General features: G+C 34.9%; 1 protein-coding gene across 1 annotated transcript; it reads left to right on the top strand.

Moving 5' to 3' along the window:
* Positions 1-27,847: 27,847 nt before the first annotated feature.
* HDX (highly divergent homeobox) lies at positions 27,848-98,942 on the top strand. The gene is made up of 9 exons (XM_090264715.1): positions 27,848-27,994; positions 33,586-34,695; positions 49,249-49,302; positions 70,130-70,276; positions 77,912-78,119; positions 83,917-83,996; positions 87,451-87,534; positions 94,527-94,649; positions 98,640-98,942. The coding sequence occupies exons 1-9, from the start codon at positions 27,848-27,850 to the stop codon at positions 98,763-98,765; spliced, it is 2,079 nt and encodes a 692-aa protein (XP_090120841.1). The 3' UTR covers positions 98,766-98,942.
* Positions 98,943-144,179: the final 45,237 nt, after the last annotated feature.

Here is a 144,179-nt window from a genome sequence, read left to right on the forward strand (position 1 = left end):
TTTACTTATTTAAGAATAGTTAGTATACAATATTATATTACTTTTAGGTGTAAAATATAGTGACTCAACATTTACATACCTAACAATATGATTGCCACACCAAATTTAGTAATCATGTGTCACCATGAAAAGATAACACGATATTATTGATTATATTCCCCTTCACTTTTTTCAATGATCTTCCCAGCTCCCTTCCCTTTGGCAATCGTCAGTTTGATCTTTTTTTCTATAATTCTGTTTTGCTTTGTTTGTTTCTTTTGTTTTAAATTCCACATGTAATTGAAACCATGTGGAACTTGTCTTTCTCTGTCTGACTTATTTTGCTTAGTTTAATACCCTCTAGGTCCATTCATGTAGTTGCAAATGGAAATGGAAAAAATCATTCTTTGTTATTGAGTAATGGTCTATTTTATATATATATATATATAATAAACTTCTAGGTGCTTATCTTGGCTATTGTAAATAATGTTGCTATGAACAAAGGGGTGCACTTATCTTTTCAAATTAGTGTTTTAATTTTCCTTGGATAAATACCCAGAAGTGGAATTGCTGGGTTGTATGGTAGAGTTATTCTTAGTTTTTTGAGGAATACCCACACTGTTTTCCAAAGTGATTACACCAATTTGCAATCCTACCAGCAGTGCTCAAGGGTTTCCTTTTATCCCCATCCTCATCAACACAAGCTTTTTGTTGATTAGGTCTTCTGACTGCTGTGATGTGGTATCTCATTCTGGTTTGGATTTATACTTCCCTGTGATGAGTAATGTTGAGCATCTCTTTATGTGTTTATTCTCTCTGGAGAAATGTTTCTTCATGTCCTCTATCTATTTTTTGATCAGTTTCTTTATTTTTATTATTTTTGTTAATGAGTTCCATTTTTAAATGTATTATTTAATGTCATACAACAGTTGTGAGTAACTCTATTATGTCAGATTTAAATATAATTCTCTTGTAATATATATTTAGAGCAGCCTTCTAAATTTCTGGAAAAGCTACCAATTATCCCATCTTTCCTCCATTTTCCTATTCAGAACAAGGTAAAACATTAAATATAATTGTACCTTCTATCATATGGAGTAACTTTCTTTTTAAAAAAAAATGTATTTTATTGATTATGTTGTTACAGTAGTTCCAATTTTCTCCCCTTTACTCCCCTCCGCCCAGCATCTCCCTCCCCCAGCAATGCCCCCCAAGTCCATACCCATGGTTCGTAAAAAATAACTATCCTTCCCTCTCAGATATTAAGACCCTTTGTAATCTTGTAGAGGACAATGGGCGAAGGTCTCAAGCTCCTCTAGCTGCTTCAAGCTGGACATGGTCATCGTCCTACCTACCCTTGGGTCCAGAAATCCCTAATAATAGTGGGGGTGTGGAGGGGAGGGTGGCCTTCCCACATGGGGAAGGATCGTGCAGACTCCAGGTCAGTTGGCTGTCTCTGGTCAATGGCATGCTTGGTTTAACAGGCTGGCATCCTTGTTGTATTCTGGGGGCAACAGATTTGGCAATAGGGTTAAAAGACATCATTCAATCCATAACCACTATATGACAAAAGGCAGGGATTAATTTTTCAATGTTCCACATTAGGGGGAAAAAAAAGAAAAAAAAGGGCTTCTTTGGAGGAAGGTGTGCTAGGCTAACTTTCTTAAGACTGAGAATAATCTTTAGTTGCTTGGGATACAGATTTAGAAAAGTTTTAAAAAATTGCTTACACTCCTTCAATCCGTCAAGAACTTTATTGTCTCAGTTTTTGTCTTTCTTGTACTCTTCCACTTACCATTCAGGGCTGAACTCAATTCTAATAACGTTCATTCATCCAGTCATTTAATAAATATTTCTTATATTTCTGCTATGTCCTTGGTACTCATGTCATGGTGAGGAAAATTAGAAATAGTCTCTGAAGTTGTGGGGTTTAAAATTTTTCAGAGGAAGCAATCAAATTACTACCCGTAAAATATAAAATAACTATGATTAATGATATTTAAGAAAGGAACGTGCTACTCTGAGAACATAGGAATGAGTTGTTTGACTCGAGAATTTTGTCTTATTTCTTCACAGTACCTTCTCTATGCTCCACTCATGTTCTTGTTTTACCGCAGTATTTTTATCTTTCTATTATAACAGTCATAACATTACATTATAGCATTTTTCATGTGATTATATCTCTTGTAAACCTGTCAGCTCAGGTTTAGAAGATAGACAGACATGGGTTCAAATTCTGATTACACCGTTTGGAAGCTGTGACCTTGGGAAAATTACTTGACTTTTCTAAATTTCAGTTCATTTACCTGTAAAATGGGGATGATGATACTTTCCTTGGAGAGTAAAATTGAGTCATGTTATATGAAGTAGCTAGCAGAGAGCTGGGAATAAATTATTCTTCTTAAAGTTCAGGGATTTTTGTTGCACCCATGTTTTCCCTTAACAGTGCCTAATCCATCATAGCTGTCCAATACATGTTGCTGAATGAGTTTTTAGTACAGAACAGAAAATCCTCACTTTAAGATAAATAATTTCTAGAGACCATATACTAAAGCATACTGTAAAATTCAGACTGCATATCAAATATATCTTGATGTTCTAGAGCATCTAACTAACTCTGTTTTAACACTAGAATATATGATTGAATGCATAGTAGATTTGTTATGAGGCTGATCTTTCTTCAGCAGCCCCAAATAAAAGGAGTGAAATCATTGAAAAGGAAGAAAATTGTTGGCTACAGATATTAATCAACAATTATCCAATTTTGTGCGTGAAAAGAGAAATGTAAGACATCATTTCTGCAGTTTAAAGAGCTTACAATCTAGTTGAGAAGACTGACTCATAAAACTATTATAACAATTAAGCGCAAAATTGTGGTGCTGGTTCTTAATGCTGTAGGAGTCCAGGAAAGAGAGAAATCAGCGAGAGCTGTAGAATGTCAGGAAAGGCTATTATTAAGGCTTCAAATGAAAAGGCGATTTTTTCAGTCCTGGGAGTACAAATGCAGAGAAGGAGACATTATTTTTAAGATCTCAATTGTACCACTGTATTTTGCTTTACAACCCCATACTTCAAAAAAGAATTTGACTAGTACTTCACACATTTTAACCAAACTGTCCTTTCATAGTTAACACAAAATACTTCTTCACATGAGGTCTGCTATAAAGCATTTCTAATTCATAATGTGAAGAAAAAATAGTATTATGTGTAATATAATAATAAAAATATTCCCTATATGTGTTTCACTATTGCATTGTAGTATGAAATTTGATGTTGGTTATACATTTTAAAACCTACTTTCAACTATGTAACTATTATTATGAGATAAATTCTGATCATAACTATTTATGTTAAAAAAGATGCACATTAAAAATATGAAATTGTACTACCAATTTGGGTTTTATTTTAAAGAGAAAAGTTGAATTTTACTGTGATTTAAACTTACTTATTTTTAATTTCTATCATCTTGTTACTTTTTTTCTTATAAATTTTCTAATTTAACTTTTCATCAGTATATTTTAATGGAAACAGTAAGCATAAGGTGGCCTAAGAATAAATAATTTTTAGAATGTGGGTGCTTTTGTTGTATGACTGTACATATTCATGTGGAGAAGACTGAAATAAGCTTACAGTATGGATGTTTGAATATTTGAAAGAAACTAGTATAATATTACCAATAATTCTATCATGAGAGGCTATGAACATATATCATTGTTCTCCTATTATATTCCAATAGTCTTTATTATGAGGTTCTCTGTAATATAAGAAGAAAAAACAACATACCCAACATGCATTATTCTAGAACAGATAATAAAAACGTTAACACGTTTTAGAAAACAGTCATGGAATAAAGAAAAAAATGATTCAATTTAAGAAATGCTTATTAATTATTTTTGTGTAATGAATATAAATTTCTCCTAAAACTTTTAAATTAATAAAACTTTAAATTGTTGGTAAATAAAGCTGGTTTATAGGGTGATAAGTTGTAGCTATAGATAAGGACTCCAAATCCTTCATTTTATATTAACTTGGTTAATGGGAAGGAATGCATGAATGGGCAATACAAAGCACCACGTGATCTAACCATCTTTCTAATTTGGATTAACACTGTATTTCCTGTGTTCACTTCTTTATTGAGTATATGGGTTCCTCAAACATTGGATATGAATATATGCATATCTGTGAAATAATCTGATGTGACTTAAGGTTAATCGTTATTAACTGAATTACTTTCAAAAAATTATCTCTCATAATTCAAGGGAACACTGTTATATATAAAACACTTTTTATATTTTATTTTTATTGTGTACACTATTAACTTTGTTCTTATTTCACCCACCTTTTCTCATCCCCTCTCACCGCCCCTTCCCTTTGGCCATAACCACACCATTGTCTGTTTTTATGGATAATATCGTTCTATATGAAGAGTAATATAGTATATGGTAACATGAAAATATAGTCCCTTCCTACCAGTTTGCAAGCTAGTGAAAAACCTGCATTTATAGAAACTATCATACTATCAAGCAGATATTGATAAGTGGCATATTTAAGACTGAAAAAACATTTCATATTTATTACTTTCTTACATAAGACCTACAATAAAATATTCAAAGGCAGTTTTGTAAAGATGTTTTTAAAGACTTTCACTACTTTGGTCTGGATAATTAGCTATTGGGAGCTCTAACTTTGCATAAGAATACAGTTTATAAATCCTAAGAGACTGCATCTTTAGTGTATCCCTTAGACTATGACAGATATCAAAAGTGTCAAGCAGGACTTAACAGAAACTAGACTGTGATTGAGGTCATTGTGTTGTTGGTCAAAAAGAACTTCTTAAACTATCAAGTACATTATCAGAAGTATTGTATGAAGTGCTATGAAAGCACAAATAGGAAAGAAACAAAAAGTAAGGCAGAGTTTCCATGATGAAGAAGAGGTTGGGTAAGGCTTCACAAAAGATATGCTGTTTGGTTTGGTGCAGTGTGTGAAATAGGTTGATTGTAAGATATGTGGCAGTTTAGAGAAGAGAACATAGGGGAAACTAGAAGGTAGGTTAGGAACCAATTATGGACTTCCGGTACCGTTGTAAGGAATTTGGGCTTTATCTTCTAGGTAATAAGGAACCTGAAATATCAGTGTAATAAAAACAGAGCTACATTTTTAGACAGTTTTTTTAATGCAGGAAATGTGAACATTGTATTAAAGTGGAAAGAAGTTAATGGCATGAAAAACAGTTGTGACCATTGAAATAGTCCAGGTGAGAAATTGTCAGGGTCTAGACTATGATAATGTTAACACACATTTAAGGAAAGGGACAGATATAAAGGGAAATTTTCAAGGCAAAATCAAGTTCACTTGGCAACTATTTAAATGTGAGGAAGTGAGTAAAGGGTATATGGTGACTAGAATTTTATGAAGATGGCATTGCCCTTAATAGAGTTTGAGTGAAAGAAAAAAAACCACTTATGATTAATTATTACCAACAATAATGGTAGTTAGAGATTTTTATTTAAAAAAACATGATACTTACCTCAGTGAACATTTACTTTAGAATAATTTTAGGAGACTGGAGGAGGTTAAGGGTAATTTTATTTAGTAACATTATTGCCTCTATACTGCTTAAGTAAAGTACACTGTTTCTAAGATATCTTCAGGTTTTTATACTTTTCATCAAATGTCAGTCATGTATGAAGAAAAAAATATTTGTAATGCCACAGACAGTGATCCAATTCTACCTTTAAGCCACGGTGTTCATCTAGGCTGAAATTGCAAAAAGGTCCAGTGCTAAAATGTAACCCTTGGAGAGAGCTTAAGTTTAAATTGCTGGCAGAATTATGCTGGTGGTTGTGGGTGTAATGAAACACTTCTTTGGCTTTTGAGGGAGTAGGAGGAGGAATAGTAAAGAAAGGTGTCTGTAACTGAGAAAAACTTCAGTGTCTTTTATATAGGATATTATGTCTGGATCTGTTGCCTTCATGTACAAGTGAGAACATAAGAAAAAGTGTCATGTTGCTATGAGGATAGGAAGAAATTGCAAATTGAATTTTCTTTTTCAGACCTTTGCTCTGCAATAAGTACTGCAATAAGTTCTCTGATGATAGCAATCTTATTGTGAGCCAGCCCAGAAAAAGCATTACTGCAAAGTTGGGCTACATGATTCTCAGACCCCTTCTCTAGGCATCTTTAAAAAAAAAATGTTATTCCACAGAATGGAAAATATTTTGTTTGAAGACCCAGTTTTTATGAACTGTACATTGTATATAAAATATAAAACTACAAAATGACTAACAGTAATTTCAGATGACATTGGGCTACATAGCATATAATCAAATGATACCTTTTTCTAGCATAATCTCAAAAACAGAGGCTATTTAAATGTGTACATATGAGATATTGGAAAGCTTGCCATAGACGGCATATCACATCATTACACATATGGTAAAAGTACTTATCACTTTTCTAAAAAATAAAATTAGGGGAAAAGTTCTGAAGTTAAAAACACACTTTTCAAATTGAGAACTCTATATTAAGATTGATCGTGTGATATTTTGTTAGTATTTACTGAGTCAACTAAAAGTCAAAAATGAAGATGTAATTTTTAGAAGTTAGATTTGATATGAATTAAATATGTTGAGGTGATATTGGTTAATAAGAATATATAGATTTTAAGTGTGCAATTTTATGATACATGATCTGCGTATTAAGAATTATGAACTAAGATCATAAATAAGCATTTCACAAAAGAATAATTTTAAAAGTACAGAAATCTAAGATACACAAGATAAAATGAAGTGTCATTTTTTTTCTCTTTTAAGCTTGGCAATTTGTATTAATATTTAAATAGAACAAAGAGCAGCATAGCAGTCAACAGGGGGGAGGGGAGGGAGAGAAGGGGGATAAGTAAGGGAAGGGTCTAGTCAAGGAACGTGTATGTATGAATGACTCATGGACATGGACAACGGGGAGGGATATGATTGTGGGAGAAGGGGTGGGCTGGGTGGGGGGGAGCAATGGGGGAAAAATGGGACAACTGTAATTGAAAAACCATAAATAAATAAATAAATAAATAAATAAATAAATAAATAAATAAAGTCAGAAGGCCTACTGCTGGTGACATCATAATTTGGTAAAAATCTTTCTGAAGAAATATTTGGCAATATTTACTCAAAGTCTAAAAATCTGCATAAAATTTGACCCAGCAGTTCAAAGAATTTATGCATAAAGGTATACATTGCAGAATTGCCATATCACAAAACTGAAAATAACCAACAACATGTCTACCAATGAGGTTTGATTAAACCATTGTTGGCTGTACAATTTAATAAAGTCATAGAGCAGGAAAAAGTTTATGTTGAGTGAAAAACTGTAAAATAGAATTTCAATATAACTTAAATTTAGTTATATGCAAGTAAGCAAAGACTCTAACCAGCAATTTGGGAGACAAGGTAGAAAAAAACTGAAGCACAGCAGCAAAAAGAAAAAAAGAATTAAAAAGAATGAGAAGAGCTTAAGAAACCTTTGGGACAACATGAAGTGTAACAATGTCTGCATCATGGGGATATCAGAAACAAAAGTGTGAACAAGGGATGGAAAATGCATTTGAAGAAATAATGACCAAAAATATCCCTAGTATGGTAAAAGAAAAGGACACACAAGTCCAAGAAGAACAGAGAGTCCTAAACAAGATGGAAGGAAAGAGGCCCACACCAAGACACATCATAATTAAAATGGCAATGCTTAAAAACAAGGAGAGAATTCTAAAGCCACAAGAGAAAAGCAGGTAGTTACCTACAAGGGAGCTCCAATTAGACTGTCATCTGATTTCTTAACAGAAACATTTCCAGCCAGAACAGATTGGCATGAAATAAGGTGATGAAAAGCAAGGCTACTTTACCCATCAAAGCTATCTTTTAAAATTGAAGGACAAATAAAGAGCTTCCCAAATAAGAATAAGCTAAAGAAGTTTGTTGTCACTAAACCACTACTGCAACAAATATTGAAGGGCTTGCTTTAAGAAGGAAAAGAAAAAGAAAAACAGAGAAAAATATTTTAAAAATAAAATGGCAATAAATATATATCCATAAATAATCACCTTAAATGTAGATGGCTTAAGTGCTACAATCAAAAGAATACAGTAGCTGAATGGATCAGAAAACAAGACCCATATATATGAGGTCTGTCCGGAAAAAAATCCAGCCATTGTTAATACAACGAGAATGGTTTGCAAGACATTGATGTAACCTGGCAGTCAAGGAGAGTGGACTGGAATGTGCATGCATGAACAATGAAATCTTCACTGTACTAGCTAGTGGGGCAGTAGATGCTATTGAGTGAGCATGTGTACTGTGTGGCCATCACATTCAAAATGACTGAATGAGTAGAGCAATGAATCTGCATCCAATTTTGTGTTAAGCTTGAGTATTCCTCTGTGGAAACTGTTTGGATGATTCAGAAGTCTGCAGCTATGGGCAACTAGTGACTGGCAGCTTCATCATGACAATGTGCCCATTCATGCATCACATCTTGTGCACAGTTTTTTTTGTGAAACATCAAATGAACCAGGTGACTCAGTCCCACTACAGCTCAGATTTGGCACCCTTGACTTCTGGCTTTTCCCCAAACTAAAATCACCTTTGAAAGGGAAGAGATTTCAGACCATCAATGAGATTTAGGAAAATATGATGGAGCAGCTGATGGCAATTGGGAGAACTGCATGAGTTCCCAAGATGCCTACTTTGAAGGGGACTGAAGCATCATTGTCTTATGTACAATGTTTCTTGTATCTTCTTCAGTAAATGTCTCTATTTTTCATATCACACAGCTGGATACTTTCTGAAGAGACCTCATAGGCTCTCTCCAAGAGACCCACCTCAGATCAAAAGATACACACAGACTAAAAGTGAAGGGATAGAAATAGATATGTCATGCAAATAGAAAAGAAACAAAGGTAGGGTAACAATACTCGTATCTGACAAAATATACTTTAAAAATAAGACTATAGCAAGAAACACAGAAAGACACTACAGAATGATAAAGGGAACAACCCAACAAGAGGATATAACCCTAGTAAATATCTATGCACCCAAAATAGGAGCACATCTATATGTAAAGTAAATTTTGATGGACATAAAGGGGGAGATTGACAGAAACAGTCATAGTTGGGGATTTTAATACCCTATTGACTTCAATGGATATATCTTCCAGACAGAAAATCAACGAAGAGACAGATGCCTTAAACAACACACTAGATCAAATGGGTTAAAGTCATATCTTCAGAGCATTTCATCCCAAACAGTAGAATACACATGCTTTTCAAGTGCACATGGAATGTTTTTTAAGATAGACCCCCTCTTAGGACACAAAATAAGTCTCAATAAATTTTAAAAGATTGAAATCATATCAAGCATTTTTTCTGACCACAATGTTATGAAACTAGAAATCAATCACAAGAAGAACACTGAAAAACACACAAAGACATGGAAGCCAAATAACATGTTATTACACAATGAATGGGTCAATAATGAGATCAAGGAAGAAATCAAAAGATACCTTGAAACAAATGAAAATGAGAACACAACTACACAAAATATGTGGGACACAAGGAAAGCAATCCTAAGAGGGAAATTCATAGCATTACAGGTCTCTCTCTCTCTTTCAAAAAAGAAAAAGTTCAAACAAACAATCTAACTTTACACTTAAAAGAACTGGAAAAAGAGCAACAAACAAAGCACAAAGTGAGTAAACAGAAGGAAATAATAAAGATCAGAGAAGAAATAAATTAAATATAGTTTTAAAAAATGATACAAAAGATCAATGAATCCAAGAGCTTTTTCTCTGAAAAGGTAAACAAGATTGACAAGCCTTCAACCAGACTCATCAAAAAAAAAAAAAAAAAAAAAAAAAAAAAAAAAAAAGAGAGAGAGAGAGAGAGAGAGAGAGAACCTAAATAAATAAAATCAGAAATAACAACTAACACCAAAGAAATACAAAAAATTGTGAGAAAATATTATGAACAACTATATGCCAACAAACTGGACAACCTGGATAACCTAGAAACATACAATCTTCCAAAACTATATCAGGAAGAGTCAGAGAATCTGAATAGACAGACTACACCGAGTGAAACTGAAGCAGTAATTAAAAAAATTCCCAACACACAAAAGCCCTGGACCAGATGACTTCACAAGTGAACTTCACCAAACGTTCCAGAAAGAACTAACATCTCACCTTCTCAAACCATTTCAAAAATTTCAAGAGGAGAAAAACGTCCCAAGCTCATTTTATGACACCAGCATTATCCTAATTCCAAAACCATATAGAGACACTACAAAAAAGAAAGAAAGAAAGAAAGAAAGAAAGAAAGAAAGGAAGGAAGGAAGGAAGGAAGGAAGGAAGGACGGAAGGAAGAAAGGAAGGAAGGAAGGAAGGAAGGAAGGAAGGAAGAAAGAAAGAAAGAAAGAAAGAAAACTTACAGGCCAATATCCCTGATGAACATAAGTGTTAAAGTCCTCAACAAAATATTAGTCAAGGAACATGTATAAATGACTCATGGACATGGACAACAGGGAGGGATATGATTGTGGGAGAAGGAGTGGGTTGGGTGGGGGGGGCAATGGGGGAAAAATGGGACAACTGTAATTGGAAAACCAAAAAATAAAAGGAAAAATAAATAAATAAAAAATAAATAAATAAAATTAGAGAAACTAAAAAAAAAAAAAATTAGCAAACTGAATACAGCAATGCATCAAAAAGACCATACACCATGATCAAGTGGGATTTATTCTGGGAATGCAAAGTTGGTACAACATTCAAAAATCAATAAATGTGATATGCCACATAAAAAAAATAAAGGATAAAAACCACATGATCATATCAATAGATGCAGAAAAAGCATTTGAAAAAATCCAGCACCCATTGATGATAAAACCTCTAAGCAAATTTGGAATAGAAGGAACATACCTAAAAGTAATAAAGGCCATATATGACAAACCCACTGCCAGTATGATACTCAACAAACAAAAACTATAAGCATTCCCCTTAAGATTGGGAACAAGACATGGATGTTTGTTTTCACCTCTCTTATTCAACATAGTAATAGAAGTCCTAGCCATAACAATCAGACTAGAATAAGAAATAAAATGCATACAAATTGGCAAGGAAGAAATAAAACTGTCTTTATTTGTAGATGACATCATACTGTACACAGAGAACCCCAAAGTTTCCATCAAAAAACTACTAAAACTGATAAATAAATTCAGCAAAGTAGTGGGATACAAAATTAATATTCAGAAATCAGTTGCACTTTTATATGCCAATAATGAACTAACAGAAAGGGAAATTAAGAAAACAATATTATTCAAAATTGTTTCAAAAATAATAAAATACCTAGGAATAAATCTAAACATGTAAAAGACCTGTGCTCAGAAAGTTATAAGACACTGAAGAATGGAAGTGGAGAAGATACAAATAAGTGGAAACACATACCATGTTCATGGATAGGAAGAATTAACATCATTAAAATGTCCATGCTACCCAAAACAATCTATAAGATTCAATGCTGTTTCTATCAATATTCCAATGTCATATTTCTCAGAACTAGAACAAATATTTCCAAAATGTATATGGAACCACAAAAAGGCCCCACATAGCAACAGCAATCCTGAGAAAGAAGAATGAAGTTGAATAAATCACATTATTTAATACCAAACTATACTATAAGGCCCTTGTAATAAAAACAGCATGGTACTAGCATAAAAACATTCAAAAAAAATCAGTGGAACAGAATAGAGAGCCCAGAAATAAACCCACACCTTTATAGTCGAGTAATATTCAAAAGAGGAAGCCAGCACATACATTGGGCTGCAGAGATAATTTATTCAATAAATGGTATTGGGGAATCGGACAGATATATGCAGAAAAATGAAACCAGACCACCTCCTTACAACACACTCAAGAATAAATTTAAAATAGATTAAAAACTTAAAAATTAGACCCTAAATTATAAAAATCCTAAAAGAAAATATAAGCAGTAAAATCTGGGACATTGCTTGTATATCTGATATATCTCCTAAAGCAAGGGAAAGAAACAAACAAAAAATGCAACTACATCAAACTAAAAAGTTTACCCAGAAAAGAAGACAATCAACAAAACAGAAAGACAACCCACAGAATAGAAGAATACCTGACCAAAATACTAAGAAAAAGACAGTCATGAATAATTTAGATCTACGAAGAACCTGTTAATTTAACATTTATTCATTTAAAAAATTTTGCCTTTATGCTTTGAATCAAGGGCTTTTAAAAGGAAAACATTTACTGGCAAAAATATTGCTACGTGGGATATTTGAAATTTTCCTGCCTATGATTTCCTCTGGGACTTTTATGCTGTCACAGCTTATATGTAAGTCTTTTGTCCATTTTGAGTTTATTCTGGTGTACGGTGTAAGTTGGTGGTCCAGTTTCATTTTTTTGCACGTATCTGTCCAGTTCTCCAAACACCATTTATTGAAGAGGCTATTTTTACTCCCCTGTATGCTCATGTCTCCTTTGTCAAATGGTAATTGACCATAGAGACTTGGGTATATTTTCTAGGTTCTCTATTTTGTACCATTGATATGTGTGTCTGTTTTTATTCCAGTATCAGACTGTTTGCCAATGTGTCTCCTAGAGCAAGGGAAATAAAGGGAAAAAAATAAACAAATGGAACTACATCAAATTAAAAAACTTCTGCATGGCTAAAGAAACCATCATCGAAATGAAAAAAGAACTGACTGTATGGGAGAACATATTTGTCAATGATACATCAGACAAAGGTTTAATCTCAAAAATATATAAAGAACTCACACGATTCAACACCAGAAAGACAAACAATCCAATTAAAAAATGGGCAAAGGACCTAAATAGACACTCCTCCAAGGAGGACAGTCAAAGGGCCCATAGTCATATAAAAGGATCCTCAACATCACTAGCCGTCAGAGAGATGCAAATTAAAGCCACAATGAGATATCACCTCACACTGGTCACAATGGCCATCATTAATAAATCAACAAACAAGTGCTGGTGAGGTTGTGAAGGAAAGGGAACCTTAGGGCACTGTTGGTGGGAATGCAGACTGGGGCAGTCACTGTGGAAAATAGTATGGAATTTCCTCAAAACACTAAAAATCGAACTGCCTTTTGACCCAGTGATTCCACTGCTGGAATTATGCCCTAAGAATCCTGAAACAGCAATTCAAAAGAACCTACACACCCCTATGTTCATAGCAGCGCTGTTTACAATAGCCAAGTGCTGAAAATAGCCTAAGTGGCCATCACTGGATGAGTGGATCAAAAACTGTGGTGCATTTACACAATGGAATACTACACAGAAGAGAAAAAGGAGGAACTCCTACTTTTTGTGACAGTATGGATAGAATTGGAGAGTTTTATGCTTAGTGATATAAGCCAGGTGGTGAAAGAAAAGTACCACATGATCTCACCTAATACAGGAATCTAATGAGCAAAACAGACAAATAAGCAAATAGAACCAGAGGCATGGAAACAAGGAACAGACTGATGACCAGAGGGGAGGGGGAGGGGAAGGAGGGGGGAAGGAAGGGGAAGGGTTTAGTCAAAGAACTAGTATAAATGACCCATGAACATGGACAACAGGGTGGGGATTGATTGGGGGGGGCGGGAGAGAGCAATGGGGAAAATGGGGTCAACTGTAATAGAACAACTATAAAAAATTAAAATAAGTTAAATAAAAAATTCCACCTTTAAAAACAATTATGCAAACTGCTGTGATAATCTGACAGTAGAGGGTTGAGGAACTCTGCTTTTAGGACTTTTAGTGATTTTTACTAAAATCAAAGTTATTTGCATACTTTAAAGGCTTTTATTATCACCCTGTCCTGTTCCCCAGTAGTCCTGAACATATATCCTCTGTTTGTCAGGCTGATTTCATCATGGAACTCCTCACATCATACATATCTGTACTTGTTTTATTCTTGTCTATTCCTTCCACTTTATGACAGTGCTTTTCATCCTCTCTTATCTAGTATTTGACACCATTTCAAGTTTCAACTACAGCATAGAATGCCTCTCCAAGTATCATCACCTCACTAATGCCTCCAGTTAATAAATGACGTAGCTCTTGTCTATAGTTCATGACTGAGCACATTATCATGTACTTTATTGTTGTGAATGCTAAAGTGTGTTTATCTTTATCTTCTGAATGACGTAAGTTCTATAATAGCAGAGGACTAATACATTCTACATTTCTCATGGCATCCAACAAATTTTGGGAGTATATCCAGTGAGTGTTAAATAGTGTCATAGATGGCTTGAGGATTTTTCTGTAATGGTGTAGTGGTGATCACTCAAGTAACTTCTGGGGCAACATAGACTGAAGCTAGGTGACCAGAGCCCATCATTTTAATTTCTTGCATCAGTAGTCAGAGTCAACAGGTCACATAAAACAGTTCCTGTCTCTTATTGAAAAATTCCAAGGCTCGCAATGAACACCTTGTTGACTTTAGTAGCACTGTCAATTGAACGCTCACTATATTTCTGTATGTGATCATTTGATTTTAGCAGCTTTGAACAGTTCTGCTGAAAGTGAATCTCAAGTTAAAAGATAAGGCAGCACCTGCTCAAATGGCTGGCATATAACTACTACAGGGATGCTGGGCATTTATAGCTATTTGGGAAGAAAGATATACAGAGAGGACTCGCTTTGGACGCAGTTCAGATGTGTGGGGAAGAGGCAGCCCCAATTGCAGGCAGCTAACTCCCCTCCCCCTCCCTACTCTTGTGTTCTGGGCTGAGGCCAGGGACTGTCCAGAGCTGATCTCGGGCTCCCATTGGCCGCTGTCTTACGTGACGTCACGATCATGATGAGAATTGATGATCGGACACGCTGATTTCATTGTCTGAGGAGGCAGTGGAGACCTAGGAAAAATCTCGCTGAATCCGCCGGTCCCAACAGTGGCCTAATCTGGGATCCTCTGATCCTTCCTGTGACCGCACCATACCCGAGGTAAGCACCCAGACAGGGTGGGTGTGAAGGGCGAAGGAGGACAAGAAAGGCACCTAGTTAATGTTCTGCCCAGTGGGGAGCCCGTAGCTTCAGAGGCCTAAAGAGGCTGCCAACAAATTGGTGCAGCTTTTGGGGAGCCAACTGCCTCTACCTTCGCGAAGGCTGACGGCAGTTCGAGGTTAGAAATTAGCTGAGGATAACGATACAGTGAGCATTGCCAGAAAACGAAGGACCTTGCTCCGAGATAAGGCTACTTTGGGGACGCGCTTCTGACCCCGGAATACGAAGAAGTGGCGCCTCTGCCTCGGAGGAAAGGAGTGGTGGTGGTGGGGGGGATGAATTCTACCGCTTCTAGATTTCACTGGACAGTAGATTTCTCACAGCCCTACTTAAATGCACTGAAGGTGCTGCGCCTGCGCATTAACAATTTGAAAGGGGCAATTCTTGGCGAGGAGAATAGGCGTGGAATATGCGCAGGCGCTTTTTCCGTTTCGCTGGAGGGGGTGGGGTTGAACTCTGTCTGGGCAGAATCTGGGAAGGGTGAAGTGTTGGCCCTGTGATGTTTCAAGTTCCAGTTGATGAAGAGGGATCTGTCAGTTACTTTTGAATCTGGCCTACTGAGCATATCCAGACCCAAAATGGGCCTGATGAATTTAAGAAGGAAAATTCTTAATCTGTAGATATGAGGTTTGGAATAATTAAAAGAACTCAAGAGATGTATTTGCGAAACAGAAATTACTGAGGTTAGAAACCATTTGGAGGGGGAAAAAAAAGCACCAATTATTTAAGTAAATCACAGTTTTAATCACCAAGGAACTCTGATGTGGGGTGCCACTCAGAGATTGTGAAACTTAAACTCTTTGGAGAGATGCAGAGTGAGGTCCATTTTGAAGACTCAAAGTAAAATATTTTACTTTCTTGTCTTTTTTTCCTTTTTGGAATGGTCTCTTAAAAAGCCTTGGTCTCTGTTTCACGTTTGATGCTAAGTCTTCCTTCTTCCTCTGTATCTCTGCTAGAACCACGAAAGTCAAATCCTAGTTTGAAAGACCTTCTCCAAATCTCCTTCATCTGGGGGCGTGGGGGCTACATTATTTAGCAACCATGAGAAACAACTTGCTTGTTTTTGGTGGAGAAATTGTACAGTATTGTTATTCATTCTGCTCTACTGCCTGATCATGAAGCCTTGACTATTTCACAGCAAAATCTGGATTGCTCTCCATTTTTTATTACTGTTAAGGAGTTATCAAGTCCTGATAAGTTTTCCTTTGAAAGTCTTCTACCATTTTCCTCTTGTCCTGCAATCAAAATCTCATTACTACCTATCCAGTCATTTCAGCAGCTTCTTAGTCAGCCTTACCTTGCGCCCCAAATCCCTAATCCATCCTATCACACTAATGGTCGATTAACACTTCTTTCATCAAGTCATTTTTATTCACCAAAATATTATTGTCTCTCTATACTCCATTGTTCCAAGACCAATTCCACTTGGAGTCCAAATGGCTTCATAGTCTGGTTTTGTTGTACCACAGGTACCCTATTTTACATTATTCTTCACTGCAAGACTGTCCTTAATGCCCCCTGAGTGATCTGCCTGCAAAACTTTGCTACTTACATCACTACCACTTCCTTCACCTAGGATGCCCTCTCTTCTGCTTATTCACATTACCCACTTTAGAAGCTTTATACAAGTTACACCTCTCCATAAGTGCCTTCCAAGCCTAACCCAACCATTATTAAGCTCAACTTTTCTACAACTCTTACATCAGTTCTTATATTTGTCACTTTCTTATAGCTTCCTTTATATTCTTATGTGCATGTGTCTGTGTGTTTGTTTTATACCATAATGGTTTCCATGAACACCATACTATTTCTACAAAATCAGTCATTTCTAATCTTGACCAAAGGTTGTATAGTTACATTTCTTCTTAGGTATTTTATTAAAACATACCCTGCAAGTCTTGGTTTAAAAAGATGGCATGAAATTGTATATAAAATGTATTTTAAAAATATTTAATTATGCATTTAAAATTGTATTGTACTTCCAGAAGCAATTATGTTTTTCTGTCATGTTAATCTCCAAGAGGATAAAAACTTTTTTGAATTGTTGATTTTGATTTTGCAGTGAAGCCATTTACCTAAATATGAAATTGAGTGTGTCTTAATACACTTCCATCGAGTACATTATATCTAAGCATACTGGTTTGGAAGTAAACAATAAAAATTTTAGAAGGATACATTCTACATAAGAAGGGAGTTGGTGAGGTTAAATAAATTTAAAAACTGTCATTGACACCCCGAGACCTTTCCAAACTGAAACCTGTCTTTGCAAGCAGATGGAGTCATCCTTACGCCAACAAAATTGTCTGCATTAAACAGAGATCTAGGTACATGGCAAATGAATATAGAAAATTATATTGTGTCAATTAAATGCTATATACTTCACATCTGCAAAGAAACTACAAGAGCAGCTGTCATTCTTTCTTGGTCTTCTTGTTGTTTTAGAACTAGACTTATGTCAATTGGGCTGATTCTTAGAATCTTTAAACATATTATTTGGCAGAGAGGCAAAATATTTAGAAAATATTTTCTTACCCTCAATTTCTTTGGAGTCGGAGGCAACTTTTTTAAAGTTCTTCACAATAGCCATGCAAACATGTTACTTATATGACCCAGACAAGCATTTTTCTCCTGTAGACAATGATTTGTTCATGGTGCTTGCTCAAGGTCATACAAGTAGTAAGTGGCAGAGACAGGACTTTAAAGCAGAGTTGCACTGTTAACTACTAGGTTATAGGTTGTAGAGCTAGAATGATGTTCCTCTTTATAGTTTTTAAAAAGTGTATGCGTGTGTGTGTGTGTCTGTTTCTCCCTAACTTCTCTCTTTCGGAGTCTCTAATACCTATGACATTTTCTTTTTCTCTCAGTGTAGATAAACATTTTTAATAGTAAAGCTATTGTATAGGAGAAAGGGATCATTGCATTGACCTCCTCTGACTTCATTGGCAGAAGGCATGTAGACAGACCCCATACACTATTCATTTCTGCTGTCCAGTACCAAGTAATGGTGGTAGTGTTTTTTGATTGTGCTATGTGAACAAATAAATTATGAGATTAGTTTTCTACTACACTAATATATTGTTTTAGTATATTTCTTAATATATTATACTTTGTTACTTGGTTAGATTAGTCTACCTATTGTATGTTTTGAGGATGAAATAGCTATAACATTTACTAAAGTAATTATCTGAGACCCATTCTCCAAATAGCTTTGCCCTTTTATAGATCAACCATGTGTTGTGTTGAAATCTCCTCAGACTTGACTCATCTCCACTATTCTAAGACAACATGAAGTTATTTTTTAATATGTACATAGATTAATAAACTTAACAGTCAAGAATTTTATTTAGAATCTATAGGCTCACTTTAATCATCAATGAATGATTAAAAGATACTAAAGGTCAGTTTAAGTTTTTTTTTTTTTTTCCCAGCCAGTAGTACTTACTGTAGAGACAAACTTTTTCTTGAACTCAGCATTTATTGTGTAAAAAGTGCCAATTTATTTTGACACCTTGTAAAACTTCGATTCTAAGAGCTGGTAATCATAGAAAAAATAGCTGAATTTCCTTTTGTCAATTTTCACACTTATAAATAACATGTAATCAAAGTATTATATGGCTAATATACGTCAGCCTTATATCATTGATAGCTAGACCTATGTGATGGGTAAAATTGTTAAACGTCTGAGTGAATCCACTTATTTTGGTGAGAGTAATTGCCTTACCACTGAAATGATATTTATTTTAATTATTTGACTTGTCAACAGAGTGTTAAAGAAGAGTATATCTGTATTGAAATCACTGTCACTAATATCTTCCAGAGGAGCTATATTAGTTTTCTATTTGTTGCTGTAACAAATTACCACATAGTGAATTGATACAACCCTATATTTCTGGTGGTTAGAGGTCTGAAATAGGTCTCACTGGGTTAAAATCAAAGTGTTATCAGGGCTTTCTTTTGTGGAGGCTCTAGGAAAGAACCTGTTTCCTTACTTTTTCCAGATTCTAGAGGCTATCCATATCCCTTGGCTTGCAGCCGCCTTCCACCTTCAAAGCTAGCAATGGCTGATTAAATCTTTTTCACATCATATCATTATGACACTTAATCTTCTGCCTCTACCATCCACATTTAAGAATCCTTGTGATAACATTGGGTGCACTCAAATAATCTAGGATTATCACTTTATTTCAAGGTCAGCTAATTAGCAACTTTATTTCCTCCTGCAAACTTAATTCACTTTTGCTCTGGAAGCTAACATATTCACAGGTTCCAGTTATTAGGATATCACGAGGTAGGGCATATGGGAGATGGTAGCACAGGAATTGATGGCCATTCTGGCTGATAAAGTCAATCTGTAATCTTGTTATTGGAATACACAATTAGCGTTATGAGTTGAATTGCACCCCCAAAATTGATTTGTTGAAGTCTAAACCCCCAGTATCTCAGAAAATGACCTTATTTTCAAATAGGGTCATTGTAGATGTAATTAGTTAAATTAAGAGGTCATACTGGAGTAGAGTAGGCTCTTAATCCAATATGTCTACTGTCTTTATTAAAAGAAGAAATTTGAATACAGACACACATACAAGGACAGTGCTATATGACCATGAAAGCAGACATTTACAAGCCAAGAAAAGGCCTAGAACAAATCTTTCCTTCACAGTTCTCAGAAAGAACCAACCCTACCAACACCTTGATTCCAGGCTTCTTCAGAACTGGGAGAGAATAAATTTCTGTTTAAGCCTCCAGCTTGTGGTACTTTGTTACAGCAGCCCTGACAAAGGAATACAGGCAGGGTTGTCCTTTAGTTGATATCTAATTATCATCATATTCAAAAGCACTTACTTAGTAAGTTGGTATTCTATAATATGCTATGTGCTGGACAAAGTGAATTAGACATTAAAGAGGTTACTGTATAAACATTTTAAACAGTTTTCATAGAACAAGTTCTGAAACACTATTTCAATTCTCTGGCCCTCAGTTTATTCAACTGTGAAATGAGTACATGGTGTTTATAATTTCTAATGATATTTAGGCTTCTAAAATTCTATGATTCTACTTAAAAATTTAAAGAAGTTATTAACTCATTCATTAGTAAAAGGGGGAGTGAAAGGGGTGAAAGAGTGAAAGAGATTTTTTTTCATTTTCTTATTGTTGTTCTATTACAATTGTCCCATTTTTTCCCCATGGCTCTCCCCTGCCCTCTCACCCCCACTCCCACAGTCAATCCTCACCCCGTTGTCCGTGTCCATGGGACATTGATACCAGTTCCTTGACTAGACCCTTCTCCTTAAGTGACTTAGAAGCACAAACTGGTAGTCACAAAAATAGTCACGGGGATGCAGAGAACAGCATGGGGAATACAGGTGATAATATTGTAGTGACTATGTATGGTGTCAGGTGGTTACTTGAAATATTGGGGAGGGAGCCCCAGTTTGTAAAGTATATGATTGTCTAACCACTATGTTCTATACCTGAAACAATACAAAATAATATAGAGTGCAAAATGTAATTAAAAAAATAAAAAAGTATTAAGTGTAGGTAAAGCTGTCAGAATTGTGTTAAGCTTTTTTTTTTCAAGAAGCAGTATCGTAATAACTACCATCCCTGCCATTCATTGCTAATTTTTTAACCTTTAACTTTAAAGACAAGGGATAAAGACATTATTGAGAAACTGCTTTACTTTTTTGACCCCTTTGAAATTGGTTTAAGACTTATGTTCAGAACATCATAGATTAGTGATGCTATGAATGTAATATATGCTTAATAAATAAATGTAAATGATAAATTGTCAAAATATCTGCGGGGATGCATCTATGCATTGGCAGCTTTTGAAAGCCATGACTTGGAGAGGAAAGAGTTATTTAGCAAAATGTTTTTCTCTTGATTTCTCACTGCTGAAAAGTATATTGCAGCAATATGTGTTCTCACAATTCACAGGTGAATCTGTAGCTTCTAAGTAACCTTGAGCATCTTTTTGCAAATGTTTATCAGGTTATTTGATTTAACTAGTGACAGTAAAATAATAACAATTGCTGAGTATGGTCATGATTAAGCCCTGGATAATAGATGCTATGTGTTCAAATCTCATTTGCTTAACACCAAGAAATATAATTGTGATGAAATACCCAGAAGCATGTTAGTTGAGTAACAATCTCTCCCTTTGTTTCTCATATCCACATGAGAAATATGACTAAGCAGGAGAAATACAGTGACAATAAAAGCATTAGGGGTCAATATTAATCCCATTCTCCAAGTATATATATGAATGATTTGGCAATAACATGTGTTTTGTATCTTAATGTCACAGGCTTAATATAGGGCAGTGTCTATCAAACTGAGATGTGCAGACCCCTGGGTTTCCAAAAGCAATATTCATGCATTCACTCATACACAGAGCTTTTCCACCAGCTATAAAAACAAAACATCTCTCTTAAAAAAACAATTAAATATAGTTGGTTAAAGACACATTATGCAATTAATAGAGTACCCTAAGGCAGAGTTCATCAAAAAGAGACACAAAAGTATTTTGGGGGCAGTGGAGAAAAGATTTTGTTTCTGTTTCCTTCTTTCAAAGGAAGAAAAGAGAAGATGATTTACCTGTGGCTGTCATATTTGGGTTGTGCTTCATTAGACTTTTAAGTCTTTAATCAGTTTCTTAGTCTATTAAAAGTATTTGTGGGGATAAATTTATGCTTCCATTGCTTCATGTGTACAATTGCTTCATGCATATATGGTTTCAACACTATGTATGTGTGTGCATTTGTATACTGTTAACTACTTTGTGGAATCTTCCTTTAGCGTCCCAAAGAATGGAATGTATACTCCCCCCACCTAAGTTTTGCAGGCTTTTTAAGTAAACACAAGAATTGAAGGTATAAAAGAATGAAATAGTCTGCCTCTTTGCTCCTAGGTAAAACTACCCTTAAATCTAACATGTACTATGTAAATCCGATTCACAAAACACTAAAAGAATATCTAGCCTAAGTGAAGAAATATGACTTTAACTTCTTTAGAACAAAATATTCTGTTAAGTTTACTAGGGTGAGATCAGTTAATAAGATTATTTAAGTTTCAGATGTACAATTCTGTAATACATCGTCTGAATGTTGCATTGTGGGCTTACCACCCAAAGATTAGTTTCTTTCCATCACCATATATTTGATCCCCTTTACCCTCTTCAACCTGCCCTCACCTCCATACCCCTTCCCCTCTGGTAACCGCCATACTGTTAACACAAAATTTAATTACCAATACAAAGTCTCGCTGGAAGCAGAGTGAGAGATGAAGTAAAATAGGGTAAGATGGAGTTATGTGGATGATGAAAAAAGGTTAAGAGAGAAGTAAGAACGATAAATTCACAGTAGAGTGAAATCCAAGAGGCATATAATTTTGATAAAATGAATAACTTAATCACTTTCACTATGTGCATATAAGGAATTTTACAGAGCTTCCTACAACAGTAAATTAAAATGCAATCTATATTTTAAAGGTATTAACTTAGAAAGTGAATTCTAAAATGTTAGTGGTAAATACTTATGGCAACAGAAACACTTTCATTAACTTGTTAAAGACAGAAATAATTTACTTGAACAATTTGCTTGGGGCTAGAAACATAAAAAGATACACAATGTAGTCAACAGATATGTATGGATCAAGGTACTATTTAGCTCATCAGGAGATGCTATATGATATTGCTCACAAGTTGTTACATATTCTATATGTGTATGCATGTGGGGCTGTATGAAAGAGAGCTAAGACAAGAGGAAAACAAGTATCCATTTGAGACTTTGTTTATGCTTCTGTTGTTCAACTGATTATCTGTTTAAAATAGATTTTTAAAGAAAATTTGTTATAACCTGAGTCTTGATATCTGAGTGTATGATAAGGTATTTGTAGTTTAAAGGTATTTTATTATTTTAACATATTACCCCTTTGAGATAAAAGCATCATTAAAAGTTAATAAATTATAACTGATGAAATAATCGTAGATCTAGCATATTCACTTGGTAATGTTTTATTTTAAATATTTTATTTATTTTCAGAGAGAGGGGAAGGGAGGGAGAAAGAGAGAGAGAGAACTATCAATGTGTGGTTGCCTCTCCCACACTCCCAACTGGGGACCCATTCCACAACCCAGGCATGTGCCCTGACTGGGAATTGAACCAGTCACCCTTAGATTCACAGGCCAGTGCTCAATCCACTGAGCCGCACCAGCCAGGGCAATATAACGCTTTTTTAAAAATTGTATTATTGTTGTTGTATTACAGTTGTCCTATTTTTCCCCCATTGCTCTCCACTGCCCTGGTGATAATGCTTTTTTTTTTTTTTTTTTTTTTTTTTTTAGCAAGCATTGATCCTCTTTGAATTTCTATATTAAACATGTAGTATATTACCCTTGTAGATGTATAATCTTTTCATATATTTACATGAAGAATGTATGCATAAAATTGTCTTGTAATTTGTGTCTATCTCAATATGAATATGTGCATATACATAACTTTTATGTAGCTGGAAAATATTAATACTAATTACATATAATTTTAAGTGTTTTTTATGAGGTCAGTGTACAATTTTTTTATGTCCTGAGAAATTCATATGATTGTCAAAATTTCCTATTTTGTTTTTCCACCTAAATGACAGAGCCATATTATATATCAAAAATGGAAGATATAAGAGATGTGGGCAATACATTTCAGTAATTATAACCCAATAAATAAACAGTGAATATCTTTTCATAGTATTTGAATAGACACTGTCTGTTACTCGAACTTCATATTTAGAAGAGGCTAAAATATATATTTTTACAATATCATAAAGTTCTGGCAAGTTAATTATGAAAGAAGATAAATAGAACTGGTGTTTGTTTTAAGATTTTATTTATTTTTAGAGAGAGGGGAAGGGAGGAAAACGTCAATGTGTGGTTGCCAACTGGGGACCTGGCCCATAACCCAGGCATGTGCCCTGACTGGGAATTAAATTAGTGACCCTTTGGTCCATAGGCTGGTGCTCAATCTGCTGAGCCACACCAGTGAGGGCTAGAACTGTTTTTTGTAAAGATAAGGGTAATTAAATATAAATGACAGATTAAAGTGACAGCTTCTGGAAACAGATTTACTGTAGCAATTATTTTACATGTTAAAATTTCATTAAGTTCAAAGAGTTGCTTCACAAATTTGGCTGAAGTCTTTCAGGTATAATCTGAAACTGCTCCCCCCATGCGTATACAGAAAACAGGAAGAGACCAAAACAGGAAAGAAAAAAAAAAGAGGTAGACCATTTCGTATTGGAAGGTTGTAGGTTTAATTAACAAAAAACTTTAGTTACTAGGCTTTTCTTGAGTGGCTATAAGGTGACTACATTTCTGCACCTGCCTGACAGAATATTAAGTTATTATACAGAGGCCTTAAAAGGCTTCACTCACGTACTCAGTTCAGATAGTCTCAATACCACATTTCTGTCTTAAGGCTGTATCCTGGAAGGAGTTTCTGGGATCATGAAAGCAAGCAAAATGTACACTCCAAGTACAGAGGAATGAATGAGGAGACTCTACTTGTCAGGGTCCAACACAGGAGTCACGTCAGTCATGTGTTTGGATGGCCCTCGCCCGGTGTTTGATCCTTGGTGACTAACTTACACATGCACCCCTCTTCTGCAATGTGCCCTGAGTGGCCAGCAAGAGGTACTGTTAGCGTGGAAGTGGCTCATGTTCCATGGATAGCTGGCTGCACTGGAGGCAGATGCAGTACAGGCACATGCAAGGGTAACACAGGTTAAAGCAGTAATTTCTAAAATCAGTGAGAACTTGTTCCACTAAAGACTCCATTATTTGAGCCACTGATTTATTAAGTTCCTTAGGGTGGGGCTTGATCACTGAAGGTGTCTATTTGTGTCTTTATGTGATTTAATAAAGGTGATACATTAACAGACTCATCAGGTATAAACTCAAAACATTCAATAATGCCCAAGACCATTTTACTTTGTAGGACAGATTTTTTTTTTTTTTATTAGAAACATTTCAGTGATGAGTAAGGGTAGCTTTTGTTGGATATCATTCGAGGCTCAGAGGGTGAATTTAGCAAAAATGTGCTATAATGTCCTCCAGGCCAGCGAAGGGAACAGGAAAAAAATAAAATAAAATGAATGTTTCGCAACTCTTTGATTTTTATGCAAATCATTAAAAACTTTGTGCAGTCATTCAATATCATTCTACTTAATAAACCAAGCTCACTGTAGCTGTTGAAAGAAATGATAAATCATCTTTTTTTTTCATTTAATCTTTATTGTATTTTTTCCATTACTATTTAGTCCCCTATACCCCTCCCCCAGCAATCACCACACTGTCGTCCACGTCCATGAGTTCTTTTTCGTTCTTTTAAAAAAGAAAACAATTTATTTGTTTGTTTGTTTTATTTTTAGAGGGAGGGGAAAGGAGAAAGAGAAGGAGGGAAACATCACTGTGCGGTTGCCTCTCACTTGCGCCCCCTACTGGGGACCTGACGTGCAACCTAGTCATGTGCCCCGACTGGGAATCGAACCAGCGACACTTGGCTCGCAGGCCGACGCTCAATCCACTGAGCCACAGCAGCCAGGGCTTTCTTTTTTGTTTTTGTTCCCTCCACTCCCTGACCTTCCCCTGCTGCTGCTCTCCATCTATGAGTCTGTTTCTGTTTTGTTTGTTAGTTCAGTTTGTTCGTTAGATTCCACATGTGAGTGAAATCCTATGGTATTTGACTTTCCCTGACTGGCTTATTTCACTTAGTGTTATGTTCTCCAGGTCCATCCATGCTGTCACAACAGGTAACATTTTCTTTTTTAATGGCCAAGTAGTATTCCATTGTGACCAATTATCTTGTGTATAAGGGTTTATATTCTTATTGTGGTAAAAAATGAGCTTCCTATAATTTGAAAAAAAATTAGTATATCTCTTGAGTGAAGTGGCTTTCCTTCTGTTTCCACTGAATTTAAGGGTGTTCACAGCATTGTAAGAGTTGTTTACTCTAGAAATTTGTTTAATACTCGTTACCTATATTTGGCTATTGGTATCAGTGAGAAAGGACCTGCTGTGCTTTTAAAGGTTCATATATTTGTATAAGTGTAACAGTTGTAGCCACCCAATAAGAAAATATTCCTATATTATTAGGGCAGTTATCATCACATGTAGGGATCACCCATATCTTTCACTCTTGGCCTTTTGTGGTGGCTACAGCCCTGCAGAAAAGGATCAGAGCCATTACCCTGACTATGCATTAGTGAATTGAAGTTTACTCCCCTCCTCAAAACTTATTCCAATGTTCCTTGCTTCTAAATCTACACCAGATGAGGTTTTTCAGGTATTTGATCTTCATCTTTTGGCTCCTCTTGTGACTACAGCTAAAATGTTATGGAAAAGGAACCCCAAATTGCTCTTAAACCTGGCAGCCATAATACTAAATATTTCTGTGAGGGATACTGCCCTCTGGCCCCAACATCTCTGAAAATTGGTCAGGTTGAAAATAAGAGGTTTGCATTTGTACATTGGGGTACTTGAATGACATCCCCTTCAGAAAATTAGGGAGTTACTTTTTTCTGAAAGTTCCTGGTAGAAACTACTCTCATCTTTCTGTTGCCTTTTTCAAAATTTGACTTTCCTTAATCAGTTCTCTTAACATTAGATAGGATGATGTTTGTATGGGCAACAACAGATGGATATATGACTATCTTTAATTTATTATGAGACTGCTTTGTTATTTAAAATATTCAGAGAAATAGAAATTAAATTTTATGTTCATGTCAGTGTCCTTGGTTGTTTCTATACCCAGTATACTAGAATGATTTTCTGTTTGGTTTGGCTTATACTGTTTTTTGTTGTTGCTGTTTTTTTCTAATTTTGAAGAGACACTTTCCTTGGGAAGGGTTTTCTTTCTGTCTGTCAACTTTTAGCAATAACAATTGCAATGTGACCGCTTTTAGCAAGGGCCTGAAATTGTTTTGATCTAATTACATTTTTTTGACCTGCCTTTTATTTGTGAGATTAACAGTGTTGTTTTCCCTTAATATTAAACATGTTGCCTATTGATGAGAAGGATAGTGTTTTCTAAACTTGTCTTCCCTAATTATGATGGTGTTAATATAATTACAAGGTTCATAGTTTATGCATGAGTTCTTTTTAGTAAAATGTATATGATTTTGAATTTTGATTTGTATACTTAAGTTATTAAAAATAATTATTTTGGTTAGTATTGCCTAAAGCAATTTTTACAGTCACTAAACCTTCTTGTTTATTTTTAAGCTTTAAAGAGAAGTTTTGTTTTAATATATAAAAAGAGCCCCTTATCCCAGAAAGAAAAAAAAAATAAATGCACCCTTTTGTTCTAAGCACAGCTTCTAGCTGTAAGACATATGCCAGATGCCTTGCTTGACAAAGAACAGTGAGTGTCTCTGTTGATAATTGACCACTTATAGCTTACCACCATCTCTGTCTTTACTAGCCATAAATATTTATTTCAGTGAAAGAGCCTTTATTTCCCCCCATGTACTGACACTACCCAGATAAGGGCTTTAATTTTTTTTTTTTTTTGTCTTTAAAGTTGTTACTTTTTCTGAGCAAATTCAATGTGTTTGCATTATGCATAATTTTCAGTGACAAACCTGTCTCCCTTTAGCACACAAATTATTGCCCATTACTGGGGATTAATTGACTTTAAAAAATCTTGCAGCTTTGAAACACTGAAATTGTTTTTTTTAACGTGTGCGAATTCTACACACACCCAATTTTTATTCCAATTTTCAGAGTATCTTCTTTTATTTTTAGATGAATCTACGTTCTGTATTTACTGTAGAGCAACAAAGGATTTTGCAGCGTTATTATGAAAATGGAATGACAAATCAAAGTAAAAATTGCTTTCAGCTCATATTACAGTGTGCACAGGAGACTAAGCTGGACTTCAGTGTAGTCAGGGTAAGTATTGAGGTCTTACACTTTTGAATTTATAGCTCTTTATTACAAGTGATAATTGTTTAATATGAGAAAAATTATCAGGGTATGAAGTCACTAACTATATAAATAGCTCCATTTCTCTGGTATAAAAATACTAATTTTTAAATAAATAGATCTAATTAATTAGTACGGATTTGCTTCTATGAATACCTTGAAAGAGCTGAAAATCTTTGCATCATAAATGTATCTTTAAAAGTTCTAGTCCTTTGAACTAATGAGTACCTTTAAAACTAGTTTTTGATCTCATGCTTTCCTTACACTCAGAATTAATATAGATACAACCCTACAAAACGATATCAGTAAAACAGCACTTACTGAGGGACTATTATGTATCTAGAACATTTTCTTGTTGTATTTGAATTTTTCATCAGTTATTATGATTTTAGTATTTTTTAAAGGAAAATCTAGACTTTCTTATGAATACTTCCTCCACCTTTTAAGTAAAATGCATGCATTTTAATCTGCTAGTGAATAATGGACAAGAAATCACAAGGGAGGAAATTTTCCTTTATCACAATCATAGTTATTCATCTGTAAAAATCAGAGCTGCGAAACGTTTGTGAAGGCAATGAGAAGGTGATAGAGAGGAGGCAAGAGAAATTTAACAGAACTAGTCACAGATTTCACTGAGTGCATAGGTCCTTTCATGTTTGCCTGGACATGCTATCAATACTCCTGGTGTGAAAGTTTAAGGATTTAAATATTGGCAACTTTTTCATCCTTGTTATTCATTAGGCTAATTTGGTAAAAAGAAGGAGCATCTCTTTTTGAGTTTTTTTTTTTCTTTTAGAGGAATTTTCAAAGATCCTAAAAATTTAAAAAACCTCTTGATAAGCAGAACTCTTTGGGAAATCTGTTTTTTAAAATCCTCACAGGAGGATATGTTTATTGTTTTTAGAAAGAGAGGAAGGGGAGAGAGAGAGATCGATTGGTTGCCCCCTGTACACATCCCACTGAGGATCAAACCCACAACATAGGTATGTGCCTTGACAAGGAATCGAACCTACAGCCTTTTGGTGTATGGGACGATGCTCAACCAACTGAGCCCCCGGGCCAGGGCAGAAATCTACTTCTTAAAGACTAAATGGTATATTCATCTTCACATAAGGAATTGTGCCACCAATCTAGGAAGATGGGAATATCCAGGGTATCTGTTGTTTATTGGCTAAGATGAACCATCATATTCAGTCTTGTGTAAGAACCTGAAATAGTTCTTATCGATAGCTTTAAATTGCTTATTTGAAATGCCTTTAGCAAAGTTCAGAGGAAAAAATGTTTAATTGCCTCAGAAAAAGTAATATAAAATGTGTAATATCAAGTTGATTAGATTTCATTTTATAAGTTCAAACTCTCCCCCCACCCCCTGGCACTTATGATAGCTTCTTTCTGTCTATATTTTTCTTTCATTTTATTTTACCATTATTTTCAAGTGAAATGCCTTCTCAGACAGCTGCTTTGTGGACTGTGACCATTCATATTTCCCAGTTGTTATTGCAATCTTCCCGAATAACTTACTTGATTGTACTTGAATATTGAGAGTGTTGAAATACACAGGTTTATATTTATGCTTCAACTGGTGTGAAATATAAAACAAACTGTGAGAATAAAAGAAATAAATTCATAGAATGTAAGTTTACAAGTAAAATGTTATGTAAATTATAAGGAATTGTGTAAAACAGATTCATTCTCTGCTATAGGAGAATGTAAATTATACAAAAATTTGGTCCTTCTAATCTAAATTCCAACAGAGTTTTAGTGGTTTTTCCAGTCAGACGAGAAGGGAGTTGTTTATAGACACATCATTCCACAACCTTCCCTGCCCCCAGTATTTTGCTTGGTCTGTATGTTCTATTTGAAAGAGACTTTTTATTGTTTTTAATATAGTGTTTGCTGTGTCTTTCCTAAAAAAGAAAAAAACACCTTAAATCCCATTTTATTAAACTTAATCCTAGTGTGAATAGAACTTAAAAACTTAAAATATCTATGCAAAAATAAACAAAGTGTGGTAATGAAACAGGAAAACAAAGAGGGAGGTATAAAACAAAGAAAAAGAAGGTTGGCGAAAATGATTTCCTAAGAGAGAACTGAAATAAATTTTAGGGACATTAAGAATTGAGGACCCAAATATCCTCTCATTTTTTTTCTATGTAGTATCATTGTTAGTCTAAAACCCGAATTATCATATCAATTTTGTTTGACCCACTTTTTCTCTTTCATCAGTGAAGTATTTTGTAAAGAGAAATAATTTATATCCTATAAGCATTGGTAAATTTTGGATTCTGTAACTGAAAGACTTTTAGGAATATTGTATTCATTTATTTGCTAACCTCAGACAATGAATTTTCCTTATTTTCAACATTTTAAGTGGAAAATATTTCTCAGTACATACTTTACTTCAATAGAGAATATTGGAAATAATTAAACCCTTACTTTTTTACTCAGAGTTTTATTACGGAAATCAATTATTGTACTGTGCTCCCATAGTTAATGCTCACAACATGGTAAGGTATACGAGGTGATTTCTTCCTTTACTAAAGAACACCAGAGTAACTATTTCTCACATCTGTTCTCTTGTGGTTTTTTTTTCCCCTTTTCTTCTCTTTTTTAGCAGTATGTATTTGGTAAACATTCTTTGTTTTGGTGCAAACAAGGTGCCTCCAAAAGCAATCTCAGTCACTAAGACCCCTCATATTTGTTATTTCTAATTTGTTATCAATTAGGATACCAGGTTTGGTAAAATTACACATAAAATGAAATAAAGTGGGTTGGATGGTCAGGGCTTGTCCTTTAGTAAAGCACGTGAATCTTGTGACATATAGGTTGGCTGCCTTCTGTGGTTAGCTAGTTGTGTTTCATATGCACTTGATATTCTACCAAATTTTACTTTGTAGTGGGTACATAATATAAATACCTAGTGAATTATGTAAATAAATATTTGCATTATAGAAGTAAGCCATAAATTAGCAATGCACTAAGATTGCTCTTAAACTTCCTGTGTTAAGGTAGGTATTCTGGTATTAATGAACACATAGTAGGCTGTTAATTTTGTTTTTTTAGAAATATTGGAAAACTCCCCTTGAGACGTAGTAGCTATTGAGTTCAAATTTTACCAATTCGCTATGCTTTTCTGTTTAAAGTTTTTAAATGTAATGCTTATATATTTTTATAAAAACTATGCATCATAATTCCTTTGCATATTTTTTAAGTCTTGAAAAGTGATATCAAAGTAACTTATTTGGAATATTATAAAATTCACCTTTTTGAACCATACATTGAAATTATATTTATCCAAAAATATTTATTTTTCAGTCATTTCTCTTGAGCATATACTTTAAAACATTTTAGATTTTCTCCTCTGCTTCCCTCTGTGACATTTATATTCATTTGTCCCTCTGCTTATAATTCTCACTTTTGCTGTTTAGAAAAACTAAATCATAGTTAATTAAAAATTCCCATCGCCTCATGTGAGGAAAAATGGAGCCATCTCAGTTTCTGGAACATTTTCTTTATTAGAGAAATATTAATTACAAAAGTATAAAATGGTGAACAGAGATTACTATTTCAGGAGTTTCTCACCATAGTGGAAGGAGAATATGCTTTGAGATCAGGTAAAATTGATTTTGAATTCTTGTGGCGGTATCCACAAGACACTTGAATTTCTAAACCTCAGTTTCTTTACATATTCAATTTGAAAAATAGCACCTAACAAATAAACTAATATATATATAAACATATAATGGATATTAACTACATGATATATTTTATTTATAGTACTACATCAACATTAGTATAGTTTATAGTGTAAATAAACATTGCAAATTTGATAATTTTTGTGGTCTTCAAAAACATATTACACAAAAGTTAACCAAACACACCCTGTACCATGTCTATGCAAAGCTAGTGTACTTAATATTTTTGGTTATTTATTTCAGATTTTCTAGTAGATTAGCATGTTGATAGTTTATTATAAGTTGTACATTTTGAAATAATTATAAAGTTAACTAATCACATTATGGAATGTAATATTTCTTATTGTACATTTCAAGAAGACTCATGATACAATATAATAATACTAAGATTATTATAATAAATTATTTATATAAAAGTACATATTTTGTAATCAATCCTAAATGTCAAACCATTGGTGTTACTTTTATGAATAATATATTTTTTGTTTATAAAAATAATACATATTCACGACATAAAATTTGGTAAGGAAAGAAAAGTGTAAAGAAGAAAATAACTACCATAAATTAATGACACTGGGAAAAATATTTGCAACTTATGACAAAGTGTTGCTATCTCTAGTAGAAAATTGCTCTTATAAATCAATTTTTAAAACAAATACCCAATATAAAAATGAATAAAGGAAATGGATAAGCAATTCTATCAAAATAGTATAGTAACCATAGAAATTCAAATCAAAACAGCAATTATATACATTTTATTAAGTCCTGAGCTACAAAAGGCTACAAAAGAGTGCAAAACTCTTTAAAAAAAAAGATTTTATTTATTTTTAGAGGGACGGGAAGGGAGAGAGAAAGAGTGGGAGAGAAACATCAATGTGTGGTTGCCTCTCACACACCCCCAATTGGGGACCTGGCCTGTAACCCAGGTAATGTGCCCTGACTGGGAATCGAACTGGCGGCCCTTTGGTTTTGAGGTCAGCGCTCAATCCAGTGAGCCACACCTGCCAAGGCCCAAAACTATTATACATACATTGCAGGGTACTTTGAAAATATAAAAAAGCACATCAACTTTCTTTCTAGAATTACAGTCTAACAGACCAATACCACAATGATGCATGTGCAATGATGTATATTACAGTATGTTTTATAATAGTGAATATTTCTAAAAATAATCTAAGTATCTAGCAATATTGAATTAACCAAGTTATGAAATATTAATAGAACAGAAATTGTTAAACCTGAAGATTGTTAAGTATATAAATATATTTATTTAACACTACTATAAGCATTTTTCAATGTCATTACATTTAGTATGTTTCCAATTTTTTGCTATTATAAGGAAATATATGTTTAGTCAAGGAACGTGTATGAATGACTCATGGGCATGGACAACGGGGAGGGATATGACTGTGGGAGAAGGGGTGGGCTGGGTGAGGGAGAGAAATTGGGGAAAATGGGACAACTGTAATTGAAAAACCAAAAAATAAAATTAAAAAAAAGAAATATATGATGAACATATTGCATATAAAGTGTGTATATATCTATGATCATTTTTAGAATAAATTCACAGAACTGGATTTACTAGGTCAAAGGATAAAAACATTTTTAAGGTTCTTGCTACAGATTGGATGGGTTTTGGAGGGCAGGAGCAGCAATACAATTCTTTTATGAAAGTTCCTCGATATTTGTTAATTGCAAGTCCTTGATCATCTCTGACCTTTTTTGATTTTATTATATCTTTTTCCTTTAATTTATATAGGTCTTGGACTTATGACAAATAATAATATAATTTATTCCATAAAATGGTTTTATTTGATTTTTGTGCTAAGAAATTTTTCATAATATCATTTTTTATTCTTCCAGACGTGGGTCGGCAATAAGAGAAGAAAAATGAGCAGTAAAAGTTCTGAATCAGGAGCAACAACAACAGGAACTGTTTCCGGTACCTCATTGGCAACTCCAGACATTACAGTAAGAAATGTGGTTAATATTGCTCGACCCTCAAGCCAACAGTCTTCTTGGTCATCTGCCAATAATGATGTCATTGTAACTGGAATATACAGTCCGGCCAGTTCTTTAAGTAGGCAAGGGACAACCAAACATACAAATACGCAAATTGCAGAAGCACATAAAATCCCCATCCAGAAATCGGACAGTAAAAATGATGCCGAGTTTCAGCTGCACATTCCTGTTCAAAGACAAGTAGCACACTGTAAAAATGCCTCTCTGCTCTTGGGTGAAAAAACAATTATTTTGTCAAGACAGACAAGTGTTCTAAATGCTGGAAACTCAGTATACACCAAGAAAAACTATGGAAGCTCTTCAATGCAAGGCTCTGAGATTACAGTACCTCAAAAGTCATCCGTGTGTCCCCGACCTTGCAAAATTGAACCAGTTGGAATTCAAAGGCCATATAAGCCTGAACACACGGCTCTATCATCACATAACTTAAGTGGGCAAAAGCCACCTATTAGAGATCCTTACTGTAGAACGCAAAACTTGGAAATCCGTGAAGTATTTTCATTGGCAGTTAGTGATTGCCCCCAGAGAATTCTGGGAGGAAGTACCCCACAGAAGCCTAGTTCAGCAGAAGGAACTTGTTTGTCCATTGCAATGGAGACTGGAGATGCTGATGATGAGTATGCCAGAGAGGAAGAGTTGGCACTGATGGGAGCACAGGTACCAAGCTACTCAAGATTTTATGAAAGTTGCAGTTCCCTTGGAGGTGAGAACCAAAGTACAGCTTTGCCAGGACCAGGAAGAAATATGCCAAATTCACAAATGGTTAATATTAGAGACTTCTCAGACAATGTACTGTATCAAAACAGAGACTACCATTTGACACCACGGACCTCATTACATACAGCATCTACTACAATTTACAGTAATACAAATCCATCACGGAGTAATTTTTCTTCACATTTTGCATCATCAAACCAATTGAGGTTATCACAAAACCAAAACAATTACCAGGTAATGTGTAAGTTTATTTTATATAAGTTTTAAAAATCATTGTTTGGTATAAGACACTGTGTTGGTATCCAGTAAGGCCTGGGACCTGGGTCGCTTAACTCATATTTTGAAGTCATTTGAGATTTTTTTTTTGCTCCAACATGGTGGTTTGTGGTCAACTCTTTGAAGAATCTTGTGCTTTTTTGGTCATGTTTAATAATGGTCAGTTTTTCTCCATGGAATATAATCATTTTTATAACATGACAGCTTTCTCCTGACATTTCAAACAATTTTAGTCAGGAAATAGTAGCCTTATGGGAAGCAATATATTTACCCTCACTAAAATAGAACTAAATTGGTTAGCTTCATCCCCTTGAACATAGATTGTTCCTGTAATGATTTTTACTTGCAGTGTGAAGAGATTTCACTAGATGAGTGCTGTTTTCCCTGGGTACATTGCCAGGGAAGTCAGTCATTTCTCTCGGTGATGATGGCTGAGAAGTCAGAGCCTATGGTAACTCAGCCAATTCCTTTTGCTAAAAGGAAAGGCTTACTATTAAGAAAATGAAAGGAGATGCTTTATTCAAATATTAAGTGGAAAATTAATCAAATAGTCTTTTAAAAATGTGTATAAAAGACATATTCAGAGTAAAAATTAAAGCAATTTTAGACCTGTGCAAAAAAATGTGTCATTTATTTATTGTTTAACATATTCAATTATTTAGATATGCTTCAAATATTCTACAGAGTGAGGTATAGGCCTACCTTAGAACATCTTTTAAGGTCATAGATCTTCTCTGAAAAATCTGCTTCAGAGAATTTTAATAGCAGAGCATAAGTATTCATCATTTTTCTTGCTAGACTCTTTAATTTGTTCAAATACAGTAAGTTTTATCTAGATTTAAGATGCTTCCAGACTGCTCTCAATTAACATAAGGAAAAAACTTACCTTAACTCCATCCATCTTATAACTCCTTCCTTCAAAATTACAAGCAATAACAAAGTATGGGAAGTATCCCTCTGGCACTTAGCCCTAACAGAAAAAGACTCCATCATCGTCATTAGTAGTCATTTCTTATTGAGAGCCCAATGATTTTTCTGTGTTTGCTCTTTCCTAAAGCGTGCTTAAATTAACATGGAGTCATGCCAGAAATATCCTTGCAACACCTCCTTTCATTCCCTAGTCTTCTGCACTTTTTTTTACAACTTCAGCGTTGTTTTGAACAGTAGTAATAACAAAAACATTTAGCACTTGTTGATCGTTTTACACATACCAGGTTTCATCAGTCACTTTATATACCTGATCTCTCTTAATCTCCATGGCAATCTAGAAATACAGAATTTAATCCATATTTCAATAACTTCTTCAGAAAGATCACATAGCCAGTACATGACAAAACCAGGATGCAACTCAGAAATATTTTTTCTGCTTTACCATACACCCTAACAATGTCAAGTGTATTAAAGTACTTGGAGGTATGAGTACAACATTTAATTTTTAATTTTTCCTAAGCTGACTGCTCCTCTATGGATAATTTAACCTAAAGTTATGCCTTTTTTATACTTTCTATTTTTTCCTGACAAAACTTTTAAAGGGATTCAATTTGTTTCATATAAAAGAACTTTTTAAATGGAATAAAACTTAGCAAGTTTTTTTTTTCTGAATAGTAATCTTTTTAAAGAAAGGAAGTTTGACATAACAATTTAGAGTATGGGCTTATAGCCTGATATACCTTGGTTTAAGTCTAGACTCTGCCACTTTCTACTTGTATGATTTTGGGCAAGTGGTGTAACCTCTCTGTGTGACAGTTCTCTCTGTGTGTAATATGGTTAATAACACCTACTTTTAAGAAATGCTGTATGATGAAATGGCACAATCTCTGTGAGGCTCCTCGTATGATCCCTGGTATGTAGATTTTCTTAATAAAATTCTGCTAGTCTAGGTCTTCTTTACATTCCATTTCAAGTAAAATATTGCAGAGCCCACAATATCACAAGTTGGTGGAGGAAAAAATAGCTGTAGTGCTGACTGAGAGAATACTAGAGATCAGCTATCAGCTTCATTTATATTATACCAGGCCTCCACTAACTTGACTTGAGACAGTACAGTAGAGACTGCAGAGAACCCTTGGGGCATCATTTTCTTCTTCTTTCTTTTAATTAGTTATTCTTTGAAGAAACCAAAGCAGCATGGGGAAGTGTACCCCATGAGGATTAACATCTTAGTCTATTTGAGTTGCTATAACAAAAATACCATAGGCTGAGTAGCTTAAACAACAAACATGTATTTCTCACAATTCTGAATGCTGAGAAGCTCAAGATCACGGTGCGGGGAGATTATCTGTCTGGTGAGATCCTGCTTATTAATGCACAGGAGGCCATCTTCTCATTGTGTTCTCATATGTCAGGAATAAAGGGGTCTCTTTTGTAATGGCACTAATCCCATTTATGAAGGCTCCATTCTTAAGACCTAACCTCCTTCTAAAAGTCCAACCTCAAAATACCATCACATTGGGTATTAAGTTTCAACATGTGAATATATCTGGGACACAAGCATTTAGTTTATGTTATTTATCTGCCAAGATTTTAATGAAGCTCATTTACAAGCTGTATTATTGTAACATTAGGACTTCGAAAAATGGAACCTATGATCATCTTGGCAACTTTCTAGTTCTGAACCTGCAAGCAAGCAAACAATTCTATTTAGTTTTTTACCCTGGGACTGCACAACAGATACTTGCCTCTTCTTCCTGTTACATCTGGTATGTTCAAACTCTTCCTGGAGGGTAGTCTAGTTCCAAGCTATCTAAGTGAATGAGTACAAATTGAGGGAATCCTAAGGGATGTTAAAAAGTTGAAATCAGCTCTGTTGCAGCCACTGGGGAATATCATAGTAAGGGTTAACTGGCAGTAATGAACTGTCGGGAGGTTACTATACCAAGATACTATAGACCAGTTCTATTTCAAAAACTCTCCAAGCTAACCTCACTCTTTTGAGGGAAAATTGCAACCGTATTGGTCTCCAAAGTGCCATTCACTCTTCATATCAACGCTGTCGGTGCACTATTTATTATAAGTGTTTTGATGATTAAAGATAAGTGATAATCATCTATGTGTAGCTATAGGAACATCTTTAAAGATAAATGCTACTAGATTAGTTTTGCAGTTGTTGTGACTTAATAATTGCATTCCCATCTTTCATGAACCTCATAAGGATTTAGGAGTTAATGAAATTAGAGCACTTTGGTCTACTTTTAAAAGATACTTTGAGTACAATGTATGTATCTCTATTACTGAAAGTGCCTTGCAACTTCCATCAGTATTTGTGGGCTTCAGTACATTTAAAAAAATAAACATGAAAGTTTAATAGTTGTAGAAACTTTAAACATCGTGGCATTCTAAACTAATACAAATGACATTTTAACTTGAAGAAAGTGAGGGTCAGTAACATTCAATAACTCTCAGGCAAATATTCAACTTCAAAAAAGTAACAGTAATATGTGATGAATGGCTTTAGTTAGCAAGGATAATTTTTACACAACTTTATTGAGATATAATTCACATAGTACAGAATTCACATATTAGAAATGTATAATTAAGTAGTCTTAAAATATATATCTATAGAGTTGTTCAAACAGCACCCCAATATAATTTTACAATAATCACCTCAAAAATGAACTACATACCCATTAGCACACCAAGTCCCCCATCCCAACATTAGACAACTACTAATATGTTTTCTATTTCAGTGGATTGACTTATTTTAGCTATTATTATACATGGAATTGTATAATATGTGGCCTTTTGTAACTGGCTTATTTCAGTTAGCATAATGTTCCCAAGATTTGTCCAGGATGTCGTTAAGTGTCAACATTTTGTTTTGTTGCTTTTTGATGTTACTTTTTATGTATATAGCTATTCATTAGTTGCTGGACATCTGAGTTGTTTCTACATTTGTCTGTTGTGAATAATGTTATGAACATTCATATACAAATTTATGTATGGACATATGTTTTCAAATCTTTGGGTATATATCTAGAAATGGATTTCTAGTTCATATTGTAAGTCTATGCTTAACATTTTGAGGAACTTCCAAAATTTCTTCTAAAGTGCTGTACCACTTTACACTCCCACCTCAACATATAAGGGATGCAGTTTCTCTGCATCCTTACCAAAACTTGTTATGTCAGTCATTTTGATTATAAATTCTATCCTGAGTGTGAAGTATCTCACTGAGGGTTTGATTTGCATTCCCTTGATACCTAACAGTGTTAACCCTCTTTTCATATGCCTATTAGCCATATAAATATCTTATTTGGAGAAGTGTTTATTCACATAATTTTTCCATTTTTAAAATAAGTCATTTTTTTCTTTTTGTTATAAGTATTCAGTTTTCTATACTAGTCCTTATTATATATGTGATTTTCAAATATTATCCCTCTTTATATGCTGTCTTTTCACTTTCTTGAGGTTACTGCTTATACACAAATGTTTTAAATTTTGATGAAGTTCAATTTACCTATTTCTTTCTATTGTCACATGCTTTTGGTGTTGTATCCAAGACAAAGTAGTGAAGACTTACTTTTATGTCTCCTTCTAAGAATTTTATACTTATATATCTTACACACAGACTTTTCAACTGTTTTGAAATATTTTTGGTGTATGGTGTGAGATAGGCATTCGCCTTGACTCTTTTGCATATGTATATTCAGTTGTCACAACATTATTTGTTGAAAATATAGTATATATTCCCCATTGAATGGTCTTTTGATCATATATAACAGTTTATTTCTGGACTCTCAATTATATGCAGTGGTAGATTTGGGTGCATATATATATATATATATATATGTACACACATATATATATATACCATTTATATATATTTATATATGTCTGTTTTTATGCTAATACATTGTTTTGATTACTGTAACTTTGTTGTAAGTTTTGAAATTGAGGAGTAGGTCCAACTGAATTCTTTTTCAAGTTAATTTTGTCTGTTCTGAGTACCTTGCATTTGCATATTAATTTTAGGATCACCTTGTCAATTTCTGCAAAAAAGCCACCTAGACTATTGGTAAAGACTATGTTCCATTGTAGATCAGTTTGATAATATTAATATATTAATAATATTGTGTCTTCTGATCCATGTATGTCTTTCATTAATTACACTTTCCTTAATTTTTAATGTTTTCGTTTTCAGCAGATAATGCTTGCATTTATTTTTTAAAATTTATTTCAAAGTACATAACTCTTTTGGATGCTACTTTAAATGAAATTTTTGTTTTAGTTTAATTGTTGGATTGTTCCTTAATTTTTATGTATCAAACTTGTATTCTGAAAAAACGTTTATTACTTATAGTAGACACTAGTAGATTCCATCTACAAGCACAGATAGGAAAACATTCAGTCACTCACAATGAAATATTATGTTATCTATTGGATTTTGTATGTGCTCTTCGTCAGGATGAGGAGGTTCTCTTTCATTCCTGGTTTGTTTAGTGATTTAATCATGAAAGGGTATTTATTTTTGTCAAATGCTATTTCTGTATCTAATGAGAAATTCATGTGCATTTTTATTCTATTAATATGAAGTATTATATCTTTTTCTTTTTCCAGTAATAATTTTATATATATTTTTCAGTTTTATTAAGATATAATTGACATACAGTACTGTATAACTTTAAGTTGTACAGCATAAGTGATTTCAGTTATATATGTTGTGAAACTGCCATAGCAGGTTTAGTTAACATCCATCATTTCATATACATGCAAAAAAAGGAAAAGGAAAAGAAAAGAAAAGAAGAGAAAAACAGCTTTTTTCTCCATGTGATAAAAACTCTTAACAACTTTCAAATATACCATATAGCAGTGTTAACTGTAGTTACCATATTGTACATTACACTTCTCGTACTTATGAACACCTTCATCCAATCTCTCCTCAACCTCTGGTAGCCACAAATCTGATCTCTTTTTCTGTGTTTTTTTTTTTTTTTAACATTCCACATATATGTGAGTTCATACAGTATTTGCCTTTCTCTGATATATTTTAATTAACATAATGCCCCCAAGACCCATCCATGTTGTCACCTATGGCAAGGTTTCCTTCTTTTTTTTAACTGCTGAATGTTTTTTCTAGATATATACATATGTGTAGTTTTTCCTATACATATGTAATCATAGTAGCATTATTTACCATAGCCAATATATGGAATCGCCTGTGTCCATTTATCTGTCAACTGACACTTAAGCTATTTCCATATATTGGCTATTGTAAATACTGCTGCTACAGTCATGGGGGTAGAGATAGCTCTTTGACAGAGTGTTTTTGTTGACATTGGATATATTTCAGAAGTGCAACTGCTGTGTCATGTGGTAGTTCCATATTTAATATTTTGAGAAACTGTTATAGTGGCTGCACAAATTTATGATCCCATCAACAATGCACAAGTGTTGCTTTTATCCACGTTCTTGCCAGCATTTTCTATCTCTAGTTTTTTTAATGAGTTATCATAATAGGCCTAAGGTGATATCTCATTGTGGTTTTGATTTACATTTTTGTTTTGATTGCTGAGTTTCAGCATGTTTTCATGTACTTGTTAACTATTCCTATATCTTCTTTGGAAAATGTTTATTGAGATTCTTTCCCTATTCATTAATTGGATTATTGGATATTGAGTTGAATGAGCCCTTTATATATTTTGGATATTAATCCCTTACCAGATACATGGTTTGCAAATATTTTCTCATGCATTAGTTTTTTTTTTTACATTTTGGTGATTGTTTCTTTTTGTGCAGAATTTTTTAGTTTGATGTAGTCCCACATTTATTTTTTTATTTATTGCTTTGCTGCTTGTACTGTAGGTGTCACATACCAAAAAAAAAAAAAAAAAAAAAAAAAAAGAAGAAGAAAAAAACCCATTGGTAAAACCCTTGTCAAGATTTTTCCTATAATTTATTTAAGAAGTTTCATGGTTTCTAATTATACACTTAAGTTTATAATCTATTTTGAGTTAATTTTTGTGAATGATTTATAATTGTTACATCTTTTTGGTAAATCGTCCCCCTTATCACTATATAATGTTTTTTTCTTACTATTTTTAGGTTAAAATCTATTTTGTCTGATGTAAGTATAGCTACCCTTGCTTTTTTGGTCACCATCAATAAAAAAATAAAGACTTTTACTATATACCATATGTAAAACTATCTCAAATGTAACAAAAGCTTAAACATAATGATTAAAACTATAAGAGTATTATTAAAATATATAAAAAGTAGCTTCATAAAATTGGATTTGGCAATGATTTCAAAAATATGACACCAAAAGCATATCAACAAAAGAAAAATAGATAAAATACATCAAAATTAAAACTTTTGTGCATCAAAAGATACTATCAACAGAATAAGAAAGCAACCCATGGAATTGCAGAAAATATTTATATTGTAAACTGTGTATCTAATAGGGGGCTTATATACGTGTAAAATAATTACTGATAGTGAAGTAGTTACTATTGCCATTATGTGTGTTATTTTTTGTATTCCTTATGTTTTTGTGCCTCATTTCCCCCATTAATTCCTTCCTTTCTGTTTGATTTCTTTTAAATGCCTATCTTTTGGTTCAATAAGGAGCCCTGTGCAAGACAAAGACATGGTACCATGATTCATGTATAAAACATTTTATTTCTGTTGTCTGTTTAGAAGTTAAAGCTAATGGTTGATGATTTATTTTACAAAGTTAGTAAATAATTTGTATATGTCCTCAAATGTCTATCTTTTTTACATGAGTAGAATTAAGGTAATATTTCATGTTAGAAAGTATAATTTCAGGAGATCCAAATTTGTAATAGTGTACAACCCAGAGCCTTTGGATCAGAACATAATCATTTCACATATCAGTTTATATTATTTTACTTATATGTTTCCATTTTTTAACAGCTAGAATCTTTAGAATCAGTATGATGAAATCAGACTTGTTATGTTATGTCTTAGTACTTTCTATAATTTACTTGAAACATCTTAGACTTTCAGTTTTCTTGATCTTAATCTCTTACAGTTTATAAAATTGTAACTAGTAAAATCATGTAGGAAAAAATCTTAATTAACATTTTGGTTATAAACTACAAGAACTTTGAAGGCAAGTAAAATTTTCTAAACACTGGTTTCATATTACTTAACAGAAGAAAATTCAGGTGCTTAAAAATGTGTTAGATGCTTGGCCAAAAGTTGTGCTATTGATTTTTCAACTTGTAAGGCTTATTTAACTTCTGAAAGCTTTTCCAGACTTCGTAGAGAGAAGATGAAGGAAATATTTTTAAGTAAACCACTACATCTTTTCTCCTTTGCTCCTGAACACATTGTTTTCAACCTGAAGCAACTTATTCCCTTCCTCCTACTGCCTACTCTATGTAATCCTCTCTTCTATATTTCTACTCTTGGCCTTTTGTTAAGTTTCAGCAAATGAAGCTGGTGAATAATGAAGGCCCCAGTGAATTCAATCAATCAATCACCCTATATTTATTGTTTGCCCACCACATGCCTACCAGTATCCTCTGTATGCTATACCTCATAATTGAAAAACATCTAAGAAACACTGCTTATTAAAACAGAATGATTGATAGGTTTGAATGCTCAGCTGATACCAAAATAACTGATGGAAAGCTAAAACATTGATTTATGAATCTCTTACAGCTGAACTTTGACGAAGGACATAGTTATTGTCTGACTGTTTCAGTTAATCAAATTTCATTTAATGACATGTTAATTAATAATATATTTTATTTTCCTGACTCACATAGAATATATTTCACATAAGAATTTTACTAAACCTATAAACTTGTCTGAAAATTTTTAAATAGAATATTCAACATATGTGTAGAACTTTTTATAACAGAAATATTTTTAAATCAAATAAATTCATTTTGTGTATATTCCTTGTGGCTCTATAAAAATAGTTATACTAAATTGTTTTAAACATGATACCTTTCCATTAATAAGCTCATAGCCTAGCAGAAATATTATAGCAGAATTATATTTAGGTTCTAATTTGTACAAAATGAAATATAGTAAAAATTTCTTAAATCATCTATCAAAGTAATTTGTATATGTAATGTATAGTTAACATTCTAACATATGGTATCTATTTTAAATATAATTTATCATTTTCTACCAGAAAGGTAAGCATATAAGAACTGGATTCACAAATCTTAACTATTCACATGATGTAACTCCAGCTTACATGCAAGTAATGTATCTACTCTTAACCAAGAGTAGCAGATTTCCAAAATTAGACACTTCCTTGCATTTATTTTCTTCTTCACCCAAGTATATATTATAAATTTATTGGTGAGAGAGAGAGAGAGAAAGAGAAAGCTATGTGAGAGAGAAACATGGATGGATCGGTTGCCTCCCATACCCGCCCCTACCAGGGATAGAATCCACAAGCCATATGTGTGTCCCAACCAGGGGTCAAACCCAAACATTTTAGGGTACTGGATGGTGCTCCAACCAACTGACCCCTCAGCCAGGACAGCACTTCCTTGCATTTACATTCGAAGTTGTGATTCTCCACTTCTCCATTAGTTTGAGCTTGGCAGCTGTTTGGAGAGTCAGTTTTACAATGGGCATAAATAGACCACTCCAATAATCCTGACACTGTTTAGTCCTTTTCTATCTCTTGCACAAGGCTTTTCCTCAGAAATATGTTTTATATTTATCATCTCAATTTCTACCTCGCCTAATCTAGTTCCAAGCCTGGATTACCTACCTCTTGATGAAACTATTATTAAAGTTTCTATACTTACTCAGTTGACTATAAACTTTTAGTCAAATTAACAATCCAAATATATAAAAATACAATTCTGACCATACAACCCAATTGCTTAAAAACCTGTGATGATGCCCCATTTTCTACAGAATTAGGTGTAAATGTACTTTGTCATTCATGACCTTCACAAAATGACCCCAACTCCCTTTCTAGTTCTAGGTGAACCAACAATTCCCAGTGATACCCTATCTGTTTACTCCACTGTGCTCACGCCACTCTTTTCCCCCAGAATGCTCTCTTTTTTATTTCTATCAAAATTCTGCTCATACATCAGGTTTAGCTGAGATATCAGTCCTCAAGTTGATGTAATTTTGCCATATCTTGAACTCCTATAGCACTTCATTTATTGTACTGACCTTACGACACTTATCATAGCTTTCTTTGTATTAAAGTCATTTATGTACCTGTCTTATCTGTCCTTCTCAGAACATAGTTCTTGCCCTCCAGGAAATTATGTTTACCTATCTTTTTTTTTTATTTCCTGTAGCACCTAAAACAACACCTAGTATAGAAGAGATGCCTGATAAATATTTGAACAGAATTCAAATAAGTTACCTTGGAAAGTTATCTATACTTATTTCAATAATGTTCAATTTGCCAGAAAGTTTTGAAGTCCTTTACAATTGTCTTACGGGCCTGTAGGATTCTTTTGAAAGCTTTCAGTGGTGACAAATCTTTGTCATTTGAGGGCATATTTGATAAATGGAATTTATTCTTAGTCATACCTAGTGAATAATATAGATGTTCAATCTGAGCTGCTGTATTTTCAGTTATTGTAAAAGAAATATGAAATAATGAGACAGAATCTCTGGGTGAGTCATGAACTGACAACTGCAAAAGGAAAGTTCCCAAAGTGCTTTCAACAATGACAATACCAGTGTAATGACTTCATAACTTCCTAAGTTTTCTACTTGAAAACATGCAGTACTCATTTGGATGTGTAAATTCTAATATATTTGTTGAATCTGTCTTGACTCCTTGTAGATTAATTTTGCAGTTTTCCAAACCAGAGTGTTGAAAAATGTGTTTGGAATTTAAATATCCTTTAGATAAGAAGTATATTACTTTGCTCATTTGAAATACTGTATTTTATAGTTTCTGGTGAGGGAGAAACTTTGTCATCATTATTGCGCCAAACAAAATTCCCCAAAGTGGAAGGAAATATATTTATAAAGTACTATGATTCAACAAAACTTACAAATTCAGCTACTATACCTGGCTGTTCTGAGTTTTGCTAGAAACCTAAGGAACTGAAGAATAGATTTAAAGTGAGCAATAATGGGTAATTGAATATAGCACTTGAGTATCTTGTAACTGGTGACTCAGAATTATAAAACAAAGAAGTTAAACTTCATCTCTTCCCAAATCTCATGGAATTTATTATTAATGTGCCTATAGAAGTTTTCTATTTTCTTTATTATACACAATTGGCTTAAGCAGGAAACCATATTTATATTCTTAAAATGTATTATGTCCATGTTTAAAGAAATTCAATTAACCATGTTTATTTTATGTACCATTTTCATTATTTCATATGTAAGTTGTCAGTAGTTACTGGGTTTTTGGCAATTTATTTGGTTTAACATATTTTCTCTTAACAACTTTATGTAGCCCGTTTTAAATTATCTTAGTATATGGGAGTATGTAAATAGATAATCCAAAATCGTAGGAGATCTCTGTTTTTCAGGAGTATATGATGTGATTATTTTAGCAGATTTACCTCTTCCATTGAGGCTAGCAATCAATTTAATTTAGAAACATTATATCATATACCAATTATTGATAAGAAGATGAGAAAGTGTATATTTTGAAGAATTTTTTCTTAGAAATTTTGTTATCACTCTCAGTTCACTATTTAAAAAACTATTCACAGTTCAAGACCCTTGGGCATTCTAGTTAATTGACATTTTACTGTAGTGGAATTTTAACTTGAGTAAATATATTTTTAAAACTTTTTCTTTTTAAAATTATTTTTCTATTACAGGAGTCCCATTTTTCCCCCATGCTCTCTCCTACCCCAAAAACTTTTTCTTGAAAGTATTATTTGGAGTTTGTATCAGTTATAGCCTATCCTTAGCATATTGGTGTAGTGAACTCAAAGTGAAATGGCAGATCTAGTGGCCAGGGATGGTAATAATCTACTTGGATTTTTAATATTTTTGAAATATTTTGACTATATTACTTTATAATTTACATTTATTGATCATCACTTCTTATTAATAGGCATAATAGTAATTCATAACCCATCCTGAATATAATTTATCAAATACAATAAATGCTTACATGAGTACCATGTTCCCACCACCACCACTTAGAAAGACTGATTTACCTTATCAGTCTCTCAGGAGGTACATATTTGGAAGGAACGAAGAGAACAAGAGTTTGGAGTGCTTCAAATCCTTGTATGTCCCAAGAAAAAGTATGGTAAATTATAGGCTAACCCACAGCTCATGGGACCACCTTGGTGTCTATAGACACTCCCCAGAATCCAATTGAAGTAGCATTTATCTCTTTGCTTGGCAATGCTGATGTAATAAGCCATTGCTGGCTATTTGCCTTAGTAGTTTCTACTTAAAAAGAAGCTCACAGTTATGTATGATGAGTAAGTCTTGAGAGTTAATATACCACATGATGACTATAGTTATTTAATTATTGTTAGTAATTCCACAAAGCACTGCATTTTTATTATAAAAATTTTATTTTCCATTGATTTCTAAACCATACTTCTAGGCCTTAACAGTGTCCTACATTTTTTTTTCTTGAATTTTCAGGAGAACTTTGCACCACTTCTAAAATTTCCCCACCAAGGAAGTCCCTTTCAGTCTGTTGTGTTCAGTCAGGAAATGGGATTGTCTGAGGGGGTGGTGGATATGTTCTGAATGAAAACCTATTTTGAAGTCTTATATGAATTTTTTTTTTTTTTTTTTTTTTTTTTTTTTTTTTTTTTTTTTTTCAGATTTAATGTGTTTTATTGATTAAAATATTACATTTGTGCCAATTTCCCTTCCCTCTGCTCCCCTCCACCCGGTGGCCCCCTCCCTCCAGTTGTCCCCCCCTTTTAGATTATGTCCATTAGTTGTGCATACAGTTCCTCCCAACCTCTGTCTATTCCATTCCCTCCTACCATGATCCCCAATTCCTATATCATCTCCCTCCCTCTCCCCACTCCCCCTCCCTGTTGACCTCCCCCCACTATGCTTCCCTTACCCACAGTTCCTTTTCCACTCTCGTTGCCTGTTTCGTTTGCCTTTGTTTCATCTCCCTATCTTCTGTTATTTAAACCAGTCCCTTTAACTTCTCATATAACAGTGGTTTGGATCTAATGAACTCTTTCAGTTTTATTTTGTCCTGGAAACACTTTCTCTGTCCTTCTATTCTGAATGACAATTTCGCTGGATAGAGTATTCGTGGTTGTAGGTTTTGGATTTTCATTACTTTGAATATTTCTTGCCAGTTCCTTCTTGCTTGTAGGGTTTCCCTTGAGAAGTCAGCTGATAGTCTAATTGGGACCCCTTTGTACATAATTCTTTTCTTCTCTCTTGCTGCTTTTAAGATTCTCTCTTTATCTTTAATTTTTGACATTTTGATTATAATGTGTCTTGGGGTGGTTCTCCCTGGGTCCAGTCTCTTGGGAACTCTCCTTGCTTCCTGGACCTGCAGGTCTATTCCCTTCCCCAAGTCTGGGAAGTTCTCCTTTATTATGTTTTCACTCAATTTTTCAAGTTCTAGTTCATCTTCCTCATTCTCTGGCAAACCAATGATTCTTATGTTGGGCCTTTTATAGCTGTCCCAGAGGTTTCTGATCGTCTCATTGTTGCTTCCTATTTCCTCTCGCTGCATTGGTTGACTGCTTCTTCCTTCTCCATATTCCAGTTTGTTGAAATGAACTCTGGATTCCTCACCATCTGTCTCGTACATGGTTTTGTTCCTTTCGTTATGAAAGTTTTTCGCTTCTTTCATATCTTTTTCCTGCTCTTTTGTGAATTCTGTAAGCCACCTGATAACAATGGCCCAGAACTGAGCCTCTGACAGGTTTCTTATCTGTTCATCTGTCAGGTTCTCTATCTGCTGCCTGGTGAGCTGCACCACCGGGATCTCTATAGTTGTCTGCCTCATTTTGACAGATGCGTTTTGTTTTCCTGGGCTGGCTGTCGGGGGCGGTGCCTGTGTACTCGTAATGACCCAGCGACCGGCGCCCTTTGGCGTCACAAGTCAGCGCCCGGCGCCTGTCTGCGACCTATTTCGCAGCCCTGTGGTGCTTTCTTTCTTTGGGGGCGGGGGTCCAAAATGGATACACACAGTTATTCCGCTAGGAGACCGGGATCCGTCCTCCCGCGCCCCTGGGCCTCACTGTTCAAGGCGATGCTGCGACTGCTCTCCCCAGCGCCCGGAGTCGCGCACCGGCAGGGGCTTGATTGGAGTCGCGCCAAGCCTCCGGGCTTTTTCGCCGCCCCGCCCCCGCCGCCGCTCCGCAGACAGCTTTGCCTTCTTTAACTCTTACCTGCCCAAATGGCACCGCTGGTTTATAACTTCATGTGTTGGGCTTCCGTGTAGCTTTATTTTCTGGAATTTCTAGTTATCCTTTGTTTTGAAGTAGTTGTATTCCTATCTGGTTGTAGAGGGAGACCTAGCGTGTCCGTCTAAGCCTCCATCTTGGCCGGAAGTCTCTTATATGAATTTTTTGATGTTGATCAGCATGCCAAGTAGTGCTAATGCATATTTTACTGAGATTCCATTTGTTTTTTCCACAGATTTCAGGAAACCTTACTGTGCCTTGGATTACAGGGTGTTCTAGAAAAAGAGCAGTAAGTAATCTTTCATTTAAAATGGCAAATGGGTTTTCCCGTGTTTTTAGTAGAAATGCCATTGAGAAACTGTAATGCTATTTATAAAGTTGGAAAATGGAACCTCAATAAGACCGCATTATCTCAGAGAATATATTTTGTGATCTAAATATACAGCAAAGGTAACCTTAAATAAGATGCAGTAACCAGCACACTGAAAAATCTTTGAGAAGGTATTTGCAGTTTTAAAAAGAATTCAGAGGTAATTAATAAAATATTATACTTTTTCTACATTTAATTAACCCAGGTAATTTGATCATGTAATTGAATCATGATTGATATAAACATCTCAGTCAAGATTAAATAATTTAATTTATGTTAATATTAGTGCATCTTTGTATTTAACAGTGATGAGTGACTAATATTTTAACAATATTATTTTGTTTTTTGTTTTTATGCTAAAACTGTTGTAATGTTTATAGTGTTAATATAAGAGTTTCATTAAAATTGTGTTCTGTCAATGAATCCCATTCAGTTGGCCTGTGTAGAACCCATATATCTGCATTCTAAGAAGTACCTCAGGAGATTTTGATATAACTGGTCCATAGATGGGAAGAGTATTTTAATCATAAAATAGACAAATACAGTTTTGGAAATATAACTCAAATTATTCTATGTTAGATAGGTTTGGGTATAATAAAGTGGAAGCTAGGACTGTAGTACTAGACAGGATTATGTAGACTCATTTTTCCTTTCTCTTCTCCACAAAATAAAACTATATACCATGCAAGTAATACAGGAGACCTCCAAAGGAGAACTTCGAAAGATGGAAAGAAAGCAACTGGTTAGGGACTCCAAGACTTGGAGGAACTACAGGGTATTTTGTCCCCACATACCAACAGAAGATGACACAGGCTAGGCATCTCATAATCCCCAATCTATAAGAGAAAACAATTTGGGTAGCTCATTCCTCCCATTGATGAGACATGAAGTGAGCTTGGTTACATCAATCCAAGGCGATCAATTGTAAACATCAGTGACAATAAGTAGCCAAGAGAAGTGTTTTCTTTCCATGCTGGGCCTGAACTTATCCTCCCTTACTTGGAGACACCAGGAAGCAACCAACAAAATGCAACCTGGCTTGGGAAACTTCTTTATTCCTGTAGGTCAGAGAATTCTACTTCCCACTTAGATAACCAGTTGGCTTGGTTAGTACTAGCAAGAGTAATCAGGACACCATAAGTGTCCTGGAAGCCCAGGAAGTGTGTTATTTATCCCTGAAGGATGAAGAATCTAATGGAGAATATATTTTTTCCACCTAGAGACATTGATATGTAGGGTGGCACCAATAGGCAGTATCTCTCCACAGTAACTATTGGGCCAAAATGTTCTGAAAATAAAAATATAATTGGAACCACTACTCAACTGTAAAAAGGGAGGAAATCTTACCCTTTGCGACAGCATGGGTGGACCTGGAGAGCATTATGCTAAGTGAAATAAGCCAGGCAGAGAAGACAAATACCATATGATTTTACTAATATGTGGAGTCTAATGAACAAGCTGAACTAACAAGGAAAAAGGAGACAGACTCATAGATAGAGAACATGCTGATAGCTGTGTTTGCGGGGAGGGTTGTTAGGGGGTGGAAGAGAGTATGGAGGGGATAAATGGTGTTGGAAAATAAAATAAAAAGCAGTCCAAGACCTTCGTGCTAAACATAACTGGGTAACTGCCTGATAAAATAAAAAGATTGAAATAAGAAGAAAATTCTTCTATCATAATGGCCAAAGTGCTGAGGATATAATTGAAAGTCACCCATAACACCAAGAACCAGGAAAAGCACAGCTTGAATAATAGAAGAAAATCAACTGTAATAAACACTGAGGTGAATTAGGTAATGGAATTATCTGACAAGGATTTTAGAGCATCTATTATAAAAATGCTTCAACAAGCAATTACAAATTATTTTTAAGCAAGTAAAAATCTCAAAAGAGCAAAAAAAGTTATTTTAAAAATTAGAATTATAGAACTGAAAGGTAACTGAAAAATTTTTTAATTGCTGTATTGCTCAATATTTGAGTGGTGATTAAAAAATAGGACAGATTGATAGAATTTCCCAATTGGGACAACATAGAGAAAATACTGAAAAATAATAAACAGGACCTCAGAATTCTGTAGGGCAATAAAAAACCATTCAATATTTGCATTTGCATCAGTGGAATCACACAAAAAGAAAAGAAAGGGAATGGGATGCAAAAGATATTTAAAGAAATAATAGCTGAACACTTCTAAAGTTTGGGAAAAAATAACATAAACCTACAGATTCAAGAAACTTGGTGAACTCTAAGCAAGATAAATGTAAATACATCCACACCCAGACAAATCATAATTAAAGACAAGGAAAAATCTTTCCTTCAGCCAGAGAGCAATGATATATTATCTATAGGAAAACACCAATTTAAATAACAGTAATGGATTTTTCATTTGAAACACTGGGAGGAAAGGACCAATATTTTTCACATGTTTAAAGAAAATAACTTTCAGTCAATAATTCTGGTTGTAAAACTATCCTTTAGGAATCAAGGAAAAATAAAAGCATTCTTTAATGAAAGAAAATTAAAAGAATTTGTTGATAACTGAACTACTGGATATCAGGCATCTGTATTAGCATGGCTTAGCTTAGCTGGATTTCCTGCTTAGGGTCTCACAAAGATGCAATCAAGGTGTTAGCTAGGCTATATTCACATATGGAGGCTTGAATGAGGATGAATATGCTTGTAAACTCAGTTTGTTGAAACAGTTTATTTTCTGTGGCTGTAAGACTGAGATCCTGTCTTCTCACTTGTTGTTAGCTGAAGGTTACTCTCATGTCCTAGAAGATGCTGCCCACAGTTCTAGGGTCTAGAGACCCTCTTTAATTCCTAGAAGCTACCCACAGGTTCCAGATGCCTCCCACAATTTCTTGCCATGTAGGATCTTTAAAAAATGGCCATTAAAAGTCTCTAGACTGAGTCTGCTAGCAAGACAAACTCTTATAATGTAACCTAATCACAAGGGTGACACTTCATCATCTTTGTTATATTCTGTTGGTTAGAAGGAAGTCACAGGTCCCATCATACTCAGAAGGAAGAGATTATTAAAAAGCATGAAAACCAGGTGGTGGGATAATAAGGTTGCCACCTTAGTGACTCTTCACCAGGCAATGGATTACAGTGATGCTAAAGCTTCCTGGCCCATATTATGAGATTAAGGTGCAGAGAAAAGAAGCTCAGGTGGGGCCTGGAAAGGCTCTTTGAGTTGAAGAAATGGAGCTAAGAATCCAGGGAGAATAAGATGACTAGAGTTTGCAGCACAGAGTATTGAAGAAGTGAGAACTATGCAGAAAAAGAACCCAGGAAATCTGCAAAAGGTTTCTCTTGAAAGTCAACTGAATATGGATTACCCATGTGTATGGAGAAACTATGTCTGGAAAAAGAACCGTCTAAAATAGTAGAAATAACAGTACTCATATGGGCCAGTAATAGTACTTTTTCCAACCAACCAGAAAGAAAAACTGTATAGTTTATGGGCCACTGTGTAAAACACACAGAACGCTTATTATAGACTAAATACTGCTCTTATTCTGCCTAACAAATCTAAATCATAAAAGCAAGTTCAGAAAGGATCAATCAGTTTCTAAGTAACCTATTGGCATCAAAGAGCAAAACTAAGTCTTTTTTTTTTTAAGAAGCTATTCTTTTTTTTTTATTTTTATTTTTTTATTTTTATTTTATTTTTGGTTTTTCAATGACAGTTGTCCCATTTTCCCCCCATTGCTCCCCCTCCCAGCCCATCCCTTCTCCCACAATCATATCCCTCCCCGTTGTCCGTGTCCATGAGTCCTTCATACACGTTCCTTGACTAAACCCTTCCCTCACTTATCCCCCTTCTCTCCCTCCCCCCTCCCCCCTATTGACTAAGAAACTACTCTTTATTTTAGACAACCTCATACAATTCTTTTCATATTCCCCCCACCCCACTACCCACCCCCGACTTTTTGCCTATACGCCTCATCTTTTAGTTGAAAAATAAGGTTTGAGAGAGGTGAAGGGAAAAATCATAAAGGGCAAACTCTACAGTACTAACAAGGCACTTCTCTCATGCATAGCTAGTCAGTTCCTCAAACTGGCATTCTGTACAAGTCTTACAAAAAGCGATAGGTTTTCATAGGTGAGGTGTGGGGGCTAAGATGTCTACTCAAATAGTATGGCAAATTCTCAAGAGTCCCTAATATTCTAATATGGGTTGATCTCCAAGAGGAGAAAAGGGGTATGCAACATTCTCCCAGCTTTTTGAGCAAACAATCTTTTTCACAGAACACATCAGAAACAAGTTTGGAGTGTGCTGGTAAAATAGGATTTCTCCACACTTTTCCTCCCATTCCCTGCTAATGCCCACATCAGAGTGACTTTAGAATCAAGACCGCTAGTCATATTAAGAAAGGACAAGTTAATCAGGGATGGAATGAAAAAAACCAGCCGCCACCTCGTTTTTCCTTTCCAATTCTACATTTTCCACCACCACCACCACCACCACCACTCCCGCCCACCTCCATCTAAGTTAAGCAATACGTACACTTCCTCACTTCCTCCCTTAAGCAATCCAGTTGGGTGTCACTTCCCCCACTTTTGTGATAGAGCAACTAGTTTATCACTACCTGAGGACACAGAAAGTACTACTGAAGCAACACGGTGGGCTAGTGGAATCTAATTGCTAAGATATCACAGAAGACACCACACTCAAAGAGGAGGGCAGCCTCAGCTTATGCAGCAACATCCAAGCGACACTTTTCCGTGCACTGCTTAAATCCCCATCAGCAAAACCATATGTGAATACCTCAGGCCTGGATATTGGCCTTCTCTTGGCTTGGAACGTGGCTAGATTTTTGTGAGAAAGATGTTTGTCCTTAGAATCTATGTCATTGCTTTAGTCTGTTCAGCCTTTTCTGGACCTGGGCATGGTCCTGGCACTGACGTGCAGCAGACTGATTCCTAAGACCCTTTGACTACATCAAATGGTTGTAAAATAATCTCCATGGTTATTAACTAATTAAACTTGCATTCAACACCATATGCTGATAGAATGAGACAAAAGATAAGATTTGGATCTTAGATCTTTCCGAGCAGGGCATGTTAGACGATGACTAGAGCAAAACTAAGTCTTAATTGTAAGAACATACAATTATATAGCACCCAACAAGGTAAAATGTATAGCATCTGTCATCAATCAAAAATTACTACAACATAAAGAAGCAGGAAAATATGACCAATGATAAGGAGAAAAAATCATTAAATGAAAATGACCAGAGCTAACACATATGTTAGAATTAGCAGAAGAGGCTATTAAAACCATTGCTGTGACTGTATTTTAAATGTTTTAGAAGTTAAATGGCAACATGGAAGATATAAAGAGGCATAAATAACTTTTAAAGTTGAAAACTGCAATGTCTTCGGGGGAAACATAGTGGAAGGTACTAAAGGAATATTACTGTTGTAAAAGAAAAAAATAGTTAACTTGAAGGCACAGCAATAGAATATACCCAATATGACACAAAAAATAACTTTAAAAAAGTATCAGTGAGCTGTGGAACAATTTCAAGTGACCTAACATATATGTAACTGAAGTATGTCAAACAGTTTGAGGGAGGACAAAAATATTTGAATAAATAATGCATTAAAATATATCAAATTTGATGAACCTATAAACACACAGATCCAAGAAGCTCAATGAACTTCTAGTACAAGAACCACAAAAGCACTTCATAATAATTTTAAAATGCTCAATACTCTTGATTATGAAAAATTAAAAGCATCCTGATATATACATGTTATGACTAGAGAAACAAAGGTAAGGATGATATCAGGCTTTTCATCAGAAAAAATAAAAATGAGAAGACAGTGGCACAATATCTTCAAAGTACTGAAGAAAAACCATCAACCTGACTGTTATACTCAACTACAATATTGTTTAAAATTTACCATGAAATAAAGATTTTTTCATGTTCAATAAACTCACATGTAAATGTTAAAGAATTTCCTTCATGCAAAAAGAATATTGTGCTGGATGGGAATTTGGATCTACACAAAAGAACAAAGAGCACTGGAAATGTTAACAACATGGGTAAATATATAATATTTTCATATATTTAAAAATAATTGTTGAATGAAATAATCACAATATAATGTGAGATTAAGATCATAAATGTAAGTAAAATATATGACAGCAAAGGAATAAAGGCTGGGATGGAAGACAAGGAAATACACTACTATAAAGTTCTTACACTAATAACATGAAGTAGTTTATCATGTTAAAGTAAAATGTTAAAGATGTATACTATAAACCCTAAAGCAGTGGTTCTCACCTAGAAATTATTTTGCAGTACAGGGAACATTTAGCAACGTCTGGATAGATTTTTGCTTGTCACAACTTGGAGAGATACTACTGGCATCTACTGGCACAGACCATGGATGCAGCTAAGCATTCTTCGATGCATAGGACTGACTCCTACAACAAATAATTACCCAGCCTAAAAATGTCAATAATGCTGCTCTTGAGAAACCTTGCCCTAAAGCAACCAGAACAGCCAAACAGTTATAGCCAATACACCAAAAAATAAACAGATAGAATTAAATAATAAAAATAGTTCAATAGTTGTTTTTTAAAAATAAGAAAAATAGTAAGAAAAAATAAATAACAAATGGTAAAAAGATAAAACAAATAGCAAGATGACTGACCTATCATCTCTGTTAATAATCATTCACTGTAAATGACTCAAACATATCATTTAAATGTCATAGTCCAGTTGGATTAAAAACTACAAGACCCCCCTGTATACTTCCTACAAGAAAGACACATACTTTGTAAAAATACAGATAACTGGCTATATTGCTAACAGAGAAAAGATAACATCAAAGATTGTTAAGAAGGATAAAGATGGTCATTTGTTATTGACCAAGAAGTCAATCTATCAAAAGGACATAACAGTTGTAATCATTTATACACCTTATAACACAGCTTCAAAATATATGAAGCCAAAACTGATAGTACTATAAGGAGAAATAGACAAGTTACCAAGCATACTTAGAGTTTTCGGTACCTTTCTCTGGCATATTCTTAGTGGGTTTTGGCTAAGGGGCATTGACACTGGGGAGGTTTTCTTTGAAAGTGGTTGGAAAAATTTTGAGACAGTGGTTATATTTCATTTGTGGGTAGAGTGTGCTTCCAGAAGAAGATAGTAAGTGACCAACATGGTCATTTATCACAATGGCATTTTATATTTGATTATATGATTTTCATTAATAAATATCTTTCTATTAAATCTAAAGTATTAGTTCTATGAAAGCAAGGAAAATATCTAAGTATATGTTTTTCCTTACCATTGCATCCTTAAAATCAATCACAATGTGGACCAGTGTAGTACAATAAAAATATAATATGAGCCACATATATAAGCTTACATTTCCAAGTAGCAACATTAGTGAAAAGCTGCAGGTAAAATTAATTTTAATGATATACATTGACTCAATATCCAAAATCTATCATTTGAAGGTATAATTAGTACAAAAATTATTGAGATATTTTACCTGTTTTTTTTACCATTACAACCTTTAAAATCAATATATATTTCATACTTACACATCATTTAAATGCTAAATTTTTATCACACAAACTTGATCTACATGTAAATTTTGTAAGATTTACAGTTGAAAAAGTGGATTTAAATACCCAGCTTTTCTTTTTTCCTTTCTAAAATGTAAATATTTTTTAATTAAAGTATAGCAGACATACAGCATTATGATAGCTTCAGGTGCACGACATAGTGATTTGACATCTATATACCTTATGAAGTGATCACCATGAGAAGTCTAATAGTCATCTGTCATTGTACAATGTTATTGTGACATTACTGACTGTGTTCCCCATGCTGTACTTTACATCTTCATGATTTATTTATAAGTTTGTACCTCTTAATATCCTTCACCATTTTACCCATCCCCTCACTGCTAACCCTCTGGCAATTGTTTTCTGTATCTAAGAGTCTGTTTTGTTTGTTCATTTGTTCAGTTTTTAGATTCCACATATAAATGAAATAATATGTAATTTGTTTTTCTCTGACATATTTCTCTTAGCATAATACCCTTGAGGTATATCCATGTTGTCACAAATGGCAAGGTTTTATTCTTTTTCTTGGCAGAATAATATTTCATTATATATAATCCACATCTTCTTTATCCATTCATTTTTTGATGGATACCTAGGTTTCTTCTATATACTGGCTATTGAAAATAATGCTGCAGTGAACACACTGCTGCATATATCTTTTCAAATTAGTGTTTTGTTTTCTTCAGGTAAGTGCCCAAAAGTGGAATTGTTGGGTCTTTCTTTGTCTCCTGTTATAGCCTTTATTTAAAGTCTATTTTTTATGAGCCCTGGCCAGGTTACTCAGTTGGTTGCACTGTCATCCCATGCACCAAAAGGTTGTGGGGTTAAATCCTGGTCAGGGCACGTATCTAAGTTACATGTTCGATCTCCAGTCAGGGTACATACAAGAGGGAACCAAATCAATAAACATATCTTCAGGTGAGGATTAAAAATATTTTAAAAATAAAATTAATAATAATAATAATAATAATAATAATAATAATAATAATGTCTATTTTCTCTGGTGTAAGTATTTCTACCCTAGTTTTTTGTTTTGTGTTATTTCCAAGTTCTTGAAATATATTTTTCCATCCCTTTCAGTCTTTGTGTATTTTTCAATCTGAAGTGAGTCCAGCAAACTGAAAGGCTGTTGGTTTGATTCCTAATCAGGACACATACCTGGTTTGCAAGTTCAGTCTGCAGTCGGGGCACATATGGAAGGCAACTCAATTAATGTTCCTCTCTCACATCGATGTTCTTCTTCCTCTCTTTCTTCTTCACTTCCCCTTTCTCTAAAAATCAAAAATAAAAATAAAAATAAATTTAAAAATCTTTGATTTTACTCCTACATAACTTGTAGGATTTCTGTTGAAAAATATTATGATAATCAAATGGGGTCTCCTTTTACTTGGTTGCCTTGAGAATTTTTTGTTTGTCTTAATTTCTGACAGCTTTAATACAATGTGCCTTAGAGAAAGTCTGTTTGGATTGAGGTAATTAGGTGTCCTTTTAGTTTCTTGGACTCCAAAGTTCAGCCCTTTCCTTAGGTTTGGGATGTTATCATCAATTATTTGTTTCAATAAGCCCTCTCTTCTTTTCTTTTTCTCTTATCCTTTTGTTATAGCAATTATTCTTATGTTGTCTATCTAGTGGAGTCAGATAGTTCTTGTGGTGTTCTTGCATTTTTTAAATCTCAGGTCTCTTTTTTACGTCAGTTATTTCTAGATTTCTGTCTTTGATAGTACTAATTTTTTTGCTTCATCTAATTTGCTGTATTTCTTAACTTTCTAGTACATTCTTTTTCTCATTTACTGGATTTTTCAGATTCAGAATTTCTGTTTGTTTTTTTAATAGTTTTAATCTCTGATAAATTACTCCTTTTTTTTTCCATTGAGTTAATTTATGAGCTCGTTGGACTGTTTTTCTGAGCTTTTTGTATGCCATTGAGTTTTTTCAAAACTTCGGTCTTGAATTTTCTGTCATTTAAATCACAGTCTTCTACATCTTTTGTTTTTTTTCTGGGGAATTTTCATTTTCTTTCTGAACTCCCTTTTTACCATGGTTGTTCATTGTGCTTGATAGTCTGGACATTTGTGGGAATAATTTTTTTCTTTTTTAGCCTTAACTGTTCAGCAGGTTGATTAGTAGAGGTCTTTCTTTTGTTTCCTGTAGGTGGTGAAGATATGAAAATTCTTATTTTCTTTTAGCTTCAGTACTGGGGCTTCAGGAGTCTCTGTGGGGTGGTATCACCTACACAGTGAAAAACAGCTGAAATAGGCATCATCTTTATTGCACAGTTGCCATGAACTCCGGGCACCATTCTTGTGGTGGGATGTGGTGACTATGGATCTGCTGGCCAGAGTGAACCTCGTGTTGCCTTTGTGCAACCAGAAGCTGCCAGCCATGCCATTTTTTCTGAGGTATCCTAGCTGTTGCCATAAAGCTGCATCCTAATGGGTGGAAGAAGGGTAGTGAGGGAAAGGTGGTTTGGCACAACTGCAGCTCAGTGCTTTCCATTAGGTTCATCTGCAATAAGTACAGGCCAATTAGCCTGTAAAGTTCTTTCTGCCCTTTTGTAATCTTCTCCGTGATAATTGTTCTGCTGAGTGGGCCAGAATAGGATGGGTGGAAATTCCCACATCTGAAACTTTGTTTTACTGGTGGTGGTTGTTTTTGAAATGCTGGCCTCCTGTGCACCACTTCCCAACCCCAAAAATTAGGCTGAGCTTCAATATATACCAGTCACACAAAACCGATTGCCACTTTTACCCATCTAGTTTTGTCTATCTATTGGAGGCTGCACCCTGACACTTCAGCGCTATCATGGCTGCTTGGGCTGCAGCATGCACCAAACTGCATCTGTGACCATCTTTGTTTTTCCCAGTGTCCCATCTTCCCTGCTTGTTCCAATACTTCCACTTTCAGATGTGTCAATGTGCAGACCCCTCAGACATTCAGATGTGGAAGTCCTCTTGTGCCACCACTCTGAAAAACATCACCAGAATTTTTTTTTAAAGTCTGGAATTATTTTCTCCAATATGAATTTGGAAAAAAATTCGTAGTGACTAACACATTTTATTGATCACCTTAGAATATAGTATTTGATGTTGACATACAGAAAATCCTAGACACTGGTTAAATTTTCCAGTAACATTGACTTTAAAGCATCGAGCAATCCTTATCTAAATAAGTTGATTGAGAAACACTGATTCATCAAAATAAAGGTTAAGTGGAATGCCTGTGTACTTTGCTTATGTATCAATAAAAATGGTGGAAGGAATTTAATAAAGGTGGTCAAAAGATGCAACCTTCCAAAAATAAGGTAAGTACCAGGGTTGTAATGCACACATGATGACTATGATTAACATTGGCGTGCATTATATTTAAATGTTACTTAAAAATAGGTCCTAAGAGTTCTCATCACAAGACAAATATTTTCCTTATTTCTTTCTTTTGTATTAGGTTATGTATATAAACTATACTTATTGTGGTAATCATTTCCCAATAAATGTAAGTCAAATAATTATGCTGTATGCCTTAACCTTATACAGTGCCCTAAGTTATTCAATTCTATGAATGCTGAGAGAAGTAAGGAGCTGCAGAAGAAATATTTGAAGCTAGAAAAGGTTGGTTCATGAGGTTTAAGGAAAAAAAAAACCTCTACATAACACAAAATTGCAAGGTGAAGCAGCAAGTGTTGATGTGGAAGCTACAGGAAGTTATTTAGAAGGTCTAGCTAAGGCAATTAATGAAGGTAAGTACTCTAACCAATAGATTTTCAATGTAGATAAAACAGCCTTATATTGCAAGCGGATACCATGTAACACTGTCATAGCTAGGAAAGAGAAGTCAATGCCTAGTTTCAGAGCTTCAACAGACAGGTTGAATCTCTTCTTAGAGGCTAATGCAGCTGGTGACTTTAAGTTAAAGCAAATGCTTTCTTAAAATCTTAGGACCTTTAAGAATTACACTGAACCATTTCTCCCTATGCTCTATAAGTGAAACAAAGAAGCCTGGATGACAACATCTGTTTACAATATAGTTTATTGAATATTTTAAGCCACTGTTGAGAACTACTGCTAAGAAGAGAGATTTATTTCAAAATATTACTGCTCATTGACAATGCCACTGCTCACCCAAGAGCTCTGGTTGAGATGTGTAATGATATTAATGTTGTTTTCATACCTGCTAAAACAATATCCATTCCTTAACCCATGGATCAAGAAGTAATTTTGGTCTTCAAGTCTTATTATTTTAAAATGTATTTCATGAGGCTCTAGTGGCCATAGATAGTGATTCCTATAATGGAACTGGGCAAAGTAAGTGGAAAACCTTCTGATAAGGATTCACCATTTTAGATGCTAAAATAAGAACATTTGTGGTTCATGAGAAGGGGTCAAAATATCAAACTCAACAAGAGTTTGAAGAAAGTTTATTTTAGGCCTCAAAAATGACCTTAAGGAAGTTAAAATATCAGTAGAGGATGTAACTGCAGATGTGAAAATACCAAGAATACTATAATTAGAAGTAGAGCTTGTGAGTGCATTGCTGTAATCTAATGATAAATCTGTAATAAATGAGTTGCTTCCTATGAATGAGCAAAGAAAGTGGTATATTTTTAAGTTTTATATATTGATTTTGAGAGAAAAACATTTACCTATTGTTACATTAACCTGTCATTCCACTTATTTTGCATTCATTGGTTGATCCTTATCTGTACCCTGATGGGGGATCAAACTCGCAACCTTAGCATTTGGGGACGATGATCTAACCAACTGAGCTACCTGGCTAGGGCCTAAAAAGTGGTTTCTTGTAGGAAATCTGTTCTTGGTGAAGATGCTTTGAAGATTGTTGAATGAAAACAAAGGTTTTAGAATATTACATAAACTTAGTTGGTAAAATGATTGCAGGATTTGAGAAGATTGACTCCAAATTTGAAAGATGTTATATTATAGATAAAATGTTAACGAACAACATCACATTATACAGAGAAATCATTTGTGAAAGGAAGAGTCAATCAATGTGGCAAAGTTCATTGTTTTCTTATTTTAAGAAATTGTGACAGCCACCCCAACCTTCTGCAACCACCACACTGATCAGTCAGCAGCCATCAGCATCCAGGCAAGATCCTTCACTTGCAAAATGATTACAACTCAGTGAAAGCTCAGATGATGGTGAGCATTGTTTGCAGTAAAGTATTCTTAATTATGGCATGTACATTTTTAGATATGATGCTATTTCACTCTTAAAAGGTTACAGTACAGTGTAAACATAATTTTTATGTGCACTGGAAAACCAGGAGTTTTATGTGATTTTGTTTACAGCAATAATTGCTTAATTGTGGTAGTCTGAAAATGAACTTACAATATCTCTGAGATATGTTGTATATAAAACAAAGAAATATATCAAAATACTTGGTCTCGCTTAAATAAATACAAGTCAAAACCATAAGATAGGTACATACAGTACCCCTACTTACCTGAAGGGGTTAGGTTCAAAGACCCTCAGGTGGATGGTCCCGAAATTTCAACTTTTCACTTAATGGAAAGACTTAATGGATTCTCTTTGGCATATCTGAGTTGCCAGCATCACTATTCTGTTTGGAGGTCGTTATTAAGTAAAATAAGGTTTACTTGAACATGAGCACTTCTCTAGGCAATTTGATAAGCAAGACAACCAGTAAGTGACTAATGGGTGGGTAGTATATACAGCATGAGTATACAGCTAGAAAAAAAACGTTGATTTATATTCACGATGGAGCAGAATAGCACAGGATTTCATCATGCAACTCAAAACTGTGCACAATTTAAAACTTAGGAATTGTTTATTTCTGCAATTTTCTATTTAATATTTTCAGATCATGATTGACCATGGATAACTAGAACTGTGGAAAGTAAAACCACAGATAAGAGGGAACTCTTGTGCCATTTTTTACTAAAGTGGGAAAAATTACAAAGTTCACTAGCATTGATATAGATATAGGAAAATAAGGACTAGCATATATTTCAGCCTGCAGAATGATTCAAAAAGGCCAGTCACATACTCCTGTAGGAAAAAGGGGTTTTACCAACCTCAGGAGTTACACCACAGTCTCTTTTTATTCATTGTGTTTCCAGGTGGAATCCTTATGTCACCCTGTGTGTCATCCAGTGTTTTCCTCTTCCAGGCTATGAGTATAAGAAAATAATACACTGAGTTGATTGCATCTGTCTGGTGTTGGGAGCGATTTGTTCCACCATCCTTATAACTGTAGAGTAGAAATATCTTCTCCATCAATGGGAAGGAGTGGAGGTGATCAAAACACATGGTTAAGAATTTTTCATTACATATAATTGCAAATATAAAGCAAGATATATCTATAAAAAATACACTTCTGCATTGTTTTTAATAGCAATAACCTGAAACCACCTAAATGTCCATATTAGATAAATCTTTAAGTAAATCAGAGGTTGTCCATATGATGGAGCACAAAGTAGCAGTTAAAAGTTTTGAAGTAAGAGATCCAAGATGGCAGCAGAGTAGGCGGAAATTACACTCACCTCCTCTCAAGACCAAATGAGAATTACTTAATCATAGAACAAACAACCTGGATAACCAACTGAAGATTACCTGAACAGAAGAATAATAACCAAAGACTTCCAGAGGAAGCCACATCAAGACTGGTAGGAGAGAGGAGAGACACAGAAAGGGTTGGTCCAGCACGCATGCACAGTAGTTGACAAACTAGATAGATATTATCAGTTGCAAAGGTGCCTCTGAGGGGCAGGGGACCTCAACTCTATGCCAGGCTCTCTGGCCCAGAGCACCAGTGCTGGGAAAAGAAGCCCACATAACATATGGCTGTGAAAAATCAGCAGGGCTTCCATTCACCAAGGAGAGAAAGAAGAGTGCTAGAAACCCAGGCACCCTCTTCAAGGGCCATTTACTCTGGGCTCCGGTGGCAGGACAACAGCTCAGAGGCGACTGGAGTCCTACAGGCAGAGACTGGGTTGTGTGGTTTCTGGGAGAGAGCTGGAGGGACACTTGCTAATATTCTTATGTTTAATCCCTTTCCCACACTACCCACAGACATCATGTCTCTGGGTCAAGGGCTCCTTGCCATAGGGCATCAACCCCACCCTCCTGACTACTTGTGGGCCCATCCTGCAAAGATCAAGCCCTGCTGAGGAATCAGCTAGCTAGAGCCAGAGTGGGCCCATGGCAAAGTCTTTCTTGGAAATCTCTCAAAGATATCTGGGAAGATTCACAGAATATCAGAGATGCACAGGGAGAGATTGAACTGTGTGACTGTATGGGGTAGTTTTCCCTGAGTGCACTGATTGGTGCCACGATTCCTATGCAAAGTCCTCATTCCACATAGCCAATCTTAATCTGTTTTAGCTTGATTAACTCTACTGGCCTCACCCTTATGACTCCCTGAGAACCTGCTTAACTACAAAGGTTTGCAGGCCCCAAGTGGATGGTGGTTGGCCTTCCTGGACCCTGAAACTTTTGCTGAGTGCCTCAGACAGGGCACTAATGACCAAGTTAGATCTTCATCAACATGGTGCACATCACTTGTTCCGTTTACCTGGTGACTCACTAAGAACTGACCTCACACAAATTGTGTACTGACAGAAACTTTTAGTGATAGTGTATAAAGCACCTGACAGGAGGAGGCAGATCTCAGGGTGCCTTTGGCATTTTGCTGACCTTCCCCAAACTCAGTACTGGGAGAAACCAACTTTGGTACACAACTTGGCTCTCCCACAAGCATCCAAGCCCAGCAGAGGCAGCCACCAATTGTGAATCACTTTATAATTCCTAACAGGTAGCTCAGGGCTGGTCACAGTCAGGGTCTGACATTGATCTGCACTACAGTCCTTCGCAAAAGGATCAGACCCTGTTGGAACAAATTCCACCTAGTGAAATCAGCCCCCAGACAACACGTTGTACATTTTAGTCAGGGTTAATCTTCAGACAGATAGCCTAAAGGTCAAACCCAACCATGATTGAGCCAATAGTAAACACTTACCTACAACAGGTGGGTTCACATAAGCCACACAGGGACATTTTTGGAGCACCTAGCTCTGGCAATCAGGGAAACTGTACTACTGAGCCCCTTAGTACAGCTACTACATAAGGCTGCCACACCAAGACTGGGAGACATAGGAGATCAATCTAATGCACAGAAATAAATACAGAGAGGCAGCCAAGATGGGGAGACAAACATCCAAAATGAAATAACAGTAGAAATCCCCAGCAAAAAATCTAATTGAAATGGATGGAAGCAAGCTACCAAATACAGAATTCAAAGCAATTGTTATAATAATGCTCATGGAACTTATGTGAGTAAAGAATAAACTCAGAACTTAAACAAAAGATGGTAAGCATAAAAAGGGACATAGAAAACATTAAAAAGAACCAGTCAGAAATGAAGAATACAATATCTGAAATGAAAGGCACACTGGAAAGAAGCAAGAGCAGCCAGCATACATGGAGCAGAGGATTGAATCAATGATTTGGAAGACAAGGTAGCAGAAAACACCCAACTGTAGAATCAAAAAGAAAAGATAATTGTTTTAAAAATAAGGATAGTTTAAGGAACCTTTGGGAAAACATCAGGTGTAACAAAAAATTGGCATTACAGTGGTACAAGAAGGAAAAAAGAGCAAAAGATTGAGAATATGTTGGGATAAATAACGACTGAAAAGTTTCATAACCTGGTGAAAAAGAGACACAAGTCCAGGAAATGAAGACTCTCAAACAAGATGAACCCAAACAGGTCTGCACCAAGATACATCATAATTAAAATGGAAAAGGTTAAAGACAAAGAATCATAAGAGCAGCAAGAGAAAGACAGTTACCTACAAGGGAGCTCCCATGAGACTGTCAGCTGATTCCTGCATGGAAAATTTTCAGACCAGAAGAGGCTGGCACAAAAAATTCAAAGTGATGAAAAGCAAAGACTGCTCTACCCAGCAAAGCTATCATTTAAAATTTAAGGATCAATAGCTTCCCCTAAAACAAAAAATTTAAAGAAGTTCATCACCACCAAAACAATATTATAAGACATATTAAAGGGACTTTCTTAAAAAGGAGAAAGAAAAAAAGAAAAAGAAATATGTATAATAAAATGCCAATAAATATGTACCTATCAATAATTACTTTAAATGTAAAATGTATTAAATACTTCAATCAAAAGACTCAGGGTAGCTGAATGGATAAGAAAACAATATCCATTTATATTCTGTCTAAAAGACACCCACTTCAGATAGAAAGACACACACAAACTAAAGGTAAAGGGATGTAATAAGATATTCATGCAAATTGAAAGGAAAATAAAACAAGGTAGCAATGCTTATATGAGATAAAATATGCTTTAAACAAAAGCTATAATAAGAGACAAAGAGTTGACTTCTGGCCAAGATGGAGGCGTAGACAGACACACTGTGTCTCCTTCCACAACTAAGAAAGAATACAACTACTTCAAAACTAGAGACAACCAGAAAGACATGCTGCATCTCACTCCACAACTAAGAAGGAATACAAGTACATCAAAACTAGAAACAACCAGAAGTTCCAGAAAATCAAAAAACTGCATGGAAGTCCAGCAAACAAAGATATAAAGAAGAAATACTCATCCACACAGGTAAGAGGGGTGGAGCCAGGGCGGAGAGGACGTGGTGTGGTAGCGGCGGCAGTGGCATGCCGGTGGAAACCATAGTCACACCTTTTAAAAAGTCAGGAGGGACACCTGGGGAGCATTTCCAGCTCCTCACCGGACCTCGCAGCTCAAGGTCCCAGTACTGGGGAAAAGCAAGCCTCGTTGCTTCTGACTGTGCAGACCAGTGGGGGTTGGGGTGAAGGCAGAAACTGCCAGTCTCTCAGCAGAGTCTGCTTGTTTAAAAGGCCTCCATGGTCCTAGAACGTCCACAGACCCACCCGTTCTGGGAACAACGGCCAGAGCAGCAGCTAGAGGGACGCCAGTCCAGTGCAGAAGTGGGAAAAGTGCCTGGAAAAGGGGCGAGTGCTGGGCAGGCAGTATTGTTCCCTCTCGGACCCCCCCCCACATACAGCACCACAACGTGGTGAAACAGGTCACCCTGTACTGACAAATCCCTAAGGCTACAGCCCTTACATCATAACAGGAGTGACAGCTCTATCTGGGACATGGAGGCAAACAATCACAGGAGCCTGTCAGAGTGAGGAGACAGAGAAGTATGGCCCAAAAGGGGGAACGGATCAAGGTTCCAGTGGGAGAACTAAGCGACGAAAAGATAGCCAACCTAACAGATGAGGAGATAGACAACCTAACAGATGCAGAATTCAAAACACTGGTGATAAAGATGCTCACAGGCTTGACAGATATGGTTGAGTATGGCAAATGCATAAGAGAAGAAGTGAAGACTATGCTAAGTGAAACGAAGGAAAATCCACACAAAACCAATGGTGAAGGGAAGGAAACCGGGGTTCAAGGCAATAATTTGGAACATAAGGAAGAAAAAAGTCAACCAGTACAGAATGAGGAAGCAAGAATTGAAAAAAAATAGGAAAACTTCCCAAATCTTCGAAGGAGATGGACATTCAGGTCTGGGAAACATGGAGGGTCCCGGGCGAGCTGGACCCAGAGGGGACCACAGCAGGGCGCATCATGATTGAGATGCCAAAGGTGAAAGATAAAGACAGAGTCCCGGGGGCAGCAAGAGAGAGGCAGAGAGTTGTATACAGGGGGTGGTGCCTAGAGGACTATCAACTGATAGTCTTGTAAAGTGAAAATGGCTTTAAAGTTCAATAGGGAGACAAAATTAATTTCCCCTTCAGATTTCCTCAGGGAATAACTCATCTTTTCTTTTAAGTGTTCACCTTTTTTTCCTAGTCTAAATAGGTATTCAGTTTTAATGCTAATTAATTGTTATTATGTCATTGATTTTATTATTTAAAATATGCTTTTTAGGAGCTGTAAAAATAACTGCTTTTCCCCTCATAATCTTCTACTTAATAGGTGTTGTCATAAAAGGTCGCCTTCAGCATTACCATATTTGAGACCCCAGCACATTTCGAACAAATTAAATAAGGTTTTATTTAGTTCATTTTAAGAGATGAATGAGCTTTAGATGTCCTCTCAATGAATTACAAATTAATCGGCTGAGTGTGTTTCAGTTTTCTGTACATTATTCTTTTCATTTTTTTCAGTAATTTAGGCTTGCACTGAAGAATTTGGTGCAATGGCAATGGAAAAATATGAGCATATTTATGCTGGCAGTAATAATGGACTTAGAATCTTACCACCATTAATTTTGCTCGCAGTTTTATATTGAAAAATTTAGTTCCACAGCTATTGAGCAATCAATATAGGATGAGCACCTAATGAGATTTTATGTTGTAAATAACTTGAGGATTATTCCACTTAATCGAAAAACTTAGGTGGCATGTTTTGATATATTTATTGGGAACATGTAATTTGTGCTAGTAAGAGAAATAAATGTCACTTATCAGGGTTTTTTAAGAAGTGAGAGAACAGATTTAGCAATCAGGAAATGAACACACACACAAAATGTACTGCATTTCTTATAAAGAGACACGTGAATTATACAATTTAACTTCACTATCATGGTAAAAAACTAAGAATTAATTTATTGATTTTCCTCCTGCGAGCTAAAATTCATTTTCAAAAACATGTAGCTTTAAAACAAGTTTGCTCCTATTGTTTAATATTAACATCGGTTTTAGCTATGGTAATTCTTTTATTTAAGTCATGTTATATATATATTACATACATTATTTTCCATTGTTAGCCAAATCTAATTTATGAAAGTGTTTGATTTTAAATTTCTATTAGAAAGGAAATGTTAAAAACAGTGTATGTCTAGGAAGGATTTGAAATCTAGCCCTCATGTGGGACCAGACCATATCTTCTTAGGCAAAGGCAGCAATAGGACCTTATGTCTCATGCCATGATTTGCAACATTTGCCCTCAACTCACTCACTTTCACAGGCTGTCTCTTGCTCTTTCTTTCATTACAAACACACACATGCACATATAGGGCTTGGCAGGATATATTTTTAATTAAATTTCATTTTTGGATTTTTTTTGCCACCCCTTGAGATAGCTGGAGACATCATAGGGATAAAGCTACTAGAAAAAAAATCAGATATATTTCTATTTCTAGCTGTGCCATGGATTCTCTGTGTCCTGTTGAATGTGTCCTTTGACCTTTCTTTTCCTGACTCCTTATCAGTAAAATGGAAGTTATTATTCTATCGTGCTTCTAATTTACCTTCTAGGGATGCTTCCAGGATTCATTGAATTAAAGCAATGTATAAGTTTGTAATATATTAGTTTAAGAAACCTAAGAACAGAAAGGATAGGCTTATTATCGAAACTTCTTCAAGCCATAAATATGATTGTTTTCTTAGAACTACATATCTTCTTACTTTTTATTTACCTTTTTAAGTAATTGTAAAATTAGTAGGAGACCTATGTGTATGGAAACCTAGATTAAGTTACCAAAGGCAGCACACTGGTGTAATCCTGACCCTGTTATGTTTTCAATATATGTAGCGTGAATGTGAATGTGTATATCATAGAAAAAAGGTGGAAAGAAAATACTTAAAATGTTAACAGGTGTTATTTCCAGGATTTTGTTTAGTTGAAATTCTCTTGTTTTAAAAATTTATCTATTTTTTACAATCACATGAATTATTTGTGTGATTATAACCATTTAAAAGCAACATTGCTTAACTGTTATCGGTTAAATTTTTAAAAATTTTGTTCAAGTATGCTTTCATGTTATAAAAATAAATATCATGAAAATGCCCATTTCAAAATTGGAGAACACAGAGTAAGAATTGTGAAATTAATGTAGCTACTCTTATGTGTTGAAAGTAACTTACCACATCCTACCATGATGATCCTCTCTATAATATTTTTTTAAATTTTTATTTATTTATTTATTGAGAGAGAGAGAGAGGGAAAGAGAGAGAGAGAAAGAGAGACGGAGAGACAGAGAATTTGGTTTCCAGTGATCTATCGATTAATTGGTTGATTCTTGTATGTGCCCTGACTTGGGATCAAACCTGCAACCTTGTTGTATTGGGATGATGCTCTAACTAGCTGAGCTCCCTGGCCTGGGCCTTATACTATTCTTTCTTTTTATTTTTCAATTTTTTTAAATTTGTTCTACAGCTACAAGACCGCACTCAGTTCAGTGACAGAGACTTAGCCACCCTTAAGAAATACTGGGACAACGGCATGACCAGCCTTGGCTCAATCTGTAGAGAGAAAATTGAAGCAGTTGCAACTGAATTAAACGTTGACTGTGAAATAGTTCGGGTAAGACATTTTCAATAATTTTCATGGTGTGGTTGATGAATGTCATAAGTGAAAGCTTTAAAAAGTATATTAAATGATGTTAATACGTAATACCATGAATATAGTGAGAAAACCTATATAACAGTAGGAAATATGTTCAAATCATATATTTGATAAGGAACCTGTATTTACAGTATGTCGAGACTCTTACATCTCAATAATAAAAGGCAAATAATGCCCATTTTTTAATGTGCAAAGAAATTGAATAAGCATTTATCTAAAGAAGATATACAAATAGCCAATAAACACAGAAAAAGTTGTTCAGCGTTACTTACTATTATGGAAATTAAAACCACAGTGAGATATCACTTAGCCCTTACTATGATGGCTAGAATCAAAAGAACAGCTAAGCACTGTTAGCTAGGATGTGGAGAAATTAGAAGCATTATACACTTCTGGTGAAAATGTGAAATGTTTCAGCCTCTTTGGAAAACAGTTCTCTACGTTAACAGATTATTATATGACCGAGAAATTCCACTCTTAGATATATACTCAAAAGAAATGGATCATATGTTCACTCAAAAACTTATAAATGGATGTTCTTAACAGCATTATTCGTAATACGAAAAAGTGGAAAAACTCAAATGTCCATCAAGTAAATGGGTAAACAAAATATGACATATGCATATAAGAAGGTGTTGTAGAGCTATGTCAATGAATTAAGTACTGAAATATGGTACAAAATAGATGACTTTTGAAAACATTATGGTAAATGAAAGAACGATTCACAGAAGACCACATACTATATGAATCCATTTAGATGAAATGTCCAGAATTGACACATCTACGGAGACAGATTAGTGGATTCCAAGACCTGGGTATAAGGAGGAACAGGGAGTGATTGTTAAAGAGTATATGTTTTCCTTTTTGTGATAGAAATATTATGGAATTAGATTGTGGTGATTGTTGCACAACTCTGTGATTATATTAAAAACATTTTAATTGTACATATTAAATAACTAAATTGTATGATATTTTAAATATTTCTCAGTTACATTGTTTCAAAATTCGTGTGAGGTGCTCTGAAATATATGTCAAATATCTAATGAATGACAGATTAAAAGTTATATTGATCAAACTTGGGAACAGCCATTTACATTCCATTTGAAAGATGTCAGTATAAGATTTAGATAGTGGCATAGTATACTGGTAAATAGTTAACAATCAAGCCTTTAAAGGAAACATTTGTTGATTTCCATGGTATGAAGATTACCACTATGTTTGATTCCATGGCTTATTCAATGTAGAGTTCAGAAGAGATGCCAAGAGTTGGCTTTAGTGAGCTCGTACTAAAGATGCATCCCAAAATATAAGAAGGAAGTACTATTAAAGAAATGACAAAACACAGAACTCTGGTATAGGAGGAAGTAAAGTATTTTCTCATACATACATGAAAAGGTACGGAGAAGTATAACAAGAAGTCATAGAGCACAGATTTATCAAAATAAATACTATTCTCAAAATATTGTCCTGTTCAGAGCCTTGCTTCTTATTTTGTTAGGATCCAGGTGGGAAATTGAAATAAATCTTGTATTTACTGAGCATACTACGTGTTACAATATAGTTACAAAGAATTACAAAAGCATTAGACACTTTTCCTATTTTTAAGGCACTCAGAGTCTAGCTTAGAAGGATGACATGAGAATACAAATGACTGAGGAAAAATTGGAGTGGAATTACAGTATGAGGATCCTAAGCAAAAGCTAAGAATAGGAAAATGTAAAGAAGTGTTTTTGTTGTAATTGTCAGTTTTTACTTTTTAAATCAGAGTTATGCATGCATATAGCTTAAGAAATCAAGTTCTATAGAACTTGATACAAAACAAACATTTCTCACTCTTTCCCTCTTACCATTTTCCAATAGCCAGTCAGCCACTTCCCACTATTTTAGGCAATTCCTTTGGTATTTACCTCTATCTATAAATAATGTGCTGTATTAATTAGAAGTAGCTTTGTAACAGAAAGACTCAAAATAACAGTGGCTTACACAAGATATTTCAATTTCATGTACAAACCCAGGGATATACAATTTAGAACTGGCATAACAATTCTGCACTATGAAGTCCTCAAAGACATTGATGCCTTACACCTTTCATTCTGCCATCCCTACAATGTGTCCCTTGTCCTCAAGGACGGAAATTGTGTAATTTATAGTCCAGGCAGCAATGGGGATAAAGGAGGAGCAACGGGTGTGTACCAGCTATCTTTTAAAGGGGATTTCCAGAAACGACAACAAGACACATTCACTTATGTATCACTGGCTAATGATTAGTCTCAGTCATAGCTAACTGACGGGAAGCTGCAAATATAGTTATACTATGGGAATCCAATATAATATTTATTATTCTGAAAGAGAGAGAAGACAGATATTGGAGAACAATTAGCAGTCTCTCTCAGATCTGTTTTGATTGCTACTTTTTGATTTTTCAGTGCTAGGCATTCTTGACAGATATTCTACTATGAAGTGCAAGGCTTTTAAAAACTCTCCTTCAAGACTTCTTCATTAATTCTTTCACCTACACATATACTTCTCTTCTTATTTTCCCAGTATAGGTTTTTTAATAATTTTTGTTAGTTTGGTATTTAATGTAAATGCTTTTTACATTTGCATCATGTTGTGTAGCATTATTTGTACTTTTCTGCATAACATTGTTTTGTTTCCTTGGAATTCATTATTTAATTAGTTTTTAGTTTTTGTATATTTGCTTGCTTAATTTTCTAGGTACCTGCTACTTATGTATCCTCAGACCCTTCCCAATTGTATATATCTCCTCTCAATACATTTGTACACATTTGGTAATGTAACAGTTTTATCATTTTGAAGAATCTTCTCCTGGAATCTTGTAATCTGCTCCAATCTGAATTGGTTACTCTGTACCTGGAGTAGAGCAGTTACCCTGAGATTTCCATTTTCAGTATTTTTGTCCATCTGCTATACTTTCAGTCAGATATCCTCAATTTTATCTTTCAACTTTTCTACAGTTTTTTTTTCACTTTTTTTTCTTTTTTTTGCATTCAATCTGCTACTCATACTAAAAAATATCATGCGCTATGATGGAAGCTTTTAAGCTCCATTGACTGTTACAAAAGAGAGAAGATAGACAACAGAATATTCCTTAAAACATATTTTTTCAAAATAAAAGATAAGATATGCACAGGGTTTCTAGCTATGATCCTCTTCAATGCCAATGGGTTTTAGGCATAATTGCTGTAAAAAATTGCCAAAGCCGATGATATTAGGACACTCACTCAGTGATTGCTATGTACACAGCCCTCAATCCCTGTAGAAAAAGTCCTAACATACATTTTAAAAAAGAAGTGTTACCATTATAATCTTGCTTCAGGCTAGTTAAACTTGTACTAAAAAAATTAACTGATTACTATCCTTTGTTTCTAGTTATTTCCACAAAATGCCAGTCTACCCACAGCAGAGAAAAAATTTGAAAAAGTGATGTATTGTAAGAGGATCTCTTATGCAATATTTAGTAGATGAACTCCAAAGAAGAATATGTTAACCATATAAATATATTTTTGAGATTTAGAAGAAATCATGTCGTTGTCTTTAAGTCTAAAAGAACTTGTAATTATTAATCACCAAGGTAAACTTTACCTCAGGATGTCTAGTTAACCATTACTTACATAATTTGGAAATTTCAGATGCATGTTTTCTTGCTATATCTTATGCTTTTAGAAAGGCTAGGAAGCAGACTTGACATATTTTTATTTTAAGCATATTGAGTGTTATTATGTGCACATATTTATTAAACTTAGAATGTTATTCTCAGGTTAATGCCTCTTACTTACTCCCTCATCAAAGGTAAACTGAACACCTGTTGTGTACCCAAAGTCTTCTAAGTGCTGTGGAAAAAATGCAGCTCTCCTAAGAACTTATAATTTAGCATGGTAAAAATTTTTAATGTGCTTCAGTTTACAGTAAATGGAGCTAATATAACAGAAGGTTATTTTTGAGGTAATATATGTGGATAATAAGTGTAAAGCACCAGAAGTTCTCAAAAATAATTTCTTCCCCTATCTCTCTACTATTCAGTTTAATGCCAATTCTTTCCATCTGTGTTTGGTTATAGTGGACGTATGTTAAAATGTACTCATATGCGGTCAAATTTCTGTGTAAACAACATATGTTTGTTTAAAATACATTTTGAAAGACTTAAATAAATTTCATGGAAAACAGATGTATGCCTTTACATTTTAGATTATGTTTATTTTCCAAAGAGCATGATTACATTTGAAATGTCTTTAAATAGAATGCTTTTCACTTATACTGTTTTTACTTTTTTTTGCATTATATATAACATTTCACCCCTAGCGCATGTGTAAAGTAATAATAATAATAAACTCTGTATTGTCTACATATATATTGACTCGAAGCTGGTGGGCACCTTGAGATTGAATTGCATGTTTTTATTTTATGTGAGGAAAAAGAGGATAGATATGGGAATGGCTTGCCAGATCTTTTTATTGCCAGTCTAACATTTCCATTTTCACTTCACCAGTGTATGCGTTATTATAAAATTAACTTGCATAATTCTTGAAATACATATCACCTCATCCCAGGCATACTAAATCACAATTTGCAAAGAAAGACCTAAGAATCTATATGTTTTCTTTCTAATAATTCTTATCATCAGGTAAATTTGGAAAAGACTTCACTTTGGGTAGTGGGGAAACTGCAACATATAGATGACATATCATAGAATTGTACATTTGAAACCTATATTATTTTATTAAGCAATGTTACCCCAACAAATTTAATTTAAAAAGATAAAATAAAATATGTCAGAGTGTTCTGTTCCTCTCAACAATGCCTGCACTGAAGGACAACAATTTTACCAGAGTCTAACCTTTTGGAAATTTGTCAGAGCCTAGCCAAACTGAATGAGTGAAATAACCAACTTTGGGTTGGGGCTGAGAAGCACTTGTGAAATTCACAGGCCAAGTTACAGATTCAAAATGAAAAACAGAGAAAAAATTCAATGAAAAATAAGTGGTTTCATTGAAAAGATCAGTGAAATTAATAAACACCTAGAAAGACTTGCCAATTAAAACATGAGAGAAGAAACAAATTACTAACATTGACTGTGTAGAAAACCCCAAGGAATCTACAAAAAACACTCTTACAACAAATAAATTCAACAAAGTATCTGGATACAAGATCAATATACAAAAATCAGTTCCATATTGTACAGTACAAATGAAGACACTGAAACTGAAATTAAAGATATAAATTTTTAAAAAGGTATGCTATTTGTAAAATACACAAAAATCAAATGTGTAAGTGTAAATCTTAACAATACATTACAGGACTTGTATGCTGAGAACTACAAAATACAGTTGAAAGAAACCACAAAATTCCTAAATAATGGAAAAACATTTCTGTGATTATGGACTGTAAAGCTCAACATAGCAAAAATGTAAGTTTTCCCCAAATTGATACACAGGTGTAATATAATTCTTATAAAAGTCTCAGCAGGATTTTTTTGTTGATGTAGATAATTCTAAAATTCATATGGAAAGGTAATATGCTCGAATAACTGAAACAATTTGGGGAAAACAAAGTAGAAGAAATCCATCTATTCAATTTCAACACATTATACAGCTACAGTAATCAAGACTGTGTGGTATTGACAGGATGATAAACATATAGATCAGTGGTACAGAATAGAGAACACAGAAATCGTCCTACACAAATATGGCCAGCTTCAGTTGATTTGTTTATTGTTATTCTATTAGCGCTGTCCAAATTTTTCCCTTTTGCTCTCCTCTCCCTGCCCACTCACCACTCCCACAGTCAGTCCCTACACCATTGATTTTTGACAGAGGTGCAAAAGTAATTCAGTAAAGGAAGTCTTTTTAAGAAATGGTGTAGGAATAATTCAATATCCGTAGGCAAACAAATGAACCTTAACCTAAAAATTACACCTTTAAAAAAAAAACTAAAAATGGATCATAGATTTAAAAGCAAAAAATAGGACTATTAAACTTTGAGAAGATAATAGGAAATTCTTTGAAAATGAGGTTTGGTGAAGAATTCTTAGAAATGTCACTAAAAGAAAAGAAAAAGTCCATAAAAGAAAAAAATGATCACTTGATCATCAAAACTAAAAATTTTTGTGTTGCAAAATACATGATGAAAATACAAGCTACAGGTTGGGAAGAAAATATTAGCAAACCACATATTTGACAAATAAGTTATACATAGACTATATAAAGAACTCCCAAAACTCAACATTAAAAAAAAAAAAAAGTCAATTAGAAAATAGGCAAAATACATAAACATTTTATTAAAGAGGATATATAGATGGTAAATAAGCACATGAAAAGATTTTCACTATCATTATGTATTGAAGAAATCAAATTAAGAACTCCGTCATTGATTACTTCATGCCCTAATGAGAACAGTTAAAATAATAATTTAAAAAATACTGACTCTCCAAATGCTGGTAAGAATGCCAAGAAACTGGATCTCTCATACATTGTTGGTAAGAATGTAAAATGGTACAGCTGCTCTGGAAACAATTTGGCAGTTTAGTTATAAAACTAAGCATATAATTATCATATGACCCAGCAATTGCATTCTTGGACATCTATCCTGGAGAAATGAAAATGTATATTTGCATAAAATCCTGTACATGACTATTCATAGAAGCTTAATATGTGAGAGACAAAATCGTGAACAACTCAAGTGTCCTTTGTAGAGTGAATGGTTAAATAATCATGGGGGGGGAGACATGAAAAATGGTACATAAATATCATGGAATAATATTTAGCAATAAAAAAGGAATGGACTATTAGTACATACAACTTAAATAAACCCAGGAAATCATGCTGAATGAAAAAAAGTCAATTTCAAAAATTACATACTATATGACTCCATTTATATAGAATTCTTGAAATGATGCAGATTAATGATTACCAGGTGTTGGAAATGGTGGGAAGGACAGGAAGAAGAATGGTGTGATAAAGGAACATGGAAGTGCGTACACATATTTATTAATAAGTTTCCTGTTTTTGTTATTGTGCTATAATTATGTAAAATGTTACTTGGAAGCAACTGGATGAAGGCCTATCTTTGCAACTTTCTGTGACTTTAAAATTATTTTAATATAAAAAGTTTTAAAAATGGTTCTAAATCCAATAAAATGAAATTTTAGAATACTAGAAATAAGCAAACAAGGTTGATGGAAGGCACATTTTCACCTAAAAAGAGCAAGATTCAAAATGGGAGATGAATTATAATTATAGCTGTATGCCTGGTCCCTTTAGAAAAAGAACCAATTCCTGTCATTTTTTAAAGATTTGTTGAATTATTTTCTCCATAAAAAACAAATAAAATAAAAGAGCATTCTACAATGGACTGAATGTTTCTTGAGAGTCTGAATATTTAAATAAATATTATCTTTCTGCTAATAAGATATGTATTTTTATTTTACCTTACTAATAATAAAATTTCATTATTCTAGGTACCTATTTATTCTTTTTAATCATATTTTATGCAGCACCTATTCATTATTTTGATGGCCAGTACTGCTAAGGTTTTTATGCTTACAAAGCTTCCTCTTGTATTTCTCTTCTGAAGACTTGGATTGGGAATCGAAGAAGGAAATACCGTTTAATGGGGATTGAAGTTCCACCTCCAAGAGGAGGGCCTGCTGATTTCTCTGAGCAGCCAGAGTCTGGATCTTTGTCTGCACTCACAACAGGAGAAGAAGCTGGTCCTGAAGCAGAAGAGGATAACGACAGAAATGATGAAGTATCCATCTGCTTGTCTGAAGGAAGCTCTCAAGGTATTTTATATTCTGTGCCTCCTAATAATACCTTTTGTAAAATTGATGTATTTTTACTTTCTTTTCAGCTTACTAAAGTCCTCAAAACATTTGGTCAAACATTTTAAAAGAAATGGATTTATTTGTATTTTATTTTTCAGTGATAAATATATATTTAAAGTATACAACATGATGTTTTGATATACACATACACAGTAAAATTATTACTACAGTCAAGCCAAGTAGCATGTCCTCTTCACATAGTTACCTTTCTTGTTTGTGGTAAGAACACCTGAAATTTATTATATTAGCAAATTTTCAGTATACAGTAGAGTATTAACTATGATCATTATGTTGTACATTAAATCTCTAGACTTAGTCTTCTTATGTAGTTGTAACTTTATACCCTTTAATAACTATATCTCCATTTTCCTCACCTCCGCATCCTATTAACTACCATTCTACTACTCTCTGATTCTATGCATTTGATTTTTTAAAACTCCACATATAAGTGAGATTATGTAGTAGTTTTCTTTCTGTGTCTGCCTTATTTCAATAAACATAATGTCCTCCAGTTTTGTTCATGTTGTCACAAACAACAGGGTCTCTTTTATAGGGCTGAATAATATTCCATTATGATATATATATATATATATATATATATATATCATATATACTAATCACAATTTCTTTATCCGTTCATCTGTCAACAGACACTTAGTTCATTTTCATATCTTGGCTATTGTAAATAATGCTGCAATGAACATGGAAGTGCAGATACCATTTTGAGGTACTGATTTAATTTTGTTTGCTTAGTTTTATTTTTAATATTTTGAGGAATCTTCATCCTGTTTTTCAGAATGCTTGCACAAATTTACATTCCCACCAATGGTGCACAAGGCTTCCCTTTTCTCCACATTAGCACCAACACTTGTTGTCTTTTATCTTTTTGATTTTTAATAACTGGACCTAAAAGTTCTCCCACGTCAATTCCTCAAAACAAAGAACATTCATCTACTACAATAATGATCTATCACATTTAGAAATGTTGGTTATTACAGTAATCCATACATGAAAATTAAGTACATGATTGTTTTTGTTTTATTGGAATTCTAGTCAATTTAGGTTAGAGCATTATAAATGCATTGTAATGAAAGATAATATGATATAATGTGGGAGAGCAATGGAGGAAAAATGGGACAACTATAATAGAAAAACAATAAAATCAATGAATAGAGAAAAATAAACCAATTCAGTGTTTTCCCAATGAGCTTAAGTATAGCTTTATATCAAATATATATATATATATTTGATACAAATGCATATGCACATTTATATATGCATACATGCACACCATGTGGGTCAAATTCTGGATTTCTTACTATGTTACATTGATCTGATTGTTTATAACTGTGGCTTTATAAAATATGTAAATATCTGGTAGGGTTCTTATTATTCCTAGCTCTTGCAGCACACTGATTCTTCTAGATAAACTTTAGAATTGCTCTCCGCAATCCTGTTCCACATAATAATGTCTAGCCATACAAATAGAAAAATTAGTTCAGTGAGAAAATGCAAAACAAGAGAGGAAGATAAACAAGGACTGTGAGTTGAAAAATATGCAGATTTGGGAGCCAAAGGAGAAAAGGCTGCCATTGAAAGAACATTCAGATAAAGGAGAATCAAGATACTGTATTATTACTAAAATCAAGGACAGAGAGAGATTTTAGAAGGAAGAGGGTCATTCTCTCAATGATTTCATAGAGATTGAGTAGAAATTCTCTCACATGAGGCATCTAAAATGTTCAAAGGTATATAAGTGCACAAAAAAATCATGGTACCAGGGAATTGGGGAAAAGGAATATGAGGAGTTGTTGTTTAAGGAGTATAAATTTAGTTATACAAGAGGAATAGGTTCCAGAGATCTGTTGAGCAGCATAGTGCCCATAGTTAGTAGTAAAGGATTGTATACAAAACTTAAGAGAGTTCTTAACACCAATAAAGAAACACAAGGAATATTTTGGAGGTGATGGATATGTTTCTGTTACCTGAATTGTGGTGATAGTAACAAGAGTGTATACGTTTGTCTAAATTCACCAAATTTTATATATTAATTATGTGCAGTTTTTTATATCAATTATACTTTAATAAAGTGAGAAAAAATAAAATAATTGGGAAGCCATTGAATTAGGTGTTTAAGGAGTTCTTTGAAAAGGCAATTGCATGGGCGAGAGAAGCAACCATATTGCAGTAGTTTGAGTAATGAAAGTTGTTAGTATTGTGAGGGCCGTGTATTTTTCCCTTGCTAACGTTTCTTACTGATTTCTATGAAGATCGTAACAGAGAATTTAGTGTACAGAAAAACTGTGAAGCAGAAAAAAACAAGAAGCTATTACATCCTTCCCAATCCCCTTGTTTCTAACCTAGTTGGTCCATGAAACCATTTTTGTCTAACAGTAGCCTTTACTTAATTGTATGTGCCTGGGAATACTTGAATATTTTCACTGATTCATAAACAGATCTTTAGAAAATGCGTGTTTCTATGAGTGGATGGGAGACTTATGAGGAAATAATCTGATAAAAGGAATTTACATAAACCCCTAAGGAGAGTTTCATTCCCCAACTCCCACTTCTCCACCTAAGAGGGAATTAAAAAAAAATAGACAATGGGAAAAAAGTGAATAAATGTTTAGGTTGGAAATGGACCACTGCTTCTACACTAGCATCCTTTGTCATTTAATAGTGTATTCTCTAGACAGCTGGCGCAGTAATCAAGATCTAATGAGAAAAAAGAGGGAGAGAATTTAATGCATGAATCAAAATACACTTGATGGGAAGTGAGAGTGCCTAGAATTCCTCTCAGTGGCTTATTTTTCACAGCTGCATGGTAAGCTTTTCATTCTCATCCAGAAGAGCATAAAAGAATTTTCAACTATTGAAAAGAGCCTTTTTTGTTCTGTTTTATACTAATTCTGTCATATTCACTTCCTCATTTTGCTGACGGAGAATAGTAATCTGAGTGATATAACTGTGTGATCTTTTTGTGATGATTAAGTGAATTATATCGTCAGGCCTAGATGAATATCACACCTTTAAAATAACCTAACCATATTCTCTTCCAGTTATGACTATGTAGTTATATCTATGTTTACTTTGAGATTTCCATTAATTACATGACATCTTAGAGACAGACAGAATAATGAGTAGTGACCATACTATTTCAAAAACCTAACAACTTTCAATTCAGTGTCCTTTATATTATGGCTATTGATTCAACAGGGTTAGTCATCCAAATGTTTAAGAAAAAAAAATGTCTTTAAATCAGACCTTACATTTTACATGCTAAAATCAATTGAAATCACATTAAAAGTTTCTGGGAAAATAATTCTACAAGCAAAAACAAGGATCATTTTTAAAACACGGTAAAAAGCAGATTTAGCCAAAGTCACCAGAAAGTGCTATTGATCTTTCAGCAGTTTCAGTTCCATTCTCTTGCCTCTGAGAGAACAGGTACTTTCCTGATACAGAGTTTCTGACTTAACTCTAACTTCCACCTTCTACCTCCTATCCTCACTTCTCCTATTTCCTTTTCCTTTCCCTTTCCCTGTATGGAGCACAAGAGAAAGGAGGTGTGGTTAGTATTGATTTGGAAAACAAGCTACCCAGCTTTACTCTCACTTAACTGAAAACCCTAGCAGAAGTTATAGACGACTTAGCTCCTTAATTTCAAGTTCTGTGTCTGCTAGGATATATTTACAGTTAAGCAATTTTAAAGCTTTCTACTACTCTCAGAAGCAAATTGTTTAACATATGGGAACAATTAGCATCTATAATGTTAAATTTCATAACAAAACCTTTTTTCAGCTGTATCTGTTGTGTGGGTGTGTGCATGAAAGATAAGTCTACATATGCTTACTATGGCCACCATATTGAGTGCCCTCTAGAGTTTTCACTGATTAATAATTCCACTTATTTAGTTTCCAATTAACAAGTCTGCTTCTCTTGAGGAATAACCAGACACATTAACAGGGTTTAGCTTTCAAATGTTCACTAATGTAAGCTGTAAGGAAAAGCAAAACAAAATTAAAAAAAAGAAACACCTTATTCAGCTGTATCGCCTTTTTATTCACTTCACACCTTTTTATTTTAGAAACCCTCAAAACAATTTTTGTTTACAATTTATAAAATAATTAACCATGTATAACTATGTTGCTAGTAAAGCAGAACTGTGTAAAAGTTATCAGCAAGTGAAAATAAAAATATAAGGCAAACCAATAAACAATGATTCCTGCAATGATCTTGTTGATGAGCAATGTAACCCCTGTTCTGAGGGTACCAGTACTAACACCAGCTCCGAACTAAACTTGGTGACAATTTTCCCTTCCTTCATTTTACTTAGTTTCTGATTACATAGGACTTGAAATGCCTGTGATTTGAAATGTCTAAGTAACGAAAGAGAGAACAGTTTCCTCTGTCTAGGAACCATTCTTTTATTTAAAAAATTAAATTGAACTTTGCATTAAAACTTCAGTAAAACTTCCCTGAGTACTTAAGCTGTAATTCTCTATTTATTCATATGTAAGTTCCTGGATCAACCATGTTTTCCTCCTAATCACCCCCATGTTCATGCAGAACACACCTATATGTCTTTCCATGAAAAGGAATGGACTTGAAAAATCTGAGGAGGGCTGATGCTTTTGTTATGCTTTATATGGTGAAATAAAATGTCCATTACCAAGGGGTTGAAAATTTCCTCTAGTATTTATGTAAATAATCTTTATGATATTGTTACTGAACAGGGACCTGGCCCTGAGTAGGTCTGCCCAGGGCCAGCTGTAGTGTGTGGGTTCTTGATTTTGTGTAAGAAAGATTTCACAACACCAGTCCAGATGACTATGAGGACACAGTCATTAAACCTGGGGACAGTGAAACAAGGAAGAGCTTAGCATAAAAGCAACAGGAGAGCCCAGGCTGGGTTGCCTTGGCTCACTGGGAAAGGGGGGCTTTCGGGACAGGGTCGAGAGGTAAATCTGAGACAAGATGGCAGCTGCCCATTGGTCCCCTGGTTGCAGGTCTTGGAGTCCCTTAGAGTTTAGGAAGTGCATGCTGTGGGGGAAGAAGTGAGGGGAGAAGAGGGGAAAAGGAATGGTATGCTGCTCCCCAGAGGGAGAGCATGAGCTGGGTCCTTTGTCTTGAGACTTTTATCTCTTTCTTGCAGGCTCTAATCTTAGGGGAGGTCTCAGAAGAGGGTTTCAGCAGAATATTCATCAGTTCCCCAGATGTGCTCTTTCAGGGTCTTGGTCTCCACTGGTAGGTCAGTGACAGGGCACAGGGCTTTTAGTCATTGAAGCTGGTCCTGACGTTGCACACCTGGTTTTGCTACTTTTCTGGGGTGGAGCTGAAATACAGCTAAGGCCTAGATGTTATCTCCTGGGAGGTGACCTTCTGTACCCGGCCGTAAACTGCCCAACCAGTTTGTTCAGTTGCTTCCATTTTTTAAAGTTATAAACAACACAGTGGTGGCCGTCCTTGTGTTTTTATCTATCCACATTTATTTCCTTAGAACACAGTTTAGAAGTAGAATAAAAGGAAGAAGCACTCACGGAAATAGACAACAGTCTGAGGATTGCTGGGGGGTGTATAAAGGGACTAAATGGTAATGAAAAATACAATAAAGACTAAATCAAAAGAGCATATATGAAGTGAATTTGCCATTTCTGTATTTTTAAAATAAATTATTTAATTGTTCTTGGAGAAACCATTCTCAATAAAGTTTTGAGGAATGCAAAATGAAATCAAGGCCTTTTTTTTTCTATAGAAGAATCCAATGAAATTGTTCCTAATGAAAGAAGGGCTGATAAGGAGGAGGATCACCAAGCAGTATCCGAAGAGAATGTGGTATGTACATTTTGAAATTATTTCCTCATTACATGATAACTTTCAAGGATATGTTTTCAGTTGATGACTATATTGGTATCGTCAGAATAAAGTCTTGCTCCACTTCACAAACTAAAACAAAACTGTTAGCAAAGAAATTATATATCTTTGCGGGTTTAATAAATGAAATTTAAAGCACTGTCAAATTTATCTCAGGTTTTTTTCTATTTAGGAGATTTGCAATTATAAAAACCTAATGCTTACTACACATAGGACATTTTATGCATAACAAGTTATTTTTCTTCAACACATTTAGCAAAGAGCAAATTTCTTCTCATTTGACAAATGGCAGAATTAAAACAGAGATTACCCTGATATTACAAAAGAAATAGTTAGTTCTGGAATGTGTATACAAATATTCCTTACTCCAAGTTGCTCTGTTCAGCCCACATCTATCTTATATACTATGTCTGGAACCTTTTCTTCTTTCCAGTTAATTGGACTCTTTATTAGTTATCATAAAAATTATACCAATGGAGGAAATACAGTATTAAGCAATTGAATGGCAGGCAGAGACAGGCTATGTGTAGATTAAAATAAGTTCTGTGAAAATATAAACATTATTGGTATGTAGAGATGGCTGTTTTAGTAGCATCTGTTTATGTTCTGACTCTATCAAGTAATACAGATATCAAGATGTTATTAAAGTCAGACATAAAAGTGAATGTTATTGTGCTTTGTTTTTACTTTTTAAACAGTGTTTTATGCTTAATTGCAACCTTTAAATAATGGTCCTTATAATGGATTTTTTTGTTACGAAATGGCTGTAACTTCCAGATTTACCCTAGCTTTCATTACAAACATTGTTTATCTGACCCCACAACCATGCCACATCTCCTTAGTAAAAGTTAAGCACATAAAATACAGTGTTGTCCTTTTTTGCTAAACATCAACAATATGTGTTTTCTACATGCAGAATATAGTTTAGAATTGCATTTTATTGATTTTACTCCTGATTTAAGTTGATGTTTGACCCTTCTAACACTAAATTCAATGAGCACATAGGAAAACTAGCTTTTATTTTGAGGGAAAGTCATGTTTTCATTATATAGCTGGTAATAATTGTTTTCCATAATTATTAATTGTGCCAATATACTTAAATCCCACCAAGTAATAATATTACTGCTATAGATTTGAGTTACATTATACGGTTACTTACAAATTAGAACCTCTTTTCCCCTAAAGACATGCTCATTTTAGCCTGAATTTCTCTGCGCTGGATCTCCTGTGCAACAGACGTTTGAGGATAATGAATGAAGTCATGGCATGGGATGATTCAGTCACGTAGGCACTTTATTCCTCAAGAACGATTGATTTTCAGAGAAAAAAGTCCAGACTTTTAAGAGCTGACCTGCTCTGCCTGTAACTTTTGAATGTCCCCAATTATTCATGGGTAACAAATCACAAAGATACATAAGACCCATTTATATGCACAAAGCTATACAGTGGCCTTTGGTGGCATCCTCCTTAGATTACTTAGCTACTTTTTCCCAGAACCAATCCAAATATATAGAGAATCTAAAAAACAACATCCAAAAATGTATCAAATCTGAGGTCTGGTGAGAGCTGACATGATTAAGACCTAAGTTTATAGTGATTATAATCGAAAACAAAACATTAGATTCCTCTCCAGGCAGCGATAGAAAGCAATTTCATTGCAGCTGTCCTTCTGACTCAGAAACCTGCAGGTCACAAACCCTGTTATGGTGTTGTACTCTCATAGAGAATATGTCAAATATGATCATTCCAAAATTGTTTGCAACTTTTAATCACCATATATATTGCTGGGTAGGAAGCTTGATTTCAAATTCTGCCCACAACATGTTGCTATTAATGTGCTTGTTTCTAAAAGATTGCTTAGTGACTAGCTCTAGCTTAGCTTTTCTCTTTTTAGAAATTCTTTTGAGTTGGTAGGGTTTAAACATTTAAAAGTGTTTTTCCTTAACTGTGTTTTTCATATGTAAAAGTAAAAAAAAATTTAAATAAATTAAAAATTAAAGCTGATTTTATCTTTTGGTTTTGCTTATTTTTTGTTTATCAATTTTATTATTCTTGTTCTATTACAGTTGTCCCATTTTTCCCCAGTTGCTGTTTATCCAAGGACATGCTCATTGATTTTAGAAAGGGGGAAGGGAAGGAGAGAGGGGGGAAAAGAAACAAACATCGATCGATTGCGCCCCGACCACAGACCAAACCCACTACCTAGCATGTTCCCTGAACGGGAATCAAACTCACGACTCTTTGGGTTATGGGATGATGATTCAACCAGCTGAGACACACTCATCAGGGCTTGGTTTCTGGTTTTTTTTTTTTTTTTTTTTTTTTTAAGGTCCTTGATTAGAGAACTTGCTTTGCTTGCCCCCGTGGTTGGAGCTGATTGGTCATTCTTTTCATCATTGCTAAGTTATTTTGTTTACTCTTTTGACATTTTTAATTTGTACCTTCTGTGTGCAAGATACTGTACAAACTATGCTGTACCTTAACTCTTAAAGCTAAGGACAGTTGAACATCGCTCTCACTCCTCCTTCTTACTGTCCAGTGAAGGAAACAAGTAACCATGCTATTTTGATCATTATGTCAGAAAAGTCTTCTTTCAATTGTCTAGCTAATGGAGTGTAGTAAATAAGTGAATTTAAAAAAAATGTATTTAACTTTAGAATGCATGTCTTTTATTGACATTTTACATTAGAAATTGCAAAAAATGTGTGGGGACTTAAAAAAAAACTTTAAAGCTATTAGGTATGGTTATCATTAAATACAGTAGTCCCTCTCTATATCGCGGTTCACTTATCGCAGCCTCTCTGTATCGCAGGATTTAAAAAAATATTATATTTAATTATTTATCACAGATTTTTTGCTCTATCGCGGAATTTTGCGGTGCTGTATACGTATGTTGTTAAAGTGACATAGGTTTAGGAGTGTAGAATATGTATAAGAATATAAGTAGTGTTTATAAAAGTGTGGAAAAGGTTAATAAGGGAGTGGGAAAGGTTAATAAGGGACTGTGAACGGTTTATAAGTGTGTGGGAAGGGTTTATAAAGTCTTAGAATATATATAAATACTAAAACAAATGTAAGGTTCCTACTTCGCGAATTTTCACCTATCGCGGAAGTGGGGTCTACAACGTAATATCAGCGATAAGTTGTTCCCTGTCACTGGAGGGCGCTATTTAAGCATAATTTGAATGCTTATTTTTTCAGGGATATTGTGAAAGGTTTTGTTTGTTTGTTTGTTTGTTTTTTCTTTTCTCTTTTAAAGTATAACCAGTCAGTTATCACAATTCATTCTAGATATCCTTGACTAGATCATCACATAACTAAAACTGAACATTGAATGTATATGCTCTACACATTGTTGAGTGTAGTGATAATGGTCAAATCTGTATTTATGAAAACTTTTCTACCTGTATTATAGAAAATAGAAATTATCGACGACGAAGAAAGTGACATGATGAGTAATTCTGAAGTAGAACAAGTGAATTCTTTCTTGGATTATAAGGTAAAAGTAATTTCCAATTGTGAGCTCATTAAGAGAAGGTATTAAATGAAGCAAATTGTTACAGTACTTATGCACTGCTTTATTTCGCTCTCATTTGATAAGTTAAACATCCTGAGGCTCCACATTGACTTTCTCAGACAACTTGGATATCAGTAAAGGTTCTAGGCATTTTAATTAATAACTGGCTGGTTCAGAGGGCATAGTTATAAGCATAAAGTTTGCTCAGTAGGAGTAGGTATTGATGGTGTGCAACAAAGTGATGCAGTACATAGTGGTAATTAATGTGAAATTTACAGCAGTGCTTTTTAAATCCAATATTCATTTTTAAATTATGATAAAAGGGAAATTTTTCTAGATTTTTTTTGCTAATTTTATCTTGACTTGCAAATTCTGAAGGCCATTTAAAAAAATATAATAGTATACTTGTTTTAGGAGAAGTTTAAAAACAATCCCTAAAGCAAATACTTAAAGAGTTTGAATAGAAATTACCTTTCCTTAATGTCACTTGTTACTAAGCTGAAAGTCTTTGGCAGCACGCCATACACAACCTTGTTTTTATTAGGTTTTGACATAAGCTATCAGTCCATATGTTAATATATTTTCTGCATATATGTATAATTGCTTTCTCTTTGTTAATCAGTATCATATCTTATGAGGTAATTCAGGGTCTTCTGAAATTTTTGCTACACAATCATTCTTTCCATACACAAAAGTTCTTTTTTTAGAATATCATAAAAGGTCAAAGCAGAGACTAGTATTTAGATATCAACAGACAATAATACCAAATCAGAAAAGGAAACAGCTGTCATTTTCTCAATTATTTTTGTTTTACTATAATTGAAAGTTACGCCATTCAACAGAGTGTTTTCCAAATGTTCATAACATGTCAGACTTTAAAATATTGAACACTGTAAACGCAAAAGGAAGTTATCTTCCGAAATTTATTTTCTAAGTGGTCAAAGAGCACAACACAATCCTGTATTTAAACTGCATTTCCAAATAACAAAATAAAGTTGTTAGTTCTGAAGTATAAGAGATCATTCTAATCTCTCCTACAAGATCATATATTTCTAAACACCCAGTTCAGGATTAAAATGGCTCTGCAAGCCACCGCTTGGCACAGGCTGTGGAAACTACAGACAAGAGGACTGGACCGCACAGCTGTTAAGTGTGCTCCGCTTAACACTCTCAAACAGTTCACATAGGGTTGGGCCCAGGACTCAGAGGATTCTTTCTAGGACCTTTCCCCTCTGGTGTTCCAGCAAACTTGAGAAGTTTTGGAGCTAAAAGCCATGGCAGGGCAAACTGTCCACTCCAGAAATCTTAATTAACGTTTTCATTGAACTCTAAAGAACATTCAACGATTCAGTGTTTTCCATTGTGGTAAATGCTGTGGGGAAAAGGAGGTCTTTAACTACCCTATTAAGGATGGCTTTTATAACACATTGCCATCCTATATAAACTTTTTTAACTCTCAAAAATTCAAACCTATAGAGAAATATATATTTTTATAATCATTATTAGAAACATTTCAGTCCACTTCATTCGTGAATTTTGTTACCTTAAAGTAAGGTAAGAGAAACCTCATATAACAGTTATTGCTGATTTCAGGATGTTGATTTAAAACATCCTTATCAGTTTAGAAATTTAATCTTCAGAGAACATTTGTACTTTATTTGCATACATGTTAGTGTTAGTTGTTTGGGAATCAAAATCACTTGCTGGTTTCTTAAGTATGTTCAGTATAAGATTCTTGAAGGCAGAGAGTTATTTATTTATCTATGTGTTATCTGATCTAGTGCTTAGAACATAGATGTCCAGTAACTAATTCCTGAGTGAATACATTAAAGTCCTTGGAATTAATTAAGACAGGAAGCTGGATCATGATAACTTTTCCTACACTAAATTAAACAGTCTCCTGTTATTCTTGAGATTCGTTGTAGCAAAATGAAAGATTATTTCTAATACGCATTTGATAACTGTTACTGTGCAACTGTTATTGCTCAGTTTGGGCATACTGGAGTTTTGGATTCAGATATATTCCTAGAAATATTGCTAGGAGTTCTAACTAACCCTAAATGCTTATGAGACAAGTTGGTCATCTCGGTCCCTGAGGAATGAGTTATATATCATAAAATAACACCTTGTATGTTCCCTACAGTCATGTTGGAGAAGAATTGACAGACCTTATTGGAATGTAGGGAAGATTTTGACAAGAAAAATGAGCTAGATCCTGCTTTCTGAAAGTCAGGGGCTGAATGTTACTAGTTCCTCTCACAAACACTCTATTTACTTAGAAAAATCTCAAAAGTACTACATGTAGTTACTGCCTGTAATCTTGGAAGTGTTCAATAGCCTTGCAAATTTCTGAAAAGAAAATGTCCGCAATATTAAATTATTTTAAAGCTGTTTATGTTTTTCAAGCATTGCATAAATACTGACAAGGAGGAGGCATATTCACATGAGAAATTAGAGCTCTGCATACCAACAGATGCTTCATGACTTTTTAAAATATGAATTAATGTTTTTTAAAAAAATTTAATAGACTATGAGTACAGCTCAGAAGGACTGTGCATTCAAAGGAGACACTAAGATAATGATGATAGATATGTCCTGTATTTGGAAAGACATCCTGGTGAGCACTTTACTAATACTATTGTTCTGACGATGAGCGCTAAAAATATATATATTTAGAATTAGTCAAATATATTATGGCAGGAGCATGTTGAATTTTATTATAGTGCTTTCTTGTAAATTAGATTGCTATAGAGTGCCTTTGGATAAGGAATTTAGCTTAAATCATCATTTGGGGATGATTCACTTGATATTAAAATGGTCTGAAAAGGAAGCAGTTTTATTAGGTAAAATAAGTTTGAAACTGAGCTGATAAAATAGTTGATGCAATAAAAATGTTCATTGATTGAATGTGTTTGATACAGTGCATCCCTTCATCTTAAACAACAAAAATGCCTGTAAAATTAATGAATTTTAATGTCTTTTATGAAAATATTTGAAAAATGCTCTTAAAGGTCTTGCTGTGAGACCAATTCTCCAGCTGTGAAGACTACTTATAGATTATTTTAATGTTTTTGGCAAAAAGGCTAGCCAATAATTTATTTTTTTATTTTTAATCGGGTTTTTTACATATAATTGCCATACAGTAAAATTCACCTCATTACAGATGAGTTTTTACAAGGATGCACTGTTGTGTGTCCATGACTACAATCTGTTTATTCATCTACTGATGATCACTTGTGTTGTTTCTAGTGCTATTAATATTATTGCATTCTTTTTCTAGATATACGTTTTCTTCTTCTTTTTTTTAATAAATGCTTAAGAGTAGAATTGCTGAGTCAGAAGGTAGAAAAGAGTATATTTAATTTTATAAGAAACTGCCAAAACATTTTTCAAAGTGGACGTACCCTTTTACACTTCCACCAGTGATGTGAATGAAACGCCTAATTGGTCCACATTTCTACCGGCATTTGCCATTATTGCCAGTCTCTTTAACTTTACCATTGTAGTATGTTAGTAGTATCATCTCTTTGTAGTTTTAATTTGCATTTCTTTAATGAGAAATTGTATTAAGCATTTTAATGTGTTTACTGCTCATTCATGCATCTTCTTCGATAGTGTGTTCAAATACTTGGCCTGCTTTTACTTTGTTTCTGATCTTATAGTTGTGTTATAAGTTCTTTATGTGTTCTGAATGCAAGTCCTTATCAGATATCTGATTTACTAATACTTTCTCCCAATATGTAGCTTGTATTTTTATTTTCTTAACAATGTCTTTGAAGACCAAACTTTTAAAAAACATTCCATGTTTGTTGTGTCTCCTTGAGGAATCTTTGTCTAACACAAGGACACAAAGATTTTCCCACCTGTTTTTCTCTAGAAGTTTTATAGTTTTAAGAGTTATGTTTAGGTTTATGATCAATTTCTTGTTAAATTTTGTATATGGTGTGAGGTAAGAGTTGATACCTTTTTTTAGATATACATTTACAATTGTTCAACCACTGTTCTTTGAAAGACTATCCTTTCTTTGTCCATTGAATTACTTCAGCACCTTTTTTTTTTTTTTAATCAACTAGATAAACATATGTGACCGTGTTTAGCACATATATTTATGGACTTCCCATTCTGTTCCTCTGACTTATATGTCCACCCTTTTGTCAATACTACATATTCCTGATTTCTTGATTACTGTAGCTTTAATAGTAAATCTATTCAAAGCACTTTTATGGCCATTTTCTTGAAGAATCTTATAACACACAAAGCTGAAAAAACCAAAGATTATTATTATTATATCCACTTCACTGATGAATAAACGAAGTCAAAGAAAAGTTAATTGGCTTGCCCACATTTACACAATTATTACTAGTGTTGGCACTAAAGTACTCCAAAATCCCCATCTATAGCTTTTATCCTACACAACTCACAAAAATAGTGAAGGGAGAATTGGTCTCAAATTAGTGGTATAAAGTGGTCTATTTGGAGGTATATTTTTTAAACTATATTTTATTGGTTATGTTGTTACAGTAGTTCCAATTTTTTCCCCTTTTCTCCCTTCTTCCCAGTACCCCCATCCCCTCCAGCAATCCCACCCACCTTAGTTCATGTCCATGGGTCGTGCATGTAAGTTCTTTGGCTTCACCTTTTCCTATATTATTATTAACTTCCCACTGTCTATTTTGTACCAACCAATTATGCTTCTTAATCCCTGCATCATTTCCCCATTTCTCCCCCTGTCCCCTCCCAGCTGATAACCCTCCAAATGATCCCCATACCTATGATTCTGTTCCTATTCTGGTTTCCTTAGTTGGATTTTGTTCTTATTTTTTAGATTTAGTTGTTGATATTTGTGAGTTTGTTCTCATCTTAATGTTCATAATTCTGATCTTTTTCTTGAGTAAGTCCCTTTAACATTTCATATAATAAGGGCTTCGTGATGATGAACTCTTTTAGCTTTACCTTGTCCGGGAAGCACTACATCTGTCCTTCCATTCTAAATGATAGCTTTGCTGGATGGAGTAATCATGGTTTAAGTCCTTGCTTTTCATCACATTGAATACTTCTTGCCAGTCCCTTCTTGCCTGCAAGGTTTCTTTTGAGAAATCAGCTGACAGTCTTATAGGCACCCCTTTGTAGGAAACGTTCTGCTTTCCTCTTGCTGCTTTTCAGATTCTCCCTTTATCTTGAACCTTTGGCATTTTAATGATGATGTGTCTTAGTGTGGTCCTCTTTGGGTCTAGTTTGTTTGGGACTCTGTGCTTCCTGGACTTGTCTATTTACTTTGCCAAATTTGGGGGATTTTCCTTCATTATTTTCAACCATAAACTTTCAATTTCTTGCTCTTCCTCTTCTCCTTCTGGCACCCCTATGGTTTCAATGTTGGCACGTTTAAATTTGTCCCAGAGGTTCCTAAGCCTCTCCTCATGTTTTTCAATTCTTGTTTCCTCATTCTGTACTGGTTAACTGTTTTTTTCTTCTGTATGTTCCAAATCATTGCTTTGAACCCTGGTTTTCTTCCCTTCACCATTGGTTTTGTGTGGATTTTCCTTCGTTTCACTTAGCATAGCCTTCACTTCTTCCCTTATGCGTTTGCCATACTCAAACATATCTGTCAGGCCTGTGAGCATCTTTATCACCAGTGTTTTGAACGCTACATCTGTTAGGTTGACTATCTCCTTGTCACTTAGTCTCCCACTGGAACTTTGATTCGTTCCCCATTCTGGGTCATACTTCTCTGTCTCCTCATCTCGACAGGCCCATGTGTTTGTTTGCCTCTGTGTCTTAGGGAGAGCTGTCGCACCTGTTATGTTGTAAGGGGCAGAGCCATTTCATCATGTTGTGGCGCTGTGTAGGGGGGAGGGGTCTGAAAGGGAACAACGCCACCTTCTCAGCACTTGCCCCTTTTCCAGGCACTTCTACCACTTCCTTATGAGACTGGCGCCTCTTTAGCTGTTGCCCTGGCCATGGTTCCCAGAGTGGGTGGGTCTGCGGACGTTCTAGGACCATGGGGCACGTTAAACAAGTAGACTCTACTGAGAGACTGACAGTTGCTTCTTACACCCCAACCCCCACTGGTTTGTACAGTCAGGAGCAATGAGGCTTTATTTTCCCTAGTGCTGGGACCACGAGCTGTGCAGTCTGGTCTGGGGCTGGGAGTGCTCCCCAGGTGTCCCTCCCTACTTTTTAAAACATGTGACTGTGATTTCCACTGACCTGCTGCTGCCACTGCTGCTGCCACCACCACACCACGTCCTCTTTACCCTGGCTCTGCCCCCGCTACCTGTTGAATGAGTATTTCTTCTTTATATCTTTGTTTGTTGGACTTCCATGCAGCTCAATTTTCTGGTTGTCTCTAGTTTTAAGGTAGTTTTATTCCTTCTTATTTGTGGAGGGAGACGCAGTGGGTCTGTCTAGACCTCCATCTTGGCCGGAAGTCCCTGGAGATGTTTTCTGAGTAACGGACTCCTACGTAAAGGCAGGGGTGCTCAGCAAACTACTTAAGACAGTTTTAGTAATAATTTTAGTGTCTAGTGTCTTCTTGTTGAAAAAAAAAATTTAATCTTTTTGGTTCTTAATATTTGGCTTTGTGTAGTGTACATTTAGCATTAATGCAGCTGCAATTGCTTTTTACTTGGGGTTAATTGGGCTTTGTCTATTCTTAATCTTAATCCAAATGCTAATTAGCTTTACTATAGGAGACGTCTTTCGAAGGAGAGAACTGCTTCTTGTTTTTTTTCTTACTGAAATTAATTTCATTGGATTTTTAACCTTGCAAATTATTTTTTTTTTTTTTTGGTGATTTGCTTAAAAAAAAGCCTTTGAGTAAAAGGACAATTTCCTTCTGTACTTTATATTTCTTTATGCTAAAGTTTTATCTTCTTTATTGCCCCTCTAATTTGATTGCTTTTTAATAACAGCAATGTATATTGTAGTCCTGTGTTTGCAAAGGTAATTATATTGTTTGATATTTCCTCCTTCAGAATAAAGAAGTCAGATTCGTTGAACATGAACTAGAAATTCAAAAGCAAAAATACTTTAAACTTCAGACGTTTGTTAGAAGCTTGATACTAGCTATGAAAGCTGAGGATAAAGAGCAACAACAGGTAGGTGCCAGAAGTGAATAGTAAGCTGTAATATATCATGTTGAATATCATACTTTAATTTTTCATATACATATATTTTTATACTTCATTTCTGCTTTCCATCAAGGAAAGATTTGTTACTTAGAACCTTTTACAGCAAAGATTTTTTGAGATTACATATTCAGCTGTTTGTGTGCTGCTTTAGTGGAAGATAAAAATAACTGACTAACATACTTTAATTCTACATTAACCTTGAATAGGCATTTTAAAAAGATTTTATTTACTTATGTTTAGAGAAAAGGAAGGGAAGGCGAAAAAGAGGGAGAGAAACATGATGTGTGAGAGAAACATCAATCTGTTTCCCTCAAGCACCCAACTGGGGACCTGGCCCACAACCCAAGCATGTGCCCTGACTGGGAATTGAATCAGGGAACTTTTGGTTTGTGGGACAATGCCCAACCCACTGAGCCACACCAGTCAGGGCTAAATTGTGATGGAAAAATAATAATTTTAAAGAAATTCTTAAAATGTTTGTAGAGACTGCTACGTTAAGCGGAGAGGCACATATTTTTGAATGCAATATAACAATTTATTAAGCTTGCTAAAAGGAATTACAGAACTATAATGTTCTATTCAATAATTAAATGGTACTAATTTTCCTCTGAGTTGTATACTGCCATGTTGATTGCTTGTCAGAAAAGTTCAGTATGGGTAGTATGTCTCAAAAGTAACCATTAATTAAGAAGCAGTCTAAGAGCTTTTTTTCAGCAAAGAATCTCAGGAGTACAAAAATTTATCCCTTATACCCTAACAAGACTGCACGTACAATCCCAGACATGTCCAGGGGAAAAGATTAGTTTTAGCATCTCAAAATTCTCCCTTTTTTAAAAAAGAAAAAGTGTTTATGTTTCACTGAAGCACAAAACCACAAAATATAAACTAAAATAATTTAGTCATTAGGTTCAAACCAGCGCACACTTTATGCGTCCAGTTTCATTAATTTTGCTCTCCCTGTGGAACACACACAGACATCCGAGGATGTTAATCTGTAGTTACCTTTTACAGCTTTATTTAAACAAGTTGATTTATTATATGAGTTATGCATATTCCATGGCATACCAAAAATGTGTTTGCTTTTTATGAACCTATAATAAAGATTTTACAGAATAAGTAGATAGCCTTGAACACAGTCCCATGGGTACTGTAACTTTTAAATAACTGTAAAAATATTAAGTCCAACAATAGGAATAACTTGGAGTCTGGTCCTGGTCCCAAAAGTCGTAGTATGGCTTTGAGTTCAGAGTTAGCCAGCTAAATGGCAGTTGTCTATGTGTCTTGCTATCTAGGAATAACATACAGATTGCATTATTTTCTTTGCTAATTCTAATCTAATCCCTAACTTACTTCTTTCCCTAAAACCACTAACAAATAAGAAAAGTAACTACTTTACATTTTACTTTTCTCCTTCTCTTATACTTCTCTTCTGATAAAGACGAATGAACTAAGATATGGACAAAATGTTGGCTAAGAAACAGAGGATGTTATACAAAAATTGTACTAAAAGTTGTAGCTTATATAATAAGCACTAAAATAGAAACTACTAATTTTCATAGTTGATATCAGGTATAATGGATCTCAAAATATGGTCTCAAAAATACAGAAGACACTAATAGTATCCCATAAAAGTTATTCAGATGATGTCTTAAATTACTGATTTAACACTATGAAATTCTTAGAGGTTTATTTCTGGAAGGAATGTGTTTCATTGGATTCCCAGTTTTAAAACAATCTGAAGTATTTTTCCATTAATCTTGATTTGGTTCAGTTGAGTGAGATGAGTGGTACACAGAATATTTGCCTCAATGAGGCAGCCTTGACTTTAAAACTATATGATACAGTCTGACTGCAATATTATATTACTCAAATGTTTTTTGTAATCAATGGCCATTTTAAGATAAAAAGATTGTTGCCAGCCCTGTTCTGTCATTATTTATGGTCTTTGGTCCCCTGATAATTGACTATGTGAACCTAGCCAGGTCAATTGCCTTTCTTGAACTTAAATTTCTCCACTTTGCAAGTAAGATGAGAATGATTAATATCATGGAACTTGGCATTCACTCCCTAGGGCCTAGAATAAGCGTTATAGAGACTGATGATATATTTGGGAAATGCTTTAACCTTTTGGGAAGAGTGGCCCTAGGTCGAACTCTGAAGATAAATTGATGAAGAACCTGTAGTAAGAAAAGTTAATCATGTTAGTACCTAAGAAAAAAGGTAGTTCTAGCAATTAGCATATTCCAAAGATTTGTTCAGTGTGCCAATGTTGCAATCTAGTAAGATACTGAAAATTTTTTTGAAGTAATCTTTATGCATTAGTGGTGCCTTATGTTGACTCAGATAGTGATGTTTTTCTATTTCATACTACACTCATTTTGTTGGCCAAGTATGTGAAATTTAATGACAAAACATAAATAATAGTGCTTCTTTGGTTTTAAGGTCTCTCCACTAAAATTTAGACTGTCACTAAGGTCTGTTCATCCACTTGATTTTTCAATACTCTAAGCACTTTGCCCTCTCTAATACAGCTTCTTCACAGTTACAAAGTGAACTATATCCAGTGATATATTCCTTATAAACTATGATCAGCCAATGTCAGCAAAGGCTTTGTTTCACCTAGACTGGGTTATTGGTAATCAACTGTTATAGAAGAAAACAGCGTTGTGTCTTATTTTTATGCTGCAACCCAGCACCTTAAAATACATGTAGTACTTTTAGGTGACTGCTTTCTAAATACTCTTAATTTCAGCAGGAAATTTAAGAACTATTTAATAATATAAAATAAATAACTTTTTTCAGACATGAGTTAGTCTTTCCATATGCAGCTTGAGAAAAAGGAGAAAGTGGTCAATCTTACCTCTCTGCTATGAGACAACAAGTATAGGATTTATAGTTCTCACTTGTTAAATAAGAGACTATGACAATACTATCATTTCCACAGTGGACTTGATACATTCTTCAATATGCTCTCTTTCTATTCCTTAATTTGGTAGTAGGAAGCTTGCATTTGTTTCTGTTCCCTTGGTCTTTGTTTACCGTTACATGCAAAGTCCACATTATAAACAATGCTGTCTAAAAACTGCCCAGATATGCTACATTATTTTTAGTATTGAGAGTAGCACATAAGTAATTTACTTCACAATTTCTTATAGTCAAGTAGGCATCAACACTGTCAACCACATATTGATTAATTATTTATTTCTCTAGTGTGGATGCATGTTCTGCAACTCTAAATGAAACAATTACACCATAGCAAAGCTTCATTCTTGGTTCTTGACTTATCCTAATTACTTCAGCAGAGAAATGACTAGCCTTCTAGATGCATCATTACACATCTAAATTCACTGGTTCAACTGTACCCTTGTGGGTGCTTGGCCATCTATAGATATATGGACATAGCCTAAGAAAAGAAAAAAAATATCACTTAGTCTTTTCAAGTTGTTAAAAGTTTAGCCTAAAGTAAAATAGCCGAACTTCTCTCATAATGGCTAAGTTCTTTCTCCAACTGAAGTACAAAATAGTCTTTTGTGAAATGTGTTTTTCTCTAAAAGACAGCATAACTAGGCAGGAATATTTTAATAAGGAATATAATTTTAAAGCCCTTTAGCAGTGATCAGTGAACACTCAAAACTAGTATAGAAATCACTTATCTCCAACACTTGAAAGCACTCAGTACAGAATAGTTGTTCATCACATTCCTGATTTCCCTTTTGTCCGAGGTTCTACTCTATATTATCCACACTCTCAAGATCTAGTACGTTGTTCCTTCCTTCACAGTGTATTAATTTTTTTTTCTTTTCGGTGACATATCATCATATAAGTTCTTGAAAGATAAATGCTCCTTTTTAAATCCATAAGAATAAATCAACATGAGTGGACTGTAACTATTAACATAAAATTGGAGAAAAAAATCTGTCCATATACTAATTAAAAATATTGATTTTTCTGACTCAGGCACTGCTGTCAGATTTACCTCCTGAATTAGAAGAGATGGATTTCAATCATGCCTCGCCGGAGCCTGATGATACCTCATTCAGTGTGTCTTCTTTATCAGAGAAAAATGCCTCAGACAGTGTGTGATTTGGGGGAAGCAGTATATTCTATAGCCTTTAGGCTGCCTAACAAGTGTGCTTTTTAAGATAACTGCATTCTGTTGCCCTGGAATTCTTCAGTTGTTAAAATATATTGTTGAAACCATTATATTCTGTGAAGGATGGACAAGATATAATGGCTACAGTTCAAAAACTGTATGCAAAATTTAAAAACATTGTTTGAAAGTTTTTCCCAAACTGATAGAAATCTGAAAAAAAAAAAAACTTTAGTTTTGAGCAATTTAACTATGAAATTTTGTTTAGTTTTGTAGAAGAATCTTAGTTTTAATAATAGCTTTGGCCAGGGGCACAAAAATAAAAGTGTTTCAACATTGCTTATCAAGTTACTGAATCTTATTGTTTTTGTAGCCATTATATCTTATATCTTTCTCTCTCTTTTTTCCTAACCTACACTTTTACTCAGGAAAGTGGACTGAAAATTGAAACAAAATTTTGAAAGTTATTTAACCTGGATGAGTCATCAGATTTATTTTTCAAACCCTATGAGAATTTGACTTCACATAATTATTGAAAATTGGAGTGATTACTAGTATATAATTGTAAATTATTGGTATTCTTCATTATCTAACCCAAGTATTTGGGGGGCGGGGGGAAAGCACTATGGAAAAGTAATTCACCAACATGAAGTCAAATAAATTAAGTGTACAGAAACAAAATGTTGTAAAAGATTAGTCTTCATGGAAATTCTTCATTGCTGCAAATGACAAATACTGATAAGATTCACATTCTACTAGTAAAATTATGTAACTGAGTTAGATGAAATGTTGCACAAATATTAGAAGTTTATCACCACCTTCATAATATTTTTTATTTTTTACATTTTATGAAACAAGAAGTCAAGGTAAGCCACTAAGATTTTTTTAATCTAATCATTCGGCTTTGCCACAAATTTTACCTCATTTCCATGTGAGGCTTGTACAGAGCCATCAGCCAAGGATAGTATCAAAAAAGTTATATTACTTTGTTAATTACAATCCTCTGGATTTCCTGGTTACTGTTCCATGGGCATGCTACCCACTTGTTCCATTGGCAGGTACCAGATGACAACACATTGTAGACAATTCTTTGAAGACTTTCCCTTCCTGGTACCAGATGGCATTACCAGGGCCCATAAAAAGGAAAGTGCAAGTATTATATATTTGTGGGTCAACAGTGTGGAATCGTGTTGTGTGGTTAAATTACTATCTATACATTTAAAAAGTTAATAAAGTAGCTTAGATGGCTCTTTTGGCCATCAAGTTTCTATGTCAGATATTTTTGTAATTTGTAGGAAAAAACAGTTTTGATCTTGGAATTCAGATACTAATTGACCAATGCAGAAACACAGTTATGAATGTCTTTGACCTTGAACTGTCCTCTCACCACACACACACAAATAGGTAAGGTTGATAATTCTTCATTCTGTCAGCTATTTGTTTAATTTAATATTGCTGCCATCTTACTATGGTTCTTTTGTTAGTAGAAGTATATCAATGGTTAGGTATGCTTCCTTTCATCTGACAGTCATATGGTTCATTGCAAACAATATTCAGTACTCTTTACTGACAAGTCAGATTTCATTCAGAAAAAAAGAGCGCTGAGTAACAATGGAACCTCAGATATTAGGATTAAATTTATCTGTTTCATCAGTTCCTCCAGGAGATAAATAGTCCTTACTATATACAGCAAATATAGAGATCATTTCTTAATGTGGCGTGAACAAATTCCAAACCTTCAAGACTCTCTTAAAATCTCCTTCCTAGTCATTGAGTTCATCTATGAACTCTAATTTTTCTGCTTCAATTTAAGCCCCTCTTATTTGGTTCTTGTTACAAAGTAAGGATAGATGATTCTCTCTACATCTTTCAACTGTATGGATTTTATTTGTCACATCTCGGCATTTAGTCATTAAATCGAATAATATTCACTTATCCTGCTATAAGAACATTGGATTTCAATTCCTCAGCAAGCCATAAACTTCAAAACAAATTACTTCTTTTACTTTTTTAGGGATATTAATAAAATTTATTTAATTAGAGAGTTTAATCAATTTAAGAGTTCAGCTAGGTATGATTCCTAGAAGGACTCTTCGTTTGCAATCTTGAGAGAAAGCATAGATGATTCTCTTGTCCCTGTTTAAAGTTCCGTTAAAATAGAAACGGCATCAACGACAGTACACTTAGGGACCCTTTTGTTTTCGTATGTGTGCTTCAACACCAGGATTCTTCATTTTACTATCACTGGAATTAAAACATTTCCGAAATGAAATATTGCTTGTTCTGTAACAAGAACCAAAGGAAATAGCTGTATCCAAAAAGAAAAAAACAGAATTGGCAGAATGAAAAATATACCAAGGTCAAAATTTAAAAATCTATTATGAAGGAAATACATATTTTTCACACATATATGTTGGAATTGGTTTTGAGGCATCTTACAGCAGGAAAAATATCAGTTCATGACTTTTTTGTGAACATCGTCATCACTGCGTGGAGGGAAAAACCACTAGTGTTTCCTTCTGCAGGGCTTTGACACCATATTAACACAGACCACACTATCTGAACCATCTTTCACAAAATCAGATGTCAACGTGAAAAGCCTCATTTCTTCTTTTACCTAACTTTGATATTTGCTTTCAGCTTAGGATAACCAACCGGTTTCTAAGCAGGAAATATGTATCTAAGAGCCCTTATCTTCCAAAATATATATTAAAATACAAAACAAAAATAAATTAAGATACCTCTCTCATTTCAGCAAAACTAAAATTGTTCACAAGAAAAGGAGAACTGCAGTTACCCTGACAAATAGAAAAATTAGCATATGCAGGAAAACTTAAAAGAAAATTGGCCTTTTCATGGAAGCTGGGAATGTTTTGTTGTAAGATCAGCTTAAACAGCAGAACTTTTGCACTACCATTGCAATCACATGATATAAATGTTTGTTATTGTTAGAGAATAATAATCTGCAGCCCAATCACATCCTGTGCTCTGCATACCACCAAGACTTCAAAAGATGTCCAAGAGGTCATTTTTCCAAACACAGCAACACCTATTTGAAGGCACTCTCATAGTAAGCAATCTGTAAATTTGTATGATAAAACATGAGATGTGTATTTAAAAGAATTCTAGACTCCGAGATTGACTTTGTTGCCTTTCTTGAGGGGAAAGGGCATTTTGCCCATTTCCAAGGAATAGTTTCCTCATCTTAGCCTGATAGCTTATGATAATTTTCTTAAGAGACATTCTGAAAACTTGAATTGCTGTCCCTCCACATTGCAGTGATGGTATACCAGGAATACCATTTATTTAAAAACTATGTGTATATAGTTTTAGGATCATTAAGATCCTAAAAATGTCAAATTCTAATAGATTAGCCTTTTAAGGGAGTTTTAAGAACCGTCGTGTCTAAATGATGAGTAAATAGGCTCATATTTGAAGTTGGCGTTATCCTTGGCAGACAGCACTGTATCATGCTGTTCACCATGCTGTGTTCTGGTGATGATAGAATGGAGGAGCTTATTAATTTGTGAGACTACAGTCAACATACCATTATCCAAAACAGATGTTTATTAATAGCAGATTTACTAAGGGCTAAAAGAGAATAAAGTGATATTTTCATGAAAATATAATTATGATTGTGCCATTAAAGTGTATACTGAGTATATATTGTTCCACACTGAAACTTTATTTTGCATTAACTTGTTAAGTAATTAATTTTAGAAATCTTGCATCCCATTTTACTGGTACTACCTCTGAAACATACTATCACTTTAAAACTGTATCAGACTGTAAGATGAACTTTTGTAGGGTTTTTATTTAAATTTTTATAGAGGCAATAAATGATTTCCAACTAATAGACATCTATTTCTTTATTTTAATGTTTATTTCCCCAACTTTTTGTTACAAGTACTGTATCCCTTTTAAGAATAATTTTCCCTTACAAAAATAAGGTTCTTATAAAAAGACCAAAAAAGAAAATACAGAGAATTAATAAGGTACCGGGGGTCTGGAACGGAAGAACATGGAGTACTCAAGTGAAAATTTGGTTGATTTCCAAGCTGACATGTTTATCATCCTTAATTGACTTAACAAAGAATAACTCCAACACCAATAGAATAGAGTCAATATTCTGTAATAGAGGAGAGATTTTTTCATGATAGTATATTTAAAAGGTTAAATCAGCAAGGAAGTCACCACAGTATAAACAAAGAATGGTATTTTTACAACAGATTTTTTAAAGTGGTGGTGTGGCATCTATCTTTTGGCTCTCTTTGGCACCAGTTGAGTGTGCTTTTTTTAAAAGGAGGAAAAGTATGTCTAAGACTTTAATATTTGTTTATTTATTTATTTAAACAGAAGGGAAGAGAGGGAAAAACAGAGGGAGAGAAATATTGATCAGTTGCTTTCTTTCCATACACGCCCCCAACTGAGGACCTGGCACACAACCCAAGCATGTGCCCTGACTGGGAATTGAACCAGGAACCTTTCGGTCTGCATGATGGTGCCCAACCCACTGAGCTACACCAGTCAAAACTGAGTATGCTTTTAATTTAGGTGAAATATGCCCATGCTTCTTTTTCAAAATCTCATGCCAATTAAAAATCTTCATATTACGTAATGGCGGAGGGCAAGGGGTAAGTTTTAAATAGCACACCAGCAATTTTCTTTTCCAATTGATACATTTTCAAGAATGTTGGAAGTACATTCTCTCTCTCACACACACACTCTCTCTCTCTCTCTCTCTCTCTCTCTCTCTCCCACCTGTGCATTTCCAGTCCCCCTCCTCTTCCCTCCAGGCATCCACATCCTCTTCCTCCGAAGTATGTTACCTTTACCCTTCTCTCTCTTTAGCTCCAAGGGACCCTTTTTCCTTTCTGTAACTAAAGAATGTTGCAAGGAGAGACACACATAAACATACACTTCAAATCACCCAAGTCTTTCTCAGATATGTAAAAACATTGACAAAGTGGTGAAACCTTTTGTTTTAAAAAATGAGTGGGAATCATTATAAATCTATTTATTTTTTATGTATTTTTAAATTTTATTGTTCAATTGCAGTTGTCCCAGTTTTTCCCTGATTGCTCTCCCCTGCCCTGCCCATCCTCTTTCCCACAGTCAATCCCCTTCTGTCTGTGCCCATGGGTTGTTTATACTTGTTCCTTAATTAGACCCTACCCCTTCTATTTAAGACAAGTCGATGGATGAGAATGTCCATAAGACTGAATGAAGTTTTCATATTTTTGTACATTTCTTGTTCATTGTAGACATTTTAGAAACTGTAGATAATATAAAGAAGGGGATAAGTAAGGGAAGTGTTTAGTCAAGGAACGTGTAAAAATGACTCATGGACAAGGACAACGGGGAGGGATATGATTGTGGGAGAAGGGGTAGGCTGGGGGGGAGCAATGGGGGAAAAATGGGACAACTGTAATTGAAAAACCAAAAAGTAAAATTTAAAAAAGAAAAAAGAAAAACAAAACCACTTGTAATCTTCCACCCAATAATAATCATTGTTAACATCTTAGTATATTGCATTCTATGTGCATATTACATATATTCAGCAAAACTGGGATTATACTGAATATGCAGTTATATGTCCAGCTTTTTCTCTTAATGATGTATTGAGAACATTTTCTCATATAAGCATTTGTCACCAAGGTATTTTACTCTCAATTACATTTGGACATAAAGGGAGTTTTTTTTTTTTTTTAATTTACAAGGGAAACAACTTTCTAATGATGAAAATACGTTTGTTCTAGAGAATTAACAAGTAACTGATTTACATACAAATTATATTTCTTGTGCTAGATTTAAAACAAATGGTGCTGCTTACTTACCTTCACAATAACAAAGTCCCTATACTTTATCTGCAAGTTTCAAGAAAGCTCTCCTTAACACTTTAGTCCAAGTAGTGTTTTTATTACTTATACCAGTAAACTGTTACAAACTTTAAAAATAAAACAAAAATTATTTTTGGGTATGAAAGGGCTCATATTATGTACAATATGAAATTGTAGTTGTAATTTTTTGAAATAAGTCAGAACACAGTTTCTATTTTTCTCTAAAGAATAAGACATTTTTTTTATTATAGTGTTCTGTTTCAGCCAGTTTGGAACTTTGGGAAATTTTGCCAATTCTGGAATTTGCTGTAAAATAACATTTTATGCTGTAATATAATGTATACCAAGACTTTTATAATTAAGTAACTCCTTTGTGACCTAAGCCACATGAAACTCTAATCTTTCCCAATACCTATATCCTTCTGTAGTTAAAAATTAGTTCTTCAGGGAAGCTTATTAAATATTTTTCTCAAGCTCTTAGGAGACTATTCAATGCACTCTTTCAATAGTGTTGGAAACTAGTATCAATAATGCTTGTTAGCTCAAATTGGGTAGAGCACAGTTTTTAAACTTGGGTCGCCAGTTTGGTCTCCATTCAAATAAGTTAGTTTAAAGAAGGGGGAAAACCTCTACTACAGGATCGTCATGCACCTGTATTTCTTGTGTTGCACTCCATTCCTAGTCACAGAGGGCCAGGGGGAAGATGTGGGTGGATACAGTCAACCTTATGGTTGCTTAAATGGTATAAAATAATGAACTCTGGGAAGGCTCTCCTGTCCATTTCCTCCAGCCTCCATACCTCTGTTAGAAGTTATTAGTAGTAATTTAATGGGGATAATTTGGTATAAAATGTAATCATTCCTGACAAAGATAAGGGGGTGTATAAAGTATTCATACCACAGTGGAATTTGCTTAATCAGCTGCATCCTTTTCATTATTGGGTGAAGAGCAGGGCACTGAAGACAGTTAGCAACGTGGGCCATTAAAACCAGAGACATAAATATAGAACCTGTAAAAGTCTAGAGGGAGTTATAACAATGGAGCACACTGAAGTGTCTGGTGGGCAAGCGAGAGGGAATTCTAGACTCTAAAATCTAGAAAGTTAAATGTATGTATAGTAACATAGTGTAAGGGTTAGGGTAAAATATTGTAGGAGTTAAGTCTCGGTATCAAATCTCAGTTTTAACACTGGCTGTATGATATTGGACAAGTTATTTGAATTCTAGGTTTAAGTTTCTTTGAAAACTGTGATAATGACAGTACTTATCTCAAGTTGTTGTGAGAAATGTAATGATCTATCATCAAGTGCTTAGCATAGTGCTTAGCACACAGTAAATGCTCAGTAAATGTTAGCCAATGCTATTATTATTTCTTACAGAAAAGGAGATGGAAAAGATTCAAAGAAAATTCCCACCTAACCAATTTTGTCTTGTGCAGAAATGGCTCAATGCAAACATCTTCAAAACACTACTTAAAAAAATTTCACCTACATTTTGTATCTTACTAGCAAGACTGTCACATTGAAAGGGCAGCAGAATTTTATCGGTAGTGCCGACAGTGATCTTCTTAATGCCTTAGAGAATAAATAGTCCTTCCTCTCTATCAAAGAGCTGCCATGAGACCTGAGGTCAATCAAACTCATTATCTTGCACTGAAAAGAATATTGATGTAGAACATATTCTGTCCACTTTTATTGATGTGTTATCTGTATGTATACAGGTTTACAATTTTTTATAAAGAAACTCACTGTGGAAAATGATATTTCTTTAAACATTCGACTGTTTATATATCAAATCTGGTCTCCAGCTTAATTTGTGTGTGTATGCAGGTAAATTTATGACAGATCTTTGAAATTATCTGCAGAAATGTTTTATTACTTGATCTGTTTTGGCTTACCTTTGGTTTCCAATCTAGTGAATCAAGGAACAAATTGCTGATACATATAACAACTTGGATGAACCTCAAAGGCATTAGGCTAAGTAAAAAAAGAAAAGAAAAGAAACACACAAAAGGCTAGGGACTTTATCATCCTATTCATATGAAATTTTGGAAGAGGCAAAGATACAAAAACAGAAATCAGATCAGTGATTGCCAGGGATTGGAATAGGGTCAGGGGATAAACTGTAAGCTAGCTCAAGGAAACGATTTAGAGCAACAGAAAGAAATGAATTCTAGCCAGTTATTACTGGTTCTGGAATATATAAACTAACCTATTCTGTTCAAGCATGTGTTATTATTTGAAACTGCATCATAGCTTTTCTAACTACATGTTTCATATTTACATGTGGTTTTCATTCCAGTCTATTCATGGGCACACATTTTACCTTCTAAGGTTTATTCTTTCTAACCATTCAAAATACTTAGTTCATGCACACTGTGCCAGAGGAAAGGGCTGTTTACTTTAGCTAAGTTTGCTTACTACATGCAAGGTTATTTTTCTTAATCTGATAATATAGATGCTGGATAAATTAGAAAAAGATTTAAGTGAATTTATTTTCCTATATAACCTCATATTTTTGTATTTATTTTCCATTTTCAAAGCATTAGCACACACATTAACTGGACTAATAACCACAATAACAAAAGTTTAAGACATTAAAAGCAAGAAACCTCAGGTTCTCTCAGATAAGTAACATTGAACCATTTGTACACAAACACTTACTGGAAACCACAAAAAAAAAAAAAAAAAAAAAAGAAAGGAAAGGAGCTTAAGTACAGAAATTTAGAAATCCTAAGAACCAAGACACCATCAAGGTAAAAATATAATAAAGCTAGTTATCCAATAGTTAATGTTTCCCCTCATCCTAGTTAGAAACTCACAATATTTTAGGCTTCTATTCCTTTTCCTCCCTTTTTGTCTTTTGGCTTTTTCCAGTACAAACATTTTTATTTGAAGGGATAAAATTCTTGAGTTCAAAAGTTCCCAGGTGTTAAACGGTATCCCTCAGTGTTTCCTTTCTCTAATAAGATACAGTGTAGTGTGATAGAGAAGAAAAAAACACTATGTGATTTTGCTCAAGCTGTGAATGATTTAAGCTCAATTTCTCCTTTAAAATATTTTTTAAAAATACCTGCTCTGATTGCCTCTCACAGTGTCATGAGAACCAAACTGACTAGTTTTCAAAGCACTTTACAACTTAGAAAGAGCTACAGAAATGCAGAATGTTAGCATTTATACAGTAGTTATTGATTACCTATATATTCAGCACTATGTAGACTCTAGGAGACATATGAAAGAGAGTATTTTCCCTGACTTCTGGGAGCTTGGTGTACATTGCAAAATTAGGCTTACACAGATTAAATGTAACTTACAAGACAGCATAGAGTTGAGTGTTCAATATCATGGTGTTGTTGCTATGGAGTTGGTGGAGTGTTGCTTGGAAGCAACAGAAATAAGGGGTAGTTGTCAAAAAGAAGCTTTGTGTGAAAGGATACGTTTAAGTTGAACTGTTCCAGCCAAGTTTTCATACCCAAAGACTACTAAGAGATAATGTAAACAAATAAGAAATATGAAAACATATATTTTTAAAATTAATTTATTTGCTTTTCTTTTTATTGAATTTATTGGAGTGACACTGGTTAACAAAACTATAGAGGTTTCCAGCGCACAATTTCACAACACATCATCTGTACATTGTATTGTATGTTCACCACCCCAAGTCAGGTCTCCTTCCATCACCATTTATTATCCCTTACCCTCTTCTATATCCTCACTCCCCCTCGCACAATCACCACACTGTTGTCTGTGTCCATGAATGTTTTCTTTTTTTCTTTTTTGCTCAATCTCTTCACCCCACAGCTAGTCTCCCCCTACAACAGCTGTCAGCCTATGCTATAAGACTGTCACTATTTTGTTTGTTAGTTCATTTAATTCCACATATAACTGAAATCATACGGCATTTGTCTTTCTCTGTCTGGCTTATTTCACTTAACATAACGCTCTCCAGTTCATCCATGCTGTTGGAAAGGGTAAGAGTTTCTTCTTTTTATGGCTGCGTAGTATTCCATTGTGTAAATGTACCACAGCTTTTTTATCCATTCATCCACTGAAGAAGAACACTTGGGCTCCTTCCAAATTGTTGCTATTGTAAATAATGCTGCAATAAACAGCGAGGTGCATATATTCTTTCAAATTATTGTTTTGGGTATTTTTGAATATGTACACAGAAGTGAAATTACTGGGTCATAAAACAGTTCCATTTTTAGTTTTTCGAGGTAACTCCATACTGTTTTCCATAGTGGCTGCCCCAGTCTGCATTCCCACCAACAGTGCAGTAGGGTTCCCTTTCTCCACATCTTCACCCGCATCTGTTGTTCGTTGATCTATTAATAAAAGCCATTCTGACAGATGTAAAGTGATATTGCATTGTGATTTTAATTTGTATTTCTCTTATGATTAGTGATGTTGAGCATCCCTTCATGTGCCTGTTGACCATCTGTATGTCCTCTTTGGGGAAGTGTCTATTCAGGCCCTTTGCTCATTTTTTAAAAATTCGATTACTTGCTTGTTTGGTATTGAGTTTTGTTAAGTTCTTTATAAATTTTGAATATTAACCCCTTATCAGATGTATTGGAAAATATGTTCCCCAATTCAATGGGTGGCCTTCTCATTTTGTTCATGGTTTTGTTTGCTGTGCAAAAACTTTTTAGTTTAGTATAGTCCCATTTGCTTAATTTTTATTTTTGTTTCCCTTGCTATGAGGTGACATATCAAAAAAAAAAAAAAAACTATTGCTATGAGAATTGTCCAAAATTTGACTACCAACGTTTTGTTCTAGGATTTTTATGATTCTCCATCTAACATTTAAGTCTTTAATCCATTTTGGATTTATTCTTGTGTGCGGTGTAAGAAGGTGGTCTAGTTTCATATGCTTATATGCATCTGTCCAATTTTCCCAACACCATCTATTGAATAGACTAGTCCATTGTATATTTTTGGTTCCTTTGTCAAATATTAATTGACTATAAATATGTGGGTTTTTTTTTCTGTGCTCTATATTTGGTTCCACTGATTTATATGTCTGTTTTTATGCCATTACCATGCTATTTTGATTACACTGGTTTTTAGTATAGTTTGATATCAGGTAGTGTGATTCCTCCAACTTTCTTCTTCCTTTTCAAGACCACTGTTGGTATTCAGGGTCATTTGTGGTTCCACATAAAATTTTGGATTATTTGTTTTAGTTCTTTGAAATATGCCATTGATATCTTAATAGGGATTGCACTGAATGCATATATTACTTTGGGTAGTATGGACACTTGAATTATGTAATTTATTTCTATCCATGAACACAGTATATACTTCCACTTATCTGTATCTTCCTCAGTTTCTTTCCTCAATGTCCTACGAGCAAGATGGGCACTATATTAATGCTTATGGATATTGTAGTTTAGTTACTCTATTGGAAAAGCTTATGGACTAGATTTAAGGCCCTTTTATTTTTTTGCATTTAAGTGCCATGTAAAAGAACCATCAACATCTCCCTTATCGTCTGCCTCTTTAAGTCACTCCTCAGTTCCTAGACTGAGTACCCCACACACACACAAATATCATGAGGCCTGGAGTGATAATCACCATCCCGTAAGAAACTGAAGCTCATAAAAGATTAAATGATTTGCCTATAGTTATAGAACGAAAAAATGACAGAAGTAAAAACTAAACCCAGGATACTCACTCTAAGTTCAGTGTTCTTTTTATTGACCATCATTATATCAATTAAAAACCAACAAAATATTTTATTACATATTTAACAACAAATATAATGGATATTCTTCTTGAAGAATGATAGGTAAAAGAGCCTTTTAGTGAACAAATTGGAAGGTTTCTTCTAAAATTCTTGGACTTCCTTATAAAAAGTCAGAAAGATTCAATTCGGTAAGTAATTACAACTCAAGTCAACTGACTTTAGAAAGAACATTTATCTTGAGGTAATCCATTCAATTACTGGGAATTAAAAATAAATAAGTGTATTGTTGAATGTTTTAAAGTTTTTAAATGGCTCCATCTACAGGTTAATACATTTCATTCCTAGATCCATTCTAAAATTTTCATGTGGATATATTGAAAATAAATGTGGACATCCTGATACACCTAGGTTGCACATTCAATCTATGGTCAGGGAACAAAGAAGAATTAACCAATGAGGCCCTGGCCAGGTAGCTCAGTTGGTTAAAGCATCATCCCTATACACCAAGGTCAGGGGTTCAATTCCTGGTCATGGTATATACAAAAATCAACCAATGAATGCATAAATAAGTGGAGCAACAAATCTATATTTCTCTCTCTCTCCCTTTCTCTCTCTCTTTCTCAAATCAATTTTATTAAAAAAACAGATCATTTTTTTAAAAAAGAATCAACCAATGAATGCATAAGTACAGCAACAAAATCAATGTTTCAGTCTCTATCCCTCTAAAAACTTATGAATAAAAATGTTTAAATAAATGTAAGTCACCTTGTTAAGAGAAAGAGAAAGCAAAAGCACAGTACCTCTAGTATCTGAAAATGAGTACATACCTTGTAAACACTAGTTTAATGGATGGATAGATGCACAGATAGATTGAAGAATGGATTGAGGATTAAGATGACAGACATAAAACACTTACTTCTACATAGGAGTGAGTGTACAAAGAAGAAACTATTCCAAGCAACTCGTTTGGTTGGCTTTTTTTCAGTTTTCAGTGGGAATGAAATAAAACAACTTCCACATTTCCTAAAATTTTACAGATAGGTGTGTGTGTGTGTATCGGTGTGTATGTGTGTGTGAATGAAGTGGAACTAGAATTAAGAAGTGAAATTCTAGTTAGTGAGATCTGAAAAAAATGAGAAAAAGTTCTCATGTTCACATGTAGTCCTATAAGAGAGTATCATTACTCTCCTTGGAATTGGGCAACCAGCAAAGAATGACTTTACTGACTTACTTTTTTAAAAAGATGCTGTTTATGTATTTTTAGAGAGAGGGGAAAGGAGTAAGAAAGCAGGGAAGAAAAATCAATGTGTGAGAGAAACATTGGTTAGTTGCCTCTCACATGGCCCCAACTGGGGACTTGGCCTGCTACCCAGGCATGTGCCTTAACTGGGAGTCAAACCTGTGACCTTTCAGTTTGCAGACCATTGCTCAACTCATGAAACCACACCAGTCAGGATCTGACTTACTTTTTTTTTTTTTTTCAGTATATTTTATTGATTATGTTGTTAGAGAATCACAATTTTTTCCCCTTTGCTCCCCTCTGCCCAGTACCCCCCTTCCCTCCAGCAATCCCACCCCCCTTAATTCATGTCCATGGGTTGTGCATATAAGTTCTTTGGCTTCACCCTTTCCTATACTATTCTTAACTTCCCCTGTCTATTTTGTACCAACCATTATGCTTCTTAGTCCCTGCACCATTTCCCCATTTCTCCCCCTCCCCCCTCCCAGCTGATAACCCTCCAAATGATCCCCACACCCATGATTCTGTTCCTGTTCTGATTGTTTGCTTAGTTTGTTTTTGTTTTTATTTTTTAGATTCAGTTGTTGATAGCTGTGTTTGTTGTCATTTTAATGTTGATAGTGTTGATCTTCTTTTTCTTAAATGAGTCCCTCTAACATTTCATATAATAAGGACTTGGTCATGATGAACTCCTTCAGCTTTACCTTGTCTGGGAAGCACTTCATCTGCCCTTCCATTCTAGATGATAGCTTTGCTGGATAGAGGAATCTTCGTTGTGGGTCCTTGCTTTCCATCGCATTGAATATTTCTTGCCAGTCCCTTCTTGCCTGCAAGGTTTCTTTTGAGAAATCAGCTGACAGTCTTATAGGCACTCCTTTGTAGGCAATTCTCTGCTTTTCTCTTGCTGCTTTTAAGATTCTCTCTTTATCTTTCATCTTTGATGTGTCTTGGTGTGGTCCACTTTGGGTCTAGTTTGTCTGGGACTCTCTGTGATTCCTGGACTTGTATGTCTACTTCTTTGCCAGATTTGGGGAGTTCTCCTTCATTATTTTCTCACATAGGTTTTCCATTTCTTGCTCTTCCTCTTCTCCTTCTGGCACTCTTATGGTTTCAATGTTGGCACATTTAAAGTTGTCCCAGAGGTTCCTAAGCCTCTCCTCATGTTTTTCCATTCTTGCTTCCTCATTCTGTACTGGTTGACTGTTTTTTTTTCTTCCTTATGTTCCAAATTATTGATCTGAACCCTGGTTTCCTTCCCTTCACCATTGGTTTTGTAAGAATTTTCCTTCGTTTCACTTAGCATAGCCTTCACTTCTTCCCTTATGCATTTGCCATATTTAAGAATATCTGTCAAGTCTCTGAGCATCTTTTTCACCAGTGTTTTGAACTCTGTGTATGTTAGGTTGGCTATCTCCTCATCTGTTAGGTTGGCTATCTCCTCATCACTTACTTCTCCCACTGGAACCTTGATCTGTTCCCTCTTTTGGGCCATAATTCTCTGTCTTCTCAACTTGACAGGCTCCTGTATTTGTTTGCCTCTGTGTCTTACTTAAAGCTGTCACACCTGTTATATTTAAGGGGCAGAGCCTTAGATAGTCGGCAACACAGGGTGACCCATTCCACCACCTTGTGGATCTGTATGTTGGGGAAGGGTCTGAGAGGGAGCTATGCCGCTTGCTCAGCACTTTCCCCTTTTCCAGGCACTTCTCCCACTTCCTTATGGAACTGGTGACTCTCTAGCTGTTGCCCTGGCCATCGTTCCCAGTGTGGGTGGGTCTGTGGATGTTCTAGGACTGTGGGGGCCCTTTAAACAAGTGGACTCTGCTGAGAGACTGGCAGTTTCTTCCCCCACCCTCACCCCCACTGGTTTGCACAGTTAGAAGCAGTGAGGCTTATTTTCCCTTGTGCTGGGACTGTGAGCTGTGCAGTCTGATCTGATGCTGGGAATGCTCCCCAGGTGTCCCTCCTGGCTTTTTAAAACGTGTGACTGCTTTCTGCTGGCCTACCACTGCCGCCGCTGCTGCTGCTGCTGCTGCCACCACACTGCATCGTCTCTGCCCCAGCTCCAGCCTTTCTCCTGTCTGGATGAGTATTTCTTCTTTATATCTTTGTTTGTTGGACTTCCATGCAGCTCAATTTTCTGGAACTTCTGGTTGTCTCTAGTTTTGATGTAGTTGTAGTCCTTCTTAGTTGTGGAGGGCGATGCAGCATGTCTGTCTAGGCTGCCGTCTTGGCCAGAAGTCAGGATCTGACTTTCTTATATTTTTCTTCTGGTGGTTAGTCTTTTGGAAAGCATTTGATCACAATCTCATTTAGATTTTCTTAGCCATAATTTACTACTGTTTGATTTTTACTGATTTATTGAAATTATAACAAAATAAAATGGAAGAAATCTCCGGTCAGAGGCATTAAACAAAAGAAAGTGTCTTATTTCTGCTGTTCCCTGTTTTACTTTAGATTTTTCATAACTGGGAAAAACATAAATTCTGTAAACATTGTAAAATTGTTTTCTATGGGATCAGAAAATATCTCTGAATAAAACTGACCTCTAGGATCCTGCCTTTATTATAATTGGATTTTAAACTAAAATAACACTGGCAACAGCATTAAAGGGTCAGGAAATAATGGGTCTAGGGTGAACTTCTCTAAGTCATCAAATCTGACCCCTGCTTCCTGGCAATATGTACAAAACTCCACTTCAGATGGAAATGTTTACCTGAATCATCTTGGTATGCAAAGCCCTCCATTGTATAGACTCAACCATTTTTTGCTTTTTCTGGATCCTGTGTTCCAGTTATATTGGACTCTTAGTTTCCCAAGTACACTTATACCTTCCTACCATCTACGGTTTTGTTTATGTTGTTACTTTTGCTTAGAATCTTTTCACCTCATCTCCATTTGCCCATATTCTACCTTCATACTGTGCCTTCTGTAACAGATGTCTGCATTTTCTGTTCACTTTTGCATCCTCTGGTGTCTTGCTTAGAATAGCAGTTCAGTAAATATTTGTCGAATATTTTCTAAACTTCTATATTTTCTACTAGGTATAACCATTCATTCATTCAACAAACATTTACTGGAGATACAGCACTAAACATGACAAGCAATACTTCTATCTTTTTAAAGACTTTATTTTAGTGGGAGAGACAGAAATCATTAACATAATTTAAGGAATAATAAAATTCTATGAAGAAGGTTGAAGAATTGAGAGCAGAAAAGGTGATAGATTAATCTGTATTTCACTACAGTGGCAATAAATATGTGTTTGACTGTTTAGTATACTTTCTATTTTAACCAATTAAAAGAATAAATAACCATACCTTAGGGCTTTATTTCATTTACTAATTTCACAGAACTTTTCAACTTTTCTAATTTGGTCCTCACAACATTCTTGTGGACTATGTATGATTGTTAGTGCTTTCATTTCATAAATGAGATACATAAGGCCTAGGAAGCTTATTTATTGTGTTAAAAAGTGGTTCTCTCTTGGTTATTCATTCATTTCAGAAATAGTTTTTTTTTTTCTCTCCTTTCTTTTATTTTTTGGTTTTTCAATTGCAGTTGTCCCATTTTCCCCCATTGCTCCCCCCACCCAGCCCATCTCTTCTCCCACAGTCATATCCCTCCCCGTTGTCCATGTCCATGAGTCATTCATACACGTTCCTTGACTAGACCCTTCCCTTACTTATCCCCCTTCTCTCCCTCCCCCCCCCTACTGACTACTATTCTACCCTTTGTCCTATTTAGTTTGTTTGTGTTGCTCTTTAGTTTCCTGTATTAGGTGATATCATATGGTATTTTGCTTTCTTTGCCTGGCTTATTTCACTAAGCAGAAATAGTTATTGATAGCCTACTCTGTGAGAGAGATATAAGTCTAAATAGCACATGTTCTTAAGGAATTTATGATTAAAAAGGGAGAAAAGTGTAGAATTAGCTGTTATTCAAGGTACTATGACCACAGTGCTCCAAGAAATGTGTCAATGTGACACTCTGGCTGAGGAAATCAGGTAAAGTTTTAGCAAGTAGCTGGGCATTTAAGCCAGGTCTGAATTTTCTCTCATTTACAATAGCAGTGTGGAGATAATCTAAGATGAGTTTCCACTGAGAGAAAAGGCCCTGCCATTTTGTTCAGTACATTACACAAGATGTGACTGTAAAGCAGTGGGACTCATTTCCTCACGTGGCTCATAAACTGGCTCTGCTTGCAGCTCCAAAAAAGGAAGCTCTTGTGCTGTTTAGAGGAAAAGCAACATCATTAGAACAAAATGTGTAGCTTCTCAATGTCATTACTTTAAAGGGAGCACCATTTATTTGACTGTGCAATCTTAATGCAATACTTTATAGTAAGTCAATGCCTTATTTTCAGATAGGGATTACTTCTGTTTAAGAAGGATGTTTTCCACCATGTAGTTGAATCATATACCAGGAACTGAGAAGGCATGCAATGATAGCATCCTAAGACTGTAATACAATCTTCTGTATCCTATCACCTTAAAGGAAAAAATAGAGAGGCTTAGGGGATGAATTGCTATAACACAGATGCTTAGAGATTCCTGGGAACCTCCTGAGTAAGATAAAGGGCTTGTGTTTTTAAAGACAGGAGATGAATATAATATTTAGGGTGACACTGCATAATTATAAATGTGATAATACAAAATGAAGAATTTTGAATGAACTACACTTCTTAGACTACAGTAGTTTAGAGAAAGAAAAGTTTTATACAGTTCATGTGACTATGCCAAATGTTACAATTAAGGCATACTTTAAAGATTGAAATACAATATCTTAGAAATGTATGCAAAGACATGAACCTTTTAAAGTACTAATTAAAATGACTTTGGGCACACATGACATTTAATAAAATGATTTTACATATAATTATTGACAAAAATATATTTTTAAATAAACTGATTATTTTTTTCTAGAACATTTTTAAAGTTGTAAAAAGACATGATATAAAATTTCTTAATCATTTTTAGGTATACAGTTCAGTATAATATTAATTATGTTCATATTGTTGTGTAACAAATCTTTAAAACTTTTCATTTTTCAAGATTGAAACTCTGTACCCAGAAAAGAATAACTCCCCATTTCTCTCTCTCCCAAGCCCTAGAAACCATTCTAATTTTGTGTTTGATTATTTTGGCTACTTCAGTTATCTCATTTAACTGGAATCATTCAGTATTTGTCTTTCTGTGACTAGATTGTTTCACTCAGAATAATATCCTAGAAGGTCATACATGTTATTGCATGGGACAGGATTTCCTTCTTTTTAAAGGCTGAATAATATTTCATAGTGTGTGTGTATCTCTACATTACTTTTTTAAAAAAAATTGTTATTCTATTACAGTTGTCTCCACGTTTGTTTGTTTTTTTTATCTATTCATCTGTCAATGACCATTTGGGCTGCTTCCACTTCTTGACTATAGTAAATAATGCTGTAATGAACATAAATGTGCTAATATTTCTTTTAGATCCTGCTTTCAATTTTTTGAATATATGAAGACTGGAAAAACTCCAACCATTGTTAATATAATGAGAATGGTTTGCATGACATTGATGTAACCTGGCAGCCAAGGGGAGTGAACTGGAATGTACAAGAGTGAACAATGATGACTTCACTGTACTGGTCAGTGGGTGCAGTAAACTCCCTTAGGTGAATATGTGTACTGTGTGGCCGTCACATTCAAAATGACTGAGTAGAGCAACGAATCTGCATCAAATTTTGCATTAAGCTTGAACATTCCTCTATGGAAACTATTTGGATGATTCAGAAAGCTGCAGCTATGGGCAACTGGTGACTGGCAGCTTCATCACAACAACATACCCACTCATGCACCACATCTTGTGCAGTTTTTTTGCAAAACATCAAATCACCCTCTACAGTCCAGATTTGGTGCTCTGCAACTTCTGGCTTTTCCCACAACTAAAATCACCTTTGAAAGGGAAGAAATTTCAGACTGACAATGAGATTTGGGAAAATATAACTGGGTAGCTGATGATGCCTGGGAGAACTGTGTGAGGTCGCAGGCTGCCTACTTTGAAGGGGACTGAGGTGTCATTGTCATATGTACAATGTTTCTTGTATCTTCTTCAATAAATGTCTTTATTTTTCATATTGCATGGCTGGATACCTTCTGGACAGATTTCGTATATCCAGGAATAGGATTGCCAGATCATATGCTAATTCTATTATTGGTTATCTGAGGATCCTCCACACCATTTTCCATAGTGGCTGCACCATTTTATATTCGTACCAGCAATGCACATGGGTTCACATCTTTCCACAACCTCATTAAAACTTTTTTTTACAATTATCATTCTAATAGGTGTGAACTGATTATCTCATTAGTTTGATTTGCATTTCTCTAATGACTGGTCATTTTGAACTTCTTTTCATATGTTCGTTGGCAATATGTATGTTGTCTTTGAAGAAATGCCTTTTCAGTGCCTTTGCCCAATTTTTAATTGGGTAACTTATTTTGGGGGGGGTGAAGTTGTAGCTGTTCTTTATATATTCGGGATACAAAACACGTATCCGATTTAATATTTTTCCATTATTTTCACCCATTCCATAGGTTGCCATATAAACAAGAGTTTATTTCTGGAATCTCTATGCTGTTCAATTGTTCTGTCTGTCTGTCTTAATGCCAATACCACAAGGTTTTGATTACTGTGGCTTTGTAATTTTTTTTTTCCAAGACTGTTTTGGAAATTGATATCCCTTTACATTCCATGTTAATTTTAGAACTTTTTTCCTATTTCAACAAAAAATGCCATTGGAATTTTGCTAGGGGTTGCATTGAATCAATGAATTGCTTTGGATAGTATGGACTGGAATATTATTTTTAAGACATTTCTATAGTACTTAATAACATAAATAATGTACATAGTTGGGATATGAAATACTGTTACACATGTTATTAACCTTATTTTACATATGTGTAATGTGAAAGGTAAGAGGGAGGTAGGTTTGACCACATTTTAAGCAGTGAGAAATAATACAGTCTTCTATTTCTTCAGAGAACTAGACAACACTTAACCAAGGTGTTCTCTCTTTCCAGTTTTAAGCAATAGGAAATTATTAATAATTCTTCCTGTGACATCATAAAGAATATAAGTAGATGATGTACATGAATTTGAGTCAAGAGATTGATCCTATAAATAAGCTAGTTCTCAATCTCTTTGTGTGAACTATGGTAGAATCCTTTTTATATATTAATCACCAGTTGCTCCAACAGTATGATCTCAGAGGAATGTTAGATGTAGGCGAAAGTCACAAGCCCTCTGCTGGGGGGCCTGCAAGCGGGTCCCCCTACCCAGGTGTCCTGTGATCTCAGCCTGCAAGAACTTGCAAGCGAGTCTTGCTGACGCCAGCAGCTGCACGTGGCCCCTGGTGACTGAATCACGAAAGCCAGGGAACAAAGAGGGCTGAAGACCTAAGCCTTTTTCCCATAGTGATAACGTCGGATGTGGTGCAGACCCTTGGACCCTCACCCGCACACAATTCTTGGGGGCCGGTTTACAAGTGTCTAGGAACAAAGAAGCTTGAAAATTAGTGTCTCCTCTCCCATAGCGACTATATCGGATGTGGAACAGACCCTTGGACCTTTGTGATTTACCGCTTTGCTCTGTAGCCCTATAGGTTAATGTATATCCCTTTTAGTGGAAAGAATGCTTGTTACTATGTAAGCCCTTTTAGTTTCTATTTAGTTTTACTTTAAAAAAAAATCTTTTCTGCAACCCAATAAAAGGAATGGTTGGGCTGTGAACAATCGCTGATTACCAGAGAGAGTTACAGCCCACCGTTCGTTGCTGGCCACTCATTCTGCTTGCTGGACTTAATCTCAGCGCCTCTTTCCACAAATACTCATGCAACAGTTGGATGAGTTGCAAGTGACCGTATTCAGGATTTGATGCTTGAACTGACATGGATACATAACAGATATTGAAAAATGCAACCATAAAATACAATTTGACATCATATTAAAGTGCTTATGTGATTTTATATTTTGTAAATGAAGAATATTAAAGCCTCTCTGAGGATATATGGCTTACTCAAAGTCGTGTTAAAAACAGAAAACTGTGCTTGGAATAATCCCCTAACATAAACAGCAGCCATTCATTCTCTAAAAGATTTTTTTCTCTACCTCTAATGAAATAAATTCTGTACAAGGTGCCCACTAGAAAGATTCCCTGAATATATTGAGGCTTAACCTACTTGATATCAAAATAACCAATCAATTCTGTCAGCTAGAAGAAAAGAATCTGTGAGCATAGTTGGCTGAATGACTCAATTAATCAATCAGCTCAGGCAAAGCAGCCAATGATAGTCCCATGTACCTGCAACCTTTAAAAAGACCAGCAAGATGATGGTGAGTGATTGATTGTTGTTCTATTTTTGGAAACCTAGAGTCTTACATCCCATTCATCTCAAGCATTGGATGAGGCTTGATTTGTGAAATGAAAAAGATGATACTGCTGTTCTTTTTAATCAGTTTTCTTATCTGCATTCACTACAAGGGGGCAGCACAGCAATACAGATTTACTAACATTGTTTCTCAAGAGCTCATAAACATTCAAGGTCATGTTTTCTTAAACCTTACTCTGGGCTTTCACTTCATAAGTGTGTAAAGTTTCTACTTGAACTTGAGCTAGGTGTGCAAAGATCAAACACATTTCCGGGATGACTTTCAGCCTGACCTTTAATGCAAAGACAGTCTGACTTTCTGAGAAACTCTTAGAAAATTACATTTTATTTAAAAATAAGGTCGTAGTGTGTGAGAAGGTTCAAGCAGAAACAATTTTTCATGCCTATATTTCTATTACTAGTGTTTGAACTAATAATGTACTGCTAAGGAAAGGTGAAAAACACAGCTATTGATCACAGCCTTAGCTTTCTCACTGCTGACTATTCTCTTTATAATAAAAAATTTGTACTCTTATTTTTATGATGATTGTATGGCTTATGAAGTTAGTGTTGTGGTGGTAAAGAACTTAGATTGAATTTTCTTTGGGCACTGATAATCCCTGATAACTTTGGGGTTCTTTTTGCTTCTTCCCTTACTCTTGAATCTCCTTGGCTTTCTTCACTTGCTTATTTCACTACTTATTTTACTATCTCCCTGAAATGTTTTCAATGGCCTGGACAGAAAGTGTGAATTTCAACAGTTTTACTCCTTTTAACCCTATATTCATTTGAGAGAGGTAGGAATGTAAGCTCATATAACTTGTTGGGATTTGGAAACTTACTAAAAATTCTATTTATCAGTAGATCCTTTCCCTGCATCTTCAACCTCCCTTCTTTATCATATACTAGTTCCTAGAACCAGCATCTTCAACAAGTAGATTACTTGGTTTATGAAATGCAAGCTGGATACTGTCACTATGCTACCATTCTACATTGTGTTAGAGAGCTTCTAAATTGGTGTACCAAGTAAGAGATAACTGGGAATAGGTTTCAGGTGTGCTAGGATATTGATTTTTTTTCCTCTCAGCTTGTGGGGTGGCCAGGAAGAGCCCATGGTAGCTAGATATCCTGAGCTAGGGTTACCTCTGACCACTCACAACCTCATCTATTTACTCTCATATGCTGTACAGAGTATTTCTATGTGTGCCATGATGTGAAAAACCTTACAAAGCACTGCCTATTGTAAAGAGATTGTCAGGAATGAAAGGATTCCCCTCAGGGACTTATGTTGTCAGTAACCTGTTCAATGTAATCAGCCTGCATAACACTTGAGGAAGTCAATATTATTCCTTATTAAGGTTTAATCACTGCTAGGTAGGATGACAAATTTTCTGGGCCTGAACCTGTGCTATAATGTTTATTTTCTAGAAACACATTAAGAAACTTTAGTTAGCTAGCATGCCAGGCAGGTTATTTTGGTAAAAGTATTTAGGCATATCTTTCTCTCCCCATTACATAATGATATGGAGCAGTCTAAGTCTTTGGGGAGCATACTGATTTGTGTAAAGCCGTTGTTGACTTTGTGGTTCCAGTAAGTCATGACCCCAAACTTGGTTAGCTCTAGGGAGATACACATTTGGCACAATTGGCCTATTTTTTTTTAAAGATTTTATTTATTTATTTTTAGAGAGAAAGGAAGGGAGAAAGAGAAACATCAGTGTGTTGTTGCCTCTCACACACCCCCAATTTGGGACCTGGCCCTCAACCCAAGTTCGTGCCTTGATTGGAAATCAAACCAGTGACCCTCTGGTTCACAGGCCAGCCCTAAATCCACTGAACCACACCAGCCAGGGCTGGCCTATATTTTTTCTTGAATTCAGCTCAACAAAAAATTCATAAAGCATTTTTTTTCTGTATATAGTGAAGCTTGACGCTCTGGGGAATGATAAATAAATAAATAAAGCATAGTCTCTGTCTTCAGGGTACTTTTGGTTCAGTAGAGGGATAAAGACAAAGACACTAACAATTATAAAACCAAGGACAGTAAGAAAAATAACATGTAAGAGTATCATGAATACTCAAAGGAGGCTATCATATTCATTTAGGAGGAATTAAGATAAGCTTCATGAAAAATATGGAGATTAAGATAGACACCAACAATTAATCAAATTGTAATTCACAGAGATGGAAAGTGATGGGATATGGTGCTTTACAAAGAACAAAAGCATGTGCAACATTAAGAAGTCAGTTTTGGCTGAATGGACGTTTCATGTAAGGAAGAACTGGAAGGCAAGGCTAGCCTGTTAGTACTAGCTGATTTTCTATGGAAAATATTTTGTGTGATAAGATACTGCAAAAATCATAAAAGGAAGTGGATCTTTATTGTATTATTCAAATTTCAGAGTCCTACTTGTAGCATTGCGATAACACATAGACATTCACCCAAGTAACTTTGTTAATCAAGCTTTTAACTGACTACCTTCCACCCTTACCTCTGCTCCAATATCTGAACATTTAAGAGCTTCACTTAAATGAACATCTTTATCTGAGAGGCAATGCTAAAGTTTTAGTGATATAAAGCCTTTAGCAGGAATTAGTGAGAATGCACTACAGAATAAACTCTGTGTGAACAAAAGGAAAGGTTATCAGTTAGAATTGGAAGGGGAAACCAAAAATTTGGTTTGCAAATTTCTCAGTATTATCATACATTTCTTGAATTAATAATACTGGTAAATGTCATGAAGACCCATCAATTCCAACATGTTATATTATCAATTAGTTATTTTTAAAGCTTTAAATGGCCCCTCTGAATAGAATACTAGTGTTGAAAGTGACTTTTTAAGAGCATCCAGTCAAGTGATTACCAAATATGAGACTTGTTTAACCTATGAGAGTTTTCCAAAAGAAATATAAACACAAGCTGAATTGTTCATAAAGCCAAATTCAATTAATTTCAAGAGCCGTTTTCCTAGTAACAATTTTACATCTTCATTTCCAATTTGGATGTCTTTTATTTCTTTTTATCATCTAATTTGTGTGTCTAGAACTTTGCATACTATATTGAACAATAGTGGTGACAGTGAACATCCTTGTTTTTTCCTTAATTTTAGAGAAAATTATTTCAGTTATTTTTACTAGTGAGTATGATGTCAACTATGAGTTTGTCATATGCCTTTGTCATTTTGATTTGTTTCTTCTATATCTTCTATACTCCCTTTCTTGAGAATTTTTATCATAAATGGATGTTGCATTTTGAAAAATGATTTTTCGGCATTTATTGAGATTATTTTTGTCCTTGGTTTTGTTGATCTGATGTGTCACATTGTTTTGCAAATATTGAATAACTTTTGCACCAGGTGCATCCCTGGTATAAGTTGCACTTGATCATAATGTATAACCTGTTTAATGTATTCTTGATTTTGGTTTGCAAATGTTTTGTTGAGAATGTTTATATCTATTTTAATCACAGATATTGGCTTGTAATTTTCTTCTTTTGTAGTGTCTTTCTCTGGATTTGGTATCAGGCTTAGTCTGAACTCATAGAATGAGTCTGAAAGTGTTCTTTTCTTTTCAATTTTTGGAATAGTTTGAGAAAGATAAGTATTACTTCTTTAAATGTTTGATAGAATTGACCTGTGAGGTTGTTTGGTCCAAGCCCTGTTTGTTGGGAGCTTTTTCATTACTTTTTAAATATTGTTGCTAATAATCAGGCTGTTCAGATTTTCTCTTTCTTTATGGTTTAGTATTGGAAATCTTTATATTTCTAATAACTTTTCCATTTCTTCTAGATAATCCAGTTCGTTGGCAAATAATTGTTCATAGTATTCTTTAATTATCCTTTTTATTTCTGCGCTGTCCATTGTTATTTCTCCTGTTTCATTTCTGATTTAATTTGGGCTCTTCTTTTTCTTGGAGAGTGTGGTTACCGGTGTGTCCTTTTAATTACCCTTTCTAAGAAGCAGTTTTTAGTTTCATTGATCTTTTACTTTATAGGCTGGTTATTCTGTTTATTTCTACCCTGAATTTTATTAATTCCTTCTTTCTCTTTTGGCTTTTGTTTTCTTTTGTTTTGTTGCGTTTCTAGTTCCTTTAGGTGTAATGTAAAGGTGCTTATTTGCGATTTTTCTTGTTTCTTGAGGTAAGCTTGTATAGCTACAGCTATGGAATTACCTCTTAGAACTGCTTTTGCTGCATCTCATACATTTTAGAAAGTTGTGTTTTCATTTTATTTTGTCCCAAGGAGGTTTTTGACTTTCTGTTTGATTTCCTCTTTGGTACATTGGTGTTTTAGTAGCATGATGTTTAACCTCCATATGTTTGTGGGGTTTTTTTTTCCAGTTTTCTTCCTGTAGTTTATCTTTAGTTTTATAAAATTGAGGTTGTAAAATGTGCTTGATATAATTTCAATGCTCTTGAATTTATTAAGGCTTATTTTGTGGACTAATATGTGGTCTATCTTGGGAAATGTTTCATGTGCACTTAAAAAAAGTGTATTCTGCAGTTTGGAATGCAATGTGTTATAAATTTCTATTAAGGCAATTTATATATTCTGGTATAATATGATATTTAAGGACTTTATTTTGTTATTAATTTTCTGTCTGAATGATCTATTCATTGAAGTAAGTGGGGTATTAAAGTTACCAACTATTATTGTATTACTATTAATTCCTGCCTTTATATTCATTAATATTTCCTTTATATACTTAGGTGCTCTTTCATTGGGTGCATAGATTTTTACAGTTGTTACATTCTCTTCTTGGATTGCTCCTTTGTCATTCTGTAAAGGCCTTCTTCGTTTATTTTTTCATTCTTTTTTTTTTTGAAAATCTATTTCAAAAAAGAGTATGGCTACACCACCTTTACTTTTGTTTCTTTTTGCATGAAATATCTTTATCCATCCCTTCACTTTTAGTCTGTATGTGCTTTTGATTTAAAGTGAACCTCTTGTGGGGGATGGACTCTCCCAAAGTATAAAGTGAATAAAATTTAAAAATTGGTTTTGTATTAACATAAGCATCTGTAAAGAGAAAATATTGAGGCTGATGTTTGAATCTCCAAGACAGGCTCTCATCTAGAAAGATTTCCCCTTTATGATAAGGTTCTGCACATCCCAACAATATTTTCAGATCTCCTAGTATGTTGAAGTTAAAAAGCCATGGTGGACCTTGGATGCCACCTGTTCCAACCTTTCAGAGTTGTTACATGCCTAATAATTTCACATGTAAGTAGTTGAACCTAACCCACCTGCACCATCTCCTGAAAACCATAACAGGAATATCATTTGCAGGAACTTCCTGTTAAGATGGAGGTGTAGGTAGACACACTTTGCCTCTTTGTACAACCATAAAAAGAATTACAAACAGATCTCAAAAACAAAACAAAACAAAACAAAAAAAAACAACCAGAACCATCAGGAAATTGAGATATATGGAAATTTGACAATCAAGGATTTAAAGAGTCCACATATAACCAGATAGAAACAAGCACAGGGAGGCTGCTAAATTGAGGAGAAAAAGAAATGTGGCCTAAATGAAAGAACAAAACAAAACCCTAGAAAAACAGCTAAATGAAAAAAAAAAAAAAAAAAAAGGAAGAGCAAAACAAGACAGTGATAATCAACCTATTAGATGCAGAGTTCAAAACACTGGTAACCAGGATGCTCAGAGAACTCTTAGAATATGCTAAAAAATAAAGAAATAAATGAAGCAAGAAAAATATATAGGGAACCAAAAGTGAAGAGAAGAAAGTCAGGATTAAAATCAATGATTTGGAACAAAGGAAAAAATAAACATTTAACCAGAACAGAAAGAAGAAACAAGAATGCAAAAAAGTGAAGACAGGCTTAGGAACATCTGGTACAACTTTAAACATACTAACATCTAAATCATAAGGGTGAGAGAAGGAGAAGAGGAAGAGTGAGAGTTTGAAAACTTATTTGAAAACAATAATGAAAATAAACTTCCTAACTTGGTGAAGGAAAGAGTCATACAAGTCCAGGAAGCACAGAGAGCACCAAACAAGTTGGACACAAAGAGGACCACACAGAGACACATCATAATTAATATACCAAAGGTTAAAAATTACGAGGGAATCTTAAAAGCAGCAAGAGAAGAGAGTTATCTACAAATGAGTTCCCATTAGACTATCAGCTAATTTCTCAAAAGAAAATTTGCAGGCAAGAAAGGACTGTGCTAAGTGAAAGGAAGGAAAATCCACACAAAACCAATAGTGAAGGGAAGGAAACTGGGACTCAAATCAATGATTTGGAACATAAGGAAGATAAAAACAGTCAACCAGTGCAGAATGAAGAAGCAAGAATTGAAAAAAATGAGGAAAACTTCCCAAAATTTGTGAAGGAGATGGACATACGGGTCTGGGAAGCATGGAGGGTCCCAGGTGAGCTGGACCCAGAGGAGACCACACCAGGATGCATCATAATTGAGATGCCAAAGGTGAAGGAGAAAGAGAGAATCCTAGGGGCAGCAAGAGAGAGGCGGAGAGTTGCCTACAGGGGGGTGCCTATAGGACTATCAGCTGATTTCTCAGAGGACACTTTGCAGGCAGGAAGGGACTGGCAAGCAGTATTCAATGTGATGAAAAGCAACCTACAACCAGGATTACTCTATCCAGCAAGGCTATCATTTGGAATGGAAAGGCAGCTGAAGTGCTTCCCAGACAAGGTGAAGCTAAAGGAGTTCATCATCACCAAGCCATTATGATATGAAATGTCAAAGGGACTTAATTAAGAAAAAGATCAAAACTATGAACACAGAAATGACAACAAACTAACAACTATCAACAACTGAATATAAAAAACAAAAACAAACCAAGCAAATAACCAGAATAGGAACAGAATCATAGGTATGGAGATCATTTGGAGAGTTATCGGCTGGGAGGGGGAAGGGAGAGGATAGGGAAAATGGTTCAGGGACTAAGAAGCATAATTGATAGAAACAAAATAGATGGGGAGGATGTTAAGAATGGTATAGGAGAGGGATAAGCCAAAGAACTTACACACGTGACCCATGGACATGAACTAAGGGAGGCATTGCTGGAGGGAAGGAGGATACTGGATAGAGGGGGCAAAGGGGAGAAATAGAGACAACTGTAACAGCATAATCAATCAAGTATACTTAGAAAATAAAGTGAACCTCTTATAAACAACATATAGATGGGTCTTGTTTATTTTTTTAATCCATTCAGTCAACCTATGTCTTTTGATTGAAGCATTTGGTTCACTTACATTTAAAGGAATTATTGATAAGTATGTGTTTATTGCCATTTTTATCATTGTTTTGGTTGTTTTGTAGTTCTTTGCCCCTTCTCTTTCTTTCATTTTGGTTTGCTAGTGTTCTTTACTGTTCTGTTTGCATTCCTTTCTCTTAATTTTTTGTATGCTTTGCAGGTTTTTGGTTGGTAGTTACCATGAGGTTCATATATAACCATTTATATATATCTATAACAGGCTATTTTAAGCTGATAGGCATTTAAGTTCAAGTGAGTTCTAAGTACACTACATTTTATGCTCTCATCCATACTTTACATTTTTGACATTATGTTTTATATATTTCTTTTTGTATATCCCTTGACTATTTATTGTTGTTATAGTTAATTTTGCTACATTTGTTTTTACCCTTCATATTCACTTTTCAATTGGCTGATTCACTGTGTTTATTACATATTAGCCTTTATCTCTGAGATATTTTTCTTTCCTATATTTTCATTTTTCTAGTTATGGCTTTTTCTTTTCTGCTTAAAAAAAATACCCTTTAACATTTCTTGTAAAGCCAGTTTACTAGTGCTGAGCTCTTTTAGTTTTTGCCTGTTTGGGAAAGTCTTTATCTCTCCTTCAAATCTGAATGATAACTTTGCCAGATATAGTATTGCTTTCTTTCAATACATTAAGTATTTTCTATCACTGCTTTCTTTTCTGAAGAGTCTCTGCTGAGAAATCAGCTGATAACCTTATGGAATTTTTCTTGTATGTGACTTATTTCCCTTTTTCTGCCTTGAAAATTGTCTCTTGCTTTGGCTGGGTAGCTCAGTTGGTTAGATCATCTCCTGTCAGGGCTCATATATGGTCAGGGCACATACCATAAGAAAAAATTTAATACATAAATCAGTGGAACAACAGACCTATATTTGCCTCCCCTCTCCCTCTCTTTCTCTGTCTCCCCATTCTCTCTCAAAATCAATTTTAAAAATTTAAAGAAAAAAGATTGTTTCTTTAACTTTTGCCATTCCGTTATAATATGTCCTACAGTGAGCCTCTTTGGGTTCTTTTTGTTTGGAACTCTGTGCATCCTGGACCTGGATATTTGTTTCATTCCCCAAGTTTAAAAAGTTTTCAGCCATTATTTTTCCAAATATACTTTTTGCTCCTTTTTCTTTCTCTCTTTTTTCCTTATGGAATCATTATAATGTGACTATTAGAATATTTGTAGTGCCCTGGCCAGTGTGGCTAAGTTGGTTGGAGTGGCACCCTGTAGAGCAAAATGTAGCAGGTTGATTCCTGATCAGGGTACATACCCAGGTTGTGGGTTCAATCCCTGGTTGGGGGTGTGTAGGAGAAGGCAGCCAATTGATGTTTCTTTTTTACATGGATCTCTCTCTCTCTTCTCTCTCTCTCTCTCTCTCTCTCTCTCTCTCTCTCTCTCTCTCTCTCTCTCTCTCTCTCTCTCTCTCTCTCCCCCCCAAACATTCCTCTCTCTCTAAAAGCAATGAAAAAATATCCTCAGGTGAAGATTAAAAAAAATAATATTTGCAGTTGTCCCTGAGGTCCCTTACATGATCCTCATTTTTTAAAATTATTTTTTATTTTTGCTGTTCTGATTGGGTGATTGACTATTCTGTCTTCCAGGTCACTAATCCATATTAACTACTGATAGTTCTACACCTTCTCCAGACAAGGAAGTCCTGTGCTCACACATCACAGCAGTTCTTGAGTCTGCCTTTGGAATTTCCTACTCCAAAAAAGAACTTTTTGCCTGAGACTTTGATCTTAGAGGACTGTGTAAGATGTATATTTTAGTCCAGCTTTTGCCTGAAACTGTTGTATTGAAAGATTTAGGTGAGAGTGCTGTGTCCTCAGCTTTCTTACCACATACATACTTTAGATATACACTCCTGCATTTATTTATGATTTGAGGTAAATCAGGAAAATCTTGTCATCTGTTTGATTTTATTGTACTCAAGACCTCAGTTGTTTTCTAAAAATGCTTCTCTGGATTATATTTTTATCTTTCAGTAAAGAGTTAAAGATAATTTCTTTTTGGAGAATGTCATGCTGCCCCTGGAGATAATTTGCTTCCCCAGGACTGGGACATGCAACTCGGTGCTTTTGAACCTATTACAGGAACAGTGGAACACAATGAATAACATATTGACTGTGGTGCTGTTTAATTTGTTTGAAGTGGCTTCCAATTTCTGATTTACCATGTTGAAAACTGTTCTGTAGCCAACATATAAAGCAGAAAATTCTATTCTTGTGATAGTATCTGAATTATGAAGACTTTCCCTGGCTCAGAATGGATAGAACCATTTACAAAGAAGTTTCATGACATAAAAATTAAAAACCATGTACCTCATGATTGTTTGCATCATATAATTCTCAAGATGATGGCCATCCATAAATGCAGCTAATTAGCAGCACCCAGACTGGGGTGGATTTAAACAAGCTAATAATAAATGCTATATTGGAAATTATTTAAGCTGTCTTAGGGGAGATAGAAGGGAAATGTATGTATGGGTAAAGTGGGGAGAATTCAAGAAAAGCTCAAATTAGTAACTCTCATTCTCACATATTAGAAACTCAGCTTGATATGTTTATATTGTACATTATTAACTCATTAGAAATATACTCATGGAATATAGAATAAAAAACTGGCTATAGTGTTTTTGCTGTTATCACTGTCCAGATGGCTCTCTATTATACTAAGCCAGTCATACCCATAGGATGAACTATGTGGCTGGCTCCATGCATTAATGTGAAAAGCAATAAAAGGCATCCAATTAGCAAAGTGCCACCTCTTCTTTAGCTCAGTAATCCTTGTCTTAAAAGGATTAAATGCCCTTGTTAGAATATAAATGTTATCTCAAATGGGGAACGTATTGCACATTCATGATTTTCAACCACCTCAATTAATTCTTCCTTCAGCAGTGTTCTCAAAATCAAACAGATCACTAAATTAGAAATAAATATAGGAGTATATATATAAATGGGAGATAAGATAGGCAAATTTTGACAGTAGGAGGAGAAAGATCAGACAGTAGTGGTAAGTAGAAAGAGAAAATTGAGAACAAGAACACCTTTCTTAGGCATTTTTTGCAATGGGGAATAACTGAAGTAAGGGGCATGAAAAATTTGGCAAATTTGGAAATATGCCAAAAACAAGAAAGGTAACATAATACTTTAATCTTCACTTCCTGCATCATATCAATCCCCAACTTACCTACTTAGACATACTAATTTTAAGGATACAAGACATCAGCTTAGAAGTCAGGACTTCATGATTCTCTGGCTGTGGTCCTGATCATAACAGCAACTGTTTGTAAATGAGAGTTACAGAGCTAGTTTTCTTTTTTTTCTTCCTTTACTAACCCACTTACAATAGAAACCTCAGTATTTCTTTTGATCAGCAGCTTTAACTGAAAACGCAGGTTTGGTTGCCTGCTGAATCAAAAGCCAAACTTGTGAGACAGGTGCTGGTGCAAAAGGAAAAAGGTGTATTCAGGTGCTGTGTGACCCGGGAGAATAAAGGACTCCCGTCTCAAAGTACATCTCCCCTTTCTGCTCAAGCCCACAGTTCTTATAGGGATGGGAAGGGAGAACTTTTTTCTATCCAGTTGTCTTGCTAGCTTTTGATGTGCCCAGTCTCTATCCATTCATCTTTCTAGCCTTTGGTGCTCTCAGTGTAAGAACTTCATCCTGTGCCATCTTGGCCAATGGGGGAGATGCTCTGATGCTCCATGAATATCTATGGTGTCAGGATCAGTAGGAAGAGGGTGCTATAGGACCCAAGATTAGGAATCCTGGAGGTGCCACATCCCTCAGCATACTTCCCACACTGGACATGGTGCCCACACATCCAGGGGAGCCAATTGCAGTAGGTAGGGTACCCCACGATCTCAGCATGCCCATGTCCTTGGTGCAGCCTCCCACACAGCCTGCCCCTCCAAAGTGGTCATATAGGCCATGTTCACCCTTCCACCCGGTGCCTGTGTTCTGTCTACAGTAACACAGCCACAAAATCTGCTTCTGTCCCTATCTTCTCTTTTTGCTTTGTGCTTTTCTAATTGTTATTCATGGCTAGCCTGGTTATTTGGATTTAAATTTAAATGGATTTAACCTTGGTTGTGGGCATGTCAGGGGCTAGTTCCAGTCTAATTTGAATCTTAAGATTTACCTGTAATCTTATTAAAATTCCAAAAGACCTCTAAACCTCCTGTTGACCCTGTAGGCTTAGTGAGCAGTGAGGTGAGAAAATGTCAAAGTCCCCGTTGCTTCCCTCTTGCAATTGCATAAATCTTGCCTAAATGCATATACATAAGAGAATGATATTTTGAGAATAATACATAGGTTTATACACCAAGGAGCAAATTGTCAGAATGAGCCTTTGGAGAAGTCACAGTCAGTTGCTTGTGTAAGGAGTAGAAAGTATTATTTCCCAGCCACTGACCTAATTCCCTCACTCTCCCTCTCTGGAGCTCTGTCCTGGCTTCATGCCTTCCAGAGACATTATTATTTCAGAAGATTCATTTTTAGAATTCATAAGTCATCTCTTGAAAAAGGAAAGCACATGACTCTGAGGGAAGCATGTGTGTGATGATTATGAAGGTTTTACCTGAAGAGATATTAATACAAATGACAGGATAATTTGGTTTTCTGTTGATTTGTTTCAGAGTAAGGAATCATTCATAAATCAATTACAGCTAGAAGAAATGAACACATCAGTGAACTTATAGGAGAATAAAACTTTATTCCCATCAAAGTTAGCTAAGGCCTGGCTACTTATTGCCTGTCAGAGAGTGCCTTGAGACTGCCTCTCTGCCCATTGTCAATATAAAGCTTTATAATGAAGATAGGAGGGGCATAAAAGGAGGACAGAACTGCAGTATAACTTGACTGTGGGGATAATAGAAATCTTCAGAAGCCAGTGTGAAGATTCCTTATCTGCAATCACATCACAATGCTTGGTTAAAAGTTTCACAGTGTTAGAGTAGATAGAGTACAAAATTGAGATAGGAGTTCTGGGTCCTAGTCTTACTATTGCCACTAAGTGTTTGAAGCCTTAGAAAGACCTATTTTTTTTCTCTAGTAGCAAAATGAGGTGGCTGGGTAAGAATGTCTCTATGGTATCTTCCAAACCTAATATTTTATGAGTATCAACCTGCAATTTTCATGAGCAACCAAAAATTATAATGACCAAATTATATTCCAATAATGTCACCCAAGACAAAATGTACCAGCATGTTGTTGGGGATTAGGGAGAGAGTAGTCTTTGAATTTTCTTCATTCTTCTGTGGTTAATTCATGCTATTCTCTTAGCTTTGGGTCTTCTTTTTTTAAATTTAATTTTTATTGCTTTTCTATTACAACTGTCCCATTTTTTCCCTCATTGCTACCCTCCACCCAGCCCACCCCTTCTCCCACAGTCAATCCCCACCTCATTGTCCATGTCCGTGGGTTATTTATACTGGTTCCTTTATTAAACCCTTTCCATACTTACCCCCTTTCCTCTCTCCCTCTTCCCCCCTGATAACTGTTACTCTGTTCCTTGTTCAATTTTGTTCATTTGTTTGTGTTGTTCATTGGTCTCATGTATCAGGTGATATCATATGGTATTTTTCTTTCTTTGCCTGGCTTATTTCACTAAGCATAATTCTCTCTAGTTCCATCCATGTTGTCGCAAATGGCAAGAGTCCCTTCTTTCTTTCTGCTGCATAGTATTCCATTGTGTAAATGTACCACAGTTTTTTAATCTACTCATCTACAGATGGGCACTTAAGCTATTTCCAGCACTTGGCTATTGTAAACAGGGCTGCTATGAACATTGGGGTGCATAGCTTCTTTTGAATTGGTGTTTCAAGATCCTTCGGGTATAATCCTAATAGTGGAGTCGCTGGTTCAAAAGGCAGTTCCATTTTTAATCTTTTGAGGTAATTCCATACTGTTCTCCATAGTGGCTGCACCAGTCTGCATTCCCACCAACAGTTCAGTAGGGTTCCCGTTTCTCCACATTCTCGCCAGCACTTGTTGTTTGTTGATTTGTTGATGATGACCATTCTGACTGGTATAAAGTGGTATCTCATTGTGGTGTTAATTTGCATCTCTCTGATGATTAGTGATGATGAGCATCTTTTCATATACCTATTGACTATCTATATATCCTCTTGGGAGAAGTGTCTGTTCAGGTCCTTTGTCCATTTTTTAAATTGCGCTGTCTGTCTTCTTTGTGTTGAGATATGTAAGTTCCTTATATATTTTGGAGATCAATCCCTTGTATGAGGTATCATTGGCAAATATGTTTTCCTATATGGTTAGTTCCCTCTTCATCATGCTGATGTTTTCTTTTGCTGAGCCATTGAATCAAAAAGCATGGTACTAGCATAAAAATAGATACATAGGTTAATGGAACAGAATAAAGAGTGTCCAAAATAAACCCATGTTTTTATAGTTAACTAATTTTTGATGAAGGAGGCAAAAACATATGATAGGTTAAAGATGCTTTCTTCAATAAATGGTGGGGAAATTGGACAGATATGTGCAAAAAATGAAACTAGACCACCTTCTTATGTCACACATAAGAATAAACTCAAAATGAATTAAAGACTTAAATGTTAGACTCAAAACCATAAAAATCCTGGAAGAAAACATAGGCAGTAAAACCTAAGACATTTTTCATAGCAACCTTTTTTTCTGTAATATCTCCTTGAAGAAGGGAAAGAATAGGAGAAAATTAACAAACAGCACTATATCAAACTCAAAAAATTTGCACAGCAAAGGAAATCACCAATAAAGTGAAAAGACAGCCAACTGAATGTGAAAACATATCTGGCAATACAACTGATAAGGGGCTAATATCCAAAATTTATAAAGAATTTTTAAAACTCAACACCAAAAAAAAAAAAAAAAAAAAAAAGCCACAAACAATACAGTTTTAAAAATGGGCAAAGGACCTGAACAGACACTTCTCCCAAGAGGATATATAGATAGTCAATAGGTATATGAAAAGATGCTCATCATCACTAATCATCAGAGAGATGCAAATTAACACCACAATGAGATATCACCTTACACCAGTCAGAATAGCCATCATCAACAAATCAACAAACAAGTGCTGGCGAGGATATGGAGAAACGAGAACCCTAATGCACTGTTGGTGGGAATGCAGACTGGTGCAGCCACTGTGGAAAGCAGTATGGAATTTCTGCAAAAAAATAAAAATGGAACTGCCTTATCACCCAGTGATTCCACTTTTGGGAATCAATCCAAAGAATCCTGAAACACTAATTTGAAAGAATGTTTGCATTCCTATGTTCACTGCAGCATTATTTACAATCACCAAGATTTAGAAGCAGCCCAAGTGCCCGTCAGTAGATGACTGGATAAAACAGCTGTGGGACATTTACACAAAGGAATGCTACTCATCCTTTAAAACGAAGAAAGTTTACCCTTTGCGACAGCATGGATGGATGTGGAGAACATTATGCTAAGTAAAATAAGCCTGTCGGAGAAAGATAATTACCATATGATTTTATTTATATATGGAATCTAATCTAACTGAACTAACAAGCAAAATAGAGACAGACTCAGATAAAAAGCAAGCTCAGGGGATTTGGGGTTGGAGGTGGTAGAGGAATGAATCAAAAAAATAAAAAAAAGAGAAAAAACTCATGGACACATACAACAGTGTGGTGATTGCCAGGGAAGGAGTGAGTGGAGGTGGAAGTGAGTATGGGGGGATAAATGGTAATGGGAAAAATGACAATAAGAAATACAATAGAAATTTAAAAATTAAAAGTACTGACAGCTATTTTTGAGAATGTTTCCCAATTTAAGTTTGTGCTCAGATTATGACTTCTGGTAGAAATACCATAGAAGTAATGTGCGTCTCTTAGTGCATCATATCAGGAATGATATTGAAACAGGCTAGTAAGCCAGGACAAGTAAGATAGAGAACCTGAGTCAGATAGTTAAACAGCCAAGCAACAGATAAACGGCCAAGCAGTTTACAACCACCAAGTAAATCACAAAATCCTATCCTCACTAACCAAGGACACTTAAGAGTAAATGGTTTACACTTCTCCTCCCCAACCAGGCGATAAATAGCTTAAATCACCCTACTCACGGAGATAGATAGTAGAAATCCAGTTAGTGCCAGTTGTATCGATCACACCCAAGGACAGATGAATTTAAAAGAATAAATATCATTTTGGTGCATCAGCATAAAGCTGATCAATATTCTATTGAGACCTTTCCCTAAGACCTCTCCTAAACTCCCAGACTCTAAAACCCTCAAGACAGAGAAGCCAACATGTGCCTTCTTTAGGGCATGCCCACTCTAGTCTCCTTTTTTTGAGTGAATTTTCTTTCTCCTAAACCTTAAGGGTTCCCACAAGACTTGCAAGCATGGGAGCAATGGGCAGCAGCAAACTGCTGTCCTGAGCTAACCCCTGAACCTGTCTCCAAGGCTCCCTTTTCTCTGACTTCCCACCTTGGCTCACTCTGTCACCGTGACTTTTACTTCCCAGTGAGCTAACAGCAGCCCTGCCTTGGCTCACTTCTTTCCTATATTGTCTCTAGAAAACCAAAGCAGCCAAGCCTAGGCTCTCCTATTCCTTCTGCTATGCTAAGCCCTTTCTTGTTTTATTGTCCCGGCTTTAATAAATGTATCCTCATAGTCATGTGGACTCGTGATGTGAAATCTTTCCTGCATGAAGTCAAAAATCCACACACGACAGGCTGGCCCAAAGCAGACCCACTCCAGGCCCTAGCAACATATCCATTTTTCCCATTAGTAATTCCTAATTATCTTCTGGGGGGATATTTTGAGAGCATGTTATTACTGCAGTGTTTGCCAAATAGTGGTTTTCTATTTCTATCATTTTTTCTACATTTATTAGCTGAAATTCTACTATTATATATATTACTTTCTATTCTCTTCTATTTTGTTACTTTTCAATTATTTGTTTATATCAATATGGTTGATAAATTCTTATTTTATATATACACCAGTGGTTATAATTCAACACCCTCATTCTTTATTAGGTTTGAGCCAACTTTTAAATAGAAAATTTTAATTCCAATTTAATTCTGTTTTGTTTTCTGACCTAGGAGTAGCCATGAAAAGCTCCAACTCTGAATTAGAGCTACGCAAAGAACAGGAAGCCCATTTTCCCTAAAGAGCATAAAGTCATAGGATCACCTAGTATCATAGCATGTATCCGGTGAATATTTAACACATGGTTTTTTGTTTGTTACTGAAGCAGGTAACTCTGAAGGCTTTACAGAATGAAAGCCCCCTTCTGTTTATTACAAGTAATTCTGCTTTGGGGCATATATTCGGGCACTGTTCTGTTCGTCATTATAAACATTGAGAACTGAATTACGTTCTTTGCGTGTAAACATTGTCCAAAGTCACCGCGCACAGAGCTAGAAGGTAAATAATGTTGGCATTGTTTCGAAATGAGACTGGAACACAGGTGTGTGTTACTGAGCTGAATTCAGCCTTGAAGGCAACTGATGTATTCATCTCTATGTAGATCTTGATTACATACTGATAACTAGGACAGAAAAGAAAACAGAGCTTGAGCCAGGGTCATGACCCTTACTGTTTGTAGGGAGGAAGCGTAGAAATAGGGAGTATGGTGAAATAGAGAACTATTTGCATGAGCCAGTTCTCTCCCTGCAACTCCAAAGGGCAAAAAACAACCTGTAGTTGGCTTCAAAGTAGTAAACGGAAGAAAATCATTCATTAAATGAAAAAAGAGGGAAGAAGATAGCTTCTTTCCTGTAGATTCTGGCTGACCTCAGAACTACAAGCTGGAGAGCTGCACTTCAGGTAAGGTTGTGCCCTCTAAGCAAGGTTTGGTACAGTGTGTCTATTAGGAACCAAGTCCACGGGGTTCTAACTGCTTAGGAGGTAGAAAATGCTTGTGACACGGTAGATCCAGAACTGGATGTAGGTTTTGTAGAGCCTAAAATGTATATAATATGGCATGCTCTATTTAAGAAAAATAATATAAACAGCTTTACTTTTGCAAAGTTTACACAAGCATGTGAGCCTGTGAGCACACTGTTAGTGTGCCTCTCAGAGTCTTGGAAGGAACCTATAAGCTCCAACTTCATTAACTTCACAGTAAATCTGCCTGCCTCTGGGAGATCCATAACCTGGATAACAGGCTGATATGAGGCTCTAATAACTTTTCTAGACTGCTGCAAGTCTATACTCTTTATTGCCATAGTTATAACCAGATCTAGAGATGCTGTGAAGACGCTATATTAGTTCTGTTGGGATTACAAGGCCACTGAATAGCTTTTGTGAAAGCTGACTGCACTGTGGAAACTGCTGTCCCAGAGCAATGATTTGGCAGATTTCCTGTGACAAAAAAGTAGTGCAGGAGAAAAAGCTAGATAAGTCAATGATATGGATGCATTATATTTAAAAGTGCACTAACAAATATAACTCTGTGGTATGTGAGTTATGGTATTATTTAAATGAATATTTAACAGGGAAGAATTAATTGCATCTCACAGGTTTTTTTTGCAACAGGTAGGATTTATTTCTGTATTGAAAGGATAGATTAGTATTAGACATTATCAAAACAATTATAACAAGAGGTAAAGATTTAAAATATTAATATCTCAATAGATGAAAAATCGTAAAGGCTAAGTTCAGCATCTATTCCTGATTTTTAAAAATACTCTTAGAAAAGCATGAAGAAGTGTTCTTTTTAACATAAAATATCTAAATCTAACTACTCACAATATATTCAATGGTGAAATATTTGAGGCACTACTAGTTAAATAACTGTTTTAAAACTAATGATCTATATAATAAAAAAAAAACACAATGACTGCAAATGACGTTATTGATTGCCAACCTGGAAAATCCAAGAGATTAAATGGAAAAATATGGTGTGCTAGTAAGAGTTCAAAATGGTGGGTCATTATAAAATAAATATATAAAAATCAGTACCTTCTCTATATTAAAAATAATATGATTCCATTCACAATTGGAACTAAAAAGTAAAGATAACTATTCATCTCAAACTTTTTGAGCTTTAACCTTGACTAAATCATCTCTTTCTGTCCTCACACGCCTGAGGTTTTCTGTTCCCCTGAAACACCTGTCATTGCAAATCCTTCATAGCTTTTAGGGGGGAAATGCTAAAAGTTAAGGTATAAACTCCTCTTTTAGTTTTAACTGATTGTTAACATTTTGAAGTTACAGCCCTTATAAAATATTGGGTTGGCCAAAGAGACCGTTTAGTTTTTTCCATAAAATAAAAGACACATTTTTTATTTTCACCAATGACTTCATTGATTTGGATATTTTGGGTATGTCAGCTATCTCCCACATGGTATAATATTGATTGTTTTCAATTACTGTCTTGATTGGATCACTATCAACTTCAATTGGTGTATCTTACCATGGAGCATTGTCTAATAATAAATCTCCAGCATGAAACTTTCCAACCACTTTTGACACATTTGTTCAGTCACAGAACCTTTACCATGCATTACATAGGCATTTATTCATACAGTCTTTGTTCCTTTTATGGGAGAGCAGTAATTAGTAACCAGGATCTGAAAACTAGGTGTACTCATTGTTCCTGGGCTTTATTGCTTCTATACGTTCTTTGTGGACTGCGATAAGAAGTATATATATATATATGCTATCTCACATACATGAACACAGATCTATTATTTATGCATCCATTCATCTGTATAAATGCCTAACAACTTTTTTGCATTTCAGTTGCATTTTTACCTTTCTTGAAATAATAATGAATAGTATGCCAAAAATGTTGCATATTTTCTTCCATCTTGAATATTAAAAGTGGCGACACAAAAATTCACCAATTTTGATTTTTTTTAATGCATGCTGATATGACAGCTGTCACAATACAGTCTAACAAAATTGTTTTGAATGAAGTTAAAGACAACTAAGCACCACTAGAGCCATCTTACAGGAAAAAGAAACAAACAAATGTTTGTCCAACCCAGTAATAAGAGTCAAAAGCATTTTACTTTACTTCATTTCAATGTTGCAAGAGCTTTGCGAAAAGGAAGTGATTAGACTTTCATTTATTTTCTGAGAGGCAATGGGTATTTCTTATATAATCTGATTCTGCCTGGTTTGCAGTTATGAGCTGATAAACCTGTGATACCGGATACTTCCTTCTGTTTAAGAAAGTACAGGGTGCAGTGTTCTGCACAAGGAAACTTGGTGTGTGTGTGACCAGATTGTATTGAACAAGCTACCAAGGGGGTCATAGTTTATACCGGTGGTTTGCAAACTGAAAAATCGCTTGGAATCCTTTTATAAACTACTGATTTACAGACACCACTGCTGACATACTGGAGTGGGAGTTCTGAAGTGGGGTCCAGGAAATTTCATTTTTTACAAACATCTTGGCTTGCTCTCATACAAGTGGTCCTTAGACAATAGTATGAAAAACACCAGCTAAGGCTATTGACAACCCTAGAATTGGTCTGTGGAAAGTTTGTTATTTGTAACCTCTAGTAACATCTTCTGCATTGCTGCTGAACTTTTTCTCACCAGCATTCTTTACTGTAGTGAGGCAATGTGACATAGTGGTTGAGCATTGACATAGGGATCGAAAAGATCGGTGTGATCATTTCTGTGTGTGATTCTGAGCATATTAATTCTCTGAGTCTCAGTTTTTTGTAAGTAAATTGGAAAAATTAATCTTACATTACTGTGAACTTCTGTGAAGATGAAATGAGCTAATGCAAATAAGAGCAATCAGCATAGTGCCTTGCACAAGAAATCAATCATGTGTTACTTTGTTAGCTGCTATTGTTATTGTTGTAATTATTTAGCCTAATCTTGCTGGTAGGCTGATTACCATGTAGATGAGTAGCAGATCAAGGAAACCAGAAAGAGACTTAACAATTGTCCCACTGTACGTAAAGGAGAGAATAGAGTCCACAACACATGGGATATTTGTCTATGTGATTCAAGCAGGCTTTACTCTCAATCTTGCTTCCCTTTACTAATCTTATTCTAAAGTAAACCATTCATTTTTTATGTTATTAATTAGACTTTTAAAAATTATCTATACAATAAAAAAGAAAGTCCAGAGAAATAAGTTACAAATAGTAAAAATTGGAGGGCTAGAATAACTCAGCTGTTTAGGATTAGAAAGGAGACAAAACAGACATCAGTGTGAATTTATGTTTATTATTTATGTAGATGAATGGATGCATAACTAATAGATCTGTGTTCATATATGTGAGATAGAATACCTACATATACTTCTTATCTCAGTCCACAAAGAGGGTGTAGAAGAATTAAACCCCAGGAACAATGTGTACACCTAGTTTCCAGATCTTGGTTATTAATTACTGATCTTCCATAAAAGGAACTAAGACTCCATGGAGAAATGCCTAATTATTGTCCTGGAGCAGCAAGTATAAAAGATGAATCTAGAGCATCTAGTATCAGTGAGTAATGAAGTGCTCAAAAAATAAGAGGACCTGTCAAAGGGACAGAGAAGTTAACCTGAAGGGGCTCCCAATGACCAAAACCAGAACAATTTCAACAACAGAATATAAGCCCCCCCCCGCCCAAAAAAAGTCAGAATTATCTTCTGGAGGGCAGCCCTCTTGAGTACAGGCTTCCCCTGCTAGGTGAGTGTTCTAGGAACCCATGTGTATCAATCAGTGCACCAGCTGGCATAGTTGTGAGAGTCTGCATCCGGCTTCAGCGAATTCTTTTTGAAGACTTTCAACCTGTTTGCCTGTTTCATGATGTGTGATTTATGAGCGTACCTCCTCACACTATGTTGAGTGTTCAGCAGTTTTTGACTCCAAATGGTATGAACCCCTCCCTATTCACCTGATCTCACCTTGAGCTACTTTTTTTTGTTTGTTTCCCGGATGAAAAAAGTTCTCAAAGGGAAATGTTTTGCTGATGTGGAAGAGGTGAAACAAAAACAGCAAAAGCACTAAAAGGCATCAAAATCAATGAGTTCAAACTCTTTTGAGCAGTGGAAAAAATATCTCCATAGGTATGTTGCATCAAATGGAGATTACTTTGAAGGTGACTGAAGTTTAAACATGTGAAAATGAATACACAATTTTTTATAAATAAATTCCAGTTTTTTGGGTCCCCCATCATAAATAATACTATGAATTATAATCTATAGAATAACATAAATATTCATGTCTATATTTATCTAAATAAATGACTAGATAAATAAATAAATGAGAAAGAAGAAACAATTCTTCCTTTTAGAAGAATTTCAGTAAATAAATATAGAAGAAATGAGGGAAATAGAAAAGTGCCTTTATGCAAACATCACAGTAATAATTGCTGCAAACAAAAATTATAAATGGGTATTAAAATCAGTAGGCAAATGTGTGATATTTACATAATTTTAATTTTTCCCCACAAGATATGTACTAATTACAAAAGGGGAAAATAGTTACCGTACAGTATAGAAATCTGTTGGTCACCACTCTAATCAAACAATCAAAGTTAACGTCACAAGTGTTAAGACATGTATATGATGAACTGAAAAGTATACGTCACTTCTGTGGTATTCACACAAAAATACAGATCTCAATTTAATCGTGACCAGCTCAGGAAAGACAAGGAGAGACTTAGGAACTGTGATCGACCAGGGGGACTCAGAAGGCATGGCAACTAAATGGAATGTAGGATCCAAAAGAAGAAAAAAAAAATGTGTATTCCTTTGAAAACGGGTGGAATTCAACTAGGGTTCATAAATGAGTGAATAGTATTGTATCGATGTTAATTTCTTAATTTCTCTAAACAAATATCATTTATTCAATAGAAATTAAAACCATTTGCTTTGTTTCCTATGCAAGTATTTCCCACTCAAAATTCAGTAAACAGGTTTCTCCCCTTATACAGTATAATCATTTTTCAAAGCAAATTATTTCAGTAGGTAATTATTTTTAAGAATGCTGATTGAGAACTCTCAAATATGTAAAACTTATTCTTATAAATTGATCTGGTCCACTAGTTTTTTTCTTGGATAGTGTGCCAGTAATAGACAACTTTTGCATCACTAAAATGTTATCACATAAAATGCACCACCTCTAGGATTTTTATTGTTATGTTAAATATCAATAGTACATTATACATAAACCAAGGTAATATTTTACAATGTAGAGAAATGTTTTATTGTGATTATGTTTTTAATATCTTTTGTATTTTTATAATATCAGTTCTACTAAGGAATTAATTGTTTATTTTTAAGGAGAAGAAGTCAATGTACTGTTTACTTAGGTAGAGAGTAGACATTAAGAAGGCAAATTTCTATCTTTGAATGTGAGCCATTTCTGACTGTGAGATTTCTGCTGCACAGTAGTTCTTATTTACTGAGTGGTCCAGGGTTATTATTGGTATTATTGCCTACTGGCCTCAAAAAGCACATAAAAAAATGCTCCCAAACCAGTGTTGGTACTTGTGGCAAACTGTCAGTGCTAACCATGTAAAAACAGTGATCTCTAAACATATTCGAAGTTGGCTTACAAAAAGCATATACACTAGAGTAATGTTTTCTCAAGATTTAGAAACAAATGACACTTAGAGAAAAACCTCAGTAAGCTATGCCAAAATATTTACCTGTTCATTCATGCTGAAAAGAAGAGTTCTGAACCACTTACATGCTAAGAGCATGGGTGAACATTTAATTACTGAATTAAAGTTTATTTAACTTAAATTAGTTTAAATTAATAAATTGTCTTCAACTATTATTCCAAAACTCTAAAAGTAAAGAAACAGAATCTAAACCACTGCAGAAGGAGGAAACGAGAAGTGAGGAAAATGAGGAGAGGCTCAGAAACTTATCAGACAGCTATAAACATGCCGACATCTGAATCATAGGGTTGCCAGAAAGTGAAGGAGAAGGACTAGAAATTGAAAAATTATGTGAAAAAATAATAAAGCAGAACTTCCCTAACTTGGGGAAAGAAATAGACTTACAGGACCAAGAAGCACAGAGAGTTCCAAAAAAAACTGGACCCAGGGAGAACCACACCAAGACACATTATAATCAAACTGTCAAAAATTAAGGATAAAGAGAGAATCTTAAAAGCAGCAAGAGAGAAGAGAAGTACATACAAAGGGGTCCCAATAAGACTATCAGTGGATTTCTCAAAAGAAACTCTGCAGGCAAGAAGGGACTGGCAAGAAATATTCAAAGGAATGAAAAGTAAAAACCTACAACCACGATTACTCTATCCAGTGAAGCTGTCATTCAGAATAGAAGGGCAGAGAAAGTGCTTCCAGGACAAAGGAAAACTGAAAAAGTTCATCAGATCCAAGCCACTGTTATGTGAAATGTTAAAGGGACTTGTTTAGGAGAAAGAGGATCAAAACTATGAACATTAAAATGAAAACTGCATCACAACAACCAACAACAGAAGCTAGGGAACTGAAACAAAGGCAAACTAAGTAGGCAACGAGAGGGGAAAAAGAACTATAGGTATGGGGAACATTATATGGGGAGGTCAGCAGGGAGGAGGAAGGAGGGAAAAGGAGGGAGATGGTACAGGAATTAAGAAGCATAGTAGGAGGGAGTGGAGTAGACAGGAAGAGGTTGAGAAGAACTATATGCACAACCAATGGGCATGGACTAAGGTGGGGGGACAACTGGAGGGAGGGGGTCACTGGGTGGAGGGGAGCAGAGGGAAAAGAAATTGGGACAACTGTAACAGCATAATCAATAAACCATATTTTTTAAAAAATAAAAGCAATCATTTCCCTAAAAAATAAAATAAAATAATAAAAATGAAATTTAAAAAGAAGAAAAGAAAAGAAACAGAGTCTGAATGTATAACATTACTTCTTGAAGAATAATTGTCTCCCATGACTAAGAAGGGTGTTAGCTGGTGAAAAGCTATGATTACCAATTGAGCTAACTGCAGTGCCTTTGGGACCACAGTTAAGAAATCAGGAAACTCTCTCTCTCCTTTCTTAACTTTTTTATTCTATTGGTGATTATCC

Source organism: Furipterus horrens, unplaced genomic scaffold, assembly GCF_987537825.1.
Source record: "Furipterus horrens unplaced genomic scaffold, mFurHor1.1.pri manual_scaffold_17, whole genome shotgun sequence".
Classification (NCBI taxonomy): domain Eukaryota; kingdom Metazoa; phylum Chordata; class Mammalia; order Chiroptera; family Furipteridae; genus Furipterus; species Furipterus horrens.

Excerpts from the sequence above, each read along its gene's own strand:
- HDX (XM_090264715.1), top strand. The coding sequence starts at position 27,848 with ATGAATCTACGTTCTGTATTTACTGTAGAGCAACAAAGGATTTTGCAG. Across the intron at positions 87,535-94,526 it reads ATTCTTTCTTGGATTATAAG|AATAAAGAAGTCAGATTCGT; the intron begins GTAAAAGTAATT and ends TTCCTCCTTCAG. Across the intron at positions 94,650-98,639 it reads AGGATAAAGAGCAACAACAG|GCACTGCTGTCAGATTTACC; the intron begins GTAGGTGCCAGA and ends TTTCTGACTCAG.